The sequence below is a fragment of the Clytia hemisphaerica genome, unplaced genomic scaffold, assembly GCF_902728285.1.
Source record: "Clytia hemisphaerica strain Z4C2 unplaced genomic scaffold, Clytia hemisphaerica genome assembly, whole genome shotgun sequence".
In the NCBI taxonomy this organism is placed as follows: domain Eukaryota; kingdom Metazoa; phylum Cnidaria; class Hydrozoa; order Leptothecata; family Clytiidae; genus Clytia; species Clytia hemisphaerica.
In genome coordinates, this window is record NW_027104381.1 from 1 (window position 1) to 101,279 (window position 101,279).

Genomic DNA, 101,279 nt, shown 5'->3' on the forward strand with positions numbered 1-101,279 from the left:
ATTGTCATGTCTTTTTATGGCTTTGGATTTGAATTCCATTGTTTATGAGCCTCTTCACCAAAAGGTTTTTTACTGATCCTGTATATCCCGCTTCTAAACTTGAGAAGACCTTGTAACCAATAGTATCAGCCTGAATCATGTCTAAAGTAGAAATTAATGATTTAGCCAATTTTACCGCCCAATTTTAACTATATATGTCATATGTTTCTTCAAAGATTCTACCCAGGGGGGGGGGTCTGGGGCTACAAAAATCAAAAAAGCTTGGGCGAATAGGGTTAAATTTATTCTTTTTTTGCGATAAAGCGGGGAAGAGGCTAAATAAAATAATCTTTTAAGATCAACATTTTCACGCATGATGACGTTTCTGACCGTAAGGTGCCGTAAAATTGACACATTTCCAATACAAATTTAATTTTTTTTGTCAAATATATCGTTCAAACCAAAATTTATTGAATATTTTGGATAAAATTAGCATTTTAAACTCAGTGAAATTTTTTCTAAAGCTTTTGTTAGGATACAATAGCTATTTAGAAGAATAAGGACAATTTTCAGATGGGTTTTTGCCTACTTTAAGCAAGTAAGAAAGTAAGTAAGCAAGTCTGCGACCACGGTAGGAGGCGTCCCGAAGGCTTCATTTTTGATAGTCGGCGGGGGCGCCACTCTTTCTTCTTGAATAGACTCTTGATCCTTCTTTTAATTGCTGAGCATCATTTTGGGATTTTTTGATGTGACCCGGCTGGGGGTCGAACTCACAAACCTGCGCACCGTAGCCGGATGCTCTACCACTAGGCTACGGTTGCTTGCCTACTTTGGGCAGAATAAATAACGTCATCAAAGGTTACCTTATATGACAAGGATCTTTTGTGCAAAATTTCATCAACTAAATCAAAGGTTACAGGGTGGTAGAGGAAAAGTCTCTCCCGCTGGCTCTGAACCGCCCCTAAAAACACCCCTGTCTCACAGCCCCGGTGTAACTTTTTTTCTTAGTGGGGATAAAAATTCCTATTGAAATCCCAATTGGGATAAAATTCAGTGGCAATGGTTTTGAAGTGTAATTTTTAAACATTGAATTTCGAAATGGGATGAAATAAAAGTTAATTTCCAAGTGGGGCTGAAATTCTAAAGTATTTTCACACCAGGGACGAAATTTTAGTCAATCTCTCCAGTGGGTCTGGGCTCTCAGTGGGTCTGTGACACAGGGGTATCTAATTAAAAGCTTAGTGTGAATAGGGTTAGACAAGAATAAGGCCTTTGTGTCATAAGTGGAAGTCCGAGCCATTTCGGCATCGTTAGGCTCAAGTTATATGAAGCATGTGGTTTATCTATAAAGAAACAACTAACGTAGGAAATATTTGAATTCAGCGCAATTCATATACTGTTTGTAGAAATGTATCAAAATAAACTGGCAAATGACCTAATGATAACCGTACACTAACTTTGAAATTTTGATAGAAATCTTACCTCACAAAAATGATGATTTTCAACATGTTAAGATTTTCTGATATCATTTTCAAATTTGTCCCCTTTCCGGTTCTCTGCCTCAGATATCACGGAATGATTGAAAATTTAACAAAAGTGACATTAGAAAAAACAAACAAAATATTTCTTGATGTTTTTGAAAAACTTGTGGTCAAATAAGTTAAAAAAAGTTTCAATGAATAAAATTTTCGATTCAGTTTTCTCTCGAGCCGAAACATCAATAGGAAAATGTATTCAAAGATGTAAAATTGTTATGAAGGAATTATTAAGATTTTGTGTACTCAAAATATATTGTATTGTTTCCAGGCCTTATGAATAACAAATGACGTAAGAAAAATTCATTTCAAGAAAATAGTTCTTAGCTCTCCTATCGGAGGCGAAATTAAGGGGTTCAAGTTTTTTCTAGCCCTTTCAATCTGTCCGATATTTGAGGGAAATGAACATTTTTTCGGTGTTTGAAATACTACCGGTAAATTATGCTTTGGATTTCCGGTACTTTGAACTCTTCCTGAACTGCTTTCTACGCAAGAAGCTTGACAAAATCGCCTGGGTAGCTAAATATTCTTAAAATTTAGAAAACTGCACCCCTGCTCCCCAATTCGATAAATTTTAACGAAAACAAAACAAAGTTTCTGCACTGTAACCCTTTTCGTTCTACAAAGAATTGGAGTCCCAAGTCTAAAGTATAGGCGTGATATGGTTGAGATTTTGAAACATTTAAATCACTATGAAAAATCGTGTGTTACTAAGAAATTTAACCAACGAATAAGACCAATGAGAACACATAACTCTGAACTGGTAAGAATTTTTGGGGACAATGGTGTCCGTGGACCGCAGAGCAACTCTCTTTACTATCGGGGCATTCAACAGTGGAATAGCCTGCCTGAAAAAGTAGTTGAATCATACACAATACAAAAATTTAAAGAAAATCTTGGTCTAGCTTGGAAAGAGAAAATGTTTGAATATGATTGAAATTGTCACTATTGTGGCATATCTGTTTGAAGTTAACCCTTTGTAAAAAACCAAACCAATGTATGAGTGATTTATAGAGACCCGTGTGCTTGCATGGTGGCCTGGGAATCTGTAAAGCATTTATAACTTTTTATCTATTTTGTTCGAGTTCAGATTTATCTAGTGAGATATCTTCTGGTGCCAGCGAGGGGAATGTTGATGATGGTTTCTTCATCCATGCATATCGGTTGAACCAAGGTGAATCTGGTTTGATCTGATCCAGTGATGTTTAGAATCAGCTAAAATCCCATTTCTTAACCCTCAAAAGCCTAGTTTCAAATATGGTCCCAATAAGGGTCATATAAGTTATGAAAATTCGGGTTTTTCCTTTATTTAGGGATTACCAAGGGCCCTACCGCCTATATTCGGACGGTACCCGTCATCTCACAAACCTAGAAACCTAATAAACCTACCCCACGGGTAGATGGTTGACCCCTCATTTTATCGGATGAATTTTATTGAGAAAAGGTTGGGAAGAAAAATTGAGTTTGAGAAATGAGTATGTGCAATATTTGAGGTATTTTGGGTCCTATTAAGTCATTAAAACCTGAAAAGTCCGATATTTTGAGTTTGGAGAATAACTTAAAAATTGTTGAACCCTCATTCGATCGGTAATCATTGAAAGAATTTCTTCGAACAATGAGAAATATACCCCCTTCTCACAAGCATACTGGGAACCCCTTCCCAATGGAAAAATCGGCCCAAATATCATCCCGAGTTAATCTCTTATATTTTCAAAATACTGTGCTTTTTTTCCATCCCCACTGAATTTCATTGTTCGAAAGCAATAGAATTTAAATCCCCAGGCATAGAAAATATGGGAATAGCAATACCCATCACGTTTTAGTCCGTTATTTTTACCCCCCATTTGCTGAAAAAATCCTACCGAGTCTGCGGGAAGGAATGTAGAAATTGATATAAGTGAAAAAATAATTACAGAATGACGTCACGAAGCCATAATATCTACTCAAAGACATTGTTTTAACCCTATACATACTAGGGGGGGGCTGTTTCTGTTCGGGGGTCAAACTTAAGTCAATAGCTCCTGAAGTAATAAAGCTTTTGACATGAAATATCCTGTAAATTCTTGACTTTTATTTAGCATCAAAATGAAATAATTTTTGACATCCTAAAATTTTCACACCTTGAGCATGATGATATTTTTGACAATAAGGTGTCACAAAAATTGACACTTTCCCAATACAAATTTATTTTCTATTTCAAATATATCGTTTAAATCGTAATTTATTGAATATTTAGGATAAAATAAGCATTTTAAACTCAAGGAACCTTTTCTCAAGCCATCGTTAGAATACAATAGCTTTATAAGAGAAAATGAGATTTTGGGTTTGTGCTCACTTTAGGCTTGATGAGTAATTTATCAAAAAGAATTTTTTTGTCAAAATTTACCTTACATGACAAGGATCTTACTTATGTGCCAAATTTCATCCAAAAAGGCAAACTAGATAAAAAAGGTAAAGGATGGTACAGAAAAAGCCCCCCCCCCCCCCGCCCCTAGTTCTGAAACGCCCCTAAAAGCCTTGTATGAATAGGGTCAATAATGTTCTCCCTTTTTCCAAGGACACCCTTTGTACTTTATTTGATACAATGCTTTTCGAGGCTCCGATCTGGTATGAAGTACATTCTCCCTCTATGAGAATTCAGTAGCTCAATAAGTTCATCAATGTTGACATTTTCTCAACACGTAAGTAAGTAAGTAAGAATTTGATGATATATTGGATAAAATAGTCTTTTGATATACTTTAACGGTTATCGAGAAAGGAGGAAATATTAATTAAGTTAAATTAAAGCCTCATGGGGTGTTTGACCTCTTTAGACACTTTTTACTGTCATTCTCATTAGAAACAATTAGCTATCGAAAGAAAATTTGAAATGTCTCCCTTAAACAGCACCAGGGTTAAAGCCCCTGCTCGTCTCGTTCCTTTCTCAAATATTGTTTCCCAGGGAACCCATGACCCAATAGCTCCAAACTCTCAGGAGAGAACTATTGGTGACAGACATGAGATTGTAACACCACCTAAACTGCTGAAATGCAAAAAGCAAACAATTTTTAGCACTTTTAACGTTCGTTCTCTGACTCAAATCAGTCGCAAACAAGAATTACTTCAAAACTTCTCAAAATATAATCTTGATATTCTGTCTCTCCAAGAGCACAGAAATTTTCATCCGGACTTTGAATTCCAGCACCTTGATCTCGGCAAAAACAAGCTAATCACATCCTCAGCTTGGAAAAATCACCAAGGGACCACAATTGGTGGCATTGGTATTCTTCTCTCTCCGAAGGCCTCAAACAATCTTCTTTCTGTGAACAAAGTGTCTGATCGTATCATTGTAACTGAGTTCAATAGTAATCCAAAAACATCCTTCATTTCTTGTTATAGTCCGACTAATGTCTCTGACGAATCCCTCGCAGATGACTTTTATTCTTCTCTCTCTGCAACCCTACAAAATATCCCTGCTCACAATTTCGTTGTTATCGCTGGCGATTTCAACGCGCAAATGGGTAGGGACGTTGCTAACTTTTCATTTAATCAAAAAACAAACCGAAATGGTTCAAAATTAAATGACATGATCCTGGAACATAAACTGATTGCCTCCAATACTACTTTTATGAAAAAGCGCAACAAACTTTGGACATTTCAATCTCCGAATGGATCCAAAAGTCAAATTGATTTTATTCTCGTTCGTAAGAAGTGGAAAAACAGTGTCCACAACTCATTACAAGCCTAGTCTTCCTTTTCTTCAGTAGGTTCAGACCATAGAGTTGTTTCTGTAAATGTCTTTCTTAGCCTAAGATCTTCCAAAAGAGCTACTCCAGATCCTATGAAGTCCATAGACTGGACCCAGGTTCTTGGGGACTCAGAATTACAATCAGCCTATGTTATAGAGATCAAAAATAGGTTTGATGTTCTCTCCAAACCAAACAACGACGTCGAAACAAAATATTCAAATCTGATAAAAGCAAACGAACATGTCTGTCTCTCTTATCTTCCGAGAAAACAAAAATGCAAAAGTAAAGTTCTTCATGAGGACAACCTTGTCAAAAATGCGCGCAAAACCTTCGAGTCAGCCAAATTAAAACATCAAACACGTGCTACTAGAAGAAGCGGTAAAGTTCTCGCAGATGCGCAAAAAGGCTTGGATGACGCTTACCTAACCGCTGAATCGCTTTTTATTCAGGAAAAGATTGACTCGATCAAAGCTTTTCACGAGTCAAAAAAACATTCCGCTTCTTGGAAAGTCATTAATGAGATATCTGGACATAAGGACTACCCTTCCATTCAACTAAAGGGAGGTTCTGCAGAGAAAAGGAGGTCAAACTGGCTAAAAAATTTTAAAGACTTGCTCGGAAATGTACCAACAGGTAATGCAAACGCACTACCACTTCATCAAGTCTTGGAAAATCTAAACATTCCAACTAATACTTTTACCTTAGATGAGTTGAAGAAAACTGTAAAACTTTTTTCTAGTAATAAATCTTCTGGCTTAGACAACATTCCAACTATTTTATGGAAAGATCCTACTTTTTTGACACTTCTCCTCGAATTCTGTAACCACACCTTCGAATACCATTCTCCTCCATCAGCTTGGCTCACAGGGGGTATCATCCCTGGGCCAAAGAAAGGTGATCTCACCCTTGCTTCAAACTATAGGGGTATCCCATTAATGCCAATCGCTTCAAGAATCTATAACAAACTGATCCTGAATCGTATTGTCCCATATCTTGATCCTTTGTTGCGAAAAAATCAAAATGGTTTCAGGAAAGGTAGAGGTACTCTCTCACAGATACTTTCAATTCGACGTATCCTTGAGGAAATGCGTAAATTAGACAAAGAAGTTATTCTCTGTTTCGTTGATTTTAAAAAGGCTTTTGATTCTATTAACAGAGAAAAAATGTTTGAAATCCTTAAACTCTATGACATTCCTGACAAAATTATTCTTGCCATCAGGGCGCTCTACACCTCTACCAAGGCAAAAGTTATCTCTCCTGACGGGGACACTGAAATGTTTGACATCCATGCTGGTGTTCTTCAAGGAGACACCCTTGCACCCTTTCTTTTTATTCTAGTTTTAGACTACGTTCTTCGTATTTCTGTTGATCCTTTAAACTACAAGGGCATCCAACTTACAGCCCAACAAAGTAGAAGAAATCCCGCCACTTTTCTCACCGATCTAGACTTTGCCGATGATCTCGCCCTTGTCTCTGAGACCATTCAGTTCGCAGAAAACCTTTTCCACTCTCTCGAGAATGCCGCTAGTCAGGTCGGCCTTTTTTGTAACGAGGGAAAAACTGAATTTCTGTGCACTTTTGACTCCGTCCGTACTCTGAAATCGCTGAACAGTGTCAATATCAAAAGAGTAAATGATTTTAAATACCTTGGCTCCCACATTAATGATTCCGAACAAGACTTTAATATTAGAAAATCTCTCACGTGGAGGGCCTGCAACAAACTAAACAAAATTTGGAAGTCTAATCTAGATAATTAGATTAAGGTACACCCCTTCAAAACCTTAATTGAACCTATTCTCCTTTATGGGTCGGAGACCTGGACAATGACGAGAGCCATGGAAAAAAGTATAGACAGTTGTTACACAAACCTCCTCAAAAAGGTTCAAAATTTAAACTGGGCGAACCATCCGAACCTCAATCAAATATACAATAATCTACCACGCATCTCGCGCATACTCACCAATAGAAGACTTCAGTTCGCAGGCCACTGTTTTCGAGCAAAAGAGAAATTAATATCCAGACTCCTTTTCTGGTCACCAACGGGTCTAGTAAGATTAAGGAAGTTAACCTTCCTGGATACTCTGAAGAGGGAAACAGGTCTCGAGATTGAGGAAATAAAGACAGTCATGCAAGATCGGGTATTGTGGAAGGAAGGCTACGCAAATTTTCCGACGTAAGTCGAAAGATGATGATGATGATGATGAATTAAATTTTCTTTGATAAAAAACTGATGCTAATCTCATCATCTAATCCAAAAGGTATATCTAGAAATACCCCTGTGTCACACACTCATTGGTACCCAAACCCCACTGGAAAATTAGACAAAGCTAAATTACACACTTTTGTTCATGATGAAAATGGCCAAAAATATAAGAATAATGCTAAGATTATCACCATCATGGAATCTTGCTACTCAAGCCAAGAATGCCATTTTTAGAGCATTTTCAATTATAAATTGTCAATAACCCCCAAATAGGGCTCACTATCCTTTCACAAAAATGGCATTTTATTTATGCTTGAGACATATGTACTAAATGTTAAATCTAGTCTAAATTAGGATCCTAACCTAAGAATGCTGTAAGAATATTTTAGGATGATTTTCCCAAAAAAAGTTAAGAATATCCATGATGAAATGGATTGACACCATTCTTATATAAAAAAGTGTGTACCCTGACATCGACTTTGATATCGTCCCCATTGGAAATTCAATGTTTAAAAATTGGACTCTAAAATCATCCCCACTGGATTTTTGAAACTTGAAACAATAGAATTTCTATCCCGTTGGGGTTTTAAGATGAGTTTTTATCCCCTTGAGTAAAAAGGTTCCACCGGGGCTGTGAGATAGGGGTGTCTAGAATAGCTGGTAACATCTTTTGACTGATTGACTTCTAGTAGGATATAAATTATTTTTTCACCCTCTAAGGGGCTCCCCAGGGGCTGGCGTGACACGTGAATGAGCCTTTTTTCTGACGTGAATACGTGAATTGGACTTTTTTAGCGCGTGAATACGTGAATAGAGATATCAGCGTGAACGTGAAAATAAGATTTTTCCACCGTGAATTCGTGAATTGAGATTTGTAGCGTCAACGTGAAAAGCAAATCATTGCCTAAAACACAGGGAAACTCTAAAAATCTAAGACATAAATCTGTAAAGTTTTCTTTGCTCGCTTCACTCGCATAGTCTTGGATTAACTTATTGTCATATTAACTTATTGTCATGGTAAAGTCATTCAAAATAATCAAAGCTTTATAACATTAAAATCATCAAAGATATCTAAACAAATATTTTTGTCATTTTTCTGAGGGCGTGTTTTTTTCATTTTTAATGACAATCTTTGTGCATCGAGAGCGTTTTTAGCCAAAAAAGTATAGAGAAAATTTTTTCCGTCAGCGTTTAATAATGGTCGTCTCCGTCTCCGTAGTCACTCATATTCTACTGCCGTTTTTCAGTCATAAAAGAGCGAAAATTGTCGAAAAAATCCCACCCTAAAATAAGAGGGTAGTTCTTTGTAACTTTGGCGCGGCAGACCTAAAACATTGCTTTATTTAAGCTCAAATAGATTTAAAAGATGCCTTAAAAGGTCGACCCTATCGAGAATAAGGTCACAAAACTGTAAAAAACTTCATATTGACGAAAATTTTTGGCATAAGAATAGGTCAAACTGCTTAAAGGAAATAATATTTAGCCCAACAAGGGCACAATCGTTTTAACCGAAGATATAAAAGCAAAATTGGCGCTTGAACGTGAAAATGGTTTTTTTCGCGCGTGAATACGCGAATTTGAAAAATTTTGGGCGTCATTCTTGAACGATTTTACAACCCTCTCACAGAATTCTGATCAAGCTTTTACAATCTTTAAAGATTAAGTTTTCCATCAAAATTCCAGTAGGGATAAAAAAGATTTTGTTTTCAATTTGATAAAGACAATAAAAATGTTTTTGCAGACATTTTTTGCTGAAGTGCGAGGTATAGATTTTCTTTAAAGGGACCCCTCGCTTAAAAATGATAACAAAGACACTCACTTCATAATCATATGAAAAGCAACTTCCCAAAGTATTAGCACGCAAAACTCTTTCTTCGCTCCATAATTACAAATTATAAATTTTGATGTTCACTCAACTTTCAGAAATTTCAAATGGCTTCTGAAGGCCTTCGAATTTTCTCGCGCTCTTGTCGCACCAAGTTGTCGACACAAATGCACCGGAAAATTAGAGTACGGTGTAGAGGCCAGCTCTGGTTCGAACAGTCTAGAATCTGCGCTCTTCTCCTAAGAAAAACCCTTTGCTTGGAGTCGAGTTGCGGGTTTATGGAGAATCGGTATCGGCTTCAGAACTCCCAATGAGCCCTGGTTGTGTTGGTTCCCTGGTCAAAAAACTTTCAATGTTTCTTTAATGAACGTCGATGATTCTTTATAGGATCTTTCAAAGATCTTTACTGATACTTTCAAAGATCTTTCAAAGAATCTTTAAAGTCTCTTTTTATGAATCATTACTGAATCAGCATTGATCTTTAATGATCTTTGAAGATCTTTAAAGATCAGCTAAGATACTTTAAAGATCAGCTAAGATACTTTAAAGATCTTGAAAAAAATTCAATATTTGAGACTTTAAAGATTCTTAACAAATCTTGAAGCTTCTTTTAAAACCATTCGGTGTTTTGAATATCCTGGAAGACTAGTAGTTGTTTTTAAGCACCTTGTCCGAGATGGGTTAGCGAAAATAATAATTAGAGCTGTTGTTTTATATCCAATTTTGACGAACGGATCAACAAAAAAAATATCACAATATAGATTGTATTAAACAATTTTTCTTTGCACCAATTATAATTTTAAATTAATTATTCTCTTGAATCTCATCTTCAACGTCAGCTTTTCTTTTGGCGTCATTTCCAGCCTGGTTGATGGACCTCCGGCAATGAGGCCAAATTTTTTTGAACTTTGGTTCCTCCAGTTTATATTGGTGTTGAATCAATCCTGTAAAAAAAGTATATGAACGAATTTCAAAAAAATTGACAGTCCACACATTTTAGTTGATTGCTCTCGAAGTTTTTATTTTCATTTTCGAATTCTTTAAAAAAGTATTTAAAGCTTAGATTCTACCATTCAAAATTGTCTTTTCAATAAGGTATTACTAACTTTGGTTTTGTCTTTTTCCCTTCAAGAGCAATGAACCAAAATGTGCGGACTGCCAATTTTTTGAAACAAAGTTTAAATTTTTTTATATCACAACTAGTTGAAAGTTATGGCAAAAAAACAAAAACAAGGCATAACTTTTTGAGGAGCTCCCAGGCTTAACATGACTTATTTGTATAAAACAGCAAAAAACCTTGAAAATAAGTTAAATCGTATTTGTCAACCCATGGTGGATGAAATAATTCAATTTACGCTTTATTTTCTTGACTTGATTAGGATCTAATGCAGTCCTCGATTTCCTTTTGCCTGCTTTAGGCGAGACCATGCCATTTTCAAGTTCTTCTGTCGTAAACATCGCCTTAGCCAAGGCAATGGCATATATTGTAGGAGTATTATGTCTCGGCACATCTAACAAGTTGGAGCCATCTGCCAGAACCTAAAAATACAATTTTATTGCTTTAGATAACCGTACTACAGTACTTAAATGTAATCTAGCACTGCGACACTCAGACATTAGAAATAAAGCAAAAAGTAATGAAAGCAACGAAAAGGAACATTTTAGTTATCTAGAAACCTTTGTGTAAGCTAAAAGTTGCATATTAAAATTGTTACAAATACATAAAGTAAATAGAGAGTAAATAAAGGATAGGATAAAGGATACAATTGTCTCTCTCAAAAAATTATTCAAACTAAAAAAAATGTCAATTTTACAATTATAATTTTCTCCCGCTCAAAACAAATTAAGTCTTTCTTTCCTTCTCAAGAGTTTTTTCAAAATTATCAAGTCAGTTTGTCACAGAGCTTTAGAATTTTAGCAGTTTCTTCTGATGATGAAAACGAAATTTGACGGGAACTTAATCCAAAAAGTTTTCCTTTAAGTATTCAAAACTCAGTGGATATGAAGTTAAAAACAAAGAAGTTGAAATGATACTTACAAAGTCATTTTCATCTAAAGGAGCCGTTTGTGTTTATTTAGGTTTGGGTTTGCATTAGGTAATGGTTGCTCTGAAACCTAAAAAAGAATGGTGACACCAATGTTCTATCTTGCCGCAAAATTTACAAAAAACAGACAAATAATGCATGTTTTAAATTTATCTAGGTTCAAGTTAGAAAAGCGTGGATGTGATTGTAGCTGTGTTAAATCATCGCGTAAAAAAGTTGTCCAGTTGTTTTGAGAAATTGAAAAAAAATTACCTTCGCAATCAATTGGCCCAGGAGAATGTTGGTTCGCCTTTGAGTTGCCAACATCTCATTCAGCAGTTTGTTCTGAAAAAAGTCACAAAAAAGTGGGAAAGGTTAAGTAGAAATATTGTGGAATGCAAAAAAGGTAATAAAATAAGACTTCTTCGAATTGGATAAAATTCAATGTCGTTTAAAAAAAAGATTTCTTTTGGTTGTGGCTTGAAAAACTTTCTGAGTTTTTGGCGTTCGTCAAGATTTCGAAAAAGATGATAGTCCACCAACTTTGTTAGTTCGTTATTCCATTCGTAGTATTGCATTCATCCATTTTGAGTTCCATATTGACTGATCAATTCACCCAAGCATCGTCAAAGGAGCTCCTATAAAAAAATTAATAAGTTTGATTACCATCTACTTGGAAAATAAAATGGCTATCCAAATCATATAAAAACTTTCTTTAAAGACTTAAACAGTAAAAGAAATAGACATCAAATTAAACATTGGAAAGAAAAACAGCAATTTTCTCGAAAGGAATAAAAAATTTTATTGTGAAAAGACAAAAATTAAAAACTACTTTTTAGGAATTACAGCTCTAATTCCGAGCCAGCAAAGTGAATGTACCATCCAATTGAAGTGCTGAAAATGTGTAAAAAAAATTATAAGTCACTTTAGAAAGCAAAGTCTTTCAACATCAGACAGTGCAAAAAACTTTATAATGGTAGAAATAGCCCAACACCTATATACATCAATTGACCTTCTTCAAAATGATCTATCTTCAAACCCCCATGCCATTTCTCAAGTTTTGTCATAAGATGTATTTGCAAAAAAAGAAGACCAATAAAACATGAAAATATTTATTGAATTAACAGTTTCAAAATATTCATTTGTCTACAAATTCATTTGTTGTAAACTCATAAACTAGCCATATGTAAAAGTTTTTTATGAAAGCAGGTCTCAAGTTTCATCCAAAGATGCCACATACACAACAAATGTGTAGACCCCGAGAACAATTAAAACTTACACGTATCCGACTAAGCGGTTTAAAATCAATTCTTTATTCCACAAATTCATTTGTGGTAAACTCACAAACTAGCCATACGTAAAGTTTTTTATGAAAGCAGGTCTCAAGTTTCATCAAAAGATGCCACATACACAACAAATGTGTAGACCCCGAGAACAATTAAAACTTACACGTATCTGGCTAAGCGGTTCAAAATCAATTCTTTATTCCACAAATTCATTTGTCGTAAACTCATAAACTAGCCATACGTAAAATTTTTTATGAAAGCGGGTTTCAAGTTTCATCAAAAGATGCCACATATATACACAACAAATGTGTAGACCCAGAGAACAATTAAAACTTACACGTATCTGACTAAGCGGTTTAAAATCAATTCTTTATTCCACAAATTCATTTGTCGTTAACTCACAAACTAGCCATACGTAAAGTTTTTTATGAAAGCGGGTCTCAAGTTTCATCCAAAGATGCCACATACACAACAAATGTGTAGACCCCGAGAACAATTAAAACTTACACGTATCTGGCTAAGCGGTTCAAAATCAATTCTTTATTCCACAAATTCATTTGTCGTAAACTCATAAACTAGCCATACACGTAAAGTTTTTTATGAAAGCGGGTCTCAAGTTTCATCAAAAGATGCCACATACACAACAAATGTGTAGACCCCGAGAACAATTAAAACTTACACGTATCTGACTAAGTGGTTTAAAATCAATTCTTTATTCCACAAATTCATTTGTCGTAAACCCTAAAATACTAGCCATCATCATCTGACTTATAAACAATGAAAATTACATTTTTACTCAAAAATTTATTCACTTGAAACCCAAGCTTTATTGTTTAAAGAAACCCGTTGAAAGAAATTTTTGTTTTTTCAGCTCAACTTGTACCCTGTGTGTTGAAAGCGAGCTAAAATCAATGTATAGAAAATAAACTTCAGAAAAATAAATCACAAAAGACAGGACACCAGTATTTTCTATATAGACCAAGACGTTTCTACTGTATTAAAATATTACTTCAAAGAAATAGGATTAAACAGAACATGGACAAAGAGAATTGCTCTAAACAGACAAAAAACTTGTACTTAACTGTGTGATTCTTCCCTTCATTTCAAGAGATATGCATCAACCATCGCCATCTTGTTTGCCGCCAAGCCAGAAAATGAAAGGGAAACTGGGACGAGTTTTGGAATCTTGATAACGGGCGGTATTATGCAGTCGGTATAAGCGCCCTCGATCGACACCCTTTTAATTTTTCTCAAAAATTTCTAAGTCTGCTGAGGAGCTCAAGCAAGTCGTACGGCAAATTGATAAAGCGCGCCGTGTAAACCGGGTTCTCGACCAACTTTTATAATTCTTTTACCTTTTTACAACATTGATTATAATTGATTGTAATTATTAATCCGTGTATATAAACCTTCGTTTGTCAAAATAAAAAAGTTTCCAATAGTTTCCAAAAATTTCCTTTTGAAACTTCAAGTGTAAGATTTCCCTATGTTGGAAATTATAGGAAACTCGTTGTAAAAATTTCGAAATCTGGAAACTAGTTGAAATGTGAAAGTTTCGTAAATTGGAAACTAGTTCCCCAGTGTTTTGCTGCAATGGGGGTTTTCCACGTGAATTTTTCAAGTATCCAGTCGTATAATTTTTTAACCAGAATCAAGAAAATCTTCACAGAAACTTTGAAAGATATTCAAAGAAACTTTGAAAGATCTTTACAGAAACTTTCAAAGATCATTAAAGATTCTGTAAAAGATCTTTAAAGATTCTTAGAAATTAAATCATATTCCGAATCTTATAAAGAATATAAAAGTTTCTTTAAAGATCTTTTTAAGATAAAGATCTTTAAAGAAACATGAAAGAATCTTAAAAAGATCTTTAAAGAATCTTTAGCTTTAATGATCTTTGAAGATCATTAAAGTTCTTGAAAGATCTTTGAAAGATTTTTGACCAGGGTTTCAGTCAGACGGAGACGCCATACTGTTTTCAGAGGAATTTTTCGATATCTCTACATGAACTAGCAGTAAGTTTTATGTTCTTTGAATATGCTGTTAGGGGTTTTTGGACCAATATAATTTGATTTCATAAAGATCACAAACAAGCGAGGGGTCCCTTTAAGTTGTTCATGTGTATCGCTATCCCAAAATTTATTTCTCTCGTTCAGCAACATTTAACCGGCGTTTACGACGACGGGAACCGTCTAGGATTGTACTAACCCAAAAAATGAAATGTTCTTTAATTTTTTCTCTTGTCTCCCGAATAGACGGGGGGGGGGGTCCGAACAAACAGGGGGGTAAGAAGATTTTCTAAATTCTAATAAGCGGTGGGGGGGGGTGAAATAAGAGGGGGGGGTAATTTGAAGACAGAATTTTGGTATCAAGTATCAAATGAACGTTATAGGATCCGGTGAACTTAAATAAGACCTTCAATAAGCCCTCAGCAGGGTTTCTTTGTTCATTTTTCCATTTTTCTCAAAAAAGTACAGCACCCTAAATTATGATCGAAAGGTTTTTAGTGACGGTATTTTGAGTTTATTTTGTACGGTATTCCGATAAATTTCGTTAATTCGATATTGCCTCCTTATATTGAGCGGCAGCCCCTCCAGCAAGCAAAAAAATTTTTGATGATTTAAATGTAGACAAACTACAGATATCTCGAGTTTTTCCCTGTACGATGAAGAAAAACCTTTGCTGGGAACAGGGAATTTCTATGGTGATGGTAAAGATGGAATTTCCCACTTCGTCTAATCTGATTGGTCGAGACGTGATCACGTGGTGATTTCCCCTAACGACCAAGATTAAAAATATTACTTCACCTACTTTAATTGTTTTATGAAAACAAAAGAAGCATTCGTTAAGAGATTTTAAATAGAGCGAACTTTGAAGCTTTGCGTTAGTTGATGAGAAGAGAGGTTCTTGTTGTTGTAAAAAACAGAGTTTACTTTTTCGATTATTGCATCTATAGATTGAATGTAGAGATTTTCTTGCTTGTACAGTGCGTTGGACCCTGTCCATTTGTGTAATCGATGGAGTCGCCGTTTTGGTCTATATTTGGTCAATTACTGGATTACTAGAAGTTAAGGTTGGCTCCAAATGAAGAAATGCGGGCTGAAATTGAAGAAATATGGGATGAAATTGAAGAACTTAGAAATGAAGGTTAGTAAAATTTAAGACATCTTAAGTCGGAACTCTCAAATACACGAATTTCCTATTAGCAGATTCATATAAAAAAGTCACGCAGAAATGCCAATTAAAGCTCTGATTGGCTGAAAATTGCACACATGAACGTCCTTTTCTATTTTTAGTTCAGTTCTATTTGCCAAGTGCTCTTCCTTTTATCAGTGCGCATTCTTCTTTGAAGACAAATAACTGATTGTGAGATAGCTTTGCAAAGTGTAGCCTGATTAAAACTAGTCATAGCTTTCACTAAATGCCCACGCAGAAGTATGACCATCATTCTTTCAAAATAAACAAAAATCGTCTAATTCTGATAAATCTACAAGTCAGAATCCTCATTTTAATGATGACCTACGTTTTGGGGGCCGTCTCCGTTTTGGGGGCCATATACTGTATCATGGATTAAGTGAATCTTTTTCTTTTTTAGATTCTCATGATGAGTCGTTACCTTAGGCTGCCCACATCCCCTCTGATAAGTTTTGATATAGGGGATGCGAATCAGGCTCACAAAACCGTTCCGAACTTAGCAAAAAATCTGCTAACCAAAAAAAGAGTTGAATGATAGAGAACTTTGATTGACAGTTTGTCGTCTTTTGTTATCTTGAAAGTTTTGTTTGCTAATTCAATTAATTTCGATAGCTATTCGGTAATTTTCTCGGAAGCGATATCAGAGCCTGATTCGCATCCCCTATATCAAAACTAATTTGGGGATGCATGCAGCATATCGTTACCTATGCAACAAGTGTGTACTTCGAGATCAGTTCATCGCCGATACTATGAACCTGAATTATATTTTATTGAGACAAATTCGATAAAGAATAAATCTGTTGAAGATTTAAAGGACAAATCTGTTAAAGATTTCAGCTTTCGTCGTAAAGAAAAACGAAAAGTAACAAACAGAAAATCTGTAGATAGGTATAAAGAAAATGGCTGAAACGTGGCTGGATAAAATATATCTGCATGGACATGTCTATTTGGAAATGGCTGAAAGTCATATGCTACAGGGTTTTATAGGTAAGGGGACTCTTTTTGTTGGACCTACACCTCGGAGGTTCTTTAACCCTTAAAAGCACCTAATTAAAAAAAAAAAATAGCTAGTTCAAACTTTAAAGGCCCACTGTGTGGACCTGACTGAATGATAGAAAGGTGCCCGGTGGTAAAACTTCAAATCAGTTCGCTAGAAGACAGAATAAAGTAAAGCAGGGCTAAATTTGGAGGTTCTCGGATCACTTGTTCACCAAAAATGGTCAAAAAACGGTCAACATCTCAAAATAACGGATTTTTGTCAAAATTCTGCATTTTTTTTTACTTTTTGGCTTAAAATCTCGCTGGGAAGACTCACCTTTGAATCTTTTTTTGCTAACCCTGAAGCTCGATTTATTTCCTACTAGTTAGACCAAAAATATTTTTTTTCTGGCCCTAAACATTAGATTTTCTTGTTTGAAATTTTCTCTTTTGGAATTTTCAGTGGAAATGATCATTTCTCGCAATTGGCTTAATATTTTTCTCTGATTTTTTCCACAATGATGTTAAGTGGTAATGTTTGAAATGTGACGGAGCCAAATTTTCGAAAAAATATTTTTTAAGGAATCTTTGGGCCAAAAATTAGCTAAAAATTAGGTTTTTTTGAAATTTGTGTGAGATTGCTTCACTAGTTTTTTCAAATTATTAGCATGCCAGAAGAAGCCTTTTTTTCAGGAAAAATCTTTGCCTTAAAAGTCGGATGTAATAATTTGGGAAAATTCCCTTTTGTCATTTTCGGGGAAAAGAGCATTTTTCGCGTTTAGGTTTGTATTTTTTTAACCTTTTAGCCTACATTTTTGTACGGTTGTGGTAATTTTTCTATTTTCTTTTATTACATTTGCCTTCAGCATGTAGCTTTGTAGATTTTCCTATATGTTCTTTTGAGGAGAACTGAGTGATAGATGACGGCCTTCTGTACCCTGAGTATCAGAGGTTAGGTTTTCAAAGAAAGTAGTAACCTCTGAAGACAAATATTAGAAATTTTATCGCGCATGTGTCAATCTAATCATTGTAGAAAAAATCAAAGATGAAGAGCAAATATTACCATATTAATGTCTAGCAGACTGTATCAGTATGCAGTTTACTATTTACGAATTCCCCAGAAACCTCCAAGTGTTGTTGAAATGAGTTTATTTCGAAAGAAATCTTTTACATGATCCCCAAATGTATAACAGTAATTACTAAACTTTTAATTATGGAAATGTCACTTTAATTGAATCGAAACAAGACGACTAGAAGTCGAAAATTTCGCTTTAAATAAGACGAAGAAGAAAAGAACATTGAAATCCTTGGAGAACAATGGGCTCACAATTAAAACTTGACGAGGAATGCGGAAAATTAATAAGATAAACCTATTTTGAGTGAGTTTAGAACGAAAGGCAAGGTAAAATTTTACATCATTTCTGGTCGAAAATATCCAATATTTTGAACTTGAAAAGACAAGATTCGAGATTCCAAGCAATTCGTAGAAAAGTTTTCTTTCATTCTGGCCGAAAATGTGCTTTCGTTTTTTAATGAACAGGGGAAATACAGGTTGGTACAGGGGCAAAAACTTGAGTTTGGATTTCATGAATCTAAAAATTATATTTCCAAGTATTCGTAATTCCAAAAGTTCGATAGTACATAGCTCATAGAAAATAGCTAGCAATTTACAAATTTACAAGTATTGTGCAAATTTGGCTTTTTTTCACATCCGGTGGATTTCCGGCTTCCAAAATAATAAAAATTAGTTTTCAGTGTTTCGTTTACATAAATGTCACATTTCGAGTAATCAAACCATACAAAGTGTACATACCAAAACGTTTTTTTATCCAACAGGAACAAATCACCAGACATTTCGAAAATTGAGGTCAAGTCAGGATACGTCGAAGAAGTCACAGTGGAATCATGGAAATCGCGATAAGAATTGTTATTTTTGTATTATCAATGGTCGGTTGGTGGCTGAGCGCGACAGTTGATTTGCTATAGAAATGCTGAAAATCATAAAATTTTATGTTTCCAATGAGCAAATACAGCATATTGTGGAAATCGGATGAAACGATGATATGGTACAATGACTTTAAGCGCATATTTTGCAGTATCGATGTTGGCGATTGTATCGAATGTTGGTGATTGTAATGAAAATTTTCGAAACCATTCGACTCTTTGTTAATAAAGACTGAAAATGACGACGATTTAGGATATTTTGAGATTCAATGAATTCAAGCTGCATTAGGATAAGCGATTACATCAATTCCAAAATAGAAATATATATCCACTTATACCACTATTCAACGTTTCAATAATTATCCTTATAATATCAACCAAAATGCATACATATATAGATGAATCAATTCACTTGCAATGTACTTCCATATTTTTTCATTCCATATTTTTCCATATCGTCTATTTTTTAACTCTGTGACAGTCTTTTTGATTTTTGAGTAGGCAAATGAATAACAAAAAGAGTACAAGAAAATAATAAAACAATTAACAAAAGCCTATTAAAAAATGGTAGAAATATTACTTTGTTCTGAATAAAATAATTTCAAAAAATCTAATAATTATGAAAAACAGAAGAAAAATGATAAATATAAAAAATAGGAATAAATAATATAAAAAATAGGAATAAATAATACAATAAATAAAATGATACATTAAATGCCATACCCATAGGTATGTAAGTTTCCTGACGAGATAGTAATCAAAAATGAATTAATGAAAGGCATCTTTAAACTAATTGTCCTTTGTCTATAGATTTTTTCTACCATAGACCATCCATAAAAGACACTCACACATATTTGACCCATTTCTCAGACCCTCCCCAACTTCATCTGCAAATGTCAAACTCAACAGAGCCCTCCTTTTGGTTAATGCAGAAATGTCTTTTAAGAATAGTCTTTAAACGTCAGAAAACTTACATAAGAATGGACGGGGTGGTGGGATGACCTTAATTGCATATTTCCAACAGAGTTAAGCTTCAATCCTTAATTACAAAGTTAATTTTATCCAGAATCAAACATGTACTGATATCATATTAACAGATTTTCGATAACATCATTGCTTTAAAGAGTATTCCTGGTTTACTCAGTCTATCACAAAAAATTTCCTTTGATCAATTCAAACTGTTCATAAAGAAGCACCTATGACAACATAAGCAAATGTATCTTTTGACCACTCAAAACTAATCATCAGAAAGTTGAGATCATCCACCACCCCAGTTTCCAACCCCCCCCCTCGTCCCGCCGGGAATCGCCTCTGACGGGTATTCTAAGCTAGCAAAGTCAGCGATAATTTGATTCCATCATGATCGGATAAGTTCACACATTTACGAATAACTTCAATACCATACTCGTGCACCAATTCCTTATGTGTCCAAATTTGATCAAGCATTTTCCCATCGATATGTGTTGGAAAGTTCGGAACTAAATCATAATCTTGGAGAATGTCAGCCAACAATTGATCATGCTCCATTTCAAAGCCGTCCATGTTGAAGTCTCCTAAAATGATATCAATTGTGTATCTTTCAATAAATTGAGCAAGATTGTAACAGAACACATCACGTTGAATTCTTGAACTTTTATAGAGAACCAAAACACAAAATCCCTTTTCAGTAAATTCAGCTTTTCTAAATTTTACAAGAGAAAAGCATGATGAATGATCATACTCATCAATGTCAATAAAAGAAGGAGAATGACAGACAGTAACACTGTTGAATTTATGCTGGTCAATATTATGACTAAGAATATAATAAGGAAGTTTTTCATGAATACTTTGTTTGTCTTCCTCAGAATGCTCATAACTCATCTGTGTCTCTGTCAGACATAACAAATCATTTTCATACAAAAATCTGTCCTTTTGAATATCAACTGCATGTCGTTTTAAAGATCTTACATTCAATAGGCAAACATTTAAATTAGAACTGCACCTCATAATATCTGCAACTCTTTCAACTTTGTTCTGACGCAATCGTGTGTATTCTTCACTAACTTTATCACTACAGACAAAAGCACTACGTCGATATTGACCAGTAAAGTACAAACCATTTAAATTTTTCACTCTGCTCATTGCAACATACATTTGACCAGCATTGAACTTTCTTTGCCTTGCAAGGTCAAAACTAACGACTACTGAATCCAAAGTCAATCCTTGAACTTTGTGCACTGTACAAGCATAAGCTAGCTTAAGAGGAAATTGTGTCCGAGAAATGATAGGTGAAGTGTATGGGTTTTTTTTGTCAAAGGGAAAATTTACCTCACTCTTTTCAATGGGAACAGTTTCAGTGGCCTTAGCATATTGGTCTTTACTTTGAGCTTTTATTCCAGCCGTCTTATCGTCTAGTTTAACATAAATTAGCTCTACTTTATTGTTTCTGAATTTTACCTCAGTGACGGTTCCAAGTTGACCATTGATCAACCTATCCTCTATATCAATATTACTAATTAGCATTACTCTTGCACATATTTTCAAATCAAATAGAACTGATAAGCCACCTGTATCGTTAAGTGGCAGGTTTTTAACCTTGGTGATTTGAGATTCAGTAAAATCCCTTGGATAAACGTCCATAGCTTCTACATTTATTGTTTCCGAGGGCAGAGTATCTAATCTTTGAATATTGTGAAGATGGACTGAAGCATTTTCTGCAAACAAATGCAATGATTCTATTGGATAATCAGGGTGTTCTCGTGTTATCAGTCTAGATTTAATCATACTTTCATCATTACTATTCAATTCACCTACTCTTACATTGTTCAAGAGATCAATGAAGTCAGAGTCATCCTTTTGACGCATAATCTCATCTAATTCAGCTAGTTTGAATAGGTGCCATAATTTGAATGCACCAATAATAGGTCCCTCAGTTGAAAATACTGGACTTTGAAAAATTGGAGGTAATTGAAAGAGGTCTCCACAAACAATGATACTTTTCCCTGCAAATGGTGTGTTGTCATTTACACCAAAAATTTCACATAATCTTGTATGGATGTTCAAAAGCTGTTGCGACGAAATCATAGATATTTCATCAATTATTATCAACTTTACGTGATGTAATTTATTTCTAATGGCAGTCCTTTGTTTGTCAGCCATATTTCTGAATTTTCCAACTGGAATACTCAATCCTGTGTGTACTGTGGTGCCAGATATATTGATAGCTGCTATACCAGTTGGGGCCAATTTAATAATACGTGGCTTTTCTAGCTCATCACTTTTATATGCTAGGACTTTTGACAAACAATTGTAAATACATTTAATTAAGTGAGATTTTCCTACGCCCGCACCACCTGTTAAAAATATTCTCAATGGTTCTAGTAGTACAGGATTATTGGACTTGGAATTTTGCACATACATTTTTCCCCAATTTAGTACTATATCAAAAATATCTCTTTGCTTAGAATTTAAAGATCTTATATGGGTATTGATTTGGTCATCAGTTTGCAAGCTATGAACTGTTTGAGTAAATGGTGCAAAATTTTGTTCAATATCATGACTTTCATCATCATTTTCACTGTCTGATGAGTTGCTCATTAGGTCTTGTACTTCATCATTTTCTTGTTGAGCAAAGGCATCTTGATTATGCATAAGGTCATTGCGATAGTTTTGAAGTACTAAATCAACAAGATGACCATCAGGTTCAAAAATTTGCTTGTTCTCGTTAACAACTGCATTGACTTCATCTAAATTGAGCTTCAACACATACGAGCCATCAAGTTTCAAATCATTCTCTTCTGATCTAAATGGGTAAAACAACATTAGAATATGGTGGGAAAATTTTTCTGGATGTTTGTTTTTGTTAGGAGTGTAGTACCTCAAAACTTTTGGAACTTTACGAAGCTTAAGTTTTTCCTTACTGTTGAGTAATTTGGCTGATTTTGGAAGTGTTTGGGGTTCTTGATGATTCACTGCACTTGTTGAATCATCTAGTACAGTAGGCTGCCAATCATTTTCATCATTTGTATTTTTTTTTGTGTCTAATGTATAGTTTGCACAGAATGTGGCATAACACATAGTATTGAATTGCCCTGTGTTTGGGCGGTCAATATATCTGTTTAACATATTTCGTTTGAAAAGATCATCAGAATCCTCAGGCAATTCCTCAATTTCTTCTTTTGACTTGAAAATTCTGTACCTTTGATCAGGTAAGTTAGTGTTAACGAATGAAATAGCAGGAAAGCATTTTCTAAGCCACAGTTCAGGCATTGTTAAGTAAACTGCTTCCTGGATTGAGCATTCTCTATTAGAGTTGTAAACTTTGGCAATTTTAGACATTTTCTCAAACTGACTGTCATTTGAATCTTTGGCCTGTTTTAATGCTTCTTGCATTGCAGTTGAACACTTATCTTCACTTTTTGAAAAATAGGCACACATGTATGTAACTGCCTTGTATGCATTAAACACTGGTTGGATATCGATATTGGCCTCCCATGCTAGGAGGCCTTCTGCAAAATAATTGTTGACAAAACAAGAATATGGGTCACGTTTTAGAAACAAATGCTGATCTTTGTCTGGTGAGATTGATAAGTAATATTCATACGTTTCATAATTTAACCCTAAAGAATTCAAAATTGTATCAATAGATCCAATTTCAATATACTCAGGCTTATCAGGATCCAAAATGTTTCTCTTTTTAGGATGCAAATTTGTATCTATAAATTCTTGAACAGTTTGTATCACATTATTTCTAGCAACTAAAATATCATGTTTTTCAGTTTCAGGTAACCCTTCGGGAAGCGGTTCAGACAAAATAGTACGCTTGCAAAAAAGTTTTCCAAATTGAAATCGGCATTCATTTTTGCGATATTTACTACACGTTCTTGAATGGGAGTGTATTTGATATTTAGTGACTAAATTCCATAACTCAGGACTTTCTTCTCTATCAGGAACATTAGCAGAAATAACACTATCTATGTGTTCAATATACTTTTCTTTTCCGTCTTCAAGTTTTGGGACATCTTTTGCCCAAAGCAAACAATGATCATGTGGACTACCCCTGAAAGTAAATTCTACTCTGAGAGCATAGTATGTAATTTTTCCAAGTTGGCCATCCATTATTATCTCTTTGAAAAACAACTCTTTTCTATATTGATATTGACGCACAAGCACAATAGGATTGCTATTAAGTAGGGCACATCTAGATTGGTAATCAAGAAGTTCATGATCAGTATCAGCATCCCCGCTTAATTGTCTGATAATGGTAACAAATTCCTCCCACCGTAAATCTGCACAAGAGAGAGTCATAAAGTATGTTGGGACACCAAGTTGTTTAACCATTGCAAGAACATCAGATAACATATGTTGCCAGTATGCAGGGGTTCCTTTTATAGTACTCATAAACTTGTATGCATTATCAGATGCTACGCAATTTTGAATTGTATCATTAAAATTATTTGCTAATAGTCCCGCGGTCAAGTTGGAATTTGAAATTCTCATTGCGATATTGATTTTACTTCTAAGATTAAGCTGTAGTAATGTTTTGTGAGCAAAAAAAATGTAATCTGAATCCGAAGCAAACTTTTGAGTGTAATTTAAAAGACGCTGATTAAAGTACTTTGTTGGCGACAATTTTATATCTCGCTCTACGTTATATCCAAATTTCCCAGTAGGAAAAAGATGAGGATGGGCTAACTCTTCACAAAATTCATCTTGAGTTAATGAATTGGGGGTTTGACCTTCACCCGGAGCTAAAATTGCATTTTCATCATCTAAAATAATGTTTGGCACTTCTGATACAATGACTGTTTCACATGTTGGTGTCCGATACGCACTGAGTGGATCATCAGAATCAAATTCATTCTCTAATTGCTCTTCAAAAGGCTTGATTAAGGTAACTGTTGTATCATCAACAAATCTTATATCATTGGAAGAAGCGTTTGATATGGAATCATTATTTGATAAAACCCTTTCAACATATTCATCATTATTCATTTGGTCAATTATTGACATATCAATATTTATATCATGATACAAAGGATTATTATTCACTAAAAAGTCCAAAGTTTCAAAAACTTTTTGTCGTCTTACTTGCTGCGAAATAACAGGGTTTTTGTAGCATATTTTTCTTTTTAATTCAACATTTATTACACCACTACTATCACTTCCTCTAGGAAGTACTTTACATACACCTGGTGTTTCAATAGGAACATTGCATATTGCACCTTGCAATTTGGGGAATTCACCTTTACGCATGATCATGACTTTAGAAAATAAAATTCTTTGAGCTACTAAAATTCTTTCCAGTTTTCGTATATCATTTAGATTATCTGGGAGATCAAAAATTTGAAGCTTGTTAGTAACAGACTGGCATGGGATTTCTCCCTTCATTAATTTTCTATGACAGGTTGTGCATACGTAGAAATTACCATCAAACGAGGTTACAGGATTAAAATTTTCTATTTCTTCAAAGTTGATCAATGAGAACTTTTGTTCATCAAAACCAAACACAGATTTTTTAAACATACAGCGGTTACACATTACACAGATGTAGGAAGGGCCCTCTTGTTTTTTCTGTTTAAAGTTTTCAACTCTTTTCCCTGGTTTGTTTTTTTTGTCTTTGTAAGCCTTGCGTCTCTTTTCTTTTTCCTGTTCATGTTTTTCTGACCCTTTATTTTGTTGATATGATAAACGTTTCTTTTCTGTTCTTTCTTTATGTTTTTCAGACCCTTTCATTTGTTGCCATGAAAGACGTTTTTTTTCTTTTTCTTGTTCATGTTTTTCAGAACCTTTATTTTGTTTGCGGAATTGTCTCTTAACTTTATTTTTCTTTTCATGCTTTTCAGTACCTTTTATTTGTTCATATGATCTTTTGTGTGAAGCATTTTTTTGACGGCGTGATACTTCCCTCAAAATAACATTTTTAGTATTTTCTACTTCTTGAAAGGCAGTTTTCAGATATATAATGTTAAATAAATTTGCGTTGTATTCAGATCTTATGTGCTGCTTGATTTCATTTACATGGTGAAATTCCAAAAGTACTGACTTGCCAACATCTCCAGGAACTTGACGTCCTGTTGAGTCTCTACTGTGTGAATCAAAAAGAAAATATTTTTTGTTGTAGTGCATCACACCTAAACAATTACCAGAAATTACTAAAACTGCACCAGAGTGCTGCATAAGGATTTCTTCACTGATAAAATTTACTGAAATATTATCTCCGGTCACAAAGTAACCTTCAAAAATATTGAAATCTAGTGTACAAGTACTATTTCCTATTTCAATTGTTTTTGAAAACTCTTCAATATAAGGGGACTGCCCAGTGATGCCAAGTTTTTTGAAATTCAGATCACCTTGATGTAAAACGTAATCCAAATCATGAGTCTTCCACAATGATAATTTTCTAAGTTGCGCATAACAAATAGCAAAAAAACAATTTGACGAACATTGTATGCCTGCAGTCTCACCAAACCTTTCCAAATTTCCCTGATGAAAAGACCCTTGCACACTTTTAATTTCTACAGTGTTTGGACCTGGATTGAGTTCTATATCTCCTGATAATAAAAGTGTGTAATTAACTTTAAGAAAAGTAAGATTTGGATCTCCTAAATTATGCGTCACATTGGGATATCTAACAAATATACCATTTTTTGAAAGATGCAAAAAATCCAGTGGTGTTTCATAAAACGTTATCTCGTATGATTTTGGAATTGCAAAAAAAAGGATTGTTAAAAGTGCTACAAAGCGAACTGGTCTCAATAGTTTAGAAAAAGCATCATTGGAAAGTTCTGAACCAATAACAATAGATTTAGAAATACCTTTAACATTTCTCTGAGCTGTAAAAGCAAAACATCCTATACGTGAACGATATGACTCAATGGATATCATTTTTACACTTTAAAAATTAGCACTACAAAATTATTATGAACTTATATACAGCAATTAGATATTTGTAAGAGCTGACAGCGCAGCTTTGGTTTGTAAGAGCTGACAGCGCAGCTTTGAGTTGACTTGTAAGAGCTGACAGCGCAGCTTTGGTTTGTAATCGAGCTGACAATGCAGCTTTGGTTTGTAAGAGCTGACAATGCAGCTTGTACGGTCGCAGGCACAGGATGACAACCTGCCCTGGCCACGGGGTGCCTCAATCAGATTCAGTGGCCCGTAGTGCATAAATCTGAAGGGCGAAAAAAAAGCTGCCTCAATCAGATTCAGATAAATCTGAAGGGCAAAAATAAAAAAAAACAACTTCTAAAACAGAACCAGTCCAATAATTAAACTGGATGGATCTGAGAAGCAAAATATAGCTAAAACACAGAAAATAACCTCACAGCTATGAATGCTATTTTCCTACAGACAAAAAGATACAAAGTACTTACAGTACAACTTGGACTTCTCTTCGGGCTTCTTCAGACAGTTAGAAACCAGTTAAAACTGCTTTTACCTTTGCTTTCTATCGCTTTTAAGGCGCCGTTCTTACAATATTATTTTCACATAATGGCGCCCCATATTAAAAAATCACTAAATATTTAAGAGAGTTAGTCCACCGATACTTTACAATTACAAAATATTTAAGAGAGTTAGTCCACCGATACTTTACTTTCGATTTCGCAAAAAAATTTTCCGACCCGCGACCCACGAACGCTGATCGTAATACTTTCGCTAAGCGAAATTAATTGCCCCCGCAGGAGCGTAGCGACGAGGAGGCTCTCATAGTTTCACGCATAGATATTGGACTGGAATCTCAAAATTTTGCGAATTGTTTTGTTGTTGTTGTTGTTGTTGTCGCGTAAGCATTTCCGTAGTTAGTCTCTTCCGTAAATGTTCGGTTTTTTTCCGGGACGGTAGTATATATTTTCATATTACGTTATATGGTATTATCATTATTACATATTACAATTTTAGCTTTGATTTAGCTTTGAAAAGCTGAAGCGAGTGTTATAAATGCAAATCAAAACAGTGTATGATATAACACGAATTACAATATTACTTATGCAAATCAAAACAAACAAAATGGCAGACTGGTTATGATGATGATGAGCTGATTCATTGACTAGAAAAAGTGTTTTGTATGTCAAATTTTGTTTCTTGTCTTTGAAACTGAATACTAACTACTGTAATTTAGTGAGACGTTCACTTCAGCAATGATTTCAATTCTTTTTCCAGAATCTTTAAAGAAATTTGCTTAAGTTTTCAAATGTACATTTGATATTTTTGTTCAAACTCTAATTTATTTTTGTCTATCATTTTATTGATAACTACCTTTATTGTTTATAGGGCTTCTTGAGCTTTAAATACCATCATATGGTCGTAACTCGAGAAAGTCCTTCTTAACTTAGTAAAACAACCGCCAAAATACAAAAAAGATGAATGTACATATATGTAAAGTTGAATCCAAACGTGGTTGACTTTTTCTGTTGGTCTTCAAAATAATTTACCTCACTTAGAGTGTTTTTACGTCTTTTCAGTGCGGTAAATCTTTTTGAAAAACCTGAAAAAAGTTTGCTTACTCGTTAAACTTTACATGCGCACGTTAAAGTTTTTCATGCAGTTGTGATAGCCTAAATAACTTACGCTCCAGTGGTTTGGTGAAATAGCTCCAAATTCTGGCTTTCTAACTTAGGAGAGACCTTCCCGAAGGCATTTAACGGTGGTTAGACTAGGTACACAGACAGTCATACAGAAACACCATAAAGGGAAAGTATATCGCTAGCTATAAACTCAAAAAGTCTAGCTTCCTGAAGGCACGTCTCTTCATTGTATGCGCTGCGATCAGCTTGGAGAAAAGATTGCATCATGAAAAAGGACTATGCACTTGAAAAGAAATTTAGGCGCATTTAACTTTTCTCGACTGTACGTCTGAATAAACCACAATGGCATTCCTTTACTTTTCTTTTGACAAAAAACATAGAAGATTTTGCCTGAGAAGTGCAATCACAGCGTACGCTAGTGGAGCCCGGGCCTTAACTAGGATAAGTGAGTTTCTATTTCACCCAACTTAAGATGGCGCAGAACTTTTTGATAAATTTTATACGCAGTATCCTCTTGACTATTGTTTATTAGGCAAAGTAGCAATAGAGAATTGTTGAAATATAGCAGCCAATGAAAAAAACAAGCTATTTCTGACTGGTTACCTTGTTGATTTATTCACCACTATATATTTTGCCTACAATCTAAGATGTCTGCGACATTACCAGAAAAGGTCTATTTAGTGAATAATCTCATGGTTGATTGAAATTCGATTGACGTTTTTGCTTACGTTAATTTGTAATTTCCCGCGAACTTGTAATTTCCCTCCTAGCTTTTGTAATTTCCCTCTTAGATTTTGTAATTTCCCGCAAAAGTGAAATTTTCATCGTTTGGAAATTCTTCACCTTTTTCGACTTTCTTACTAACTTCAAAGGCTTAAGTAAATGGAATACTATCCAATTAAAACTCGATTCGCGTTTCTATGACTTTTTTGAGACCTCTTTTTTAAATTTCAGATTGATTTCCAGTGTTAAATTGACGTCTTTCAGAATTGTTAGAATTTCAATCCAAACCATGAGATTAACCAGGAATCCCATGCTTATTTTCGTGAAATTCTGGATAAATTACCCTCGGTCAAATTTCGAAATGTTTTAAATTTCCCTCGTTGCACTCGGGAAATTTCAAAAAATTTCAAAATTGACCTCGGGAAATTTATCCCGAATTTCCCTTATAACCATGAGATTACTAGTACTAATAATCATGACATATATCGTTATAAGAAAGAAACCAGGAGAAAAAACAAACAAACAGGAGATGTGAAAATCAGTAAGATAATGATACCATAACTTTTTAAATATATTTTTGAGAGGCTTTTCCAGCTTTTCCTTAAATTTTATTAAGTTATCAAGCTGCATGAATTCTTCAAGTATGTATTTTTTTATAATGGAATATAATTTTTTTTTTCAAGCAAACGCCTCAATCAATCAATAAAATAATCAGGAAGATTATTTTTTAATGTTTAATATTTAAAGCATTAAAGCTTTATAAGTGCATGACATGATCTTTATGTGGGGGCATTTAGTGAAAGCTATGACTAGTAATAGACAGACTTTATGTTATGATTCTCTATCACTGACTCTTTTTACAAAGCATTGATGACTTTTTGTAAGTTGTGTTTTCAACGACGGGAATAAAAATATCGACTATGACGCTCATCCAAGATCTTGGATGGTCGTCATGGTTACTTTTGTCTTCGCTGATTGCGCGATGAATAGAATCTCGATTCGTCGGCACAGCGTAAATATATGATTTTGAGCTGTGCTTTTCACGGTAGGCCTTCTGTAGTTGTAAATTTTCCGTATGGTCTAAACTTTGAACAACAGTCTCATTCCTATTTTATTACCTTCTTTTTTCAGCATCAACAATACATGAAGAAATCATTATGAATTCATTTGTCTATTTGCGACCAACAATGCAGGATAAGCGCAACATTATCATCAACAAATCAGTGTTTTTTTTCATCATATTAATAATGGAGCTAATGCTACATCAAGCGTTTTTATTACAGTTCCTTGCAATGTCAATGAATCGTGGAAGAGCTTGGTCAAAAATGTCGCCGCCCTCTCGAAATATAGCAAATGAGTATATATTGAGTATTACTGTGCTGCCACGATCCTGAAAATGCAACAATATGGCGGAAATCAACGAAAATTCTAACAAGGAAATTCAACAAAATTATGGATATTGCACACCCAATAACTGTTTAACAAACACCATCATAGCAGATAACGACACCTTACAATGTAGGAGATGTGATAGACTTGTCCATTATGCTTGCAATATAAAAGCCGGCGCTTTGAATGTGGAAATTGTGTTACAATAACGCCACTCTTACTTGAGAGAATTAAAACAAGCAGACAAAAAGCTCGCAGTAACATTACAACGAAGGAAGCAGATAAAGATGAACTGAAACAACAAATGGGTTTCGATGTGACGATAATCAAGGTAGAACGCATAGGAGCTCGTAAAGATGAAATGTATATAGCAGACAAAAAGCTCGCAGTAACATTACAACGAAGGAAGCAGATAAAGATGAACTGAAACAACAAATGGGTTTCGATGTGACGATAATCAAGGTAGAACGCATAGGAGCTCGTAAAGATGAAATGTATATAGCAGACAAAAAGCTCGCAGTAACATTACAACGAAGGAAGCAGATAAAGATGAACTGAAACAACAATGGGTTTCATGACTGTAAGAAGAGTGGGTTAGAGGCCCAGGTGCCTAACTGTAAAACTCTATAACAGAATTGACAAACGAATGGAATGATAAGATCTATAAATTGTAAAGATGTAACATTGTTTCATAGAGGTCAATAGACCTGAAAAATACACTTCTATAAATAAATAAATAAATTGAAGAAAACGAGGAATAAAGTGACATCGAGAGAAATTAAAAGCAGCGTATCATCTTCCAACGTAAACTTCCATTCAAAATGGATAGTTACAATACTCGTAAGTTTACATTTTACTTTTAGAAGACTTTCTGAGTCTCTGAGAACTAGCTCAAAACGTAATACAGGTGCCATTTTTTGGCCAATCTTACAGTCAGAGCAATTTGATTTTTTATTACTATGTTTTTCTTGTTACTTTCTCTACAATCTATAAGGTTCTCTAACTATTTAACGTTCACCGTTTTAACAAATTCAACAATTAAATTGTTCTCTACCAACTTCTGCAACGCAGTGAACTGTCCCAGCACTATTTTTTTAACTACCTATGGCCTCTATGGTTCTCCTTTACTGATCTATAAAACAATCTTGTTTGAATTCTTTTCTTTCCACAGCTGGCGGCCTAGTATCGGAAGATGAACATCAACAACAATCCGACGACGACTTATTATTATTAAATTATGATAATGGTAATATTTTAAATTATGACTTAACTCAAGAATCGAATTCTAACGGACTAGATTTGGTTAATTATGTAAACAACGAATATGAAGAAAATCATGCTCCCGACTTTTCGAATTTGCAGCCAATTTTGGAAGGGGAAGACCCCTTTATACAAGTCGACAATGAAAGTTCTCCAACCACGCTTGAACCAAATTTTGGTAATGAAATAAAGAGCAATTCTGCATACTGGATGAATTTAAATAACAGTACACAATATTCGTCTGACAACTTTAATGATAAATTTTTCGGAGGAGGTATACATAACTTTTTGATCCTCGATTTTAATTTTCCGTTCACAATTAAAATTTCAACTTCAAGTTTTAAATATCTAGTAGTTTTTTCAATGTTTTTTTGTCGATACTATACCCTATTAGGAGCATATAATATTAAAAATTTGCCCTACGAAGTGACACAATTCATTACCTCGATCGCTGGTCTTGATATTTTAATTTTTCCGATTCAACCAAGAAATTTTCAAGTAATTGTAATTGTAGAGCTGAAAAATTCTACAACCCATTCTCTACTGATCCGGTAGAGGTTTTTTTCTCCATCTAGTAATGGTGTAAACAACAGACTGAAACATTCCCATGTTTTTTGTGGCAGGGGATTTGAAATTCAAGTTGTGAATGAAATAAATATTTTTCAGTGAGGGTTTCGTTATTTGATTGTTTTCAGCGGGGACAAAAATTAGAGTACAATTTTCCACTGGGGATGAGATTTTGGTCCAAGTGGGAGGGGTCATCCCACCGGGTCTGTAAGGAGGGGGCGTTAGTTTCAAACATATTTATGCTATATCGAATCATTTTCTAGAATTATTTCAATCATGCGATGTTCCTAAGAAACAACCAGTAGAGCAAGAAGGTAATACATCACCTCATCATAAGATTGATACCGGCTCACACGATTTCCAACATCATTCAAATGTCATGGACCAAAATCAGCCTATTTTCGGCGGAGGTTCTCAAATTTACCTATTAAAGTCTGTCCAGATATAATTGGCAGTGGAAACAAGAATGCCTGTAACTTTTGATAGTCAAATATGATTATGGAAATTTTTTTTGCTTGTTTTAGAGAATCAAAAGCGCTATATTTGAATGTATTTTTGGTTGAAAAATTCGCGATTTTTAGCGGTTAAATTTGCGATTGTAAAAATTGAGCTTTTTTTCTACTTATGCTATAACGTTCATTTTTACACCAGTAGTAGTTCAACCTTAGGTTAAGAAGTTTGTAAAATTTCAAGGCGAACAGAAAAGTCCTTCGGAAGATATGGGACCCGAAATCCCCCTTGGTAGCACTTTTCTGTGAAATATCAAATCTCCAACTTATTACTAAAAACGGGGGTAGTGATATGATAAAACAGTTTTTCGATCATATCACATTTTACGATCTCTTTAATGACCTCATAGCCAAACTGTGTTTAGTGTTTTGGGAATTAGCAAAGTTCTTTAATGACTTAAAAATAACAAAGGCAATGTCAGTTCTTGCTTATCTTTTCAATAAAAACAATTAAAAATACTGTGATTTACTTCGTTTCGAAATTAACAATTGATACCAATAATACTAATGCACCAACACTTAACACTTTCCAACTTTTAATTGCACTGTTCAAAAAAGATAACATAACCCCCGTTTTTAGTAATAAGTTGGAGATTTGATATTTCACAGAAAAGTGCTACCAAGGGGGATTTCGGGTCCCATATCTTCCGAAGGACTTTTCTGTTCGCCTTGAAATTTTACAAACTTCTTAACCTAAGGTTGAACTACCACTGGTGTAAAAATGAACGTTATAGCATAAGTAGAAAAAAAGCTCAATTTTTACAATCGCAAATTTAACCGCTAAAAATCGCGAATTTTTCAACCAAAAATACATTCAAATATAGCGCTTTTGATTCTCTAAAACAAGCAAAAAAAATTTCCATAATCATATTTGACTATCAAAAGTTACAGGCATTCTTGTTTCCACTGCCAATTATATCTGGACAGACTTTAGACAAGTTTATGTTTTACATTTATGTCAAGCTATTCGAAAGCTTATTTCTGATTAAATCGAAAATTACAAGTTAAGGGCTCTGAACATAGTTGGAAAATTAATTTTAGTATTTCAACATGAAAGTTATGCTTTAGGTTCTTAACACTTTTAACAAATAATTGCCTTTATAAATTGCTTTTTAATCAAATCCCTTAAGAGTAATTAAGAATTGGCAAATATTAAAAATTCACTATGGTTAGAGCCCTTAAAGCCAATGGGACCATTCAAAAAGTACGTACGCTCGAGAGGGGGAAGGGGGGTACTCCTAAAAGCGTACGAAAGCGTACAAGGGGGAGAAGGGGTCATTGAGGAGAAGTACGTTTACGCTCGTAATTTTTCCTAAACTGTCTTTTTTGAGAGAAAAACGCAATATTTTCAAATCAAAAAATTTTTTATGCGATTGTCATTTTTCATTTTTCCTTTGGTATTTTTTTCATCTTATAGATTCTTTTAATTTCTTGAGATTTTGTTATAAATACGATTGGATACCTACATGTTCTACTGTTACAATAGATTCAAGTTTCGACTTTGGTTAGGGGGGGGGTGTACTAAAAAGCGTGCGCACGCTGAAGGGGGGTACACATAAAGCGTACGAAAGCGTACAAGGGGGAGGGGGAGTCAAAAATTTGCCATTTTCGAGCGTACGTGCTTTTTGAATGATCCCAATCTATAATGAACCTTTCCGATGTTGAAAAAGCAATTTGAATTATTTAGGGGCCATTCACATATCGATGTTTCCCCACGCCTAACGTCAAATTGACGCAAAGTGTAGGGGGAGGAGGTCAGAGGCAGTGACGTTAAGAAAATCAATAAAAACATCGATTTTTGAGGCTGAAAGAAATAACTAGATAAATTATATAATTGCAGTGTTGCACATCATGGTTTAAGTCAATCTTTTTTCTTTTTTAGATTCTCCTCATGAATTGTCACCAATGCAAGTAGTCTTCACCGAAAATGAAGATATACAATATTCGTCTGACACCTTTAATGATGAATTATTCGGAGGAGGTATACATTACTTTTTGATCCTCGATTTTAAGTTTCCGTTCACAATTAAAATTTCAACTTCACAATTTAAATATCTAGTTGTTTTTTTTAAGTTTTTTTTTTGTCGATTCTATACCTTATTAGGAGCATATAATATTAAAAATTTGCCCTGATCTAAGGGGTGCCCTATGAAGTGACACAATTCATTACCTCGACCGCTGGTCTTGATATTTTAATTTTTCCGATTCAACCAAGAAATTTTCAAGTAATTGTAATTGTAGAGCTGAAAAATTCTACAACCCATTCTCTACTGATCCGCTAGAGGTTTTTTTCTCCATCTAGTAATGGTGTAAACAACAGACTGAAACATTCCCATGTTTTTTGTGGCAGGGGATTTGAAATTCAAGTTGTGAATGAAATAAATATTTTTCAGTGAGGGTTTCGTTATTTGATTGTTTTCAGCGGGGACAAAAATTAGAGTACAATTTTCCACTGGGGATGAGATTTTGGTCCAAGTGGGAGGGGTCATCCCACCGGGTCTGTAAGGAGGGGGCGTTAATTTCAAACATATTTATGCTATATCGAATCATTTTCTAGAATTATTACAATCATGCGATGTTCCTAAGAAACAACCAGTGGAGCAAGAAGGTAATACATCACCTCATCATAAGATTGATACCGGCTCACACGTTTTCCAACATCATTCAAATGTCACGGACCAAAATCAGCCTATTTTCGGCGGAGGTACTCAAATTTACCTATTTGACAAGTTTATGTTTTACATTTATGTCAAGCTATTCGAAAGCTTATTTCTGATTAAATCGAAAATTACAAGTTAAGGGCTCTGAACATAGTCGGAAAGTTGATTTTAATATTTCAACATGAAAGTTATGCTTTAGGTTCTTAACACTTTTAACAAATAATTGCCTTTATAAATTGCTTTTTAATCAAATCCCTTAAGAGTAATTAAGAATCGGAAAATATTAAAAATTCACTATGGTTAGAGCCCTTAAAGCCGATGGGACCATTCAAAAAGTACGTACGCTCGAGAGGGGGAAGGGGGGTACACTCCCAAAAGCGTACAAGGGGGAGAAGGGGTCATTGAGCAGAAGTACGTTTGCGCTCGTAATTTTTCCTAAACTGTCTTTTTTGAGAGAAAAACGCAATATTTTCAAATCAAAAAATTTTTTATGCGATTGTCATTTTTCATTTTTCCTTTGGTATTTTTTTTCATCTTATAGATTCTTTTAATTTCTTGAGATTTTGTTATAAATACGATTGGATACCTACATGTTCTACTGTTACAATAGTTTCAAGTTTCGACTTTGGTTAGGGGGGGGGTGTACTAAAAAGCGTGCGCACGCTGAAGGGGGGTACACATAAAGCGTACGAAAGCGTACTTGCTTTTTGAATGATCCCAATCTATAATGAACCTTTCCGATGTTGAAAAAGCAATTTGAATTATTTAGGGGCCATTCACATATCGATGTTTCCCCACGCCTAACGTCAAATTGACGCAAAGTGTAGGGGGAGGGGGTCAGAGGCAGTGACGTTAAGAAAATCAATAAAAACATCGATTTTTGAGGCTGAAAGAAATAACTAGATAAATTATATAATTGCAGTGTTGCACATCATGGTTTAAGTCAATCTTTTTTCTTTTTTAGATTCTCCTCATGAATTGTCACCAATGCAAGTAGTCTTCACCGAAAATGAAGATATACAATATTCGTCTGACACCTTTAATGATGAATTATTCGGAGGAGGTATACATTACTTTTTGATCCTCGATTTTAAGTTTCCGTTCACAATTAAAATTTCAACTTCACAATTTAAATATCTAGTTGTTTTTTTAAGTTTTTTTTTGTCGATTCTATACCTTATTAGGAGCATATAATATTAAAAATTTGCCCTGATCTAAGGGGTGCCCTATGAAGTGACACAATTCATTACCTCGACCGCTTGTCTTGATATTTTAATTTTTCCGATTCAACCAAGAAATTTTCAAGTAATTGTAATTGTAGAGCTGAAAAATTCTACAACCCATTCTCTACTGATCCGGTAGAGGTTTTTTTCTCCATCTAGTAATGGTGTAAACAACAGACTGAAACATTCCCATGTTTTTTGTGGCAGGGGATTTGAAATTCAAGTTGTGAATGAAATAAATATTTTTCAGTGAGGGTTTCGTTATTTGATTGTTTTCAGCGGGGACAAAAATTAGAGTACAATTTTCCACTGGGGATGAGATTTTGGTCCAAGTGGGAGGGGTCATCCCACCGGGTCTGTAAGGAGGGGGCGTTAGTTTCAAACATATTTATGCTATATCGAATCATTTTCTAGAATTACTACAATCATGCGATGTTGCTAAGAAACAACCAGTAGAGCAAGAAGGTAATACATCACCTCATCATAAGATTGATACCGGCTCACACGTTTTCCAACATCATTCAAATGTCATGGACCAAAATCAGCCTATTTTCGGCGGAGGTTCTCAAATTTACCTATTTGACAAGTTTATGTTTTACATTTATGTCAAGCTATTCGAAAGCTTATTTTTGATTAAATCGAAAATTACAAGTTAAGGGCTCTGACCATAGTTGGAAAATTAATTTTAGTATTTTACATGAAAGTTATGCTTTAGGTTCTTTAACACTTTTAACAAATAATTGCCTTTATAAATTGCTTTTTAATCAAATCCCTTAAGAGTAATTAAGAATTGGCAAATATTAAAAATTCACTATGGTTAGAGAAGAGCCCTTAAAGCCAATCTATAACGAACCTTTCCGATGTTGAAAAAGCAATTTAAATTATTTAGTGGCCACTCACATATCGATGTTTCCCCACGTCTAACGTCAAATTGATGCAAAGTGTAGGAGGAAGGGGTCAGAGGCAGTGACGTTAAGAAAATCAATAAAAACATCGATTTTTGAGCCTGATAGAAATAACTAGATAAATTATATAATTGCAGTGTTGCATATCATGGTTTAAGTGAATCTTTTTTCTTTTTTAGATTCTCCTGATGAATTGTCACCAATGCAAGTAGTCTTCACCGAAAATACTCCAATAGTAATAAATGGCCTGACTAGCATATCACAAACAGCTGCAACACCTGTTATGATGGTACCTTTAGGATTATACTGGTATCCTATGCAGCAAGTATGGCCACAAATCCCTCCACACCCTATTGCAAGTGTTAACCAAACCATTCCATTAACTTATCTTGATCAAAGTGGATTAAATCTCAGCTTTTCCAATACTGGAGCTATTATGACTAATGGAGCACCAGCATGTATGGCGACATCTGCTGCAACACATTCGAACCCAAGGAAAAGAAAATGTACATTAAATGTTTCCACTCAGACAAATTGCGAGGATGAAACCGAGATAGACTTTTCTGTTGAAGATTTAAGCTTTCGTCGTAAAGAAAAACGAAAAGTGAGAAACCGAAAATCTGTAGATAGGTATCAAGAAGAACAAAAAATACGAGCAAAAAAAATCGAACAGACTGCTCAAGATCTTCAGCGCCAAAACGAAAGGCTACATTCCCAATCGAGAACAATGGAATCCGAAAGACATGAGATGTATCAAAAACTTGAAGATGAATTTTACAGAATTATTTCTGATGACACATTTTCAAGGGATAAATCTGAATTTTGTGAAGCAATGAAAAGACTTTTTATTTGTAAAAAGTTTGCAGAGAACAATGGAATGGTTTATTCAATTGGCGCTTGTGAAAGACTTCTGGGAATGTACAAAATTTTCATTGAAAATAATCTAACTACAGATGAGCGATTAGAGATACAAAGACGTATTCAAATTATTTCGTCACCAAATAGTTAGCATTAGATTTATCTTAAATGTTCTTCAATCATTTTTGTATATAGTTTTTGGAATTTATCACCTATAAATTCCGTGTCATAGACTTGTTGGACCCTCGTCCCACTAAATCACTTTGCCAAAATTTGGTCTCGGTGTGAAAAAACCTTTAATCTCAGCCCAAATAGGAAATTGACTTTGTTTTCATCCACATTAAAGTTCTTTGGTAAATAATTCCTTAGTTACTCCTAACTTTTGAGTAATTTTAGACACTCCAAACTTCTTTTATATTAAATCGTATTTTTTTACCTAAGAACGACAAAGAATTTCGAATTTTTTGAATTTTCAAAGAAATTTTCATACCTTCCGTGGGAAGAAGTTCAACCAGGGCTGTGGGACCAGGGTGTATTTATATAATCAATTCAGTTTAGGATTTTTAAAAGAAATTTTTGGAAATCAGCCAAATTAAATAAATGGACCATTTTTTTGGGAAACATTTTGTTTTTTTTCTGTAGAATTTATCCTTCAAGGCGTGAAAGATCAAAGGTTTTGTATTTTTTTAAAAGCTTTCTTCAGCTTAGCTTTTTCCCGAAATTTGTACCTGCTTTTTTGAAGGATACATTCTATAATAAATATTTCAAGTGCGAGTTTAACAGATTTTCATAGAATATACTCTTTCTTGTATTAAAGATCATTTTAAATTAAATAATTAACTTCTATCACAGATCACTTATAATTTCCTTCACTTCTATACTCTGACGAGTTTCCTAAAGAAATTGAAGAATGAAGAGGAAAAAAACAAGTTTTTATCCTGGGCCAACATTAGCGTGGTGGCTCGACTAAAATCCTGGCAAACTTGGAAGGTAATCTTTTGTTTTTGCGCCCCCTATAAAAAATAAATATTACGCAAGCAAAGCGAGTACGAAAATTTTGAAGTATTTTCTCTCTTTCTGGCCGAAAACTGCCATCTCTACGGTGTAAAAGAGCAACGGGGGCACCGAAATTGGTGATCAAAGAGGTCTTTTTGCGCCCTTTATATTTCGGTACCTCTCAAAAAATAATGGTTGCTGGGGGGGGGGGGGGGCACTGCCCCACATTGCCCCTGCCACCTAGCTAATGTGGACCAAAATCTTTTATAAAATACTTTGGAACTTTGAACCCCGGTGATTTCAAACATATAGCGAAATCTTTGACTTCTTTTTGTGTAACAAATAACAACCCTTTAATAACAAAAGTTTCATATTGGTGAGGAAATAAAATGGCAACGAAATCTGTGACCCTGCTTTGCCCCCTTAAGAAATAATCAAGAAATTCATACATGCACTTCAACTCGCTCAAATTTTAATGGTTTCCTCATTCATTCAGCTTTTGCATCAAAAAGGTATGGATGAGCAGAGGTACCTGGGCAAATGGAGGGCACAAAAGGGAAATAATCCAGTCTCTTAAAAAGCCAAATTACAGGTGAATAAAGTGAAGAGGGTAAACAATTTCCAAGTTGCCAGCCTTTTTACTAAAGTTTTGATCCGAAAATTCTGATCTTCAAAAGTCGGCTTTACCCATCAAACCTATCAAGTTCTCCATGGAATACTTTCCTATATAGAAACTTGTGGAAAATCTAGCCATTCCACCTCAGGGTTAAAGGAAACTTCATGAGTTTTTTCATCTTTCAAGTCGATCTGAAATGTTTACGTCAGCTTTGGGATAATTTTTACCATTTTTTTAGAGAAGATACCTACGATGGGGCAGTACTAATGGATTTTTGTGAGTTGTATCGAAAAATTGACGATTTTTGGACTTTTCACACCCTTCCTTAACATGCCCCGCGCTAGATTAGAATAATTTACAAGCTTTTTCGCATTGAATTGACACGGATGTGGAGGTAAATTGGTCAGAAAGAGGATAAGAAAAACACTTTTTGCTTATATCAGCATAGCATATGTTTAGGGATATGACAAAGTTCTTGTAACGATTTTGTTTGTTCGTTATATTCGTTCAAGCTAAAAACACGAGAAAACATTATACAAAACAACTTGGTGACTTACTTTTAATTGTCCATCTTTTATGTACGGCTGAAGGGCTAGAGGCAGGACTCCTGGATGGGAAATTAAACCACTTATTTCCTATCCAGAACGTCCGCGTGTAGTTTTTACCCAAATGCCGGATTGAAAATTAAAACCTATCGCTACATTTCAAAAAATTTAGTCCTCCAAAACAAAGGAACCGCTAGAAACAATATCCGTCGTCATGATTACAGCGCGTTCTATGCGCATTTGGGGTATGGGAAATAAGTAGCTTCAATTTCTCTTGCCTGAGATGGGTTCAAGTTTCACTTCTAGCCCTTCGAGCTTGAAATTCAATGGTCAGAAGGAGTAAAATATTTCTGTATTGTTCATGAGCTTGCGTCTGACTTGTGTTGGAAAAAAGCTATTTTGTAGCAAAGTGACGTTAGATTGCTGCTACCGCTACAATGCAACAACATCTTTTCGTCAATTTATATTTTGTACATGTAAAATACAAGATATATTGTACTCTTTTTAACCAATCAGATTGCAGAAAACATCGTAAAACAAACCATTGCAGAAATCTTTTTTGTTTATAGTCATGTGAAATTGAAAAAGTTACATCAGTTTGAATTAGTTTGAAAATCTTATTCGAATCTGAATATAATTGTTCAAATCTACCAATGAAATCCAATTCGTATTTACATATTTGGCACAATGAAGTCTGTGGCGCCCAGTGATCATCTGCGTCATAACCACCAAATGTTAAAAACGTTAAAAATTCTTCAAAAGTGATATCATAATACTCGATTCCATGCATTATTTTCTTCGAGTGAGTGTTTGGATTTTTTCCTGTTACTTTAAGAATGATTGGACCAAAATAATGCAGGAAACTTGATCTTTTGACCACTGGATTCTGAAATTTGTTTCTGTAAACTGAGTAGAGTCGATCAAATGGATGACGGGAGAATATGAATGAGAAATAATTGTCTTGCATGTATTTGATTCGTTGGGTATCGTTTTTGAAGTCCTTCATGTACGGCATACGGTGGCTATAAAGCTGAAACAGTAAGTTGAGTAGAGATGTCGCTATCATATCAAAAGAACCCCCTTGATACCTTAAAGGAAGAAATTTTGGCGGGAATTTAATTTGGTGGATGGCCAAAAAAGTTTTTTCAGAGGGAATTTAATTTGGCGGATGGACGAAAAAATAAATTTGGCGGGAATTTAATTTGGCGGTCGCTTAAAAATTTAACCTTAAGATGGCGTCAAAACATCGAAAAAATAGCAAAAACACCTTAAAAGAAATCATATTTTCAAAATGTTTAATTTGGCAGAAAAAAGAAATTTTGGCGGGAATTTAATTTGGCGGATTTCAGTCAAATCCGCCAAATCCGCCAAATTTTCTTTCCGCTAAAATTTCTTCCTTTAAACATGTAAAACACCAAGAGTGTCACAGACCCGCTGGGACTCAAGCCCCACTGGAAATTTTAGCAAAAATTTCGTCCCCGGTGGGAAAATACCCTGGAATTGAAGTCTCACTAGGAAATTGACAATGATTTTATACCCATTCGAAATTCAACGATTAAAAATTGGACTCCAAAACCACCCCCATTGGATTTTTCAACCTTTGAACAATGAAATTTCTATATTCATGGGCTTTTAATAAGAATTTTTATCCCAACTGAGGGAAAAATTCCACCGGGACTGTGAGACAGGGCTGTTGTAAACAAAAACATTGCTTTGTAATAATTTCAAACATACCCCTGTATCATAACCCATGTTGCACCCGATTATATGGTAAAAATTACAAATCTTCGAAACATTATCCTTATTTTGAAAACGCTGCTCACGTCATATTGCCAATGACAAAGTGACCTAAAGTTTTGAGAGTCCCTACTGGTTTTCAGAAATTTAAATTCGCTAAGCAGAAAACATCGCTAAAATCCTTATTTTGTCCACTCCATGGTATGAAACCGAAATAACGTCATTTAGCACCAAAACACTGACGAAAAAAGACTAATACCACCCAGATGATCCAGTTCGTATGTCTCCATCCATTAAGTCAATGATACAGGGGTGTAATATGGAACACCACAGCCTGAACGGATTTTGTTTGTCTCTTTTGTTTCTTACTCAAACTTGCGATGAGAAATTAGTTTGTTTTCTCACTTTTTGATCATGTGATTAAATCATAAACCAATCCCAAGAGGAGTACTTAGTAACGTGATCAAAAACTGAGCAAATCGATTTTTATATTTTGATATTAAAAACAGAATAAGCTAACAAAAAGTTAAAACAATAAAGGTTTGGGGTCACGAGAAGTTTTTTTCGCGTTGGTTGGTTGGCAATGCAACATGTTCCATCTCAACAAACTGAAACGCTTTCTCGTGTCTCCGCCCCAAATGAAATCTCATTTTGGTCCCAGGGACGACAAAATCAACGTGTCTTTTGGGTATTTCCCTCACTTTTTGTCCCATGAAAAAAAAAAGAAACCATGGGACACGCACTTTTTTCTTTCTTTCTTTTTGGTGGGATAGAGCATATGTCGCATTGCACCAACGCGAAAAAAACTTCTCGTGTCCCCAAGCCTTAAGGGCTCTGGACATACCCAATTTTCCGATTTTACACCAACTTAAATGGCAATTTCTGCATTCTAAAAAGATTAATGTATAACTTTTTTATATGTCCTGTTTAAACCTACCTTTTTAGAATCTAAAAATCGAAAAATTGAAATAAAAAAACTAAATGAAGAAGAAAACGAAGAGTTTTTCGAAGAAGAGTATTTCACCTTTCAAAGCCCTAATCTCGGTAAAAATCAAACATTTTGGAATTTTTTTGGTTCAGGTGATGTATCTATTTAGTATCTAAAAATCTAAAAATCTATTAAAATCCCTCAGTTTTGGCAATTTTATCCACTAAATTTCCATACGAAAACATCTATAACTTGCGATGTAGAAAATTTTTCCGAAAAAATCTAAATAAAGAAATTATTTATCATACTTAAAAAAAGTTTGAAACACTAAAATGATTTCCTTAAGGAAATTAGGCTTTTTTTGTGAAAAAGTATATGAATAGCGTCGTTATGACGTTTTATTAAGGTCCATGCATGCCACACTTATTCCTTAATTACTCATAATGTAATTACTTAAATTCATTTTTTCAAAAGTAGTTTGTTCTTAAACATGTCAAAGGAGCGAAAACATAAGGTTTTATCTTTAAATTCTGAAATTGATTTTTCACTATGACCAGAGCCCTTAAGCTTCCAGAGTAGTGATTTTCATACGGACTATGGTAATACTCACAGTGTCCAGGGAAGTATTGATAGAGTGAGTTTTGACAATACCCAACGTATAAAAAACAACTTTCTTCCATGTTGTACAAGCTACTTTTGGTATACGACAATAAACGAACTTCTTATATCTCCAAATTTTAAGGTTTCGTTGTTTTGATTTTTCGGCCGTCGTTGGCAGAAATCTTTGAGATGATATAAACGTTGATGTTGCTTATGGTCCTCATTGATTGTTTTTGCGTGTGTTGCTTTCTCTGGTGATTTCGAAAGAAATCCCCTCCTTGTGACGTTTATATGTGGCTAAAAATTTAGAATAATTATTTTAATCAAAAGATTCAGCCAATACACCTTTCCCCGGCACACAACGCTCAAACAACGTCCATTTGACATGAATAACGTCCAAGTGACGTTCCTTGAACGTTAAAACAACATAGAGTGCCAGCTGGGTTTCGACCGTAGCCGCCAATTGCCGCGCAGCCATTTTTTGTCAGTTTTACCACCCTAAAACCATCCCAGTCTTTTATTTTTCACACCTTTAGGCAATAGAAAAAAGATGCAAAAAAAAGGACTGGATTGAGTTTAGGGGGCAACTAAATAATAAAGCGGCACGCACATGACAAAGTGTATCGCAAGGGACGATTCGTTCATTATTTTCAGCCGTTATTATCATATTATCTTATTCGACAAATTTTCTTGTATCAAAATGTTTGCTTGTCAATTATTTTGTAAAAAAACATTTAATACAGTAGCTTAATCACAAGCATTATACTCACATCACTTGCCAAATTAGTCCATCGATCTGAAATTAGGAAAAAGGACTTTTACCAATATTACTTGACTTCTTTGTGACACCCTTGTTTCACAGACCCAGTGGGACCTTTGCCCCACTGAAAAATTTGGTCAAAATTTCGTCCTTGGTATGCAAAGTAGCTTATAATTTCAGCTCCACTCGGACTTTGCTTTCATCTCCATTCGAAATTCAAAGCAGAAATTTGCTGTCCAAAACTATCCCCACTGGATATTTTAAGCTCAAGAACAAAAGAATTTCTATCCCAATCGGGATTTCAATATAAATTTTTATCCCCACTGTGGGAATAGTCGAACGTGCGCAACGCACTGGGCTCAACTTCAGTGCCTTCAAACTATTCATAGGCCTAATCGTAGAGCCCCAGATATTCACCCAAGGAACAAGTGTGCAAAATTTCAGCCAAATCGAACAATTTTTGAAGTCTCCAGGCTGCCCCAAAGTTTTAGCCTCGTTTTGGCGAAAAACTTGTTCCCAGGCCCCAAAAATCAAAACTTTTGAAAAATGAAAGAAAGGTCCTCAGATATCCAGCCAATGAACAAGTGTGCCAAATTTCAGCCAAATCCGACCATTTTTGAGGCCAATAGGCTGCTCTAAAGTTTTAGCCTCGTTTTGGCGAAAAACTCGTCCCCAGGCCCCAAAAAACAAAATTTTTGAAAAAAGAAAAAAATACCCCCAGGTATTCATCCAAGGAACAAGTGTGAAAAATTTCAGCCAAATCGAACAATTTTTGAAGTCTCCAGGCTGTCCCAAAGCTTTAGCCTCGTTTTGGCGAAAAACTCGTCCCCAGGCCCCAAAAATCATAATTTTCAAAAAATGAAAAAACACCCCCAGATATTCACCCAAGGAACAAGTGTGTCAAATTTCAGCCAAATCCAAGCATTTTTGAAGTCTCTAGGCTGCCCTAATTTTTTTGTGACAGACAGACAGACAGACACACAGACAGACATTGTCAGATTGTAGCTCAACTGAAGTTGAGAAAAAGTTCCACCGAGGTTGCGAGATGGAGGTGTTTTGTGGATACGTGAGACCATCGAATCGATGAAAGGGTGCTCTTGTATCGGACCTCAGATTTAATGATACCTTCTCTTTTTGTCTGCACATTACAACACATGAAACTTATCGTGATATACGTGAAGATCATTGCCGTAAAATACTGAAAACACATTTCTTTGTTAATTTCATTAATTCTTTCTCTCATAATCTTCTTTCCTATAATGAAAATCATTATAATTAAATCAAACCTTTGATTAATCACCTGGCATTGGTTTTCATACATATGGTCTTTTGGTGATACAGTAGAGTCTCATACTCGAACGTCTATACATCGAATGTCTTTTTAACTCAAATAAGTTTTTTCGTCTCCTCGGTTAAGAATGCCTTATAAACCTTACTCCATAAAATGAAACTCTTAACCCGAACAAATTTGTGTTCGTGTTTGAGTTATGGAGACTCCACTTTTCATGAAAACGTTCCCCTCATACAGTCAATATCAATCATGAGAAATGCTTTTTCAAATAGAGTTGGGATCAATGTATCGCAATGAAAGTTCTTAAAGGGTTATCGGGCACGGTGATCTTGTTATAATCTAGCGGTTTTAAGACTTGTTGGACTCGAAATATACTCACTAAATGGTGAAAATGTGAAAATAAGAGCATGCTAAGAAAATTTTTAGGTTTAAAACTCAAAAAGTTAAGAACATCCAAAGACTTCAAAAGTTTTGGATGTTCTTATAAAAACGTATACCTCTCTGAATCCCCGAAGGAAAATCGACTATCTCCTCTAATACTAACCTCTATCAGCTCTATTGAAATTGAAATCCCTTTGTAATTCGAACTAAATCAAAAACGCATCAATCGCATCAATCTAATTAAAGCCATTTACCAAATGTAGCGAACATCATTTAAATCCTACAACAAGATGATACTTACCAATCAGAATCCAACATAAACAAAACACTAAAGGTTCGTCTGTTTCAGCTTGATTTTGATACAACTTAACACCCCTTTCTCACAGACCCACTGGAACCCCTTCCAACTGGAAAAATTGGCCAAAACATTGTCCCGGTGGAAAATTATCCTTCAATTTTTGTCCCCACTGAAAATAATCAAATAAACCGATCCTCATTGCAAAATATTATGCTATTTTTCCCATCCCCACTGAATTTGCTGACTTGAAAACAAAATAATCAAAATCTCCAGTGATAAAAGATATGATAATATCAATCCCTATCGAGTCCATTATTTTTATCCCCAATGGCTTAAAAATGCTAACGGGTCTGTGAGAAGGGAGTGTAACTTAAAAACTGTCAATACACGTTTTTTTAGTAATCTCAAATTCAAATATCTCAGTTTTGGACGTAAACTATTCCCGGGGAGGGCGGGGTTGTAGCACTCAAAGTAAATGACATACCATACGTATCTAGCCCTTAAGAGTATATTTTCCAAGGTTCCAAGGGCACTGTAAGAGTCAAAGTCAGCAATGATGAAAAAAATTGCTCACTAAGAGTGTAACATTTGGAAAATCTGACCATTTTTCGCCTGTTTTCAGTTTTCAAGAAAGCACCGTAAGGGTCGATTTTTCACTCAAAAATGTTCTTAACATGTACTTATTTTTAGATTCCCGGACAATTCCCCCCTGGTGAATTCCCCCCGGTGAATCCCCCCCAGTAAATTCCCCCCTGGTGAATTCCCCCCCGGAAAATTCCCACCCGGTGAATTCCCCCCTGGTGAACTAAAAAATCATGTAATTTGAAATAAGCGAGTTGTCATTCTTAAAACTTTGTAAAAATCCTTGACCCTAAAATTGGAGGTTTGAAAGTTTTAAATTAGTCTCTCTAAGGGTCAGAAAATTCAGGATTTTTAGAAAATTTTTTGATTTCCAGAGAAAAAAATTGTAATAAAGTCTCTTTAAGGGTATGACTTTTTTCAAAAATCGAAAAAAAAAACTCAAAAAGTCTCTCTAAGGGTCACCTTTTCAGCAAAAATATCAATCTCTCTAAGGGTCAGTCCCGTCCGCATATACCTCTCATTCGCCAACCCTAGTACCCCCCGGGGGTTACAGTCCATGATTTCGAAACTTAAAAACATATATGAAAATATATGGGTGGGAATTCACCAGGGGGGGATTCACCAGGTGGGAATTTTCCGGGGGGGGGGGGAATTTACTGGGGGGAATTCACCAGGGGGGAATTGTCCGGACACCTTATTTGATTTTTACCATTTTGTGAGTATCGAAGCCTTCTCGAATGTTCTTATATAGTTTGTTCTTATAAAAAAACGTGCAAATGATATATCCCTTAGGTATTTTTTGTTTCGTTCGTGGTTTATGCTCAGTTTCAGGGCTAGGTTGCTGAAGGCCAAGTAGCTTAAAGGGGAACTCAACAAGTTTGGGATTTTTTCGTTAAAATTATACCGGGTCTGTGAGAAGGAGGTGTAGCTACCTAGATGCTATGCAAATCAAGGGAAAACCAAATTTTAAGCTTCACGCAATCGTTTTAAGAAGACCAGGCGGTAAACTAGAAGCATCATGATAAAAACAAGTGATACTTTTATGGACCTACCTGGTTATACATTTAACACATATCATTCAGAACACAAGTAGTGACGATTTATTAAAATTAGTCGTTTGTTTCTTATAAAAGAACGTTTAGAAACTAAAATTTCATGCTCTTGAAATATCCTTTCATATTCAAGACTTCGTGAGCAAAAAAACACATCTATCTCATCAAAAAATTTAGTAATTTGGCTAAGAACATTGATGTATGCTTATTAATAGTGATTCTTATAGATAAAGATGCGTTTTTTTGAGCTGAAAAATTCTTTTTTTACAAAAATCTGCTTGAGCAATCTTTTACTCACTTTCATGCAAAAAAATCTGAAAAAACAATGATCCAATATTTCACAAAGTCCGAAAAAACCCGTTTTTTAGCTGTTTTTTGGCCCAAATTTGTCCAAAAACATTTCTTTCGAAAATCGGGCTCCGTCGCATTCGAGGGTTTATAGTTATGCATCTTTGTGCAAAAAATCATAAAGAATGAAAGAGCCAATCTTGAGAAAAGCTAATGCCTAAGTAATTGATTATGTGCTTTATAAAAAAATATCGAATTTGGCCAGTTTCTCTATAAAAACACGCCAAGCAACCAAAATTTCATGTCTAAACACACATATTCTTCAAAAGTAAGCCCTCATGAGCAAAAAAAAACATTTACCTCATAAAAAATCGAGTAATTTGACTAAGAACATTGATGTATGCTTATTAATAGTGATTCTTATAGATAAACATGCGTTTTTTGAGCCAACAAAATTTTTTTGCAAAAGTCTGCTTGAGCCATCTTTTACCTATGATGGTACCCTACTTTCATGCAAAAAATTTGAAAAAATTAATGATCCAATTTTTCAGAAAGTTCAAAAAACCCGTTTTTTCAGCCGTTTTTTTGGCCCAAATTTACCCCAAAATTTTTTTCGAAAATCGGGCTCCGTCACATTTTGGCCACCACCATTTGTACTAACAATCAAAAGATTCCTATGATTCAATCCTGAGAAAAGTTGGTAACAGACGAACGGACGGACGAACGAACGAACACAGGTTAATTTATAGGACACAAAAGTTATGTTTTCAGTTCTTTAACACTTTTAACAATAAATTGCCGTTATAAACTGCTTTTTAATCAAATCCCTTAAGAGTAATTAAGAGTTTAATTGCAAAAACGACGCTATGAGCTTTAAAAAGACGTTAATAATGTGTTAACCTTCTTTTATAAAAAGTGCTAAGTTTTAATGGGTTTTGTTTCGTAGTTTTTTCAAACTGACCGAAACGAATTGAACCAGTGAAATGTTATCGGATAGAATATCATCTACCTTGGGCTACTTCGTCATCTATTCAAATTTCTTTTGTTAAAAGTGATTATTGGTCGTAAAGACAGTTTCTCAAAAACATGAGCGTGGATAGAAATCTCTCTATAAGGCTATGTTTGCACGGTATTTTTTCTCAGAACACAAACTTTAAATTTTGAAAATTTTTTGATATTTACAAATCCATTTTCACTTTCGATCTGAAATTTTAGGATCTGAAATTTAGTGACTCAATCTATTTTCACTCCAAAATTTAAAAATTAAATTTTAGTCTACATGAAAGGAATAACTAATTTAGGTGAAACCTTGACACAAAATTATCTCTACTTAGAAATGCGTTTTCAAATAGTTTTCAACACTGGTGAATCTTTGTAAGGAGCTGATTTCAACTATATAACTCTTATATGTTTTTAGGGGACCGCAGTGTCCCCAATTTTCATTTGAAAATAGTCGAATTATGTGCATAATTTTCTAAAATTCAAAAGAATTCAACCAACCATGAGAAAATATGCAATTAAAACACGATTAGAACAAAGAAAACACATTATCATTTAACACGTGCAATAGCATTCCCATTGCAACTAAGGGACCTCACACAGACACGCTTCATTTTAAGGAAAAAAGCTTGTATTTATTCTATTTGATAGTAATTCTATGATTGAACTGTTTTAAATTTTCGCAAAAAATGGTCAAAAAGCACTATTTTCAAGATTTTGAGACAAAAAAGCTATGAGAAAAATTTTCCGAAATTCTATTTTTAGTTCGGTAAAAGATACACCATCTACCGCAAAAAAAAAAATCAAAATGTATTTTCTTCGCCGAGAATAAGCTCTTCAAAATTAAAATACTCTTCTTCGCAAATATCTTCATTTTCTTCTTCAAATTCTTTCATTGCAATTCTCAAATTTTCAGACTCAAAGATATTTGGCCTAACAGAAAATGTATAACATGCCACAGTTTTGTGTGCTATATCAAGTAGAAAGTTATATTTTGTACGTGGCAAGTATTAAAAATTCACTATAGTCAGAGCCCTTAACAACATTATATATTACTTTAGGCGTACAAACTTTCGCGATTTTCGTGAATTTTGGCCCTTTTCGGGAAAGTAAATGTCTTTTAAAATTCTAGGAAGGGCCATTCGCAAAAGTTTATACTCGCGAAAAATTCTTGACAAAATAAAGAATCTATAAAACTTCAAACTTTGAATAAAATGTAACTTTGATGGCACTTTTTAGCCTGATAAAAGACTAATAAACCAGCCGAGGCTGGAAGGTCAGCCAATAGAGCTTAGCTAGATAGCTTTAATAAGTCGGTTAACAGATGTAAGAGATGTACTGAAACAGAGTAGACTAAAAATGTTGAATAATGTACAAAATGTGAAACATTTGATAACTTGATTTAAAAATATTTAAAACAAGCCTGAGAGCTCCTCCAACCACCCCCCCTCCCCACGAGAAGCTCAAAGTATACTTCTCTTTAGCATTGTAGCACTGTTTCTATGACATCAAACAATTAAGCTATAGTTCATTTAGTCTGCGTAAATAAATTTTGTAGTTTAGTACCGTCAAGTTACACAACATGCACACAACCATCTTGAAGACTTTGCTGGTCGCAAATGATAATCGAAAGCAAAACTTAAAATTCATAACTAACTCATTTTTCCCCCGTTTTGCTTTAAACTCGCTTTTGATTGGTCTATGAATTTGGGCCATTTATTTACCGCCTTGGCGGAATAAACACACGACCATAATAAATAAATTCAACAGGGCAGCGGTGTAGCAATTAATTTCAACTGGGAGTCCTCTCTTCTGCACCAAGCACTGGCAGTGTTTTTTAAACTTTAAAACAATGTTAAATGAAGACCAGCTTGATCTGTTTGTTATGGCTGTGCAAGTTGTGACGAGAGTGTGCATGTTGTGTAACTTGACGGCAGCCCGCTTTCTGCAAGTCTGATAAGAGATATCTATAAACTGTTATCGCCATTCATTCCATTCCATCATTCAGTCAAAACGTGCGCCAAGGTTAGAAAATGTTAGAAAAACACAATCTGCGTCCGGAACTGCGTGAAAAATAGTTTGATCAATTTCAACAAGAACTGTATATATTAATATTAATATAAATGATCAAATTCCAAAGACCATTTGTCATAATTTTGCAAGTCTAATAATAGGAGATATGTCATCATTTGGTTCCCGTCATCTGACCGACCCTGATTAATTTACGGTCAGCAGGTAGAGTTGGAGGGTCGGAAAGCTTTTCCGCTGCTTTGCTGGGTTTCCACTCTGTGTTTACAAGTTTTCAAATCGAAGTAGCGAGCCACAAGATAATGGAGAGTAAACCGAGCGAAAACACCAGTTTATACACGGTTTCTCAATTTTAAAATTCGGATCAGTCCACACGGATTCCCTATCAACAAGATGTAGCTGCTTCTTAACAGAAAAATATTTTCGACCGACCGACCGAACGACTCCAACTTTTTAAAGTGGAAATGACGGGAACCAAAAAATTTTTTGCGATTCGCCTTTATATCATTTATCACAAACACGTCCAAGTTCAAAACGATTGCATCCAGTCTTTATCAAATTTATACAGTAGCTGTACTTTTGTAAACTTTATCAAATTCCAATAACATTATAACACCATCAATCTCCCTAGAGGCAAACAAGAAAAATATGTTTTTATTGCAAAAACTATCAAAAAGCAGCAATAGAAAGTATCAGAAAATTCAACATAAACAAAAACTTGAGCAAACGGCTTTAAACCTTCAAAAGATGTAGAAAAAGAATCCCCTTGATGAAAATCATGTGTTTGATTTGCCGAGTTAAAAAAATAAATGACAGAAATTGAAGCTTGCAACAGGTTTACACTGGAAAAACTTTGATACAACACTGACTTATCACATCTGACTTTATCGCTTGAGCCGCCATCTTGAAACACTATGATCTGTAAAAACAACGCACGCTAAAAGTACCCAAAAAGTTAACCCGATCGGAAGAAAGTTTAGAAATCAAAGTGAGATCGGAAAATCGGATTTTTTTTTTGTCGTCTTATGGAAGAAGAAGAACCGAATTTTACCTATTTGAATGCTCAGCTTAGGCTGACCAATAATTCAAAGGACAAATGTTTCAAAATTTTTCGTCTTGATTCGCAAAATTGACGCTGGGATGACGACAGGTGAATGATTTGAGAATATCTGATTATAGAAATTTGATTTGGTTTCGTTTCTTAATTTTTATTCCCGCGTCACTGAGAGATAGCGGTCATTATTTTCAAAACTGATTACACGTTTTATTTTATATTAGAACTCAGTTTAAAAGAACATTGAGGCTGAAATTCGTCGAAAAATCAAGAACATTGTAAAAAAATGCCCGGCCTCAGTTTGGAAGAAAAAAAATGACAAGAAACGACAATTTTTTCCTCTTTTCAAGCAGTTTCAACCGAACTTAGCTTGGGGATGGATTTTCTAAAATCGAGAGTCAAATATTGTCCAAATTTTACCAATTTTAAGTGCTCTTTTTTTTGCATGATGTTGCAGATTTAGAGTAAGTAGTCTGAAAAATTAAGAACGCGTTTACGAACATTTTAGGCTGAAAACTGCCAAAAGCACATCCAGGCTCAGCCAGATTTGAGGTGTTCTAATAAAACAAAAAACGTGTAAATTGCGTAGAACGGTGATAACAAGTAGAGCTAAGAACAATTAAATATATTTCTCTTCAAAAATCAAAAACGCACAAGGCGATCATCACATGTGGATGAAAATTATTTTCTACGAAACATAAAACATAATAGAAGAGTAATTTACAATGTGCAGGATTAAACAGTTGAAATGGTAAAAGATAAAAACGATTTAAAACGTTAATTGCAAGACACTATTTCCAATGATACTATATAGGCAAAAATTACAAAAAAGCAAACTTCTAAATCTAGAAAAAGATGAAAAGATACAAATTTATCAAAGAATATATCTCCTATCACTCTAAATTGTAGGCTACTGTATCATTTGCACATGAAAATTTGAATTAAAATAGATCTTCAATTAGTATGATCCTTAGGAAAGTTCCAAAAAGTGAGACACTCCAACACCCTTGATGTTTTTAAAATATTTCTAAGTTTAGAAGTTTTAGGTTTCGATAGAGGTCTACACAATTACTTTAAGTTTAATTCTTGTTGAACCTCTTATCACTATAGAGATGCTGGCAAAACGTGTGCATGAACTAAACAAAAAGATACGCGCCAAAGACGAGTAAATCATTAAAATTCTCACAACATTATTGATATTGAACTTCTTGTCATTATAGAGATGCTGGCGACACGTGTGCACAAAGTTAACAAAAAGATAAATGCGCCGAAGACGAGTAAATCCCTGCAAGTCTCATAACATTATCGACCTCGAACTTCTTGTCACTATAGAGATGCTTGCGACACGTGTGCATGAACTGAATAAAAAGATACGTGTCAAGGACGAGTAAGTCCCTGCAGTTATCATAACATTATTGACCTTGAGCTTCTTGTCATTAAAAAGATGCTAGAAACAAGAATTAACGAGTTAAACAAAAAGATACGCGCCAAAAACGAGTAAGTCCCTAAAATTCTCACAACATTATTGACCTTGAGCTTCTTGTCATTAAAAAGATGCTAGAAACAAGAATTAACGAGTTAAACAAAAAGATACGCGCCAAAAACGAGTAAGTCCCTAAAATTCTCACAACATTATTGACCTTGAGCTTCTTGTCATTAAAAAGATGCTAGAAACAAGAATTAACGAGTTAAACAAAAAGATACGCGCCAAAAACGAGTAAGTCCCTAAAATTCTCACAACATTATTGACCTTGAACTTCTTGACATTAAAAAGATGCTAGAAACAAGAATTAACGAGTTAAACAAAAATCCCTAAAATTCTCACAACATATGGTCCGACAGAGGCACGAGGAGAGAAGGTTTTCAGATCAGCTGCAAGAGAAGTATTAAATGAAAGGGAAGACCAAAAAAGTCAAAGACGAGTAACTTCCTGGAATTCTCATAACATTATCGACCTTGAACTTCTTGTCATTATAGAGATGCTGGCGACACGAGTGCACAAAGTTAACAAAAAGATAAATGCGCTGAAGACGAGTAAATCCCTGCAATAGACGATATCGGCTTAACGAAATTCTCCCCGAATGATTACCCATGATGCATTGCGCAAAAAAATCAGCAAGTCAATATAGTCCGTGATTTTTTTTGCGCAATGCATCATGGGTAATTATTCGGGGAGAATTCGTTAAGCCGATATCGTCTATTATCACAACATTATTGACCTTGAATTTCTTGTCACTATAGAGATGCTGGCGACATGAGTGCATGAACTAGGCAAAAAGATACGCGCCAAAGGCGAGTAAGCCCCTGCAATTATCACAACATTATTGCCCTTGAACTTCTTGTCACTATAGAGATGCTGGCCACGAGAGTCCACGAATTCAACAAAAGATTCGCACCAAAAACGAGTAAGTCCCTGAAATTCTCACAAGATATGGCCCGACAGAGGCCCGAGGAGAGAAGGTTTTCGGATCAGCTGCAAGAGAAGTCGAAAAAAACTTCTCCAGCCAGATTTTAGAGGACCTTCATCTTTATGCATAAAATCAGTGAAAACTAATAAAGCAATTTCACACAAAGTCCAAAAAAACCCATTTTTAAGGCACTTTTTGGCCCAAATTTGCCCCCAATTTTTTTTTTCGAAAATCGGGCCTCGTCACTTTTTGGGAATCACCATTTTGCATCACTGTGCAAAAAATCGAAAAAAATAATGAGCCGATCCTGAGAAAAGCTTGTAACAGACGAACGGAAAACGGTCAAATTGAAGGACGGTCCAAAAAGTCAAAGAAGATCCTTGGAATTCTCACAACATTATTGACCTTAAATTTCTTGTCTCTATAGAGATGCTGGTGACACGTGTGCATGAACTGAATAAAAAGATTCGCGCCAATGACGAGTAAAGGCCGGTTTCCACTTGCGCGCGCTACGATCGCACTTTTGGGCTTCAATCCTTTTTGCTTGGAAAAAAGATTACGTCATAAAAATGTAGCGCGCGCTTGAAAAAAAAGTTGAACACATTTCAACTTTTTTCAACCGTTACGTCAGTTCGCGCCAATGGAGTTGCTTCATTTTTCTTTTGACCAATAGCGTGGAAGCTTTGCTCGAAAAAGCGCGATCGAAGCGCGCGCAAGTGGAGACCGGCCTTAAGCCCCTGAAATTATCACAACATATGGTCCGACAGAGGCACGTTAAGAGAAGGTTTTCGGATCAGCTGCAAGAAAGATTTTGCGAAAATGAAGACCAAAACAATCAAAGACGAGTGAGTCCCTGGAAGTATCACAACATTATTGACCTTGAACTTCTTGTCATTATAGAGATGCTGGCGACACGAGTAAACGACTTAAATAAAAAGATTCGCGCCAAAAACGAGTAAGTCCCTGGAATTATCACAACATTAATGACGTTGAACTTCTTGTTATTAAAGAGATGCTGGCGACACGAGTAAATGACTTAAATAAAAAGATTCGCGCCAAAAACGAATACTTATGAAATAATACCCTAAAATTCTCACGACAAATGTCATTCAACAATTACTACAATACGGGTGTAGTTTTGCGGCTTAAAAATTGATTGATGTGTTTCTTTCCCAAACAACCAAGATATAGGACGGAAATTCAAATCAGATGAAGAAGAAGATCAATGTTAAAGTCCGATTCCAAATATTTCAATGCGACCCTAAAGAACCATATCAAAAGGTAACAGCTCGCTGGAAAAATATTCCCGAGTGGATGAATTTTGCAATTAAAAATTCCCTGCTATAGAGACTTTTCTTAAAACAACTCTTTTAGGATCAGGCGTATCGAAAGTGCTATCTAGCCTCATGTCAAAGACAATAATGATTCAATGGGTATGGTGTCTTTTATTTTCAGTGCACTGGAGGATAACGGAGAAATATGGTGACGAAATGGAAGCTACGATAAGATTTTTTCTGAAAGTAATAATTTGGTTTTTTAAATGGGAGGGGGGGGGGTTGATATGGATTGAATTGGAGAGCAGTTTTTCTTGGGAAAAAACTTTCCCAAAAGCAAGAAAAACCAAATTTGTAATTTCAATTTAATATTGCCTTCTAGATAAACAGCTTCCGATGAGAACTCCGAAAAGACATCCCTCGTAAACGTTGTTTTCGGATAAACCTATCTTGAACTTGTGGCAACGCTCTCCAAAGGCTTTTGGTACAAGTATGATAGATCATAATATGATCTTCATAGAGGGACTTGTACAAAGGGTGCAAAAAGATACCTCTGATCACTAATTTCGGCGCCCCTTTGCTCTATTACATCCTTAGATATTTTAGTTTCTAATTTCATCTTTCACTCTCAGCGAGTCATATTTTCTCTCATTAAGATCATTTTTTTTCATTTAGTTTTTTTCATCTTATTTTTTCATTTAGTTTTTTTCCATTATTGACATTATTCTTTCCCCTACCCTTTGTCAAATATTGTATGAATTTTTCTTTTTTTTTCTTTATTCAGTTGCAGTATAACGTCAACGTCAACGTCGTTAGTTTGGACAAACTTCTTCCTTGTGACATTAACGTGTGTTGCTTATTGTTGACCCTAACAGTTCAATTTCTTGCACTTCAAAATTGAGATCGTTTTCAAACGTTGTTTGCTGTTGGTTGCGTGAGTTGGTGAGTTTCTGATGTTTCATTTGTTCTTTTACCTAGGTTTATGTTTGGTTTTGTTTGACCTCAGGTTATTGAAATTATTCTTCTCGTTTCTATTTGGTATTCTTCTGTTTTAAATGCCTTTAGGTAAAGTAAAATTCAGATCAATGCGAGGATATTCACCAAATGAGAGTAAGTAACTTTTTTCATTAAATTGACCAAGTAGGTGATGCTGTAAAGTCACAGAAAAGATTGGTTGTTACTATAACGAGGAACAAGACGTAATGAAAAGAAACACCTGTCTCAACCCCGTGTCGATGATTTGCTTCAATCTCAAAGAATTGGAAAAATAATAATGAGTGGAATAGTTTGTGATAAAAGTTTTTTTGTTAAACTGATTTGAAACCTTTTTTATTCCTCAGAAAGCTAACGACGATCAGGCTTCTACATCAACTGTAAGTTGAAATTCTCTTTCAATTAATTAAAATGCTAATAAGAATGCATCCTTTTTTCCTCGTAACTTGTCTATGGGTTGCTTCAATCTCAAAGAATTGGAAAAATAACGACGAGTTGAATAATTTGTGATGAATTTTTTTTTATCAAACTGTAGACATATAACCTTTTTTATTCTTCAGAAAACTAACGACGATCAAGAAGCTGAACCATCAACTGTAAGTTGAAATTCTCTTTAAATTAATCAAAATGCTAATAAGAGTGCTTCATTTTTTCCTCGTAACTTGGCTATGGGTTGCTTCAATCTCAAAGAATTGGAAAAATAATAATAAGTAGAATAATTTGTGATAAAAGTTTTCGAAAATTGATCGATAAGTATGGAGTTTTTTTTCTTCTTTTGCCTTTTTAAAGAATTATTCAATCATTAGTGGAAAGACATAATTTTAAGGAATAAGTCATTCGATGAAAATTGGAAAATGAAGATAAAATGAAGAAAGAAAAATTAGGATCTTATAAGAATATTTTCACATGAATGAAATTTCAACATCATAACTGCGAGAAATTCGTTCAAAAATCTTTATTCAGTACAAACACCCCTTTCTCACATACCCACTGTGGCACCCCATCCCACTGGAAAATTTGGCCGTCTCCGACGGAAAAAATCCTTCAATTTTTGTCCCAATGAAAAAAAAAATATTTGAATCCTCACTGTAAAATATTAATATATTTTATATACCCAATGAGTTTTAAGAAATAAAACAATATAATTAAAATCCCCCGTTATTTAAAACAAGAAAACTTTTTATCCCCATCGAATTTCAGTCCTGCCCCACCCCCCTGCTTGGAAAAATCCTTCCGGTTCTGTGAGAAGGGGGAGTTTCAATCAAAAGATATGATTGCACCCTAAAACCAGCGAAAACCATAGACTAGCTGGTAAGTTTTTATGTATGAAATTATATGCGTATCACTTATTGGTAATGAATCAACGGATCCCGTCGTCGCAAAAATCGGTTTTATTTAGAAAATATACAAACTTTTCAATAAAACTCCCTATTTTTACCTGCAGAATTTTCTCATTACTTTATAGAATCGTTACATTGGTCTTATTGACTTTGAAATTGTAAGTTAATTTTATATATAGTCCGTAAAATTGGTCTGTTCTAATGTCACATAAATCTGTAACTGTGCTAGGTATCGATTCCACAATCCATCATGGATGATGCAAAAGTGCGCTGGCCTTGTTCCCCATGGATCGCTAGATAACGCACTTGATCGAAAAATTGTGTGTTCGTGTCTTGCAAGCTGGCCGCAGTCTAAACATACGCGTACACGATTCCACTGAGACGACTCTAGACCTCTCAATACGGAAAGGATTTATAAAACGGTGTAATTTTGATTTGTTTGGAATAAGATTTGTAAAGATTATTATTGACAACTATATTCGTTTTCGTTTTCATAGCATGATGTAGAAATTAAAAATGAGGAAGAAGAGGCGGAAGAACAAGTAGACTTTGTGGTCGAAGATAAGGCGGAAGAACAAGTAGACTTTGTGGTCGAAGAAGAGGCGGAAGAACAAGTAGAAGTAGAAGAAGAAGAAGAAGCTTTAGCTCTTTCCGCGCAATCACCATCACCACAACCATCACCACATGAAGAATTGTAAAGATTATTATTGACAACCATACTCGTTTTCGTTTTCATAGCATGATGTAGAGATTAAACAAGAAGAGGAAGAGGGAGACATAGAAGTCGATTTTGTTGTCGAAGGAGAAAAAAATGAAGAAGAGGCGGAACAAAAAAAAGGAGTAGAAGAAGAAGCTTTAGCTCTTTCCGCGCAATCACCACAACCATCACCATCACCATCACCACAACCATCGCCAACACCATCACCACAACCTGCTTCTCTCTCCAAACGGGGCCGACCAAGACGAGAATATGGAGTGAGGAGAAGGAGGAACAAAAAGAAGAAGTAGTAGAAGAAGAAGCTTTAGCTCTTTCCGCGCCATCATCATCACCACAACAATCACAACAACCTGCTCCTCTCTCCAAACGGGGCCGACCAAGACGAGAATATGGAGCGAGGAGAGGGAGGAACAAAAAGAACAAGCAACATGCTGAATGGACCTACCTGTCGATCAAAATCAGAAAAAATAGGACAAATAGCAAGGGAATAAGAAAGTGTATTGAGCAGCTTGAATAGATTACCGTGAGTATCAGAGCTCAAATTAGTCAAAAAAGTCTAAAAAAAACAAACATTAGGCACTTTTCTACCCAAATTACCACTATAGTAGGGGGAAATTTTTAAAATCGCTCGATTTTTTTAGTCAAAGCACTGTTATACATTTTTGGAAAGCTAAGGGGTAGGGGAATCAAAATAACTTGGGTGCCAATTGTTTTTCGGACACTTTGCTGTGATTTTCGGACAAATACGACGGTCTCAGGCAAAAATCATAGGGGAGATTAAGATTAGTGATATATTGCGAGTATAGGTGATTTCAGTACCCAACTCGAGATATTGAGCTTCCGAAAGCGCAAAAACTGGACAAAACAGCTGTTTCTGGCTGAAAAACACTGAAAAACACTGTTTTTAAGGATTAATATCTCGAGTTAGGTAAAGAAATCACTTATACTCGCAATATATCATTAATCTTCATTTTTTGAGAGCTTTCCAAAAATATACAATAGGTCTCCGTTTTCTCAAGCTGAAATTTTCATTAATTTTTCACCCTATGATTTTTGCCCGAGACCGTCGTATTTGTCCGAAAATCACACCAAAGTGTCCGAAACAAAATTGGCACCCAAGTTATTTTGATTCCCCTACTCCTTAGCTTTCCAAAAATATATAACAAGTGCTTTGACTAAAAAAATCGAGCGACCTCAAAAAAACGAACAAATTTCCCCCCACTATATATATACAAAAAATAAGAAAAAAATACCAAGCCAATCTCGAGAAATGCTCATTTTCCCTAAATATAACAAAAGGGAATTTCCCCGAATAAGAAAATCTGATTTTTACGGCCAAAATAAATTTTCCAAAAAAAACTACTTCAGTCACGTTTTAGAGAACCTTGCCCTTCATCTTTGTCCAAAAATCAGAAAAAACTAATGAAGCAATTTCACACAAAGTCCAAAAATCCCATTTCCTGGCACTTTTTGGCCCAAATTTGCCCAAATAAATTGTTCTTTGAAAATCAGGCTACATCAGAGTTTAAATATTACCATTTTACATCAAAGTGCAAAAATTCAGAAAAAAATATCAATCCAATCGCAAGAAATGCTCTTTTTCCCTAAAAATGATATAAGGGAATTTCCCAGAATAAGAAAATCCTATTTTTACGGCCAAAAAAAAATTTCTGAAAAAAAACTGCTTCAGCCACTTTTTAGAGAACCTTAGCCTCCATCTTTCTGCCAAAAATCAGAAAAAACTAATGAAGCAATTTTGCACAAAGTCCAAAAAACCTTATTTTTAGGTAGTTTTTGGCCCAAATTTGCCCCCCCCCCCCAAATTTATTTTCAAAAATCGGGCTCCGTCACTTTTTAGGCATTGCTATTTTGTATCATTGTGCAAAAAATTAAAAAAACTTAGAGCCGATCCCGAGAAAAGCTGCTAACAGGAAAATGGTAAAAGGGAATTTCCCCCAAAAAACGAAAATCCGTATTTGACGACGAAAAAAAATTTTCCGAGAAAAATTACTTCAGCCACATTTTAGGGTACCTTGCAATCTATCTTTCTACCAAAAATCAGGAAAAACTAATGAAGCAATTTTACACAAAGTCCAAAAAACCTTATTTTCATTGTGCAAAAAATAAAAAAAAACTAATCAGCCAATCCCGAGAAAAGCTTGTAACAGACGAACGGACAACGGCCAAATTAAAGGACCTCCCGGTAGGTCCAAAAAGTAGAAGAAGAAGAAGAAGCTTTAGCTCTTTCCGCGAAATCACCATCACCACAACCATCACCACATGAAGAATTGTAAAGATTATTATTGACAACCATACTCGTTTTCGTTTTCATAGCATGATGTAGAGATAAAACAAGAGGAAGAAGAAGAGGGAGAGAAAGAAGTTGACTTTGTGATCGAAGAAGAAGAAGAAGAAAAAAGGAAGAAGAGGCGGAACAAAAAAAAGGAGTAGAAGAAGAAGCTTTAGCTCTTTCCGCGCAATCACCACAACCATCACCATCACCATCACCACAACCATCGCCAACACCATCACCACAACCTGCTACTCTCTCCAAACGGGGCCGAGCATGACGAGAATATGGAGCGAGGAAATAGATCAGTCTAGAAAAGGGTCATCATATCGGCAAACATACTCAAAACGCCACAAAAATTCGGCCGATGATAACTGCTTACCCTTGACCGAGGGAAGAATAAGGGAAATGAAAGTGGTGGTATTGCGGGAAGAGCTAAGACAAAGAAACCTATCTAGCAGTGGGGTGAAAGCGGTGCTGGTGGAAAGGTTGCTGAACTACTGGAGAGAGAACGAGGAAGTAGAAGAAGAAGAAAGAGCTTTAGCTCTTAAGGAGGATTGTGCAGGTGTGTGCGGCGGTCGACCGACTTAGTTACTCTCGGGGACTCTGTCTATGTTGACTTCAAAAAGCCAATAAAGTAGAAGATGTCCAAAGCATAATCTGCCACCTCCAGAAGCCTCAGCTTAGTCAACGTTCTAGAAGAAGTGCTCCCCACTTCGCGTGAGAGTTGATCCCCCTCAGGTTCTCTGAGAACACCAATGACTAAATGGGGTCCCGTCGGGCCTGGAAAACCCGTCGGGTCGTAGCGGGAGCGTAAGTACCATTTCCGAATGGTCGCCTCGAAAAGCTTACACCCGGGTTTCCTGGGGCTAACTCCCCCTTGAGGTCCTGCTCTCCAAGCGAAAACAATTGTTCCTAATGAAGATTTAAATGAGATAAACGGTAACCCCATTCACGTTGCAGACCCTGGACCGGATCGGATAACCCAACAGGATATCGGAACAATTAACTTCGCATATATCTATTCGAAGCCGCCAATTTGCTTTAGCTCTTTCCGCGCCATCACCATCACCACAACCATTACCACAAGAACATGGAGAGGAAGTTAACTTTGTGATCGAAGAAGAAGGAAATAAGCAACACATGCTTAATGGACCTACTTAATGATTAACATCAGATGAAAATAAGAAAAAAGTGACAATACTTGTACAAAAATTCAGAATGGAAAAATAAAGCTTGTGTGTTGAATAGTGTAAAATGGTAAGAAGGAATTTTCCCAAATACAAAAATCACTTAAACCATTCAGGCCAAAAAAACCCTATTTTTAAGCAGTTTTTGGCCCAAACTTGCCCAAAAAAAATTCCTTAAAAATATGGCTCCGTCACATTTTGGGCATTGCCATTTTGCATCATTGTGCAAAAAATCAGAAAAAAATAATGAGTCAACTTTGAGAAAAGCTATATTTTCTCATTTGGTTAAAGCGAATTTCCCCAAAATACGAAAATCCATTTTTTAAGGCGAATAAGAATTTTCCGGTGAAACCACTTCAGCCATTATTTAGAGAATCTTGCCCTCCATCTTTGTACAAAAAATCAGAAAAAAGTAAAGACAGGATTTTGCACAAAGTCCTAAAAACCCTATTTTTAGGCAGTTTTTGGCCCAAATTTGCCCAATTAATTTTTTTCTCAAAAATCTGGTTCCGTCACATTCTGGGCATTGTAATTTTGCATCATTGTGTAAAAAATCAGAAACAATTAATGAGAAGAAGAAGGAAATAAGCAACACATGCTTAATGGACCTACCTAATGATTAACATCAGATGAAAATAAGAAAAAAGTGACAATACTTGTACAAAAATTCAGAATGGAAAAATAAAGCTTGTGTGTTGAATAGTGTAAATTGATAAAAAGGAATTTTCCCAAATACAAAAATCACTTAAACCATTCAGGCCAAAAAAAACCCTATTTTTAAGCAGTTTTTGGCCCAAATTGCCAAAAAAAAATTCCTTAAAAATCTGGCTCCGTCACATTTCGGGCATTGCCATTTTGCATCATTGTGCAAAAGATCAGAAAAAAATAATGAGTCAACTTTAAGAAAAGCTACATTTTTTTATTTGGTTAAAGGGAATTTCCCCAAAATACGAAAATTCATCTTTTAATAAGGCGCATAAAAATTTTCCGGGAAAAAAAAATTCAGTCATTCTTTAGAGAATCTTACCCTCAATTTTTGTACAAAAAAATCATAAAAAAATAATGATAGGATTTTGCACAAATTCCACAAAAACCCTATTTTTAGGCAGTTTTTGGCCCAAATTTGCCCCAAATATATTTTTTTGAAAATCGGGCTCCGTCACATTTTAGGCATTGCCAGTTTGCATCATTGTGCAAAAAATCAGAAAAAAAATAATAAGCAAATCCTGAGAAAAGCTATATTTCGCATTTGGTTAAAGCGAATTTCCCCAAAATACGAAAATCCATTTTTTAAGGCGAATAAGAATTTTCCGGTGAAACCACTTCAGCCATTCTTAAGAGAATCTTGCCCTCCATCTTTGTACAAAAAATCAGAAAAAAGTAAAGACAGGATTTTGCACAAAGTCCTAAAAACCCTATTTTTAGGCAGTTTTTGGCCCAATTTGCCCAATAATTTGTTTTCTCAAAAATCTGTTTCCTTCACCTTCTGGGCATTGCAATTTTGGATCATTGTGTAAAAAATCAGAAACAATTAATGAGCCAATCCTGAGAAAAGCTGGTAACTGACGAACGAACAAACCAACGAACGAACGAACGACCGAACGGACATGGGTTATTTATAGGACCTCCACTGGGGTACCCGGAGGTAGGTCCAAAAAGGAAGAGCATAGCATGATGTAGAGATAAAAAAAGAGGAAGAAGAAGAGGGTGAGAAAGAAGTCAACTTTGTGGTCGAAGGTGAAAAAAAGGAAAAAAGAGGCGGAAATAGAAGAAGAAGAACTCTTTCCGCGCCAACACCATCCCACCAACCTGCTACTCTCTCCAAACGGGGTTGAGCAAGACGAAAATATGGAGCGAGGAAAGGGATCAGTCAAGAAAAGGGTCATCATATCGGCAAACATACTCAAAACGCCACAAAAAAGTCGGCGATGATAACTGCTTACCCTTGACCGAGGGAAGAATAAGGGAAATGAAAGTGGAAGTATTATGGGAAGAGCTAAGACGAAGAAACCTGGCAAGCAGTGGGGTTAAAGCGGTGCTGGTGGAAAGGTTGCTGAACTACTGGAGAGAGAACGAGAAAGTAGAAGAAGAAGGAGCTTTAGCTCTTTCCGCGCCATCACCATCACAATCACCACAACGATCACCATCACCACAAGAACATGGAGAGGAAGTTAACTTTGTGATCGAAGAAGAAGGAAATAAGCAACACATGCTTAATGGACCTACCTAATGATTAACATCAGATGAAAATAAGAAAAAAGTGACAATACTTGTACAAAAATTCAGAATGGAAAAATAAAGCTTGTGTGTTGAATAGTGTAAATTGATAAAAGGAATTTTCCCAAATACAAAAATCACTTAAACCATTCAGGCCAAAAAAACCCCTATTTTTAAGCAGTTTTTGGCCCAAATTTGCCCAAAAAAAATTCCTTAAAAATCTGGCTCCGTCACATTTCGGGCATTGCCATTTTGCATCATTGTGCAAAAGATCAGAAAACAAGTAATACTTTAATGGACCTACCTATTTATAAAACGAATAATTAGAATTTAATGGAAGTAATGTATAATTTTAAATTTCGATTTATATATCTATTGGAACGGAGAAAGCAATTAAGAAACGCATCGATGTTTAACGGTGAAAGAAAAATAATATCGACACTTTAAATCATTCAGAGAAAATTAAAACTGAGAAAATCTCAAAAAACCGCTTTTTTCGGGACATTTCCGGTTCTAGCGGCCGGAAAAATTTCTTTTTCGAAAATTGGGCTCTGTCACATTTTGGGCATTGCCATTTTACATCATTGTGCAAAAAATCATGAAAATCTGTCGAGTATAAGTTGAAAAAATGAAGGAAAACCGTTTTACGCCGGTTTTCGGCTGTTCCGGCGATTTTTAAGGAGTTCCGGATTCATAGGATGATTTTTTTGGAAATCAAACAATGCTAAGTTTTGGGCATCATCATAAAGAACATTTTTCTGTAAAGAAACAATTAAATAAGTTGAAAAAATGTGACGGAAATGTGAAAAAACGACGATTTCCGGCACATTTCCGGTTCTACAGACCGGAAAAATTTTTTTTTTCGCCAAACGGTTTTCAACACCTTTTCGGCAGTACTAATGTGCATCTATGTGCAAAAAATCGCAAAAAACTAATGATAAAATCTCGAGAAAATCTCAAAAAACCGCTTTTTTCGGGACATTTCCGGTTCTACCGGCCGGAAAATTTTTTTTTTCGAAAATTGGGCTCTGTCACATTTTGGGCATTGCCATTTTACATCATTGTGCAAAAAATCATGAAAATCTGTCGAGTATAAGTTGAAAAAATGAAGGAAAACCGTTTTACGCCGGTTTTCGCCTGTTCCGGCGATTTTTAAGGAGTTCCGGATTCATAGGATGATTTTTTTGGAAATCAAACAATGCTAAGTTTTGGGCATCATCATAAAGAACATTTTTCTGTAAAGAAACAATTAAATAAGTTGAAAAAATGTGACGGAAATGTGAAAAAAACGACGATTTCCGGCACATTTCCGGTTCTACAGACCGGAAAAAATTTTTTTTCGGCAAACGGTTTTCGACACCTTTTCGGCAGTACTAATGTGCATCTATGTGCAAAAAATCGCAAAAAACTAATGATAAAATCTCGAGAAAATCTCAAAAAACCGCTTTTTTCGGGACATTTCCGGTTCTACCGGCCGGAAAAATTTTTTTTTCGAAAATCGGGCTCCGTCACATTCGAGGGTTTATGGTCATGCACCTTTGTGCCAAAAATCAGAAAAAACTAATGAGCCAATCTCGAGAAAAGCTGGTAACTAACTAACTAACTAACTAACTAACTAACTAACGAACATGGGTTAATTTATAGGACCTCCACCCCACCGGGGTAGGTCCAAAAATAATGAGTCAACTTTGAGAAAAGCTACATTTTTTTATTTGGTTAAAGGGAATTTCCCCAAAATACGAAAATTCATCTTTTAATAAGGCGCATAAAAATTTTCCGGGAAAAACAAATTCAGTCATTCTTTAGAGAATCTTACCCTCAATTTTTGTACAAAAAAATCATAAAAAAATAATGATAGGATTTTGCACAAATTCCAAAAAACCCTATTTTTAGGCAGTTTTTGGCCCAAATTTGCCCAAATATATATTTTTTTGAAAATCGGGCTCCATCACATTTTAGGCATTGCCAGTTTGCATCATTGTGCAAAAAATCAGAAAAAAATAATAAGCAAATCCTGAGAAAAGCTATATTTTCTCATTTGGTTAAAGCGAATTTCCCCAAAATACGAAAATCCATTTTTTAAGGCGAATAAGAATTTCCGGTGAAACCACTTCAGCCATTCTTAAGAGAATCTTGCCCTCCATCTTTGTACAAAAAATCAGAAAAAGTAAAGACAGGATTTTGCACAAAGTCCTAAAAACCCTATTTTTAGGCAGTTTTTGGCCCAAATTTGCCCAATTAATTTGTTTTCTCAAAAATCTGGTTCCTTCACCTTCTGGGCATTGCAATTTTGGATCATTGTGTAAAAAATCAGAAACAATTAATAAGCAATCCTGAGAAAAGCTGGTAACTGACGAACGAACAAATCAACGAACGAACGAACGAACGAACGAACGAACGAACGAACGAACGAACGAACGAACGAACGAACGAACGAACGAACGGACATGGGTTAATTTATAGGACCTCCACCGGGGTACCCGGAGGTAGGTCCAAAAAGGAAGAGCATAGCATGATGTAGAGATAAAAAAAGAGGAAGAAGAAGAGGGTGAGAAAGAAGTCAACTTTGTGGTCGAAGGTGAAAAAAAGGAAAAAGAGGCGGAAATAGAAGAAGAAGAACTCTTTCCGCGCCAACACCATCACCACAACCTGCTACTCTCTCCAAACGGGGTTGAGCAAGACGAGAATATGGAGCGAGGAAAGGGATCAGTCAAGAAAAGGGTCATCATATCGGCAAACATACTCAAACGCCACAAAAAGTCGGCCGATGATAACTGCTTACCCTTGACCGAGGAAGAATAAGGGAAATGAAAGTGGAAGTATTATGGGAAGAGCTAAGACGAAGAAACCTGGCAAAGATTGGGGTTAAAGCGGTGCTGGTGGAAAGGTTGCTGAACTACTGGAGAGAGAACGAGAAAGTAGAAGAAGAAGGAGCTTTAGCTCTTTCCGCGCCATCACCATCACAATCACCACAACGATCACCATCACCACAAGAACATGGAGAGGAAGTTAACTTGTGATCGAAGAAGAAGGAAATGAGCACACATGCTTAATGGACCTACCTAATGATTAACATCAGATGAAAATAAGAAAAAAGTGACAATACTTGTACAAAAATTCAGAATGGAAAAATAAAGCTTGTGTGTTGAATAGTGTAAATTGATAAAAAGGAATTTTCCCAAATACAAAAATCACTTAAACCATTCAGGCCAAAAAAAACCCTATTTTTAAGCAGTTTTTGGCCCAAATTTGCCCAAAAAAAAATTCCTTAAAAATCTGGCTCCGTCACATTTCGGGCATTGCCATTTTGCATCATTGTGCAAAAGATCAGAAAAAAATAATGAGTCAACTTTGAGAAAAGCTACATTTTCTTATTTGGTTAAAGGGAATTCCCCAAAATACGAAAATTCATCTTTTAAGGCGCATAAAATTTTCCGGGAAAAACAAATTCAGTCATTCTTTAGAGAATCTTACCCTCAATTTTTGTACAAAAAAATCATAAAAAAATAATGATAGGATTTTGCACAAATTCCAAAAAACCCTATTTTTAGGCAGTTTTTGGCCCAAATTTGCCCAAATATATTTTTTGAAAATCGGGCTCCGTCACATTTTAGGCATTGCCAGTTTGCATCATTGTGCAAAAAATCAGAAAAAAATAATAAGCAAATCCTGAGAAAAGCTATATTTTCCCATTTGGTTAAAGCGAATTTCCCCAAAATACGAAAATCCATTTTTTAAGGCGAATAAGAATTTTCCGGTGAAACCACTTCAGCCATTCTTAAGAGAATCTTGCCCTCCATCTTTGTACAAAAAATCAGAAAAAAGTAAAGACAGGATTTTGCACAAAGTCCTAAAAACCCTATTTTTAGGCAGTTTTTGGCCCAAATTTGCCCAATTAATTTGTTTTCTCAAAAATCTGGTTCCGTCACCTTCTGGGCATTGCAATTTTGGATCATTGTGTAAAAAATCAGAAACAATTAATGAGCCAATCCTGAGAAAAGCTGGTAACTGACGAACGAACAAATCAACGAACGAACGAACGAACGAACGGACATGGGTTAATTTATAGGACCTCCACCGGGGTACCCGGAGGTAGGTCCAAAAAGGAAGAGCATAGCATGATGTAGAGATAAAAAAAGAGGAAGAAGAAGAGGGTGAGAAAGAAGTCAACTTTGTGGTCGAAGGTGAAAAAAAGGAAAAAGAGGCGGAAATAGAAGAAGAAGAACTCTTTCCGCGCCAACACCATCACCACAACCTGCTACTCTCTCCAAACGGGGTTGAGCAAGACGAGAAGATGGAGCGAGGAAAGGGATCAGTCAAGAAAAGGGTCATCATATCGGCAAACATACTCAAAACGCCACAAAAAGTCGGCCGATGATAACTGCTTACCCTTGACCGAGGGAAGAAAAAGGGAAATGAAAGTGGAAGTATTATGGGAAGAGCTAAGACGAAGAAACCTGGCAAAGATTGGGGTTAAAGCGGTGCTGGTGGAAAGGTTGCTGAACTACTGGAGAGAGAACGAGAAAGTAGAAGAAGAAGGAGCTTTAGCTCTTTCCGCGCCATCACCATCACAATCACCACAACGATCACCATCACCACAAGAACATGGAGAGGAAGTTAACTTTGTGATCGAAGAAGAAGGAAATGAGCAACACATGCTTAATGGACCTACCTAATGATTAACATCAGATGAAAATAAGAAAAAAGTGACAATACTTGTACAAAAATTCAGAATGGAAAAATAAAGCTTGTGTGTTGAATAGTGTAAATTGATAAAAAGGAATTTTCCCAAATACAAAAATCACTTAAACCATTCAGGCCAAAAAAACCCTTATTTTTAAGCAGTTTTTGGCCCAAATTTGCCCAAAAAAAAATTCCTTAAAAATCTGGCTCCGTCACATTTCGGGCATTGCCATTTTGCATCATTGTGCAAAAGATCAGAAAAAAATAATGAGTCAACTTTGAGAAAAGCTACATTTTCTTATTTGGTTAAAGGGAATTCCCCAAAATACGAAAATTCATCTTTTAAGGCGCATAAAAATTTTCCGGGAAAAACAAATTCAGTCATTCTTTAGAGAATCTTACCCTCAATTTTTGTACAAAAAAATCATAAAAAAATAATGATAGGATTTTGCACAAATTCCAAAAAACCCTATTTTTAGGCAGTTTTTGGCCCAAATTTGCCCAAATATATATTTTTTTGAAAATCGGGCTCCGTCACATTTTAGGCATTGCCAGTTTGCATCATTGTGCAAAAAATCAGAAAAAAATAATAAGCAAATCCTGAGAAAAGCTATATTTTCTCATTTGGTTAAAGCGAATTTCCCCAAAATACGAAAATCCATTTTTAAAGGCGAATAAGAATTTTCCGGTGAAACCACTTCAGCCATTCTTAAGAGAATCTTGCCCTCCATCTTTGTACAAAAAATCAGAAAAAAGTAAAGACAGGATTTTGCACAAAGTCCTAAAAACCCTATTTTTAGGCAGTTTTTGGCCCAAATTTGCCAAATTAATTTGTTTTCTCAAAAATCTGGTTCCTTCACCTTCTGGGCATTGCAATTTTGGATCATTGTGTAAAAAATCAGAAACAATTAATGAGCCAATCCTGAGAAAAGCTGGTAACTGACGAACGAACAAACCAACGAACGAACGAACGAACGGACATGGGTTAATTTATAGGACCTCCACCGGGGTACCCGGAGGTAGGTCCAAAAAGGAAGAGCATAGCATGATGTAGAGATAAAAAAGAGGAAGAAGAAGAGGGTGAGAAAGAAGTCAACTTTGTGGTCGAAGGTGAAAAAAAAAAGAAAAGAGGCGGAAGTAGAAGAAGAAGAACTCTTTCCGCGCCAACACCATCACCACAACCTGCTACTCTCTCCAAACGGGGTTGAGCAAGACGAGAATATGGAGCGAGGAAAGGGATCAGTCAAGAAAAGGGTCATCATATCGGCAAACATACTCAAAACGCCACAAAAAGTCGGCCGATGATAACTTCTTACCCTTGACCGAGGGGAGAATAAGGGAAATGAAAGTGGAAGTATTATGGGAAGAGCTAAGACGAAAAAACCTGGCAAGCAGTGGGGTTAAAGCGGTGCTGGTGGAAAGGTTGCTGAACTACTGGAGAGAGAACGAGAAAGTAGAAGAAGAAGGAGCTTTAGCTCTTTCCGCGCCATCACCATCACAATCACCACAACGATCACCATCACCACAAGAACATAGAGAGGAAGTTAACTTTGTGATCGAAGAAGAAGGAAATAAGCAACACATGCTTAATGGACCTACCTAAAGATTAACATCAGATGAAAATAAGAAAAAAGTGACAATACTTGTACAAAAATTCAGAATGGAAAAATAAAGCTTGTGTGTTGAATAGTGTAAATTGATAAAAAGGAATTTTCCCAAATACAAAAATCACTTAAACCATTCAGGCCAAAAAAAACCCTATTTTTTAGCAGTTTTTGGCCCATATTTGCCCAAAAAAAAAATTCCTTAAAAATCTTGCTCCGTCACATTTCGGGCATTGCCATTTTGCATCATTGTGCAAAAGATCAGAAAAAAATAATGAGTCAACTTTGAGAAAAGCTACATTTTTTTATTTGGTTAAAGGGAATTTCCCCAAAATACGAAAATTCATCTTTTAAGGCGCATAAAAATTTTCCGGGAAAAACAAATTCAGTAATTCTTTAGAGAATCTTACCCTCAATTTTTGTACAAAAAAATCATAAAAAAATAATGATAGGATTTTGCACAAATTCCAAAAAACCCTATTTTTAGGCAGTTTTTGGCCCAAATTTGCCCAAATATATATTTTTTTGAAAATCGGGCTCCGTCACATTTTAGGCATTGCCAGTTTGCATCATTGTGCAAAAAATCAGAAAAAAATAATAAGCAAATCCTGAGAAAAGCTACATTTTCCCATTTGGTTAAAGCGAATTTCCCCAAAATACGAAAATCCATTTTTTAGGCGAATAAGAATTTTCCGGTGAAACCACTTCAGCCATTCTTAAGAGAATCTTGCCCTCCATCTTTGTGCAAAATCCTGTCTTTACTTTTTTCTCATTTTTTGTACAAAGTCCTAAAAACCCTATTTTTAGGCAGTTTTTGGCCCAAATTTGCCCAATTAATTTGTTTTCTCAAAAATCTGGTTCCGTCACCTTCTGGGCATTGCAATTTTGGATCATTGTGTAAAAAATCAGAAACAATTAATGAGCCAATCCTGAGAAAAGCTGGTAACTGACGAACGAACAAACCAACGAACGAACGAACGAACGAACGAACGAACGAACGAACGGACATGGGTTAATTTATAGGACCTCCACCGGGGTACCCGGAGGTAGGTCCAAAAAGGAAGAGCATAGCATGATGTAGAGATAAAAAAAGAGGAAGAAGAAGAGGGTGAGAAAGAAGTCAACTTTGTGGTCGAAGGTGAAAAAAAGGAAAAAGAGGCGGAAGTAGAAGAAGAAGAACTCTTTCCGCGCCAACACCATCACCACAACCTGCTACTCTCTCCAAATGGAGTTGACCAAGACGAGAATATGGAGCGAGGAAAGGGATCAGTCAAGAAAAGGGTCATCATATCGGCAAACATACTCAAAACGCCACAAAAAGTCGGCCGATGATAACTGCTTACCCTTGATCGAGGGAAGAATAAGGGAAATGAAAGTGGAAGTATTATGGGAAGAGCTAAGACGAAGAAACCTGGCAAGCAGTGGGGTTAAAGCGGTGCTGGTGGAAAGGTTGCTGAACAACTACTGGAGAGAGAACGAGAAAGTAGAAGAAGAAGGAGCTTTAGCTCTTTCCGCGCCATCACCATCACAATCACCACAACGATCACCATCACCACAAGAACATGGAGAGGAAGTTAACTTTGTGATCGAAGAAAAAGGAAATAAGCAACACATGCTTAATGGACCTACCTAATGATTAACATCAGATGAAAATAAGAAAAAAGTGACAATACTTGTACAAAAATTCAGAATGGAAAAATAAAGCTTGTGTGTTAAAGTGTAAATTGATAAAAAGGAATTTTCCCAAATACAAAAATCACTTAAACCATTCAGGCCAAAAAAAACCCTATTTTTAAGCAGTTTTTGGCCCAAATTTGCCCAAAAAAAAATTCCTTAAAAATCTGGCTCCGTCATATTTCGGACATTGCCATTTTGCATCATTGTGCAAAAAATCAGAAAAAAATAATAAGCAAATCCTGAGAAAAGCTATATTTTCTCATTTGGTTAAAGCGAATTTCCCCAAATTACGTAAATTCATTTTTTAAGGAATAAGAACTTTCCGGTGAAACCACTTCAGCCATTCTTAAGAGAATCTTGCCCTCCATCTTTGTACAAAAAATCAGAAAAAAGTAAAGACAGGATTTTGCACAAAGTCCTAAAAACCCTATTTTTAGGCAGTTTTTGGCCCAAATTTGCCCAATTAATTTGTTTTCTCAAAAATCTGGTTCCTTCACCTTCTGGGCATTGCAATTTTGGATCATTGTGTAAAAAATCAGAAACAATTAATGAGCCAATCCTGAGAAAAGCTGGTAACTGACGAACGAACAAACCAACGAACGAACGAACGAACGAACGAACGAACGAACGGACATGGGTTAATTTATAGGACCTCCACCGGGGTACCCGGAGGTAGGTCCAAAAAGGAAGAGCATAGCATGATGTAGAGATAAAAAAAGAGGAAGAAGAAGAGGGTGAGAAAGAAGTCAACTTTGTGGTCGAAGGTGAAAAAAAGGAAAAAGAGGCGGAAGTAGAAGAAGAAGAACTCTTTCCGCGCCAACACCATCACCACAACCTGCTACTCTCTCCAAATGGGGTTGACCAAGACGAGAATATGCAGCGAGGAAAGGGATCAGTCAAGAAAAGGGTCATCATATCGGCAAACATACTCAAAACGCCACAAAAAGTCGGCCGATGATAACTGCTTACCCTTGATCGAGGGAAGAATAAGGGAAATGAAAGTGGAAGTATTATGGGAAGAGCTAAGACGAAGAAACCTGGCAAGCAGTGGGGTTAAAGCGGTGCTGGTGGAAAGGTTGCTGAACAACTACTGGAGAGAGAACGAGAAAGTAGAAGAAGAAGGAGCTTTAGCTCTTTCCGCGCCATCACCATCACAATCACCACAACGATCACCATCACCACAAGAACATGGAGAGGAAGTTAACTTTGTGATCGAAGAAGAAGGAAATAAGCAACACATGCTTAATGGACCTACCTAATGATTAACATCAGATGAAAATAAGAAAAAGTGACAATACTTGTACAAAAATTCAGAATGGAAAAATAAAGCTTGTGTGTTAAAGTGTAAATTGATAAAAAGGAATTTTCCCAAATACAAAAATCACTTAAACCATTCAGGCCAAAAAAAACCCTATTTTTAAGCAGTTTTTGGCCCAAATTTGCCCAAAAAAAAATTCCTTAAAAATCTGCCTCCGTCATATTTCGGACATTGCCATTTTGCATCATTGTGCAAAAAATCAGAAAAAAATAATAAGCAAATCCTGAGAAAAGCTATATTTTCTCATTTGGTTAAAGCGAATTTCCCCAAAATACGTAAATCCATTTTTTAAGGAATAAGAACTTTCCGGTGAAACCACTTCAGCCATTCTTAAGAGAATCTTGCCCTCCATCTTTGTACAAAAAAATCAGAAAAAAATAAAGACAGGATTTTACACAAAGTCCTAAAAACCCTATTTTTAGGCAGTTTTTGGCCCAAATTTGCCCAATTAATTTGTTTTCTCAAAAATCTGGTTCCTTCACCTTCTGGGCATTGCAATTTTGGATCATTGTGTAAAAAATCAGAAACAATTAATGAGCCAATCCTGAGAAAAGCTGGTAACTGACGAACGAACAAACCAACGAACGAACGAACGAACGAACGGACATGGGTTAATTTATAGGACCTCCACCGGGGTACCCGGAGGTAGGTCCAAAAAGGAAGAGCATAGCATGATGTAGAGATAAAAAAAGAGGAAGAAGAAGAGGGTGAGAAAGAAGTCAACTTTGTGGTCGAAGGTGAAAAAAAAGGAAAAAGAGGCGGAAGTAGAAGAAGAAGAACTCTTTCCGCGCCAACACCATCACCACAACCTGCTACTCTCTCCAAACGGGGTTGACCAAGACGAGAATATGGAGCGAGGAAAGGGATCAGTCAAGAAAAGGGTCATCATATCGGCAAACATACTCAAAACGCCACAAAAAGTCGGCCGATGATAACTGCTTACCCTTGACCGAGGGAAGAATAAGGGAAATGAAAGTGGAAGTATTATGGGAAGAGCTAAGACGAAGAAACCTGGCAAGCAGTGGGGTTAAAGCGGTGCTGGTGGAAAGGTTGCTGAACAACTACTGGAGAGAGAACGAGAAAGTAGAAGAAGAAGGAGCTTTAGCTCTTTCCGCGCCATCACCATCACAATCACCACAACGATCACCATCACCACAAGAACATGGAGAGGAAGTTAACTTTGTGATCGAAGAAGAAGGAAATAAGCAACACATGCTTAATGGACCTACCTAATGATTAACATCAGATGAAAATAAGAAAAAAGTGACAATACTTGTACAAAAATTCAGAATGGAAAAATAAAGCTTGTGTGTTAAAGTGTAAATTGATAAAAAGGAATTTTCCCAAATACAAAAATCACTTAAACCATTCAGGCCAAAAAAAACCCTATTTTTAAGCAGTTTTTGGCCCAAATTTGCCCAAAAAAAAATTCCTTAAAAATCTGGCTCCGTCATATTTCGGACATTGCCATTTTGCATCATTGTGCAAAAAATCAGAAAAAAATAATAAGCAAATCCTGAGAAAAGCTATATTTTCTCATTTGGTTAAAGCGAATTTCCCCAAAATACGTAAATCCATTTTTAAGGAATAAGAACTTTCGGTGAAACCACTTCAGCCATTCTTAAGAGAATCTTGCCCTCCATCTTGTACAAAAAATCAGAAAAAAGTAAAGACAGGATTTTGCACAAAGTCCTAAAAACCCTATTTTTAGGCAGTTTTTGGCCCAAATTTGCCCAATTAATTTGTTTTCTCAAAAATCTGGTTCCTTCACCTTCTGGGCATTGCAATTTTGGATCATTGTGTAAAAAATCAGAAACAATTAATGAGCCAATCCTGAGAAAAGCTGGTAACTGACGAACGAACAAACCAACGAACGAACGAACGAACGGACATGGGTTAATTTATAGGACCTCCACCGGGGTACCCGGAGGTAGGTCCAAAAAGGAAGAGCATAGCATGATGTAGAGATAAAAAAAGAGGAAGAAGAAGAGGGTGAGAAAGAAGTCAACTTTGTGGTCGAAGGTGAAAAAAAGGAAAAAGAGGCGGAAGTAGAAGAAGAAGAACTCTTTCCGCGCCAACACCATCACCACAACCTGCTACTCTCTCCAACAGGGTTGACCAAGACGAGAATATGGAGCGAGGAAAGGGATCAGTCAAGAAAAGGGTCATCATATCGGCAAACATACTCAAAACGCCACAAAAAGTCGGCCGATGATAACTGCTTACCCTTGACCGAGGGAAGAATAAGGGAAATGAAAGTGGAAGTATTATGGGAAGAGCTAAGACGAAGAAACCTGGCAAGCAGTGGGGTTAAAGCGGTGCTGGTGGAAAGGTTGCTGAACTACTGGAGAGAGAACGAGAAAGTAGAAGAAGAAGGAGCTTTAGCTCTTTCCGCGCCATCACCATCACAATCACCACAACGATCACCATCACCACAAGAACATGGAGAGGAAGTTAACTTTGTGATCGAAGAAGAAGGAATAAGCAAACACATGCTTAATGGACCTACCTAATGATTAACATCAGATGAAAATAAGAAAAAAGTGACAATACTTGTACAAAAATTCAGAATGGAAAAATAAAGCTTGTGTGTTGAATAGTGTAAATTGATAAAAAGGAATTTTCCCAAATACAAAAATCACTTAAACCATTCAGGCCAAAAAAAACCCTATTTTTAAGCAGTTTTTGGCCCAAATTTGCCAAAAAAAAATTCCTTAAAAATCTGGCTCCGTCACATTTCGGGCATTGCCATTTTGCACCATTGTGCAAAAGATCAGAAAAAAATAATGAGTCAACTTTGAGAAAAGCTACATTTTTTTATTTGGTTAAAGGGAATTTCCCCAAAATACGAAAATTCATCTTTTAATAAGGCGCATAAAAATTTTCCGGGAAAAACAAATTCAGTCATTCTTTAGAGAATCTTACCCTCAATTTTTGTACAAAAAAATCATAAAAAAATAATGATAGGATTTTGCACAAATTCCAAAAAACCCTATTTTTAGGCAGTTTTTGGCCCAAATTTGCTTAAATATATATTTTTTTGAAAATCGGGCTCAGTCACATTTTAGGCATTGCCAGTTTGCATCATTGTTCAAAAAATCAGAAAAAAATAATAAGCAAATCCTGAGAAAAGCTATATTTTCCCATTTGGTTAAAGCGAATTTCCCCAAAATACGAAAATCCATTTTTTAAGGCGAATAAGAATTTTCCGGTGAAACCACTTCAGCCATTCTTAAGAGAATCTTGCCCTCCATCTTTGTACAAAAAATCGGAAAAAAGTAAAGACAGGATTTTGCACAAAGTCCTAAAAACCCTATTTTTAGGCAGTTTTTGGCCCAAATTTGCCCAATTAATTTGTTTTCTCAAAAATCTGGTTCCGTCACCTTCTGGGCATTGCAATTTTGGATCATTGTGTAAAAAATCAGAAACAATTAATGAGCCAATCCAGAGAAAAGCTGGTAACTGACGAACGAACGAACGGACATGGGTCAATTTATAGGACCTCCACCAGGGTACCCGGAAGTAGGTCCAAAAAGGAAGAGCATAGCATGATGTAAAGATAAAAAAAGAGGAAGAAGAAGAGGGTGAGAAACAAGTAGACTTTGTTGTCGAAGATGAAAAAAAAGAAAAAGAGGCGGAAGAAGAAGAAGAAGAACTCTTTCCGCGCCAACACCATCACCACAACCTGCTACTTGAACAAAGCTTAGTCATAAAAAAAAAAATATTTGAATGATAAAAGGGATTCAAAAGTATACACGCAGATGAAACTCTGCATTTCAGAGTGGGAAAATGTTGATGAAATATATTGCAAACTTGTGAAAAAAAATTTTTGTGCGTTACGAGTAATGTTAAAGCTCTGACAACTCTTTTTACCTATATAATTCAAAGAAATAGAATTATGACGGAATATCGTCGGATTTTTCATATCAATTTTGAAATACAAGCGGCAACGAAGCTCACTTCAAAGAGACAATAAAAGATAGATGTCCAGTCGTTTATATGTTCATGATATAATTAGAAGTCATGTTATGAATTATACTTCCGCTTAGGGTAAACACTTGGCACAAATTTTGAAAGACCCTGTAGAGCTCGGTCCGCACAGGTTCGTAGGTCAGTAATCTTTACTTGCTATTCAGGGGAGGGGTCATGCAGTTATTATATAAACACTATGACAATTACTACCGTGGTGTTATATAAACCAAAATTTGGGAAAACAGTTACTCCACCAGTAGACTAACTGCAACATGGGTGGTGTCTAAGCCCAAATTTGTCGATTTTGGTAGGATATGGTGTACTAAGTGAGCACATTTTTCAATTTTTCACTTTAAATTTTAGGAAAATTCTGGAAGCAAAAAAATTCAAAACATTTTTTTCAAAAGTCAAAAAAAAAAAATCACAAAATATTTTCTTCAATCAAGGCATGAAAGATATATTAACAAACTTGGAAAATGATTGAGATATTTAACTCTTGAACGGTCGTTAATAAGACGTACCCAGTAAAATGGTATCAAAAATGAGGAATTCAGTGAAAAAATTGCCAAATTTGGCATTTTTGGGGGTGGTATACACCAATTTTGAGGGTAAAATCAGTTAGTACACTAAGGAATAACTACAAGGGTCATTTTTTTGAAGGAGAACTACTTATCTATCCACACCTCCTTCTCACAGACCCGCTGGAACCCCTTCACCCTGAAAAAACAACCAACAAGGACATCTTTTGACAGGTCATGTTTCATCTGCGGAAAATGAGATCAATTCCAGAACAGTTGCCCGGACAAGCACAAAAATAATACGTTTGAGGTTTGTTCATCTGAATTGAAGGGAAAAGATTGCTTTCTTGGAAGACTTTCCTTCGTGCAGAACATTGACTTTCGTTAGGTGATACTTTTAATAAAACTCCAAATTAATTTTGCGAAAGGAATAATGCCGGCAGTTTAAAACACAAAGCAAAGCTTGGTTCTGACGTGAATAATAAAAAAGATAAAGAAATGTCTAAACTGAAACAATAGGTCACCACGACCATTATTACCTACATCAGAAAGGATGTTAGTCTTGGTTTTGATACTGAGAAATCGAGGGGTTAATGCCATGATGGGTGCAGCACAATGATGGGTAAGACAGAAATTCTACTCAGATAAAGAAAGATGTTCAACCGCTTGCACTTTCCATTCATTGCTACGACCATTCACTAGAACTTAGAGTACAAGGACAGAGAGACAAAGACTCAAGTCGGTTGTGTGCAAGCCGAAATGCACAGAACCGAATATTTCGAATATTTGAATATTTCTTTGTCTGGCGATCAGAATTACGTAATAACGATACTTAAAACTTGTTCACCAGCTGTTTGGCTCTTAACGTTGAGAAATCTGAGTTTAATCCGAGGCAAGAGGATTCATGGCTTCACTGGATGATCACTGCAAAGATGACGTACAGAAACATAAACCCGCCAGTCTTCTACATAGAATAGAAACCGCTTTATCTCACGAATTAACAAGTGCTAAGCAATTATCTTACATAGCAGTTCATTTATCGTCGATGCACGCAGCGATAGGGCTTCTTCAAAGTTTTTCTCATTTGCTGGGAGGAGAAACAGTTAAGAATCAACACAGACAATCAAAATCCTCTAAAAATATTAACTATAGGAAGTTCAAAATACGATTTACATCAACTTTCGCTCGACATCTTTTATGAAGCATTGAAAGACGAAAAAGTTCAGAGCTTAAAATAGATCCCTCGGGAGGAGGAAAATGAAGTTGCAGATTCGATACCCATGTAAAAGACACTGACAATTGGTCAATTTATATCACGTCATTTCGAAACTTCGAGTTATCGATTCCGGTTTAATTTCGTAGATAACGATAACACTCAACTTAAAAGATCAATTTTACTGTTCAGGAACTGAAAAGGTTAATCACATAAGTCTAGAGTAAGAAAAATAATTTGCCATGTCATCCAGTTTTACTCAAAATACCTCAGAATGTGTGAGGCCAAAAGAACGCTTTTATTGCCTGTCTAGAGATCAGCGTTCCCTGACGGATTTCAAATGGTACCTTTTATGAAGGATTTCAAAACTGCAACAATTTTTTATTTCTATTAATTTTATTAAATAAAAACAATGGTTTTCTCGGTTATACTCAATTCGATTGTATCGCATTAAGTTTGTTATTTTGGAGGTTAGTTCCGGTGTTTGTGTACACGATTATAAGTTTGCGCATCCCCATTTGAGAACACCGTCCCCTTTTTATTGAAAAGTGAATATTACCCTTTTATTCCAAAGAAATCTAAATTTAGTTTTGGAGTGGCTCACAAAGGAAATGTTTTCTTATGATAAGAATTAACCAGCTTTAGGTGCAGAGATACATAACTTTCAGAAAGACACACACGCATAATGCAGAAACATGAGCAAAAACAGGATACAGTAGCAAACTTTAGTCCTCATCTAGCATAAAATGCACGCCGTGAACGTTGGATGGACTTTGCAAAAAAATTCGTACAAGTTAGAAATATAGTTACCCAACCAGGTTCATTCCTTGTACCTTGACATTAAATCAATTTCATCATGTCAATCTCATTAATTATTCGTCCACATTTTTAAAATTTCGAACCATCAATGGGAAATGTATGCATTACCTAACGGAGAAAAATAAAAAGTCTGGAGTTAATATAACTGAGACAGAACATTGTACTAAGAGAGAGTCATGTAAAGACAAAACATAGCGGAGCTTAAGATCTGAAAACCCTCGAGTCCCTAGACTCTTTTGAATTTGATTCCCATTCAAAAATGATTGAAAGTAATCCAAGGGTATTATCGGATATTGTTAACCGGTTACTTTTTCGAAGCGGGCTACATGACTTTTTGCGCAATGCAATTGGTTCTTTTCGCATGACGACGGGCCTTCATTGTCCAGAGTTGCCCGTCGTTAGGAAAATTCATTGTGACGTCACTTTTTCAAAGGAAAATGAACAATGCGTTGACATCATTTCTCTCATTTTTTATTTCTGACGTCAGAAACTATAGCAATTTTTCATCTCTTTTCGCTTGTTTTTTCTGCTTTATTTCGCTATTTTTCCTGTATAAAGCGGTCAAAATCAATCGAAGCTGAAGGAAACGGCTAACAAATACAATAATGACCGTTTTTTTTCGGGCTGTACTGAAAATATTGCCCTCGGTCAACGCAACAACCTCGCAAGCTCGGTCGTTACTTGATCTTGGGCAATATTTCTCAGTACAGCCCTCACTAACCGGTCATTATTGTATTAAGAAAAATGGCATAAATAATTATTTTTTGAGGTAGTCATAGAACTATTTCCACCGACCAAAGGAAACTAATCTTTCAATATTCAGAATTTGATTGGTGTATAACCAATTTTGGTCTCGTCCTCGATTTATTCTAAAAATGAAAACATAAGTACACGCAGACACTTACTGATTGTCCAAGGTTTCCTGATGAACATCGACCTCTGCGGGCATATAACAAATTCCACCATTAACGAAACATAGTCGATCATAGTTTAAGTCAGGATCTAGAAAAAAGATTTGAGAAAGTCAAAGTAGATTGATTTTCACATTTTTTCTGTTCTTTTCTTAGATAATGGACACAAGAAATAAAGGTTGCAAACGCGTTGAAAATGGAATAATTTCGATACAAAATTAATTTGTGTACACTATCAAAAATTGCACAGCTAAGAGTTTTTTTATGCAAAAAAAAGAAAAATTTCTTCGAAAATCAGGCTCCGTCAGTTTTTGGCAACCACCATTTTCCATCACTGAGCAAAAAATCAGAAAAAACTAATTTAAGCCAATCCCGAGAAAAGCTGGTAATAGACGAACGAACGAAAGAACATCAGTTAATTTAAAGGACCTCTGTGGTAGGTCCAAAAATCAATGTTTTACCCAATATTATACAAGATACTTATGCAAAAGGTGCATTTCATAATATAATATAATTGAGCGTCTTTTCACGTTTCATTGAGAGCTGTCTAAATTGGGTTTAAATCATTATAATATTTTGGCGTCCCTCTTGAAGTAACCCTGACCCTTCTCCTGCCACCACGGCACTGTCTATAACGATCAAGTTATTCTAGACTTCTTTATAGCTTCAATTTCTTCATTTGACTTTTAGGCTCTTTTTAAGTTTATTCCCACGAAGTGGGATATATTTTGCATTAAAAAAAGTTCTGAAAGAAAAAATACCTTTGAGGTTTCTAAATTTTAAGTGTTTCAAGAGTGCAAACTTCATAGTTCATGGGTCTTCAGACTTTACAAGGGTTTAACAGACATTTTTAAAATGCTCTAAAAATTACAGGCTTAAGTTTGGTTGCCTAATTTTTTATGGTGATATCTCTAATGTATTCTTAGTGTTTCTGTCAATTTCATTATTAAATATTTTTATGTATCAATATCATATTAACGTACTAATTTAATATATTACTAAATACTTACTTGTTCCTTCAACTACCAAGTCCACATTCATTGATAAATACAAGTGTAACTGGACAACTTAAACATAACCCAACTCCGGATTTGTTTGTACAAGTTAAGAATTGTCTATTATCAGCAGGATGAGCATATCAACTGTCTTCTTTGTCACCAGAGAAGTCATCAGCAGGACCTGAAAAGATATATCTTTGAATTCACTGGGCCTCATATAGACCACGGAGACAGTTTCTCAATACCGATCAAGAAAAATGTTTTGAACGGAGTTTCTATGAAATTGGTTCCTGCTGGTTAGGTCTGTTTTGCTTGTACACTAGTGATGCAGCACAGTTTGTTGTTAGGCAAATCTTTAACATTACAAATACTTCTTTGTCGGTAGCCATTTCAAAATCTCCAATCGTCCAAGGTTTATAAAGTCAGTGGTTGTATTATTAAAGTAAAATCTTATAACCGTATGAAACAGGGCAATCAGATGATCCTTTGGTTAGCCAAATATAACAAGATTTCAATACTTCAGACTTTGGGTAGTCGAGCTTTCCTAATAGATATAATTTCCTTCTACATTTTTATGCTAACCTAACCTGGCTTGAGAAGTGCTCAATTAACATTCTTTTTATTTCAAAGAGAATCTCCTTTGCTCATAGGGATAGCGAGGGAAAAACTTGTTTAAATTGTTCATTAAGCGTTATATGGCTATCATATGTTATCATGAACATATGAACGACTGGACATCCATCTCCTTTGTATTTTTGTAGAAAAAGCTGCTAGTTCGTTGCCGCCTCGTTAAAATCATCAAATGAAACAATGAATTTTGATGGTATACCTCTTGGGAATACCTTGCTAACAGCGTCAAAACTTCGACTAAAGTCTCTGTTATTCCTGGTTTTTCTATTTTTCTCAAGTATTTTATCTATATCATAACAAAAATGACAGAGGCAAAATCATCAAATCAAAGTATGGAGTAATTTTAGAGAGTATGTGGTTTAAACTATGATATTCATATGACACAGGTTCTTAACTTTGGCATACCTTTTTTTCAATTCATAAAAGAAATGATAGGAGTGAAAAAAGTGATTCAAAAGTACACACGCAGTTTAAATTCTGCATTTCAGCATTGAAAAATGTTGATAAAATATATTGCCCAATTTAGAATAATTCTCTTGTGAATAAAATTGTTACGGAATATTGTCGGATTTTTTATACCAATTTTGAAATAAAGATGGCAACGAAGCTTGCTTCAAAGAGACAATAGAAGTGACGTCCAATCGTTTATAATGTGCATGATGTTATGTAATATTTTTAAAAGCTTACATGGGATTTTTGTCATAGTTGTTATCGGTTCTGTGTCAATGTTGGCTCAGGGGTAATTGTTGTCAGCTCAAGGGTTGTTGTCGGTTCGGGAGTGTCTATTGTTGGTTCTGAAGCGGTCGTCGGGCATGCTAAAATTTAAAAGTGAGTATTACATTCAATCTCTTTCAAAAACATAAGTTTGATTCTTATTCATTATCTACCAATAAAAATACTAACATTTTTCTAAGCTCTTATCAATTGCAAATTAATGTTTTCTTTTAATATTTAATCATAAGGTCACTTACATGTGAAAGGTAAAAGACAAGCTGCACATTCTTGTTTGGAAACTCCTCCTGGTTTGCATGAGCCTGCTGTTTCACCCGTACATCTAAAGAATTGTTGGCCGTCTCCAGTAGATCTGTAAATACTGTCTTTCTTGCCGACAATTTTCATGCGGGTCTGAAATGAAAAAGTAAATTTTTCAGAACATGACCCTGTGACCAAAAGATTTAAAATATCCAAAATTATATTCTGATAGTTTTTGATTTTTAATAAGAGTAATACCATATTAAGCTTTTTTACATTGAATTGACACCGATGTGGGGCAACATTGTCAGGAAGAAAAAAGAAAGACAATTTGTTTATTCAGTGCAAAGTTGAACACAATATAACAATAGGAGAGACCGATCCGTTGTAAGATTAGTGTCTGATGTTTACTTAATATTAATAGTGATTCTTATAGATAAGATGCATTTTTGGAGCTAATTTTTTTTTGCAAAAATCTGCTTGAGCTATCTTTTACCTTTTTCATGCAAAAAAATCAGAAAAAATTAATTTCATAGTCCAAAAAACCTTTTAGACGTTTTTTGGCTGAAATTTACTAACTAAAATTTGTTCCCCGAAAATTGGCTCTGTCACATTTGAGGGTTTATAGTTATCCATTCTTTGTGCAAAATTAATCACCCAATTTAAAAAAAATCATAAAGAATGATAAAAGAGCCAATCTCGAGAAAATCTAACAAGTAAGTAATTGATGATGTGCTCATCGAATTTGGACCATTTTCTACAAAAACACGTCTAGCCAGGGGGGGGGGTCAGGGTCCAGGATACCAACCCAGTGCCCAAAAACCTGACTTTTCGAGATTTGAAAGTAGTAGACACCACCACCCCCTAAATTGGTATCAATACCAACTTGAAAATCCCAATTTTCTAAAAAAGGGGGGACCCACCCCCCTAAATTGGTATCGATACGAACTTGAAAATCCCAATTTTTCTGAAAAAGGGGGAACCACCCCCCCCCCACTAAATTTACAATCAGTAAAAATGCAAGAAGTTATATGCATAAGATACTGCATACAAGGGACGCTAAACAGAATCTGTGGATGTTTTTATTCAAAGAACATTCCTCTTATTAATCACATATATTATATGTCAGGGGCCGCGGCACCGGGGGGGGGGCACCCGGCCTTGTCCCGACCACATTATTTCAAAGTAAAAAGAAAATTTACTAATCAAGCCAAATTTTGTTTAATAACGTTAAAACAGACCTGTTTTAGGCAATCTAGAAGGGCTAAAATTCAGAAATGGCGGGGCCTCCATCGTAAGTATATCATGGCCCTATCACTTTCAATCTGTCATTTTTGAAAAATCAAAAAGTTTTAAATTATTCTCTCAAAGGGTTGGTTTTCGGAGGTCCCGTCCGCACATACCCCTCATTCGCCAACACTAGTACCCCCCCTGCCGGATGAACGTTATGTACAGAAAAATTTTATCGCGACTAAAAAGTTCTAAGATCTGCTAAGTCTTGATTCAGTTTGTTCAACTCTAGTTTTGAATGAATTTTGGTTGATTGAAAGGATTGAGAGCAGCAAAAGTTGAATAAAAATTTAATTTCAATTATAGAATGAGGAATGCTTTTATATGGAATCAGGGTATACAGGGGTATAGTGTAAACGATTCAAATAAGTTTTTATACTTACATTATACAACATTTTAAGTCAGATACCAATTTCAAATCCAGCAAAAATTAAAAAAAGGGGGACCCACTCCCTCATTTTGGTATCGATACCAACTTAAAGATTCCCTAATTTTCAAAAAAAGGGGAACCCACCCCCTCATTTTGGTATCAATACCTACTTGACTTTTTGAAATTTGAAAAAAAAAATTGACACCACCCCCCAGCCCTAGGTTTGGTATCTGGATCCTGACCCCCCCTGGTCTAGTAATCCAAATCTCATCTCTAAACACAAATATTCTTCAAAGTAAGCCTTTATAAGCAAAAAACATATGTATCATAAAAAATTGAGTAATTTCACTAAAAACATTGATGCTGCTTTAATAGTGATTCTTACAGATAAACATGCGTTTTTGGAGCCTGAAGATTTTTTTTGCAAAAATCTGCTCAAGCCATCTTTCACCTACTATGATATCCTTCTATTGTGCAAAAATTCAGACAAAACTAATAATCAAATTGTTTACAAAGTCCATAAAACCTGATTTTAACCGTTTCTTGGCCCAACTTTGCCAAAATTCTTTTCTCGAAAATCTTTGTGTAAAAAATCTGAATGGGCCAACTGCCGTCATAGTTTGGGCATCACCATTTTGCATTGTTTTGCCAAAAATCAAAACTAATGAGCCAATCTTGAGAAAAGCTTGTAACAGATGAACAAGCAAGTGAACTGACAACGGATAATTTATAGGACCTCCGTGTACGACGGTCAAATAAAGATGAGTTATTTCGATTATGGAAAAAGTTCCTTTCGATGCCATTGAGTTGTATCATTAAGATAATAAAAATAGAGATGGAGAGAAAACGTCTCGGTAATGTCCTAAATGGTTGTTGAAATCTATTCAAAGCTGCTTTTCTTTGATGTACCATCATTGGAGGAAAAAACATCAATTTATCAGGAGAAAGTTTAACAGCTAATCGATACTCACAATTTTTTAGCACTCAATTAAATTATCACCATTGATCATTAATCGATAATATCAATTACAGTGTTAATAATTGATAATATCGATTAATATGGATATATTCAATAGCTCGACCCTGTCGATTTTTAATCGATAATATCTAATTGATATAATCAATATATATCTTATATCTGACAGTCTAAACTCCTATATCAGGATTAGAAACTAGGCTAGTCTTACCTCTTTTATCCTTTCCTTTACAACAATACAATGCTGACAAGTTGACTCAACACATGTGTACATGTACATTGACAAGTAATCCCTGAGAGAAGTTTTTATAGAAATCTGTAACAAAAGTGAAAGTGGTCTCTTCTACTGATAGCTTCCCAGCGCTCCTTCACAGCTGTTCATAAAATTTCTACCAATGAGGTTGCCACATTTAAAACAGCCCTTCTTTTTGGCACCCGTGGCCTTTCAGTGCCTTGCACAACAGGTGGCTGTAAAATCCCACCCTTCATATATTTGTTTCATTTTTCAATTCGTGATCCAATTTTTTTTCTCATCTTCAATTTACTGTCAAATGCTCTAACTTGGGACTATCCACCACCATTTCACCGAACCTCCAAAGTCATTCGATTTGAGTTAAAGAACGGCGTAATAAAAAATATTTTACAGTAAGTGTAATATACAGACCAGATATGCAACAATCCCATTTTTCGACCAATCGTCCCAAGTTAGAGCAGTTGATGGTACTGAAGAAAGCTGGAATTTGATGCGAGAGTTAGATTGTCAACAAAGTTCCGTAAAAAATCATTGAATAAAAGAAGAACTTAAAATCTTAAATATTTTCATTTTGAAGAATAGGTGCAAAAAAGTGAAAAATAGAAAAGTTTCATTTTTCATTGCATTAATCGAAATGGGGATTTGGAAAATTTTCTATGTTTAGTTTTTTGCACAAACTCTTGTAACTATCGCTATGGGAAAGTACCCCATTGCTAAGATGTTGGCTTGAAATTCAGCCCTGTGAATTCAGACAAAATCATATCGGCCAACCAAACCGACCAAAACCGCCCGTAAGGTCATTTTAGGTCGGCAAAGCCGCCCTAAGTAGCTTGTTTAGGTTGACAAAGACAAAATAGGAAGAAAATTAACGAACTAACAAATTCAGCTGCTCTATAATTGTGTTATTAAGTTTTATGTTTTATAAAGTGAATGAGGCTCGATTATCACGTGTTATCAAATGATAACACAATTAGATTAACCTAACAAATAATATTTTTCCTCTTTAGGTCGCCAACCTAGAGTGTAGATTACGTCGGCAAATAAAAGCCGACTTCAGCTCAAGTTACGTCGACTTTCAAGTCGGCATTGCCGAATGCCGACATGGATTTACAGGGCTAGAAATTGAAAATGAAACCACTCAAACAAAGTAAAATCAGCACGTACTTGAAATCCTGTAATCTTAATATACAAATTTAAGTCTATACTGTCTGATTGATTGATCAATCTAATCGATACTCACAGTCACAATTTTTTAGGCTTCAATTATTTATGGATTTTGTTTTTAATCGATATTTAATCAATCGATTAATTATCAATTAGCAATAATTATATCAACTTTTATATAAATTAGTTGCGTCTTGTAAGGGCTTTTGGATGTGCAAGCTAAACCGGCATTTGCGACAACGGGAACCGTCTAGTTGAATTAATCCAATTTAATAGAAAATTCCAACAAATTTTCCATTAGATACGTGGCTAAAACGGTTAGTGTAAAACCCAGGTCACAGGTCAGATGCAAGTACTGTAAAACATAAAAAAAATGTTCGACAAACAGTTGTTAATGTCAAAAATATAATTCCAAAGGTATTTTATTGATCTAGAACTATTTTAAAGCCAAAAATCTATCCACGCGCTTACCACGTGCTTTCGCATTTTATGCCGTGTATAACACGGAACTGTAATACTTATATTATTATATATTAGATTATTACACCTATATCACACATGTAATAAAAATTATCTTTTCAATGTTATATGCATGTTACATATGTTAAATACAAAGAATACGTATTGTAGACTGGGCTAAAAGAGGGGGAGACGGCTCAACGATGAGATATGAGATCAGTAATTTAAGACTGTTTATGATTTCGTACCATCGATTAACTTGTATTCTTAATTTCAACTTAAAAAAATTTGACAGCATTTAGTTTCATGAAATATCTAGTAAAATAGGTTATACTCTATTTTTGTCTCTTTCAATCTCTGTCGTCGTTTAATTCACAGCTTTTATAGCTGTCAACGGAATGTTGTTAGTTTTAATTTTGGTAGCAGATATTGGCCTTGGTCCGTATGTATCTCTTTTGTATGTTTGCGGAGGTTTTTAATCGTCGATCGTTATATAAGATATATAATTTCAACATGTTTCAGCATTTGCGTAAGTTTTAATCGTCGATCGTTATGAGATATTGGTCTTGGTTGAGCCACTTTCTGATGGGGTGGCCAGCTGGCTTTAAGCTCCAGCTGACAGTATTAAAAAACATTGAGCTCACCTTTTGCTTTAAACAGCCCTCTAACAGGAAAATAGCTATTACACAATCACTATGTCATATCTCATTTTATCTCATGCATCACCTTGGGGTATGATAACAAGAATTGATTAAAATAGTATCAATGGGATTATATTTTATATATGTTTCAATATTTTTATCCCATGCTTTGTATTTTTGATAAAATGACGTCACTATTTTCATATCTCTAAAACAGCTCTCTTGGAGTATTTATTGTTTTCAAAACCTGTCAATCTATATCCACTTGCAGCACCAGCATCCTATTATGCATGAAGAATATTTTGATGTTAATTGGTGGACAAAACCTCATACTTTGAGATAACGTCATTATTTACATAATTTAAGTGTCATTTGTTGTCAATATTTGGGGTTTGTGATTTGTCGTTTAAGTCTTCTAAATAAAATATTTTGATATTTATATTTCCGTTACATATATTTTCAGGAACTTATGTTATGAGTTGTATGTTACGAGTGTGTTACAGTTTTCCAGTCTGTAATTTGTATGACCCGTGACCTGTGACCTGTGTTTTACACTAACCGTGGCTATAATCATCAATATATCGCTCATTGAGATAAAAAATTGTGAATATCGATTAGCAATCAAGTATAGCCAAGGATATATAATAGTATAAATCAGTGAAAATACAGGGTGAAGGCTTCTTCATAAAGACGAAAGACATGTATCTATTTCTCCGCTCCGGCATGCAGGAATAGTGTCAAGACCTGCAAGCGACCTGGTAGGGTTGGGTATGGGTGTGGTTTGGGTGTGGTTATGTATAAAATTGGCTAGGAATTGGGTTATTATCAGTTAGGGTTAGGGTTGGAGCACAAAACAAGCACTCTTTTGTGATTTTCTCAGAAACACTTTCCTGGCATGAATCCATGGCGCAGTGGATGAGGCATTGGGTTTCAAAACATCGGAACCGGTGGCGATCTGTTGGTAAGTTATTCAGTAAGTTAGAAAACATAGAAAATAACTCACAAACCAGAAAGTCAGAAAAGCTACGTACAAGAGACTGGAAAGTACGAGATATAGTCCAGGAGCTGGAGCTCAACTACTTTTTGCCTTTACTAATTCTGATGGGGGAAAAAGTAGAGAGTCCAGTGGAACCCACAAATTATGTAACAGAAACTATTAACCGTCACACCAAATTTGAATTTAAAACCAATGAGAATTCCTTCTTTTTTTAATTTATAACTATGGTCTTTGCATAATTAGAGGGGCTGACACCATAATTATTCATTCTAAAATGGCAGAAAAAAAAAAACATAAAAGTTGAACATAAACTTTTATTTTTAAAAAGAGAAGAGAAATCATATTTTATAAGTGTTTTTGCTTTTTCTGTTGTACAGTATATAAAACATAATGAACAAAAATGTCTTCCTCACTTGTGTTTTCAGATGTAAAAACCAAAAGATTTTGTTCAAAAAGTGTAAAATTAATCACCCAATTTAAAAATAATCAAGCATCTTTTACCACTGATCCTACTGTAGTGACTAAAGATCTTCTTTCATTTCTACTGTATCTTATCTACCATTTTGCCTTCGACTTCTCGAAGGTTTATTTACATCCCCTTGGTTGTATCTATTAAAGATCTATATCTCAAACAAAATCAAGATATTAAGAGGATATTTAAAAAAAAGCCGTGCGACCACGAAACTCTCTGTTTTGCGGTTAGTGTAAAACGCAGGTTGCAGGTCACAGGCCAGTGATGACAGGGTGACTCTAATCAATGTCATTGTAGAGGAAAATGTTTGGAAAACACAAAGAATTATCAAAAACATAATTCTCAAGCAATTTCATCCATATAAAACCATTTCAAACATCAAAATTTAACCATGTGCTTTTATCGATCTTTCGCAGTTTGCGCCGTGTATAACGCAGACCAGAAAATATTTGAAACCATATTATACATATAACATGTATATTACATATTAGTAAAAATTCAAAACTTTATTTTTGTAGAACTCTGAGTTTCATGCGTACAATCATCAGCTACGGTACATACAAAATCATTACATATTATAATGTTTGTAATGTTATATGATGGTTACATATAATACAACACATCGCTCTAAAACTACCTTCTCAGAGAACTCACGAGCTTCTGATTGGTGTAATTTTATATCCAGCCATATTGTTATCATCACATTCGGTATGCTAAATATTTTTGGTGTTTTTCTCTTGTAAGACATGATATTTTGTGATTACAGGTATATGTACCGCAAAACCCACACTAAATTTCTGATCTAAATAATTATTTTTTGGGCTGCTTTTATCAAGAAACTTGTTTGATGGTGCGAGGAGTCCCATGAAAAGAGTTCTTCCTGATATTTTTCAATGTCATATGTTAGATTGTTTTTATGTCATTGCTTTTTAAAATTTTCACTTTTTTTGAATACGTACCTCAAAACCCACATTTTTATCATTGATGATATCTTTAAGTCCACTGGGTCAATCAAGGTAAAATTTTGCACCTGTTCATTTAGGTAAGTTTGTTTTGGAACTATTCATAAGTTGATAAGTTAGTCTCAATAGAATTACCTATTACACCACAGAACCCACAATAGATGTACCTCAAAACCCACAAGGGAGTTTTGCAAATTATTTCTGCCCTCGTTATATTTCTACCTAAAACTTTTTGACAATTGATTTTGTATTTCATACAGGTATTTTGTATGTAAAAATTAAGGATTACATGCTTTCCTAATTGTGTTGAAATGGTTTTGGAAACTACATTGACTGTTGTTAGCACCCATGAAAGATACAAAACATCCATACATAGTTATTTATTGCAAATGATAGAAACTTTTTTACATTGTCTGGATAGCAAATCAAACTGATTTAGGCATTAATTGAAGCAAATGAAACTATTATTTACTATGAATAGAAGACTTTTGCAAAGCATATGAAGTTGTTGAAATTACAATGCAATCTCCACCATGAATATCGAAAAGCTAAAGAATCCCTTTTTAATCCGATCCAAAACATAAATCGTGAGGCTTTTATGACTATCTTGGGAGAGATTTGGCCCAAATGGGCAGATAAAGATACATTAGTTTCATGTGCTAGCCGGGTTGGAATTAACATCAAGTGGATTGAGGGTAAACTTCATGCAGTAAGATAAGCTTGACAGAGCAGCAGCATGTATACAAGAAGAAATCCCTCCATTAACATCTACATCAACTCCAGACTCATCATGTCTCCTTCTGACAAAAGAAAAGGTTCTCGTGATTATTGAAAGGCTAAATTTGGCCAGGCTCAGTCCCTGATAAGGAAGATGGCAGAAAGAAGCATCCAAGGAGGAAATTCCTGGCCTTCTGACAATAAAAAGGGTTAAGCCACACGAAGAAAAGAAAGCAACCACAACTACAAGGGTGACTCAGCTGGACTCAGGTACACAGCTTGACGAGGGCTAAAGATGTAGCAACCAAGGTCAAAGAAATCAGGGATCAGAAACTGAAAAAGAGAGAAGCAAAGAAGAGAGAGTAGATCAGGAGAAACATTCATCAAATGCAAAACTCAATGTACCTGTTTGCAACAAAAGTGTTTGGTTTTAGGATTAAAGCAGTGTCCAGTATTGCACTATTGCATTATCGTTCAGTTTGCAGCAAAGCAAGATGTAAAGTTAATGGAATCAAACCACTGATGATATTCAATCTCTAAACGATTGTTTGAGGAGGATTCGTCATCAGGAAGGGGAGGAATTTGAATCGGAAGAAAGCGAAATGTCCGAAGATGAAACTGATGATGAAAGTGATATCCAAAAACTCAAGAATTGCTGGAAAGGCCTGGCATCGCCAACAAAAGAGACTGAAGTCACTGGTAGATGGTATGCTGCCATCTACACCACCAAGAATACAAAAAGGTTGTATATTGGTCGTTTGTTGAAGAGATTCTTAAAAGATGAAGATGGCGCTGTTAACTCACTTCAGTTGCACTGTCTAAAGCCTATAGTTGGGAGTGGCACTGTTCTTGAAGACACCCCAGACCATCTTCCAGATATAAGCATTTTCCCAGTTCATGACATCATAGATGGGCCATTAAAGGTCATTCCCATTTGAGGAAAAAAAATGAACATTCCAGATCATGATTCAATTGAAAATATGTTTAACAAAGTATCAGGACTAAACCGTCTAGCTTTAGTAAATATGATGTAATATATCCATACTTTTTGTTAAGCTTTTGAGTTATATATGCTAAACATTATTGTTGTATTTTTGCATAATTTTTCTTGAAAATGTGTCACAAAATTGTATTCCAGAAGTATGTTTGAGAAATAGATAAATATTTTTGTGTTTGACATCAAAAAATTCTAAAACTTGCAATTTTTCTCATTTGTACCTCAAAACCCACAGTTTAAAAGTGAGTTTTTTGAGAGCAATTAAAATAAACACATTGCCTACAGTACTTAGGACTTTTTTCCTACATTTGTGTTATGCCTAGAGGTAATAGAAAACGAAAGATTGATAGGTTAGTCAATAGCAAGTGACTTATCTGACCATTTTTTGAAAAAAATCAAAAATTTTGAAGTTAGATTTCTAGCGTTAAATCTTGATAAAAAATTTTTTACCCAACCAATAATGCTCAATTTTGTTTTAAATAATAAAGAAACTATCATACCAACATAATAATCTTAAAAAGTTATGCTAATAAAAAAATTTTAGATTTTTCTAGAACTCCTGAAATGAAATTGTTGGTTTTGAGGTACCTGTGGGTTTTGTGGTACATATACCTGTATGTCATTATTACAAGGTAAGTGTCACTAGGTTGTTATTCTATTCAATTGTCATTTTATAATATCTAAATAACATGTATTACTTTTTTGTAATTTAATGCGTTTTGTATTGATGTTATGTTATGTATATGTTATGATCTTATTATCTTTTTTCTGGTCTGCACTTTGTTGACCTGTGACCTGTAAACTGTGACCTGCGACCTGTGACCTGCGTTTTACACTAACTGTCTATTTTGTTTTTAACACAGCGAATGAGAGGGCATTCTATTCAATATACTTTTTGCCGTATTAGCGTAGAAATTGCACTCCAACGTAGATAAAAGATAAAGTAGATAATTATAGAGGACAGCCATATGAAAAAGAAAGCGAGTATACATATTAGCAACAGGATTGAATATTACTTTTTCTTAATGACAAAAGGAAAGACTTCCATTATTTTCTCAAAGTGATTAGATTGTTTTTTTTCTGTAAGACCTTATCACCAGTCGGGTGTTTAAGATATAAACTGCAATTATTGCCCTTTTCAGAAATTATTGCCGAAAACGGCAATTTTCTTAACGATGAAATGCTGAATCAGCAGAAAAATAAAAAAGTTAATAAATGAAAATTGCTGCTTTCGACAATTATTGCCGTTTTTGGAAATAAAAGTTGATTTTATTATTGAACACGTGGTATTTGACACCCTCGCGATGAGTAGGCCCACTGTGCCTCGTTTAGTTTTGTTTTCAACTGGTTTTTGTTGGAAATGCAGATAGCAAAATCGAGTCATATGTAAACAAATTTACAACGGGGGTTTTGTTATCTCTTTCTGGCTGTGTTTTGGCATCGATGCAGGATCTTTAAACATATTATTTTAGAACTTTTCATGTTATTGAGCCAGGGGGGGCACGCAGTTACTACAAGACATGATGTGTAGTAAGTACTTTTTCAACACTTTTTTTCAGGACCACAACCCTTTGCAGTTACTACACCTTGGTAGTAACTGTTTTCAGAAAAGATTTCCAGGTACCACCCCTGTTTTTGAGTGATATCATCAAAAACATGCTCGAAATTACCCTAAATTGCGATTATTTTTCAACCTAAAGCCATTTTTGTGCTAGATTTTCTTTTAATATACTTGGTTAAGAGGCCCGGAAAACCCGAGTTACAAAAACTCGAGTTACAAAAACCCGAGTTACAAAAACCCGAGTTACGACGAATGTGACGTCATAAGTCTCAAATTATGACGTCATAAGGGGACTTCTTAACTCGAAAAAGTTATTTACTGCTGTTTTGTAACTCGAAATATTTTTTTTAAATTTTGTTTTAGAGTTAGGTAACTCGAAAATAACTTTTAAATTTTATTTTTCGAGTTACGTAACTCTAAAACGAAATTTTTAAAAAATATTTCGAGTTATGTTAAAGCGCAACCAAGTTGGCCAAAAATTCTAAAAAGCGCTTTTTTTCTTTTTGTTTACGAATGGGGTTTTTGATCTATAAAACTAAAAGTAGAAAGGAAGGGAATAAAATTGAAAGGGGACAGTAAACAATTTAATTTTCTGTAATTTTCTTGAAACTTATATACCTCTCTTTTGATGGGAATTTCTGAAGGTTTTGTTGGGTGAAGTAGACTAAAATCTAAAAGATTCGATTACTCGAAATACATTTTGTATTCCACAATCTATATTTGTTAAATTCAAATTCATTGTCCTTTCGTTAAAAGCTAAAAACTTGGGTAGAACTTGTAGTTTCTTTAGGTTTTTCACAATTTTTTTAAGAATAAACCATACGAGAAGAGAAGGTTTTTTGAGGGCTAAAATAGTAAAAATAAGTTAAGATCATTTCTTAACATTCCTCTTATGGACTCAAAAACACCTGAAAATACTCACCTAATGCTCACCTAGTGAAATAGGAACATTTTAAGAAAATTTTAAGGCTCAACTAAAAAAGCTAAAGATCCGAAGGCTTTGAATTTTTAGATGTTCTTATAAAAAACACAACACATATTTCGTTGAAAAGATTCTCGATTGCGCAATGTACAAAAGTAATATAATGAATAGAAGGTTGCTTGAAATATTTTCTGATTGTTCAAAATCAAGTTTATGACGCCTGCTCTTTTATTCTATTATAATTATTGTTTTGTAAATTAGATCTTTTGACGCTGTTCTATCATTTCCGCTTTAAAACAAGTTTCTATTCTAATCAGATCTATTGATTCTTCTCTCGAAAGAAATGGTGTATATTTATTAATAATATGAATTCTAGAATTTTTGGCCGACTTGGTTTCACCTGAAGATAACTCGAAAGTTCAAATAATGTACTACAATTTCAAGTTACGTAACTCGAAAAATGAAATTTAAAATTTATTTTCGAGTTACGTAACTCTAAAAAAAATTAAAAGAAAAAAATTTTGAGTTACAAAACAACAGTAAAAAACTTTTTCGAGTTAAAAAGCCCACTTATGACGTCATAATTTGAGACTTGTGACGTCATATTCGTCGTAACTCGGGTTTTTGTAACTCGGGTTTTTGTAACTCGAGTTTTTGTAACTCGGGTTTTCCGGGCCTCCTTGGTTAACAGCTGTTGAGAACATTTTAATGATAATTAGGGAAACCATAATTTCAAAGTAGGGTCTGAGAAAAATTTCAAATTTTTTTTCGTCCATTTACTACAGTATAACAAAAATATTTTTTTAACAAAGAAATTCATTTTTGGTGAAAAATTTTGAAAGTTCTTTAAAAATAATTAAAATATAAGCACTTACTACACCAAAAGTGCTAGCGTTAGTGTTTGGCACCACCCCCAAACAGCAGTTACTACACTGTGTAGTAACTGTTTTCATAACTTCTGAATACAGTACCAACACGGTAGTAAGTGTCATACTGTCTTGTAGTAACTGCGTGCCCCCCCCCTGATTGAGCAACGAAAAATTGAAAAAATCACTTTTAAAAATCCGAAAAACCTTTTTCTCAATGCAATTTTACTATTTTCAAACACCTCTGACATCTTTGCCCTTAAAAGGACAACACATTTTGCTGATTCAGCATTTCATCGTTAAAAAAAATTGCAGTTTTCGGCAATAATTTCCGAAAAAGGCAATAATCGCAGTTTTATCTTAAACACCCAACTGATCACTGTAGAATTGCTTCATAAACTTACAGATTCTCGGAATTAGATTTTGTTTTGAGCAGCAGTTAGTCAAAATCAATAATTAAGTCGTGGTTTTCCTCACAAAGATAAAAACATTACTTAAAGACAAACAATACGGCCATTTTATATATATTTAATTAAACAACCACGGATATTGCGCAATTTTGAATTATTTTCAAAAGTTGACGCATGCGCCGACACAAATCTGTCGAGGGGTTCCCTCTGACGTCCTATCTTTGCTTTCTGATTTGAATGATGGCGCTGCGATAGGATACTTTTTCCCCCATCAGAATTTGTAAAGGAAAAAAGTAGTTGAGCTCCAGCTCCTGGACTATTATGAAGAAGCCACGCCCAAAATACAGGACGGGTCCCACAATCCACATATGTTCATAGAAGAGAGTTCACCGTTAGAGGTTTCAAATTTAAAAAATACATACCTTAAAGTATCTCTCTGGAGAGCTCTGGATGGTCTGGAATGGTATGGTTGATATCTTTTCCGCCATCTTTGATCAGCACACGTGGGATTTCTTGGTATTTATACCGATATTAATCCGGGGGTATAAATGAAGTGAGCGGTGCCGCCCGATTTTTGAGATTTAAATGGCAATTTATATTAATCCAACCTCGACCTTGACCCTGAGTTGAAAAAGGACGACCCTCGACCCTTGAAAAAAGCCGACCCTCGACCCAAATACGACAAATACATACATAAAAAGCCGACCGACCCTGGGTAAAAAAAAAGTTTTTTAGCAGTGTTTTAAAATGAGATTGACATTATCTTAATATCAAGAAATGAGCAGACAAGCAGGGGGTGGGATACACACGCTTTTTTATAAGAATAATGAATAATTAATAAACCTCGTCGTCCCCCCGGTCGGTCGTATATTTGTTTTTTGATGTTTTACAACTGTGAGTGGAAGATAATATATTGAATATAATCTCGCTCTCATGCGTACGTCAACGCAAAACGTAAGTTAAGCCTGAGATACGAGGCTGATTATACATGTTGATTATGTTGGTCAAGAATATGATTCCCCCCCCCCGGAGGGCTTGTGAAGAATGATCTCGAGTCATCCACCTCCTCCCCGCCCCTCCCCCGACGACTATTCTTAAAGTATTCTTTAAGTGTTCTAATGATTAGTTTTTGGAATATTCATCCCAAAAAATTCTTATAAAAGTCGCTAAAGCATTATTTTATCCAGGGTCGCGGCTTTTTATTGTATTTTGGTCGAGCGAGGGTCGACTTTTTCCAAGGGCCGAGGGGCCGAGGGTCGGCCGCCTTTTTCAAGGATCAGGGTCGAGGTCGGGTAATATAGATACGCCATTTCGGAGTTCACGACGCCATTTTGTAAGCGGAGCAAATCTAATGGCGGGGGTGCAGTCGGCCTCAACTAGAAAATCATTTCAGAGAGCCGTAAGCTACGATCTCGGACTATTATCGAGTTGTACCCGACTGAGACGGAGCAAAACAAGCCCCCTAGGGTGATTCCTCCAGCACTCCCTCGTCGTGTCTACACAAAAAGTAAACAAACCTTTAAAAATTCGATTGAAACTCATCCTCAAACAGTCAAAATATAATTTTCCACTTAGAACTAAATCTATCATGGATGTCACTACACAAAACCTAAATATTTCTCTTTTTTAGCTTATCAAGAGTTCTCCATTCTTCATCGTATCAAACAAAAGGAGTCTCCTCTAAAGAATTGTTCCGATTCCCTTTTTCTAGGTATTTTCCATTGGAAATTCCCATGCCTCAAAGCAATGATAAATAATATCAGAACATATTTTTGCTAATTATACATCAGTTTGTTAATTGTTTTGTACAGAGTTTTATATAAGTAAGTAAGTAAGTAAGTAAGTAAGTAAGTAACTATTTATTTACCATTTGAACACTTAAAATACATGAGATGGTATCCACAAAATAAAAAAAGGACGGAGACCGCCTTATAGCCTGGACTAATCATAAAATATATATTCAACATGAATTTGTGATTAACAAAACAAATACTGCTAAAAACTGCTTTTAGCTCAATAAAAAAATATAAAAAATAAGATCTATTATTTAGGAGAACAACTGTGTAAAAAATTTGATGATATATTAGAAATTCAACTAAAAGGAAGAATAAGTTTGAGTATGCTATTCATAAGTAAATTTTTGTAAGAAAAAACCACGATCAATTGTTTTATAAAGTCTTAAAGTCACCACAGCGTGAGAGCAAATTTATCCGTACATAATCCATAATTTTTTACCGTTGACTGTCTATAAAATATGTTTTTTTCAACGGATAGCCCATTCACAAAGTCTTGATGATTATACACAACACAGTCTAAGATTTAGTTTATATTCAAAAATTGCCTTTGTAACAGCATCGTATCATGTCATGAACCCATCGGTTGATCTTTGATGAACAGGTTCAAAATCAGGAGTATTCCAACAAAAACGTGTCCTACAAAATTTGTCTGTATTGCCACTTGTAGCATAATTCTATCAAAAGAATAGTACCGTGAACGGCCATAACTTGCAACACGGACTTAACTTGCAACTATTCAAATTTCCTTTGAGAGTAATTTGTCTGCCATTAAAAACACTTCCTCTTTTGTTACTATACAAACCAGATAACATCAACCATCAACAAGGCCATGTTTGCTAATTCTGCTAAACTCATTCATTTTGTCATTTGTTTTTCTCTAAAATAAATAATAGGAAAATGTGAAACCATCCTGATACTGTCCATACACATATGACAATATGAAATGGGTTGACGAAGGTTCATTTACTTGTCAAGTGAACCGCTGCAATTTGGGATTGAACCTCAGTCGCCTCTGTACAGCAACCAAGAAAATGACCACTATCCCACAGCGCCTTAGTGTATATCTACTAGTGTATATCCCAATAGAGCAAAAGGTATAAAAAATATATCCGAGAGGAGCATAAAGCTAGCCTAGCTAGTAAGGTTGCTACCAAAACCAACAAGAAGCTTCTAAAAATCAGATCAAGCAAAGGTTACACACACAGACAGAGAAGAAGGTTATTACCTGCCTAACTAATCTAATCCAGTACATAATACTGTAAAAAGACAATGATAAAGCAGTAATCAAACACTTTTATGGTAATTTATAAGCAAATACAAAAAGACAGCCTTTTCTTTCCATTTTCCATCCACCAAGAAATGAGAAACTGCAGAATAGTTTTTAGAAAGGGGATTCTGTTTTGTTTACAAAGGAATCTCCGCCGGTCTCTGCCCTTCCACGGCCATTTTTTGCTCCGCCTGCAAAATGGCGTCGCGAACCTGCGCGAACTCCGAAATGGCGTATCTTCGTTAAAAAAGTTAAACCGGTCTATGTCTCAAAATGGTAGCATTTTTTCCTGAAAGTGGCCGCGGCAGGCTTCAGAGGTGGTTGTGGGACCTCTGGAAATTACCGGCTTTACAAAATCATATTTAGCATGCCCGTTTTCTTTATATTGGATTTCAGTCGCTCTTGCAAAATGACAAAAACTGAGTGAAAACAAATCTGTTACCTTTCAGTAGCTACGAAATTTCCTCTAACTCTTTTTCTTTTCACCAGGCAAGCATTACAAGAATCGAACAGCGAATTACAGCGCAAGAAGAAATTGATCGACGATTTGGAAACTCAAACCAGTGCTAATTGTAAGTTTAAGGGGAAGAGAGTATCAGTATATTAAGTACCACTGAATAGTATAGCATTTTCAAACTTGTTGAGTCGTTTTCTTTAATATTGAAAATCAAACAGCTCCTTTTTCATATCCTGATTTTTCATGTATTATCTACTTTATTTTTCAAACAATCCAATTACGTAATTAATTAGCCAAACAAATTTCCAACCAATCAGATTTCTTCATTTTCATTTTTCAGCCAGTGAAATCACGTCATTGCGTGACCAACTAGTGAAGAAAGATGAACAGATGAAAGAAATGGAGGACCGTTATAAAAATTATTTGGACAAGGCCAAAAGTGTTATCAAGACTATCGACCCTAAACAACAACCTGCTGCTGTTGATGGACAAGAGGTTGGTTCTA

General features: G+C 35.2%; 1 protein-coding gene and 5 long non-coding RNA genes across 7 annotated transcripts; 2 read left to right on the plus strand and 4 right to left on the minus strand.

The window, feature by feature from the left end:
• Positions 1-10,028: 10,028 nt before the first annotated feature.
• On the minus strand, positions 10,029-11,357 carry LOC136819179 (uncharacterized). The gene is made up of 3 exons (XR_010848400.1): positions 11,309-11,357; positions 10,626-10,809; positions 10,029-10,214 (listed from the first exon to the last, which is right to left on the minus strand). It is a non-coding gene; the product is annotated as an uncharacterized lncRNA (long non-coding RNA).
• Positions 11,358-11,565: 208 nt separating this feature from the next.
• LOC136819184 (uncharacterized) lies at positions 11,566-13,729 on the minus strand. 2 transcript variants are annotated; one of them, XR_010848402.1, is made up of 4 exons: positions 13,663-13,729; positions 12,127-12,188; positions 11,838-11,932; positions 11,566-11,639 (listed from the first exon to the last, which is right to left on the minus strand). It is a non-coding gene; the product is annotated as an uncharacterized lncRNA (long non-coding RNA). The 2 variants fall into 2 exon arrangements; XR_010848401.1 differs by having other exon boundaries at positions 12,127-13,716.
• Positions 13,730-16,618: 2,889 nt separating this feature from the next.
• On the plus strand, positions 16,619-31,605 carry LOC136819186 (uncharacterized). Its single transcript, XR_010848403.1, has 3 exons — positions 16,619-16,762; positions 30,058-31,155; positions 31,487-31,605. It is a non-coding gene; the product is annotated as an uncharacterized lncRNA (long non-coding RNA).
• Positions 31,606-43,990: 12,385 nt separating this feature from the next.
• LOC136819187 (uncharacterized) lies at positions 43,991-45,666 on the minus strand. The gene is made up of 3 exons (XR_010848404.1): positions 45,605-45,666; positions 44,490-44,515; positions 43,991-44,016 (listed from the first exon to the last, which is right to left on the minus strand). It is a non-coding gene; the product is annotated as an uncharacterized lncRNA (long non-coding RNA).
• A 10,615-nt stretch (positions 45,667-56,281) lies between these two features.
• Positions 56,282-61,636, plus strand: LOC136819180 (neurofilament medium polypeptide-like). The gene is made up of 8 exons (XM_067075388.1): positions 56,282-56,293; positions 56,919-56,981; positions 57,475-57,507; positions 57,688-57,723; positions 58,593-58,625; positions 58,965-59,081; positions 59,206-59,442; positions 61,520-61,636. The coding sequence occupies exons 1-8, from the start codon at positions 56,282-56,284 to the stop codon at positions 61,634-61,636; spliced, it is 648 nt and encodes a 215-aa protein (XP_066931489.1).
• A 19,041-nt stretch (positions 61,637-80,677) lies between these two features.
• Positions 80,678-84,040, minus strand: LOC136819188 (uncharacterized). The gene is made up of 4 exons (XR_010848405.1): positions 83,913-84,040; positions 82,608-82,776; positions 81,592-81,688; positions 80,678-80,794 (listed from the first exon to the last, which is right to left on the minus strand). It is a non-coding gene; the product is annotated as an uncharacterized lncRNA (long non-coding RNA).
• Between the last annotated feature and the right edge of the window lie 17,239 nt (positions 84,041-101,279).

Excerpts from the sequence above, each read along its gene's own strand:
- LOC136819180 (XM_067075388.1), top strand. Across the intron at positions 56,982-57,474 it reads TTCTTCCTTGTGACATTAAC|AAAGCTAACGACGATCAGGC; the intron begins GTGTGTTGCTTA and ends TTTATTCCTCAG. Across the intron at positions 59,082-59,205 it reads AAGAAGAGGCGGAAGAACAA|CATGATGTAGAGATTAAACA; the intron begins GTAGAAGTAGAA and ends TCGTTTTCATAG.